At 32.2% G+C, this 125,188-nt stretch overlaps 12 protein-coding genes across 26 annotated transcripts; 9 read left to right on the forward strand and 3 right to left on the reverse strand.

Annotated features, from left to right (window-relative positions):
• The first annotated feature begins 239 nt into the window (after nt 1-239).
• Nucleotides 240-10,377, forward strand: LOC145316873 (molt-inhibiting hormone-like). 2 transcript variants are annotated; one of them, XM_080157659.1, is made up of 6 exons: nt 270-320; nt 967-1,002; nt 8,048-8,112; nt 8,392-8,478; nt 9,196-9,307; nt 9,842-10,377. In XM_080157659.1, exons 1-6 carry the CDS (start codon nt 318-320, stop codon nt 9,890-9,892), a joined length of 354 nt encoding a protein of 117 aa, XP_080013785.1. In that variant the 5' UTR covers nt 270-317; the 3' UTR covers nt 9,893-10,377. The 2 variants fall into 2 exon arrangements, with proteins under 2 accessions (XP_080013786.1, XP_080013785.1); XM_080157660.1 differs by lacking the exons at nt 8,048-8,112; nt 8,392-8,478; nt 9,196-9,307; nt 9,842-10,377 and adding exons at nt 5,017-5,145; nt 7,099-7,541 and having other exon boundaries at nt 240-320; nt 967-1,064.
• Nucleotides 10,378-10,750: 373 nt separating this feature from the next.
• LOC145316874 (uncharacterized) lies at nt 10,751-14,968 on the reverse strand. 2 transcript variants are annotated; one of them, XM_080157661.1, is made up of 6 exons: nt 14,784-14,968; nt 14,355-14,584; nt 13,659-13,809; nt 12,776-12,939; nt 12,260-12,313; nt 10,751-11,937 (listed from the first exon to the last, which is right to left on the reverse strand). In XM_080157661.1, the coding sequence occupies exons 1-6, from the start codon at nt 14,889-14,891 to the stop codon at nt 11,889-11,891; spliced, it is 756 nt and encodes a 251-aa protein (XP_080013787.1). In that variant the 5' UTR covers nt 14,892-14,968; the 3' UTR covers nt 10,751-11,888. The 2 variants fall into 2 exon arrangements, with proteins under 2 accessions (XP_080013787.1, XP_080013788.1); XM_080157662.1 differs by lacking the exon at nt 12,260-12,313 and having other exon boundaries at nt 11,720-11,937; nt 14,784-14,929.
• Nucleotides 14,969-15,295: 327 nt separating this feature from the next.
• Nucleotides 15,296-18,195, reverse strand: LOC145315431 (uncharacterized). The gene is made up of 4 exons (XM_080155412.1): nt 17,936-18,195; nt 17,516-17,576; nt 15,776-15,817; nt 15,296-15,646 (listed from the first exon to the last, which is right to left on the reverse strand). The coding sequence occupies exons 1-4, from the start codon at nt 18,016-18,018 to the stop codon at nt 15,296-15,298; spliced, it is 537 nt and encodes a 178-aa protein (XP_080011538.1). The 5' UTR covers nt 18,019-18,195.
• Nucleotides 18,196-23,243: 5,048 nt separating this feature from the next.
• On the reverse strand, nt 23,244-32,279 carry Gyf (GIGYF family protein Gyf). Its single transcript, XM_080157663.1, has 11 exons — nt 32,164-32,279; nt 31,734-31,815; nt 31,422-31,592; nt 30,559-31,022; nt 28,733-30,269; nt 28,429-28,618; nt 27,771-28,153; nt 26,850-27,184; nt 26,088-26,373; nt 24,187-24,363; nt 23,244-23,884 (listed from the first exon to the last, which is right to left on the reverse strand). The coding sequence occupies exons 2-11, from the start codon at nt 31,806-31,808 to the stop codon at nt 23,762-23,764; spliced, it is 3,741 nt and encodes a 1,246-aa protein (XP_080013789.1). The 5' UTR covers nt 31,809-31,815; nt 32,164-32,279; the 3' UTR covers nt 23,244-23,761.
• A 1,011-nt stretch (nt 32,280-33,290) lies between these two features.
• LOC145316876 (uncharacterized) lies at nt 33,291-44,960 on the forward strand. Of its 2 annotated transcripts, none has more exons than XM_080157664.1 (12): nt 33,291-34,391; nt 34,633-34,989; nt 36,502-36,691; nt 36,855-37,013; nt 37,426-37,534; nt 37,852-38,000; nt 39,453-39,512; nt 39,914-39,999; nt 40,771-41,202; nt 41,611-41,848; nt 43,470-43,954; nt 44,781-44,960. In XM_080157664.1, the coding sequence occupies exons 1-11, from the start codon at nt 34,284-34,286 to the stop codon at nt 43,910-43,912; spliced, it is 2,331 nt and encodes a 776-aa protein (XP_080013790.1). In that variant the 5' UTR covers nt 33,291-34,283; the 3' UTR covers nt 43,913-43,954; nt 44,781-44,960. The 2 variants fall into 2 exon arrangements, with proteins under 2 accessions (XP_080013790.1, XP_080013791.1); XM_080157665.1 differs by having other exon boundaries at nt 41,614-41,848.
• Nucleotides 44,961-46,268: 1,308 nt separating this feature from the next.
• Nucleotides 46,269-48,519, forward strand: LOC145315432 (uncharacterized). Its single transcript, XM_080155413.1, has 2 exons — nt 46,269-46,733; nt 46,826-48,519. The coding sequence occupies exons 1-2, from the start codon at nt 46,269-46,271 to the stop codon at nt 47,588-47,590; spliced, it is 1,230 nt and encodes a 409-aa protein (XP_080011539.1). The 3' UTR covers nt 47,591-48,519.
• Nucleotides 48,469-49,806, forward strand: LOC145316880 (uncharacterized). 11 transcript variants are annotated; one of them, XM_080157670.1, is made up of 2 exons: nt 48,469-49,307; nt 49,496-49,806. In XM_080157670.1, exon 1 carries the CDS (start codon nt 48,552-48,554, stop codon nt 49,257-49,259), a length of 708 nt encoding a protein of 235 aa, XP_080013796.1. In that variant the 5' UTR covers nt 48,469-48,551; the 3' UTR covers nt 49,260-49,307; nt 49,496-49,806. The 11 variants fall into 11 exon arrangements, with proteins under 11 accessions (XP_080013796.1, XP_080013798.1, XP_080013797.1 ...); XM_080157672.1 differs by having other exon boundaries at nt 49,506-49,806; XM_080157671.1 differs by having other exon boundaries at nt 49,529-49,806.
• Nucleotides 49,743-52,557, forward strand: mRpL46 (mitochondrial ribosomal protein L46). Its single transcript, XM_080157669.1, has 6 exons — nt 49,743-49,844; nt 50,477-50,572; nt 50,983-51,093; nt 51,430-51,535; nt 51,827-51,941; nt 52,167-52,557. Exons 1-6 carry the CDS (start codon nt 49,819-49,821, stop codon nt 52,532-52,534), a joined length of 822 nt encoding a protein of 273 aa, XP_080013795.1. The 5' UTR covers nt 49,743-49,818; the 3' UTR covers nt 52,535-52,557.
• Nucleotides 52,541-57,555, forward strand: LOC145316878 (DNA methyltransferase 1-associated protein 1-like). The gene is made up of 10 exons (XM_080157668.1): nt 52,541-52,678; nt 52,811-52,935; nt 53,591-53,744; nt 53,879-54,251; nt 54,344-54,469; nt 54,776-54,853; nt 55,376-55,526; nt 55,870-55,947; nt 56,599-56,681; nt 57,213-57,555. Exons 1-10 carry the CDS (start codon nt 52,584-52,586, stop codon nt 57,399-57,401), a joined length of 1,452 nt encoding a protein of 483 aa, XP_080013794.1. The 5' UTR covers nt 52,541-52,583; the 3' UTR covers nt 57,402-57,555.
• On the forward strand, nt 57,530-59,764 carry sav (scaffold protein salvador). Its single transcript, XM_080157667.1, has one exon. The coding sequence runs from the start codon at nt 57,577-57,579 to the stop codon at nt 59,266-59,268; it is 1,692 nt and encodes a 563-aa protein (XP_080013793.1). The 5' UTR covers nt 57,530-57,576; the 3' UTR covers nt 59,269-59,764.
• A 4,550-nt stretch (nt 59,765-64,314) lies between these two features.
• On the forward strand, nt 64,315-69,489 carry LOC145316881 (uncharacterized). Of its 2 annotated transcripts, none has more exons than XM_080157683.1 (5): nt 64,315-64,537; nt 65,030-65,255; nt 66,826-67,576; nt 67,824-68,849; nt 69,077-69,489. In XM_080157683.1, exons 1-4 carry the CDS (start codon nt 64,458-64,460, stop codon nt 68,840-68,842), a joined length of 2,076 nt encoding a protein of 691 aa, XP_080013809.1. In that variant the 5' UTR covers nt 64,315-64,457; the 3' UTR covers nt 68,843-68,849; nt 69,077-69,489. The 2 variants fall into 2 exon arrangements, with proteins under 2 accessions (XP_080013809.1, XP_080013808.1); XM_080157682.1 differs by having other exon boundaries at nt 69,073-69,101.
• A 12,654-nt stretch (nt 69,490-82,143) lies between these two features.
• LOC145316882 (uncharacterized) lies at nt 82,144-95,623 on the forward strand. Its single transcript, XM_080157684.1, has 6 exons — nt 82,144-82,224; nt 83,679-83,806; nt 84,800-84,937; nt 90,777-90,903; nt 93,892-93,984; nt 94,443-95,623. Exons 1-6 carry the CDS (start codon nt 82,150-82,152, stop codon nt 94,521-94,523), a joined length of 642 nt encoding a protein of 213 aa, XP_080013810.1. The 5' UTR covers nt 82,144-82,149; the 3' UTR covers nt 94,524-95,623.
• Nucleotides 95,624-125,188: the final 29,565 nt, after the last annotated feature.

Genomic DNA, 125,188 nt, shown 5'->3' on the forward strand with positions numbered 1-125,188 from the left:
ACAAAAATTAAAATAGAGTAAAGTGGAATTCTGTGTTCCACAATTTGGTTTAAGTTAAAGCACAAGAAACTCTTTTTTAACCGCGATAAATGTAAACATAAGAAAATCCGCAAATTTAGGGAGAAATGCGGGGGGGGGGGGGAAATGCGGATGCCGCACCCTGACTTACTGATTATCAATCAGGTAGGGTATTGAGATGTATGAATGTATGTAAAACTAAAAGTTGTTTTGAAAAGTATATTTATAATGAGGGTGCCATGATATTAATTACAGTTAGTCTAATCTCTTCGTTAGGTTAACTCACATCTACAATAACTATGGTACGTGCTTTCTTTTACTCAGCTTTTTTTTTTTGAAAATGAGATACATTAAAAGTCTGCTTACTTTATAATTTAATATTATATAAAAAGTTAAACATTTAAAATAATGTGCAAAAACAAACAAAATAATAAGTAATTTAATGGTAATAAACTGAATCTTTATAAACTTTTATTTTTTAATTCAAAGCTAATTTTATAAGATACTCTTGTGATTTATGCAACTTTTTATATTTGAGTAAAGATGATTATCCTAATCAAATGCTCAGATAGAAGTGTTGTACGGGGCGGGAGTTGACATTGGGTGTTTTATTACTATAGTCTCCAAAGTTTTATTATAAAGTTTTCTTAATCGTTGCCTTAATGACTTTGGAGGCTTTTGGTGGATTTTAGTTGAGTGTCTAAACGTTTCAACTACTAATTATAATCTACGGAAATAGTAATTTTGTGCATTATCATTGGGGATGTACATAAATTTATCAGCAATTGTCTTATCCCATTAGGTCCTTGAGTGTTGTAAAGTAGTTTTCTATAAATAAAATTACTTTTTATTACTGTTGAAATTTTTGATTGCTTTAGAATCTAAATATATCAAAGATTCTACTTCTAAATATATAAATACTATTTTTGAAATCATTATTTTTTTAAGGTTTGGAGAATATTGGTTGGAATATTTGTTACCCTGGTAATCTTAGCTTTACAAACACCCACTGTAAACTCAATCAACATCAACAGATATATCCTTAGGTAAGTCTTCCATATGTTTATTTTCTTTAATTATGTCTCTCATTACATGTTTGCTCTTCTAGAAAGATATAACAATGGCTGTAATATATGTGGATATTATGACAGGGGAAATTATTCGCAATTTAAGTTGCTATTTTAGTCCTCATTTATTGGTCAGTACTTTTCTTCAGTATGAGGGGAGGGTGACGGGGGTAAAATGGGTGGTGCTAAGGCGAAACTATGGTGCAACATCCAAGTAATTATGTAACCAATATTTGAAAAGGTTTTCAAAGGGTTCAAAAGAGAAAGAAAAAGGTTCATTGGAAATATGGAATAATACGATAAAAAAAAAATTTTTAGGTTCTTTTCCAGTTTTCATACTCGGCCTCTATTTTCTGTTTGTAGCTCTCTATTTTTAATCTTTCTATAATAATTTTATCATATATTTTAGCTTGCCCAAGGATTGTAAGACTTATAATGTTGGAGCATTGCTAATCTATAATTCACTTAAATAGATGATTTTTTTAATCTAATGAAACGTAATTTATAGATTTGCAAATTAATTAATTCAATTTCAAATAATTGTGAACATTTTATCACTTTTCAAGCCTTGACACTAATACAAAGTATTTGTGATTAATTAATATACATATTACTTACATAATACATTAAAATTGCATATGTAAATATGCTGGTAGATTTTGTTTATTCTTGGAAAAAGTTATTTACAAATCATATTCCTATAGAAACCTTTCTACTTCTATGACCTTGGAAATCAAAACAAAGAGTTAATTTGATGGTGTAATCTTAAATGCCATGCTGGTTGTATGACTTTATGTCTATATATGTGTATTGTGTGTCTGTCTTATTCAAGATCTTTAAAACGGCCTTTTCAAAAGGTTGATAGAATGAGCCCGCCTTCTCTTGTTTTCCATCACATGGGTTAACCCTGTGCACGCCACTACACTGGTTTGAAATTCTCGAATATGCTTTATATTAGTCATTATTAACTTTGCGACACTTAAAAAAGAAAATACTTAAACAACAAAATTAAGTGGTTCTGAAAAACAAAACCCACCTTGCTAATTTTTAAAGATTCACGATATTGTTGCAATGTCCCACATATGATTTATTAAAGTTCTAGCAGGGATTAGACAATGGAAGATAAATCTCTGAACCAAATTACACTGGGGGGGGGGGGGATTTTTATTTTTTGGGGGGTTGGGTGTGTCCCACCCTCCAAGAAAATAGTTTAAAACCACCACAGGACCAATAGATACATACCCTGAAGAGTAGAATCCGATCGGTTCAGTGGTTACTGAGATCTTAAGCTTCAGACGGACAGACAGACGGACAGACATCAAGCTACTTTGTATTATAGATAATAAAAGTCCAGAAAGTTTTTAAAAAACAAAAGAGACATCATATTTGTAAAACTTTGGTTACCAGGTACCCCTTCCTCCCTGAGTTCTGAAGCTTCACTCATAAGTAGAATCACCTTAATCAGTTCTCACCCATTGATGCAGGGAATAGGGATAAACCTTTGAACCGACCTATGGACCACACAATTGCTACATTTTTTATTTTCCGCAATTAAATTTTAAAATTCTGATTAAGGGGAGACCTAGCCCTTTTTCTAACTCTTACAAAACCTAACACTATCATATGATTTTAAACAGCTTGTATTAACAACGAAATTAATTCGGAAAAAAATCACGAAACCAATATGCTCTTTCCGCTGTCGTTGGTGGGCAACACATCGTAAAATTGACAACCTCTCCATTTGCCCCCAAATATTATTTCAGATTTCTTTCGCTTGTTGGTTATACCTTATACCTGGTTTTTAAAGATTTTTTTTTTAATCTAATTATAGTTGGATATATATTTCTGGGTTTGGGAGATATCAACACAATGTTCCAAATGATTAAACCCCTCTCCCGCCCTCTCTCTAAAATTAAAGACAAACTTACAAAATCCTAAAAATAAAATATTAATTTTGTTCCCAAGGCTATCCTTTATTCATGGTTGTAACCACTCCCCCAAATCATGTTCTTTGCCCTTAGGGTGCCTAATTTTCAGCTTTCTACAACCTCATTAACATCAGAAATTCTTTGTATACGTCAAACTTTTTTATTGGTGTATTAATAAATAGATTAATATAATAATTCTAATTATCTTGATTTTTAAAGTTCTCTTAGTTTTTACTGAATGATTTTAAATAGTAAATACAAAAATGAATAGATAACTTTTTAAGAGAATCTTATTATTAAATATCTCTTCTGAATTTTGATAAAAATAGCAATTTGATTTATTTTTTGTAATTTTAAAGATTTTAAATTCGAGTGGTTGATATGTATAATTTTATTATAAGTTAAAGGTGGGCGACAATTTGCCCAGCTTGGAAGAGAGAGGGGTGGGTCAATAGACTACAAATGAAGCATTACTCCAAAATTGATAATTCGGTTAAAACTAATTGGTGTAGGTGGATTTTCATCCCCCTGAAACGATGAAACCCCTCATTTTACCCCTCAAAATTAAAAAAAATCATTAGATACCCCAATCAAACCTTTGAAAACCTTCCTTTTACCCCCTTAAAAGACTTGGACGTCCTTGGGTGGAAGGAAAGGTTGAAATAGGACAATAGAACAAAAAAGTCTCACCAAACATTCCCCTAGTAATTCTAACCTAACAAATTGTTTATCATAATTGTGGGGAAGACTATTTTAATAATCTAATTTCCCTCCATCCCTAAGATTTATAAAACTTTAAATTAGTATCTCTACTATTTGTTTCATCTTCTGTCCTAGGGCTATTTGATAAATTTCAACTATGTTTCTACGTATGCACCAAAAAACTATGCTCAGTTTTAGCGTATTTTTAAAAAAATTAAGAAGAACAATAAATTAATATTTCTTAAATTCTCTTTTGTAACATTCTGCATATGGTAGCTTGTAAACATTATCAGGAGAAGTTGTAATCATATTTACAGTATGGCCTAGAAACCGATAAATATTAGTTGGATTAGAACTGGTTCTCAGCCATACTGAAATTTCATGGATAGCATCGAATAATAATCAATTTTCCACGAATATTAAAATAAAAATTTTAAAAGTGGTTTTAATCTTAAACTTTTTTTATTATAAACGGAAAGCTGTCGATGATACGATGCGATAAATAACTATTATCTGCCTTTGCAATCTGCCTACCTGATAAAAGAACAAATTTTGTTACCAAAATCACCAGTTAAGGTTTTGCGCAATTCTTAAAAGCCTAAAAGCATCTGTTAAATTATTTTTATTGTTTATGACGGGAACGTCCAAACACTAATCCAATGGCAACCCAAAGTTCATTGTTTTCATGAGTTTAGACAATGATAAAAGTGTTATAATCAGCCTACTGGTCAAATGCTCAAATAAGCTAAATATACTTTTCTACTTGCAACAAGGAGGTAAAATAATCAAAATTTCAGAAACTAAATCGCATATAAAAATATAAAGACAGACAGACAGACGAAGTGAATGGTTTATAAAGGAAGCTTTTTAGTATTTTAAATTTTCACTCAAATTTGCCGTTTATCTTTATCAACAGTCTTAACTCAGATAGATTTAAACTATAAATGCATGTCGTTTTATTTGTGTTTATGTTTAAATGTTCAATGTAGTTGTTATTTGTGATTGTTAAAGTTGTTAAATATTTTAAAATTAAGCTCCAGGTAAAAAAACTGATAGCTATAAGGGTAAATATAGTTCAGTTCGGCCAAAAGGTTTATATAAAGCAAGGGGTAAATATATTTAATTTGTGTTAGGGGAAAATACAGGGAATTTCATAACAACAGGGGTAAATATAGTGTCCATTGGTGTTTAGGAAAAGTAATACATGGGTTTATATAAAACAAGAGGTAAATATATTCTTTCAGTGTTAAGGGGAAAAATTCAGAGGATTCCAGGGGTAAATATAGTCCATTGATGTTTAGGAAAAGAAATACAGGTCTCCCAGCTGACTGCAGGGGTAGATATGACCCCTCAATGATAATCAAATTAGAGAATGTTTGTGATGATTGTTATAACCTGTACAAGGAACCAGATGTTCATCAACTCTGTAGGTTAGTTGAAATAGTAACATATATACAGTGTGTTTTTTTTATGAGAACTTTTTTGAAAGCAATTTTACCCCACTTATAGTTATCAGAATTTAATGATTAATGGCTTATTTTCTTCGTTTTTTAAGGCAATTAATAGAACAACAAAAAAATATTTCAGTTTTTATTTAAAAAAACAGTAAAATCTAAAATTCAAAACTTAAGTGTCAACATCTAAAAATGGTTTCAGCGCATTTTTCTTATGCTCAAATATTCAACCTTTTGCAAGAATGGCTGCAAAACACTTCAAAGTTTAGGTATAGAGCTAAAAATGTATACAGATACTATTAGGGACATGTACTAGAACATATCAAAGTTTAAAGGTCATATCTCAACTAGGGAGGGAGTACTGGCTCCCCAAAGTCGACTACAGAAAATCTAAGTTTTTTCTTAGAAGATTTAGGCATAAGAAAAATGCGCTAAAACCATTTTTAGATGTTGACACCTAAGTTTTGAATTTTAGATTTTACTGTACTTTTTAAATGAAAACTGAAATATTTTTTTGTTGTTCTATTAATTGCCTTAAAAAACGAAGAAAATAAGCCATTAATCATTAAATTCTGATAACTATAAGTGGGGTAAAATTGCTTTCAAAAAAGTTCTCATAAAAAAAACACACTGTAGAAAAGATTTGATTTTACAAAAATGCTAGGCTACGATATCAAACAGGATATTATTTTATGCTAACGGCTAAAGCTCATAATGTCTCTAGAGTGGGGAAAGTAGGTTTTATTTCTATTGATTAATATTAGGAGAGTTAAGATACTTTACCCACAAAAACCCTTCCCAGCTCTACTTAAGAAAAACTAATGGTACCTGAGAGACAGAGAAACTTCTTACTTCTTCAATTAAGATGAAACAAAGATACTGTTTTCAATAAGTAGCACAGCAAAATATTGCATTATATTATTTTTAAAAAGAGAATAAATGTTTTTCAATATGGCTTCAATATCCGCTAAATTAGAACCAGTATTACAGAAAATTTCCCTCGAATATTGCAATAAGAATCATAAAATCAATTCCAGTTTTGTTATGCTGGGCTTCCGGCCCCTCTGGTATCAAAAAAAATGTTATAGTTATTACTTTAATATCTGAGGAAAGACGTCTATAGTACGATGCGATAAATAAATATTCTAGAATTAAGTGTTTGCATGATTTATGTTATATTCTATGTAATATTTATGCATGTTAGTCTCTTACCCAGGAATTTAGCAACAGAAGAAAAACTGTATTGCCTCAAACTATTGATTTTGTATTTTCTCATTTTTAGTAATTATTTTTAAAATAAAAGATAACTTTTGATTGGTTCAAAAATTTGATGCAAAAATTTTATGTAAAATAGTTTTTCCTCGTGTGTCATTTCCCTCTCTTGCTTCATGTTTTAGAGGCAACTTAAAGGGCCTAATAATAAATGACGTCATGCAATCCAAATGACCAGTATATATTTTATCATTGGTCGATTACAATGTATACCGACCTATCATTGGTCATTTGCATTGTATGAAGTCATTTTTATTAGGCACTATTAGCTGCTTCATATTTTCAGTATTTTTTTTTAAATAAAAGATAACTTTTGATTAGTTTAAAAATTTGAGGTAAAATAATTATTCTTCATGTACAATAGGATATATAAGTTGGAAGGAATTTTAATGTTAGAGGGAGATTTGAAATCTGCATAAAATTTTAAGGATTTTTTTTTATAAAATTCGTTTTTCGTATAATTATTATTATCTGAAAGCGGAAATACAATTTAAGTTCATAAACTACCTGCGCGGAAATACAATTTAAGTTCATAACTACCTGCGCTCTAATTGGTTGAATGATGTGCGAACATTAAAATTCTTTCCAACTTATATATCTTAATGTACCATATCCCTTACTTGTTTATGTTTATGCATGTTAAATGTTTTTTTTCAGGTCTGAATGCTTTAGTTCAAGTTTCTTCAAACAATGTTTGAATGCTCTGCTGATGATAGAAGAAGAATATCTAAATATGGCGGAAGTCATTGGATAATTTAATTTCTCTAGATAAAATCATTTATTTTTGCACATTTATTCTTCAAAATAGTTATTTTAATATGAAAATCTACTTATTTCAATTAAAGTTAAGTTTTAAGTAGCTATATTAATTTATAAGATTTTATAATTTATTAAATTTTATGAAATCATTATATTTTTTACTATTATATTATTTTATTTAAAATATTGAAGAAAAATTGTGTTTTTTAATTATGTTTTTTTGCATGTTTTGTATACAATGATATTTTAATTTCTATTGTTAGCTGTGATGTTAGATTTAGTCTTAGTTTAAGTTTAGCTTAATATATTATATAAATAAAATATATATTTTAAAATTTTAAGTTTAATTATTTTAGATTTTATAATATGAAATTATTACATACACATTTGCAAGTTTAAGCGTTTTTAATGTATGAAAAGAAATACAAAAATATAGAATTCAAGGAAAATTATGCGCATAAGAAGCGCAGAAATGTAAAACTAACTCAATGAAAAAAATAGAGGGTCAACCCATCAAGGACGGCCAAGGTAAGTGGGTAGTATGATTCCCCCTAGAAAAAAACTCCAAAATTTTGATGATATATATGAAAATTTTCAAGCCTATAAAGTAAGATAAAACCTAAGAAACACTATTTTGTTTACTTTTTTATCTTGGATTATTACACGAGACGTCCAAATAAAAAATCTTGGACGTTCTTGTCTATATTATATAAAGATTACCTCGTCCCCCCCACAAAAAAAAATATTACCTGTTATCACTCTAATTTTTATATTATGGCCTTTCCAATTTCGCATTCTGGTATATATAAAAATCTGTGTGTTCGAAAGCTAAGATGGTGTATTATAGAGTGTTTTATCCCTGGACTGCTCGGCCTACAGGATCAAGAGCTTCAGAAGCAGATCTAATTTAAGGTACTTCTTTACTTTATCATAATGTGCTAATACCTTTTGATTCAAATATTTTGCTTTAATATCTTTTTGGGTTGGGATATTCTAGTGTAAATTTGAACCCACCCCCTTCTTTCCTATTCATTATAACTTTCGCCTGATTTGGAAAAAAGCCTCATTGAAAAAAAAGCAGCAACAACAATGATTCAACTAAAATAGGTGAACAAAAAAAACACAAATGGTGAAGGCGAATGGTAGCAATGAAGAAATTGCCCCTAATTATTTTCATACCTTTAAATACAGGTCAGGAGATAGTTCTGAGTATCAGTACCTGGATAGTTCTGGACCCAACAGCTTTGTTGATCTCATGTGTCCTGGTCATTATGACAGGTAATAACAGCTGTTTAAAGGTAAAGAGATAGTTCTGAGTATCAGTATCTAGATAGTTCAGGACCTAACAGCTTTGTTGATCTCATGTGTACTGGCCAAAATGACAGGTAATAACAGCTGTTTAAAGGTAGAGAGATAGTTCTGAGTATCAGTATCTAGATAGTTCCGGACCAAATAGCTTTGTTGATCTCATGTGTCCTGGTCATTATGACAGGTAATAACAGCTGTTTAAAGGTAGAGAGATAGTTTTGAGTATCAGTATCTAGATAGTTCCGGACCAAATAGCTTTGTTGATCTCATGTGTCCTGGTCATTATGACAGGTAATAACAGCTGTTTAAAGGTGGTAGAGAGATAGTTCTCAGTATCAGTATCTGGATAGTTCTGGACCTAACACTTTTGTTGATCTCATGTATCCTGGCTATTATGTCAGATAATACAGCTGTTACTGGTAGAGAGATAGTTCTGAGTATCATTACCTGGATAGTTCAGGACCTAACAGCTTTGTTGATCTCATGTATCCTGGCTATTATGACAGCTGTGTACTGGTAGAATATAGTTCTAAGTGCTGTGACAGTTTAGGCTATCTGTAGCAGATAGTGTAAATCAAACAATTAGATAGTCATTTTGATTTTCAAAGAGTATCAGTGGTTTATATAACCATCAACCACAATTCTCAGTATTTTTTTTTTTGAATTATAGAATTAAAAATTTTTTAGACAATTATTGAACCAGCGGAATCAGGTCTGCCAGGATTGTTTCAACCTGTTCAGAGAGCCAGGAATATTTTCTTCTTGCAGAAGCAACTGCTTCTTCAATAAAACATACCAGGTTACTTAACTTTTTGTAGTATAGTAAACCTTCTCTATAACGATTTGTTTCATCTGCAGGATGGTCTGAAATCTGTCCTTTATATCCATGTGAGGCCAAGGAATAATCAAAAATTATTATTTGGATGTTGTACAAGAATTTCTTGTACTCTGAAAAATGGGCGATTCATGCAGCTGGCTAAAATAACGATAAGCTACACCTTACTGAAGGAGCGAACTGACCAATATTAAACATATGTCGTCATATTAGCAAGCTCATTTGACGACAAATTTTCTCCTGGCAATATACCACGTACATATGTATCACCTATATTCATTCATTGAATTCTTAACTTCTAGGCTAGCCTAGACACTTTGAACAATTTGGCCCAGTGAAAATAAGAGACCTTCATTTTTTAAATGTTAATCAAATGGCTATCCACTAATCCAACTCATTTTTTTGATATCAACGTTTTTTAACTAATTATTTGTTCTATATTTCTAGAATTTTTAATTAAAAACTATTTTTTTTTATTCTAAATTAATTTTTTTTCAGGATTGTTTGAAGAGACTAACACTTTTGGAAGAATCTAACTCAGTTTTGTAAATATGAACAAATTGTAAAAATGCCCAAAATCTTTCCATGCTATTATAATATTCTATACCTAATTCTATTTACTTTCCCTAAAAGGCTGGTAGGCAAGGTAAAATATTTTTAATTCATTTTGTTATCCAAAAAATCAGAACATATAATACTCAAACCCCTCTAAAACTGCTAATTATGAAATTAAAAGCAAATTTTACAATTATATTTATCATTACGAATTATAGACAGTTTTACAGAAAAGAAAAAATGTAGAAATGATTCTCGCTAAATAAAGTATCGGCAAGAAAACGGGAAATAATTTATGACTTTATTCTTTCGCAGAAAATTGTCTATAATCCGATACGATACATGTATTATCAGTATGGCTCATAACAAAAGTTAATCTGATTCTAAGCCGTACTGGAATATATATAAAAATTTCTAATCATATATGCATGTATGGTTTTATTTAGTAATGAAGCAAATAAAAATACTCTAGAGTTAAATTGTTTGTAAAAAGCGAAGCTTTTCTTTAATTAGGGTCGGTCTGTGAGTAACTGTTAGCTCTTTTCGTTAATTTAGACATGTTAGAACTGTCCTCTCGATTTCGAACTTCCCATAAAGATTCATATTACAGTTAGGTACGATTCTTAATCTTTTTGACAATAAAATTGTGTCTATATTTCTCATATTCATTTGCTCTTTGGAAATATGATTCGTAGAATAAAAAGGTACACTTTATAAGTGAGGCATCTCAATAATCAAATCCCATTTTGCCATTATTAGAATAGCGTCATATTGATTTGTCCATAACTCACAATAACCTCGAGACAAAGACTAGCTATTAGGTAGTTTCGCCTCTAAAGTTCAAATTAATAATTTATTATGAAAATATGGTTTATTAACAGGAATGTATACATAGAGTTTCACAAAAATATTAATAATCAAATCACAGTAATAATAAATACACAAATAAAAATAAATTAACAAATACATAAAAATACATCTATCAATAGATAAAAGCGTTCATTAACATTTCAAAATATCAACAAGTTAATATAAATAATACATAAATTGACAATTATACAATTTTATAAAATCCCCTGAAAAAAAATCATTTTAGACAATTTTGTCCGTAAGTAGCGCAGAAATAACAAGCTTTCCAATTTTACATTGAAAAATTACATTAAAATATTTTAAAGGCAATCAAATAACTGGTAGCAAAGTGTAAAAATCCATTCTTAATTCTCTTTTACAAAAGGACAAAATAGAAGTACGGATTGTAGAGTAGCTTTGCTGTTTAAAGGTTCGTAAAAACTTAACAAATTATGCGTTTGATTTTTTAGGTGTAAATCATTTATAATAAAAAATACTACGGTCAAATCATTAACAACAGAAATGGTATTATCCTCTTAGGATTTTGTTACCTCCCCCCACCCCCTTCCGACAGAACTTCCTGAGCGCAGCGCTCGGCCCACTAGCCTGCCTAGCCGCGGGCGCTCAGCCCCCTAACCTACCACCTAACCTAACTTAACCTAATTGAAAAAAATGAGTTCTCTGCCAAAGTAAAATTTGAAAAAAAAATTCTATGAGGATAACGTCACAGAAATATTAAAAACAACGGATATGGGACAGGTCTTTGGGAGATTAATATTCTAAAAAGTTTGAAAAAATATACTTAGAAATATTACAAAAGTCTATTTATTTAAAAGCTGGAGTATTTGTTTATAAATTCTGTATTTCAATCGACTTATCCTTAGTATATCTTATAATAAATCTGGAAGCATTGTAATAAATGATGTACAATTATTAACATTGTCTTAACAATGGATATATAATATACGAGGATACATGATTTATTGATCAGGTCGTTCATCCAATAGGAGGGGAGGGGATGAGGTAAAGTACCACTTTAATAGAAGTACATGAAAATCTGGTACAACATCCAAGTAATAATATATCGATTGTCTTAACATTAAACTATTAAAATCCCTGACTCTTTGTGCATCCTATTTATTTATAGATTCAGATCGTCATAGTCATCATCCCCACTCAATAAAACTCGCCTAGAACAAAGAAACATAATACATTTCAAATAGAAATAAATACATATTAGTTTTTTTTATCGCATCGTATTATAAACAGCTTTCCGCGCATATATACATGAAAAATTATATGATTAAAACCAGTTTTGTTCGTCCCGGTGGGCCAAATGCCGGTCTAACAAAACCATGATTAATTTTATGCTTTTCATTTTAATTTGCGTGAAAAATAAAAAAAATAAAGTTCTATTGAAAATTTGGATTTGGTTGCTGGAATCGATTATTTACAACAAGAAAAAAAAACTTTAAAGGCTGGTATCTTAAGGTTTTAAATTAGGGCACTCACCTTTCTTGTCTAGCGCCCCGCATGAAGTTTGGGCTGTCCAATAGTTGTGAACTCCTAATACGCAGAAAAATATTAAAGAGATAGTTCCATGAAGTGCATTTGACAACCTTACACTTAGAGTAGTGACCTTTTAAATGATTTTGTAGAATTTTTAGCTACAAAAAAAGTAAAATATTTTTTTCTACTTTTTGAGTGAATAAAATGTGTGATTGTTTAAGTTTCCAATTCAGAAAACAGACTATTGGCATAAATAACAAGAATACTTTATAATATATTACAATATTAAAATTAATAACAAAAATTAAGGTAAAACAATTAGTTGTATAAATAAAAAACTAAATGGTAAAATTGAAATCCTTTTAGTTAACAATATAAGTTATTTATAAACAATAATTAGGGAGCAAAACTGGAATGACTAAGTTTTAATCTAGATGCATTTCGTGGAACTACCTCTTTACATGAAACCTAACTAACCCTACGAGAACTATGACTAAGCAACTAAATTTATAACTGCACCTGTAAAGAAAAGTTCTGTGTCTGATGGCCTTGAACCCCACGACCAGGGCGAAGCTGAGTAGGGCCATGGCGAATATGAAGGCGAGGGTGGAGAGTAAGGAGTGATGGGAGGATATTATCTTGTCTCCTATCTCTTCTATCACAGTGTCTTTGTAATCGAGTATCTAAAATAATTCTTTACTAAATATAAGACATCTTCTACTATTATTTAAATTACCTTGAAAATTTGTTCATATAATTATAAATTACTTAAATTAGCAGGGATCTAAAGGGATAAGACAATGGCCAATAAATTAATGTGCATTCCCAAAAATTATACACAACATCACCACTTCTATAGATTAGTGGTTGAAACGTTTGGATAAAGAACTTAATAAACCAACCAATCAAAATTCAATAGAAGTCACCAAAGTTGTTGAGCCAGCAAATAAGAAAACTGTGTTATAAAACTTTGGGGACTGGTGCCCAATGTCCCCTTCCTCCCTGAAAAGTAGCCTAAATCCTAAATTTCTAGGCTAGTTCAGGAGTTAGGGTTTTCTATTTATATTTAAAGTATAGGAAACCCTAGGATAGCGTAAAAAAATTGTTGGATTTGTCTATTGACCTAACAATTAAATCCAAACATTTTACTTTTCAAGAACTAGCTCTATTTTTTAGTTATTTAGAATTTTCCATGTTTAAACCAAAATACGAACAAAGCTTCTCTGTTGTCCTCAACCTTTTTATTTAAATAACTATTACTTAACAGACAATTTTAAAAGAAAATTTTATCTTGAAGTTGTAATGGGACAAAGTGTCTCAAAAATCAGTCATGTGACGTCTTTTTGTGAATTAAGTCATTAACCATTGAAAACAAGTTTTAAGGGCCGTTAGATAAACTTACTTTGTATCCAGGTATTACTCCTGTCTCAGATGAGATCTGGTTGTCATCATCAGATGCCAGATTTGCAGTATCTACGCCAGATTTAGCAGCGTCCGGCAGCTTATTCAGCCATTTTGGATAACTGGTCTTCTTATTTTCTCTTTCTACGCTTCTAAAATATATTATCAACATTACTATATTTATAACAATTAGCTTCACCCCTAGCTTTGCCTTTAAAGAATATATAAATAGCCTAACAAATTTCTGCACTGCAATCAAACACATGTACATTGTGGAGAAGCTTCGCACTAAGGATTAGAGTTTGTTTAACTAATGATCTTCGTCATTAGGTAGATTATTATTAATAAATAATCAGAAAAATTATTATAATTGTTATTTGATCTAATTTATTTAACAAAAAGGATAGGTAAAATAAGTATAAAATATCTTTATAAAAGTTAAGTTTTTTTAATGGCACTAACTTAGTAGAGAATACCTATTTATTGCATCGAAATAGAGAGAGCTTAATATTAGGATATTAAATAAAAAAAAGTTTTGTTAGCTCCGAACACTTCTTTCAATAGTATGATATTTATTTAATATATGTGGATACTTGTCTGTAATATGATGCTATACATGATTTTTCAGTTTGGCTGAGAACCAGTTAATCAGTTTCGAAGCCAAACTGGGAATGATCATTTTATTTTCTTTATGTACCTGTTATTGCTGGGTGCTAGGACAGGGGTGGGAGTAGTTCTTAGCCTCGCTCCAGGCTTTTTCTTCGTTGTTGATGTATATTCACTACAATATTTGGTGTCTTCGTCGCTTTCATCTGCGCACTGCGCAATGCCGTTACACGTGTCGTAGATAGCAATACACTCACCAGAGCCGCAACTGAACTCCCAGCGACCACACTCCTCAATCGTTTTCACCTTCGTGTTTGGTGACTAATAAAATATGTCTTAATATTAATCTAATAAAATTTCTAGTATTGATTTGAATTGTCTTTGATAATTTTGATTTAGGCTCCCCGGCCTGTAAAGGTTTGGAGGGGGGGGGGGGGGGAGGGTATTGCGTCTCAGGCACTATTAGTCAAATTAATAAATCCTCCAATTACTTTACAAGTTATTCTACAAAAAATGATACCTGTGAATTTGTATTTGAATTTGGTGAAGGCCATGAAGGTTGAGAACTATTAATAATATTATATTGTGGATAATCTTGTACGCTCAATCGGTTTACATCATTATTCATCTTGCATTGTAAATACCCAATTATAAATCAAAAAGTTAACAAAGGTGTATTTATTGATGAGCAGCAAAATAAATATATCAGGTGTAAAAAATTTGTATAAGCTAAAACCACCTTTAAATAATTTATTTTTTTATATATTTTTTACTGAATCGTAAGTAAAAATGAAGTTTTATAAAGAAAATAAAAAATGCAACAGCGTTGCTCTTAATGCATAATTCATGATTATATGTATCATCTTTAAAGTAATGGAACTGACCTTAGAAAAGCTTTCAATGTAAAAATGTTGATTATAAAAATATTTTATTTCCTGATATAACTCAAAAAATATTCTTTGTAAAGCACAAAGTAACTGGCGCCATAAGGTTCAACATAAGGTTAAAAACTAGAAATAAAAGTTTGAGTATTTATCCCTGATTATTTTGTTGCATCATCATATTACCCGCCATGGGAGGCATCCCTTGCTGTCCAGCATTCATCTGCTGTGGCTGTTGCAATTGCTGCTGCAACAACTGCTGTTGCTCACTAAAAATTGACTGTTGAACACCGCCGCCGCCATTATTATCAACAGGTTGTGATATTGCTGTGTCCACGCTTAAAATTGCACTTTCAAAGTCTGCGTGTGACGAGAATTCACACTTCTGTGAATTTGCTATGTCACAAGCAAATAGATAACAGCTGGTGTCGGCACCATACACCGACACATCACAGTAAGGGGTGGAACAACAAAAACGGATGCAGTCAGACAATCCTATACCCTGAAAAAAATGTTTTTTTTTCTTTGCACAATTATGAAATTTCTTAAATGATGTCTTTTATTGTAAAAAATGTCTTGAAAGAAACGATCTACAGATTTGAAACTTTGCAAATTCATAAAATATGTTTACCTCAACTTCTTGAATAAAGGCAGCTCCATTTTCTTGACTGTCCTAAAAACAAATTTTTTAAAGAAATTTCGGGTATAGTCCCTTTCGTGGCAACGCCTCTTAAGGGGCAATTCTTCGTATTTTCACAGTAGCTTTTCTTCTATTTTTAGCCCATGCGGGGGGCTCTAACCCTGCGGGGCCAATCACCCAACCCTGCATGGCAATCACCTAACCAAATATAACCTAACCTAAAATAACCTATCAAAAGCCATTTTTAAAATACGACGGATCGCCTCTTAAGAGGCGTTGCTACGAAAGGGACTGTACCCGAAATTTCTACTTTGTAACACTGAGTGAAGATTTTCTTAAGCCGAATCTGTCTGTACAAGAGGTAAGAATAGAAAGCAATTTATGTAATGCGCGAAACATATCTTTGTTAAAAGCGAAGCTTTTCTATCATTAGGGTCGGTCCGTCCGTCCGTCCGTCACAGAGAGTTAGCTCTTTTCGTTAATTTAAACAGGTTAGAATTGTCCTATCGATTCCAAACTTTATTCCTATAGTAGTTAGGTACAATTTAGAAAGCGTAGCAACTCTATAAACAATACCAGAATGTCTGTAAGTCCATTTTAAACATGTTGATTTTTAACTTTTTTGACAACAAATTTTTGTATGTTAAAATTATCCGATTCTTCTGATTTTTTGAAAACTGATTCCTATTACAACAAGGTACAATGTTATAAACGAAGCATCTCTATAAACAAGTCCCAAAAATGTAAGTATGTCCTTAAACAGTATCATCTATTTATGCCAGGGAGTAAGGGAGGGGACAATGGATCGAATATTCAATTTTTAGGAGTCTCAGACTTTGGGGACTGGCTTAAAGGGAATGTGCAAGAATTTAGCAGTTTCTGACTGAGTTTGGGGACTTGCGCATAGAATGCCGCTACTCGTTATGTATGTTTTGAATATTGCAGACAGGGAGAAGGGATAAGGAAAGTGGGGGGAAGGGAAATAAACACTCGTTGTGTTAGTTTGGAATGTAGCAGACGGGGAGAAGGGAAGTGGGGGGAAGGGAAATAAACACTCGTTGTGTTAGTTTGGAATGTAGCAGACGGGGGGGAGAAGGGAGAAGGGAGGTGGGGGCAAGGGGCAAGGGAAATAAACAGAATAAAAAGGGGCAGTCATATTCTTGCTAGCAGCTGGCCGGGTCCAATAATCTTTTAATATAAAAATCACACCAAAAAACCTCAATATATTTCATCAAAAACAAGATGTGATTTCACTTTACATGACGCTATGGAAACCTATTATTCAATTAACAATCCCTTTATAATTTCCTACAAATTTATTGGATTAAACTGGATTTCATGTCCTTTCTTTGATAACTCTTATATTGAATTAATTGCCCATTGTCCCCTCCCTTACTCCCTGTATTTATGCAGTTTTGCATCAAATTTTCTTAAAATATTGTTTGTACTGATGCATTAATATTCTGCTAATTCAGTTCTGACAATCTACAAGTGTTAATGTTCGTTTGTCCTTCCATTTCAGAGCTTCGCTTTTATGGATGTTGTCATCCTTTTTAAAGTCTAAAATTAAGAACGACGAAATTAAACATCCTCTATTTATGCAAATACTGCATATTTTTGTTCAGATTTCTAAATGACAGTCTGCTTCTTAACTGTTTTTCTGTCAATTTTTATGTGTTTCGCTGTTATGGATGATGTCTTTCTTGTTTTAATGTATAAATAATTAGGTACCTTAGATCTTATGATTGTGTCTGTTTTTATTGTGAAGGTTTTAGCACATCCAGGGATTTGACTAAAATATTAATAAAAAAATTAAAGTACATGTAACATAATGTAGTCGGTTAGGATATCGCTGACCCGATAAATTTCTCCATTTTAGGATAGCCTCACAGCTGTCTTATTATGGCTTTAGGCTATTTTTCTTATCCTTCCTCGACCCTTGAAGCAAAGGTCGCAGCCGCTTGTATAAACATAAATCAATAGTTAATTACATCCCAAAAAATAAGTGAATTGTACGTCCCTTTAGATCTTTTTAACTGTCTTCTAAAGTTCTTTACAGGAATGCTTTATAAAGGGGTTAGAGGAGGTCAACCTCTTCAAGGGGAATTTAACCAACATAAAAAAATTTAATTAAAAATCATGAATACTTACCCGTTACCAGTTTGTGACTTGGTTGTTGGAAAAACACAAAGTAGCAGAAGATATTCAATTAAAACTAATCTTTTAACTCGCATTACTCACACTCAATAGAAAATATTTTAATTGTTTGATTACAAATCGTCCTCTATGACTATGAGTATAATATTTATCACTATTTTCATTTGATAATTTTTTTATTTTTTACAAAATAAAATCTTATCTAAGTTTATAATAAATTACTGACAATTAAGTTTGTTTATAATAAACATATGTTTAGAATGGTTACTCACTGTGTTAACAGAATGGCTTTCTGCTAGTGAAGTGTTTTTCTATCTATCTAATTCTCCCCCCCCCCCTCTTCTCCGTTAAATCCCTCTTTTATGGTTTAATGTTGCCTCTCGGAGACTCCCCCCCACCCCTATATCTCCCTTTCCCCCCCTCTTAAGAAAGATAAAAAAGGGAATACTAATGTTAGAAAGTTAGGAAAGTAATTCTGATAATGAATGAATTGATAGAGATAATAAAAAGGAATGAAGTCATTACTCATGAAATTTAAATCAAGATAGCCAATAAAGTAAGGCAATTTATTTGAAATAATACTAGAGAAAAGGTTCTATCGCTATAACTATAACTTTAGGAAAGCTTTATAATTTTCTGGTTTTATTTTTTATGCGAATAGGATGGGGTGAAGACTAAGTCAACCCCTGAGAAAATATTACCCCGTATCAAATGCCTTTATTAAGTCTAAGGCACAGAAAAATAATATATACCAAAAAAAGGATGATAACATCTTTCAAAGCGAAGCTCAGAAACCAAACGGTAGAGCAAACGAACATGAACACTTGTAGAGAATGTAAAAACCAACAAGATTATAGAGATTCTTCGCTTAAAATATTGTCCTACGAATCTTTGTTCCAAAAATCAGATGAAAATGATAATTTTATCATACAAAAATTGTTGTCAAAAAAGTAAGAGAATAACATGTTTTAAATTGATTTTCGGACTTTTTGTCAAGTGTTACAGAGTTGCTATGCAAAAACAAGATTAGTTTTCATGAAAACTGATGCCGTTTTCAACTGAAAAAAAAAGACTACTGTCATTTCATGTAAAGACTTACAATTCTGGTGTCCTAGATTGATTAGGCTTAGCCAATGATTATTAGTAGCGAAGCTACAATGTCCGTCCGTCCGTCTGTCCGTCTGTCCGTCTGTCCGTCCGTCTGTCCGTCCGTCCGTCCGTAATTAATGAATTGGGGGAAACGTGATTTTCTCGGCTCCTATAAAAGATAGAGAGCTGAAATTTTTTGACAACATTCCCATCATTTAGGAGCACAATTAACTATAAAACATCTATGGTGGTCGGACTGCTTTTTAGCAGGTTTTAGGCTATTTTTTATATTTTTCAAATTTTCCTCATATCTTTGGTGTTTATGGTCCGATTTTCGAAATTTTTTCAGTTAAAGTTATCATAACAAATTTCCCGTCATTTGAAGAAAACAACAATGACGGTCAGACTGCCTTTTTGCAGGTTTTTGGCTATTTTTATATTTTTCACATTTCCCCCCATATCTTTGGTGTTTATGGTCCGATTTTCGAAATTTTTTCAGTTAAAGATATCAAAATTAAATTTCCTGTCGTTTGAAGAAAACAACAATGACAGTCAGACTGCCTTTTTGCAGGTTTTAGGCTATTTTTTATATTTTCCTCATATCTTTGGTGTTTATGGTCCGATTTTCAAAATTTTTTCAGTTAAAGTTATCAAAACAAATTTCCCGTCATTTGAAGAAAACAACAATGACGGTCAGACTGCCTTTTTGCAGGTTTTTGGCTATTTTTATATTTTTCACATTTTTACCCATATCTTTGGTGTTTATAGTCCAATTTTCATAAATTTTTCAGTTAAAGATATTAAAATTAAATTTCTGGCGTTTTAAGAAAAGAAACAATGGCGGCAGGTTTTTGGCTATTTTTATATGTTGATATATTTCCCCATATCTTTGGCATTTTTGGTCCAATTTTAAAACTTTTTTGCATTAACAGTTTCAAAATATTTTTTCCCATTGTTATGTGCATCTAGTATGTAATTTACTTTAACCATCTTCATCATACAAAATAAAACAAGGTTTCATGTTTATTTTCTCCAATAAATCTATTATTGATTTTAATAAATAAACTTTAAATCTACTTCTACGTATTCCCATCCACAATTTTGTGCTTCGCTACTTATGGATGTTGTCATCCTTGTTATATTTACAAACCATTATTATAACCCTACTTGGACTTGCGGATGTACAATTGGACAGACAGGCGGAGGACGTGCGTAGGGTCAAAGAGTAATTAGACTCGGTCAGTCAATTTTGAAACTGTAAGAATCATTCTTTTAGCAAAAGGGTGTTTAAAAAAAACCAATCGCTTTACTCTTTTCATTACAAACCCTACAGTTTTGGTCAAAAAGTAACAAAAAATGACCCAAATCATGTCCAAGCAATGACACTGGGAAAACACTGATGAATTTTGATTTTACTCAACTCTCCTAAGCACTACAGCTCGAGTCCTAGCCCCTGTGGAAAATTTTTCTCTACGTTGAGAGTGCATATTTTATTACAAATTAAGACAGTTTTGTCTTTTTAAAAAAAAAGAAATAACTGTCTAAAGTACTTGAAATCTTTTAGATAGACCCCATAATGTGTTTGAGTTTAATGGGGCATATAAAGACCTTTCTATAGACGCCTTAACCAGACTTCTGTCTTAATCCTTGCCAATTTGGCATAAAAAAGACAGACCCATAAAACGTTGAGATATGACTGCTGTGCTCTGTCTTTAAAAAAAAAGAACAAACAGTCTTAAGTACTTAAAATCTTGTAGATAGCAGGTCAAGAGCTTTCTTTAGACACCTGAATCAGGTTTCTAACACAATCCTAGCCATTTTGACTTAAAAAAGAAAGATCTGTCAAACATCAAGAAATAGAGAGACCTGTCATGTCTAAATGTTTGATGGGTCTGTCTTTTTAATGCCAAATTGGCTAGGATTGAGTTAGAAACCTGGTTAAAGTGTCTATAGAAAGGTCTTTACATGCTCCATCTAAAAATCTAAACATTATGGGGTCTATCTACAAGATTTTAAGTACTTAAGACGATTTGTTGATTTTTTATCTCCATGTAAGGAAAAATTCTCCACAGGGGCTAGGACTCGAGCTGTAGTGCTTAGTAGAAATCAAAATTCAATAGTTCTTTCTCATTGTCATTACTTGGACATGATTTGGGTCATTTTTTGTTAGGTTTTGACTAAAACTGTAGGGTTTATATTGAAAAGAGTGAAGCGATTGGTTTTTTTTAAACACCCTTTATTATAGCTAATGTTAAAAACAAAAGACTCTGTTATCTTTTTAAGTTAATAATTGCCTTCCCACTAGCCTGAAGGGCCCCTGGGGGCCTCTAAAGGCCTTATCGCTAGTTTTAAATAAAGCACACATCCAAGGAAAACAAGGATGACAACATCAATAAAAGCGAAGCTCTGAAACGGTAGGACAAAAGGGCATTAACACTTAATGTCAGAACTGAAAAATCAGAATATAAATTTATAAGAGTCGAAGCAAAGTTGTAAGTAAATTTGTTAAAAATTGCTTGATGCAGGTTAATATTTAAGGACATAATTACATTTTTAGGACTGGATTATAGAGTTGATTCGCTTAACTTATGATATTGTACTTTGTTTTCCCAGTATACTAAAAATCAGATAATTAGATCATATAAAAATTTGTTGAAGTTGGACGTACGGAAATTCTGGTAACGATTATAGAGTTGCTACGCTTTCTAAATTGTACCTAACTATTACAGGGATCACCATGCAAAATTTGAAATCGATAGGATATTCTAGCGTGCCTAAATTAATGAAAAATGCTATACGTTACGGAAAAAATTACCTAATGTTTTCGATTTTGAATCCAATACAAAACTTTTCGAGAAGACCTAAGTATTTTTTATGTGATGTACGCAAAATAATAAAGATAATTTAATAAATCAACAAATTTATTATAGGCATTATTACTAATAATAATGTATATATCACATTTAACAATTTTGTATTGACTGCAAGATAATTTTTCTTCATACATAAACTGAACAACTGGGAAGATTACTATTCAAAGTTTCATTGGACTATTTATATGGCATTCGTATTTTATTTATTTTAGAGCAGCTACTAATATAGAACATTTGGAAAATTATTATAGTTATTTTCGTATCGTATTATGCACAATTTCCAGTGGATAGTAAAATGAAAAACATTAAGGTTAATTCTAGTTTTGTTAGATCTAAGAGCCGAAGGCCTGGGCTAACCAAACTGGTATTAATAATATTTATAATATTTAAAATTACTTATCGTGGAAAATTGTCTGTAATATGATATGATATATATTTTTCAGCATTGCTTAGAACCGGTTTAAATTCAGCGGATATTGATTGGTTTCGAAGCCACATTGGAAAAATGTTATTCTTTATTCAACAAACCTTCAAAAGATCTGTTAGGGTAAAATTTAAAAGTTACTGGAGTAAAATATAGCTATGAAAATAATTTCACCAAATAAGTTGTTTCTTTAATTTCAAATAGTAAGAAAATAACTAAAATGTTATGTACAATTCTTCTTTTAAAGGATTACCACAGAAGCTAGAAATAGGAGAAATGCTATTGTGAAAATACGAAACCCGCTGCTTCGTTTTCTTTCCATGATCACAAATGCACTCTTCCTTAATAACTTAATAGTTGCTCTAAAATAAATACAAATTGTCTTTTGTTACATTCTTGACAAATAAAATACTTAGGTAATAATATGAGAGTGATAATTGTAGAAATCTCGTAAACCAAGGTGTATGGAAACTTAAGGACAATCTTGGAAAGGTAAAACCAAGGGCGTCCAAGCTTTATCATTAAGGCGGGGGGGGAGTAATCTTTATATCATTTAGGCAAGGACGTCCTTGGGTAACACTTTACATTTAGCTTTTTTTTTGAAAAAGTTTTGTTAGGCAAATGTTAAATAATTATTAAACATATTCTGCTGAAGTTATTTTTATATTTTTTAGCAAAGTATGTAATACATTTTGTTGAACAGTCAAGCTTTAGGGATATTTAAAAAATTTTCTAAAAAGCTACTTGTGATTTTTCAACTTTCCGTGATATTACTAAGCGTCCTTGATACCTTAATAACGAGACATCTCAGTTTATCAAAATTAAGTTAAAAAATTTCAGACTTGAAATAAAAATATATAAACTAAAATTTAGTTTTTGATACATAAATACATACCTGTCCTACAATAATAGTGTATATTGTTAACAATGTATTTTTTTTTTACAAAAAGAAGAAATGGCAATAAATAATATTTAAAAATAACAACACGACATAACAAAATATTTTGATTTTTGATGCCTAGTATTTAACAATTTTCATACATTAAATATTTGGTTTTTAAGAATATCCAACGAAATATGTTGACATTCTATTTTGCGTTTAAGGGAACTTTTTCTATTGTATGTTCAGTTTTTCTTGCTGCTAGACTTGTAGAGCATGCGTTTCTGGAAAAATAAAGTCGAACATTGCCCATCACAAAGCAAAAAACTCGATTCCTTTTGCATTTGGTGCTGAATCCTTTATTAAAACTTACTCCTATATCACTAATTTTCAGTGGATTATTTATAGCATTTAAAAGTTATTAATAAATACAAAGGTACTTTTTTTTATTTTCATCGAAATTCTGAAAAGCTAGGTACTAAAATTATCTTTTTGATTTTGGACAATTTGGACAATTACTTTATTTCTCCAGAATCACACAGTGTGGAGAAGCTTTACATGGAGAGATCCAGCTCTCCCCTGTTAATACCATGGCCTGGTGCTGAAGTGAATCCAAGAAGATGGTTCAGATTGGTTTTGGAATTGCGAGATTTCTTCTTTCCTTTACGCGGCGCCTCCTAAAATGTTTACAGAAATTACAAGAGATGGAGGAAACATTAAACTGTAAATTATACTGGTACCTAAAGTTTTTAAAACACGATATAACATTTGTAGGCCCAAAAACTTTGGATACATTCATTGATCATATAGTACAAAAATGAGTGTTGCTGTCCTTATTATGTGTCACGCTCTATCCACTAAGTCCGTTACATTTTAAAGCCTTTTACATTTTCAAATCTAATTTTAAATTATATAAAAAAATTTCTTTCTTGTATATCATTATTGCCTAACAAATAAAATATCTATATCCAAGTTGTACCTGGAATTCTGCCTCTTGTCCGCTGTTAGTGGCTGTGGTGGCAAAGTCGTCAATCTTGGCGTGGCTGCCACTCTTCTTAAGCATGTTCTTGAGCTGAGACCTGCGCTCCAAGTAGTCAGTACCGAACTTCTTGTGCGCCTTCCCCTCGCCAATATAGCTCTTGATGTAATCGTTGACCTAAAATTAAAATTGTCTTATAGGTAAATGATGTTAGATACTAAAAGCAAGTATTATTTTAACAAGCTCTTGATTTTTTCATTTAAAAATAAACCTCAAAGAAACAATAAAAGATTTTCTCGTATTCATTTGAATCCGGTGGATAGGAACCGGTTCTCATAAATACGAAAAAACTATGTCTAGCATCGTATTATATCCAGTTTTCTACGAATATAGAAATGTACAATCATAAAATTAAAACTGTTTTTTTTAGCCGGTGCCTTCGGCACCACGGGGCTAAAAAAACTAGTTTTAATCTTATAATTGTACATTCTATATCCGCGGAAAGCCGTTTATAATACGATACGAGAAATAACTATTCTCAATTTTGGTGAAAAATACTGCACTTTGTAACTTTTAAATGTTTAAGGTGAATAAAGCTTTAGATTTAGATATATCTCCCATGTCATATCACTTATTTAATGATTCGGAAATAGTAAATTAAAAACAGAGGAGACAATCCTTTTACTTGGGGTGTCTAGATCTCTAAAGGCCCTTGTCTTTTTTAAATGGTTATTTTTTTTTTTTACTTTTGAACACCTAGAAATATGCAAATATGTACTTCACGTTTTATGTTTATTTCTTACAATATGTTTGTAATCTGTCAAATGTGGAAATGTTTTACGCATTTAGAATTTACCTTGAATTAATACTACAAATGCACACATACAAAAACATTATTTTGTTCAGACAAAATGACTCAGTACAACAGGTATAAGAGACAAAAATTCTACAAAAAAAAATTTTTCGTAGAAAATTGATTTCTTTTTAATTAAGAAAGCTTATTTTAACTTTATGTACAGAAATTCTTACCCCATTCAGTGACTGGAAATTAATTTAGTCTTATTCATAAAATTTTTATTAGAATTAAAAATTGATAAAAAGTCTACCTATAGGTATAAAGTTTTGTTTATTCTATCTAATTCTTCATAATAATCATTTACTTGATTCTTATAAAGGTTTGAAATATTCTTTTTTTTTATAAATATTATTTTTCAAAATCACTGACACACACACACTAGTGAACGCCCCAAAATATTTAAATTGTATTATTTTCCAAGTTAAGGAGGGAGAAATATAAAAAGATTTTACTTTCCGAAGGTCAAGGAAAGAATTGCTTTCTCCGAAGCAGGGACAAGGGGCAGGGATTCTGACGAACAATTCTAAGTGAAAATTTCCCTACAACCTACTTTCTTCTTTACCCTTTTTTCGCCCACTTCCCTTTATTTGCAGAACAAAACAAGTTTTACGCCAACATTTCACAACAAAAATATCCAAATTATGAGCAATTTCAAATGAAAATAATTTGCTGAATCACAGCCCCTGCTCTGAATTAATGTTTCCTATTAGTACAGGAAAAAGGGAATTAAAAATTGTTTTAAACATCAAATAAAAAAAAATAGTAGAAACATAAAATATACCTAGGTAGGTATCATCCTAATAAAACAAAGGTTTCGTTCCGTAGGATCTATATACATTACCTATACACAAACAAACTAGACGATTTTCCTTATTTTTTTCTCGCCAATAAAGAATAAAAAAATTGGATTAAATGTAGTTTTATAAAAATTAGTAATATCAACTACAGAAAAATAATGAAGTCCAATGCACCAATAAAAACAAACAAACAATAAAACTTACGGAAAGTTACAAGCAAGATGATTTTTATTTAAATGAAAACCTACCTCATATGGAGACTCTACATCCTGTAGAAAACCCAGGAACGTATCAATATCTACGTCAGGTCCAGGACTCAACTTCTCCAGAGAGCTGCGACACCAAGACTTAAAGCTTGTGGTCAAGTCTGCTTTGATGTCCCCCTTGCTGCTGGCGGCCGCAACCTTCTTCTCCTTGCCCTTCTGTGCGGCGTTGTTGGTGGCGGGGGCGGCCGCAGGCTTACTAGCGGCTGCAGATGAAGCAGCCAGGGATGGCCCACTTTCCCAGAAGCCATCAGTTGCCGGAGCGACAACCCTAAATTAATAAAATTCGTTGTTGTAAATGGTACAAGAAGATATTTTATTAATTAAAAAATGTGTAGGTACATAGTAAAATGAAATTCTAATGTACCCTAAGCTACGTAATAAGAGCTACAAAAGATAAACAAAAGATAATATATACTTAATTACTATAATTGATGTGATTTATTTAATCATTACATATGCAAGGCTACTAGATTCAGTACAAAAATAATTGGTTCCAGGACAAACGCAGGAGTCGCAAACGTCGGAGTGGACAAACGCAGGAGTGTTAAAATATTAATTTAATTAAGTATTTCTATGCAGATTAGGTTAGGTTAAGATATGAATGTACAAATAAGCCCCTGCAGGGGTTAGGCATTTAAAAAACCTATAATATGGTCTAAAATAGGTTAGGTTAAGTGTCCACTCCTGCGTTTGTCCACTCCGACGTTTGGGACTCCTGCGTTTGTCAAAGGACCAGATAATTACCTTGTTTTAGAATGAATAACTTGAGGACTCGACTGAGATGGCGGAATAGACGCGGCGATTTTGCCCGCCCAACTTGTCGGTTTGTCCGGGGCGCGCTGGGCGTTCTTCTTCAACTTTGTCGCCATCTGGTGCTGGTCTTTGGACTGCTTCTGCTCCATCAACTTCATTTTGGTCTCCTCTTCTGCCTGAATCTCGGCCAAACTCTTGACATTATTGCTGGCCTGGTAGGACCAGGACGCAGCTTGTTTCTCATTCTTTCTCTGTAGTTCTAGTTCTCTCCTCTCCCGTGCTTCAATTTCCATCTGTTGTTGACGCTCTGCACGGCGTTTGCGATCCTGTAATAAAATATATTATTTTTCATTTTCTCTGTGAAAATTAGTCGCATCAATAGCAAGCCAACAATAACCAGCTTACAAAAAGGTAAATAACTATTTTAAAATAAGTATGCAGAATATATTAAGATGTATTCAGTAAACATAATACCTTTAGATTGCATTATTTGATATTTAAGAGATTATTTGAGCTGCATTCGTTTGTGGCCACAGAATTGAAATATCATTGATCAATTAGATGTTGCAACTGATTTTCATGTACTATGATGAAGTAATACTAGCATCTGGTTAAAATATCGACACCCCCCCCCCCCCAATCCATCTAATTTGTCTCTTCCCCTCCCCTCATAGTGAATGAACAAGTAACCAATAAATGAGGTCCATATTAGCAAGTTAAACTGGCGACAAATTTCCAAGTCAACATATTCACATATGTATATCATGTATCTAATGGCCACTAACATATTAGTCTTATATAGAAGCGCTTATGCTAGTTCATTCCTTGATTTCTTATAGTAGTATCTTATTCTCAACCTCACTTATTATATGAACACTAAAGTCTACATACACATTAACAGCAAGTAATTACCTTCTCTGCCTCGATCTTCTGAATATCATGAAGAGAAAGCTCTTTATTCTCAGGTGACTTACAGTTGGCCCACGGGGCGGGCTTGATCTGAACTTCAACAGGAGGCTCAGTGGGTTGCTGCTGCTGCTCAGTCACAACCTTCTTTTTATTAGGAGCAGCGGATTTCTCATCCGCAGCTGGTGTTCCTTCTTGTTCCTGGTTGGCTCTTACATCCTCTTCATCTAATTGTTCAGGTGGCACCTGGGAGCCTGGCAGTCCAGGTATGTAGGGCGCAGCCGGGACGTCTGCCTTGGATTTGGCTTTCTTTTTTATTTCAGCTTTGCGAGTTTTCTTTTTCTCGTTGTTGCGTGGAACTTTAAAGTCGATGTCATCTAAATTTTCGTCTAATATTTTTTTTATTTATCATTTATTTTTTTCAGAAAATAGTTAAATTAAGCCTTTAGTTGTTTCCTTTAGAATCTTTTTAAAACAAATGAAGTTTATTCTTATAAATCAGGAGATAATGATTTTTTTACTAACTCAGCTACTAGGATAAAACTAGCGTATTTAAAAAAATCATATTTGGTTAAGATGTTTAATTTCCCCCAATAATTTTCTTATGTCTATAATTCATCCAAAATTGTGTAAATTTAAACAAATATGTGAAAATGATAAATTCCTATATAGTCAGGAGGTGACACAATCACAGATTCCCTGAGACCACCCTTGATCTGTATCATTTCAGCCTCTTTCATACCCGTTGTCTGTTGGATGTCTAGCTGCACACTGGACTCAGAGGAAGACTGTGACATGGCTGCTGGAGACGGAGTTCTTTCAGGTTCAACACTTTTAGATGGACTTTTTTCTTTCTATAAAATAGAAAAAAAATAAAAATTTAAATGGGTACTAAAATTTGATTGTTTTCACATGAAAATATATTAACTTTCAAGTGCCATATGCACCAAAAAAAAGTAATAAAGTACCTGTTTTGTTGGTGCTTGTCTTTTTTCATTAACCCCCGCCCGTGTTTCTTGGACAGAAGCTTCACTGAGTCTTGTCTGTACGACCCCTTCCTCAGTTGGCTTGGACAAATGAACTCCAATGGAGGCCAGCTGTGCATGCAGTTGCTTATCAATAGCCATTGTTGTGGCCGCCTGCTGCTGTTGGTTCATTTGCATTGAAGACATTTGTTGTTGGCTTATCTGTACAGAGGGTTGGGAAACATATGGTGTCTGATTGAAAGGCATTTGTTGTTGTTGAATTGGATGACCAAGTTGTTGTGGTTGTTGTTGCATTTGGTGCGGAAGCTGTGTAGGATGTGCAGGAGGAAGAGGGCTTTCTTTTTCTTCACTTGAGGCTGAAAAATTGTTAGTGCTTTCTTTTAACTGGTTTAACAAAGATTTAATCGGATCAAAAGCCGGAGCTGCAGGAGTTGATACTTCAGGCGAGGAGAGATTAAAATTTTGACCTCTTAAAGCTAAGTTAAGAAGATCCTCTGGTTGTTTCACCATATTAGATAACATAGGGTCAACTAAACCAGGCTTCATTAAATTAGAATTCAAGGACTTGTTTAACAGTAGATTATTTATGTTTGGATTTTGTTGATGAAACAAAAGAAGTTGTTGCTGAGCGAGCAACTGCTGCTGTTGTTGCTGTTGCATTATTAGATGATGTAAATATTGTTGTTGGCTCAAGTGTTCGTTTGCCTCCACGTTGCTGATACCCCGAGGCGTAGGGCCAGGAATAAATGGATTTCTTCCATAAATTAAAGACATTTCAGACAAGGGAATGAAACGACCATCAATGTTGCGTTTTATAAGCAGATCAGTAGGAAAATAACCAGCCTTAGACCATTCTAACATTTCATCATGACGGAACGGACCCTGTATTTGACCCTGGGGATCTAGATAGGTCCACTTGATGGTTTCAAAGTTGGGTTCCATTCCTGGGGGTTGGGGTAGGGAAACGGAGGGCGAGGGCATAGACATAGAAGCCATTGATAACGCAGGCATAGAATGTACATCTGCCCCACTAGAAACTACGGAGTTTACTTGCGAAGGTATTTCTGATGTCACAGCCGGCATTGGAGGTGCGGCAGTCATTGGAACAGCCTCAGATATTGGTGGAGCAGGAGATTGTTCCACAGGCTTATTGGAAACACTAGGATCAGGTTGTTGGGGAGTAGTCGTAGGGGCGGTTGTAGGCTTATTTTCTTGACTTGTTGGTGGTTTGGGCTGCTGCTTGTTAGCCACAGGCTTGGGAGCCGCCTGTTGGTTAATAATCTCGGGCTCCACCTCTTCTTCAATCCATTTTTCGTCGTCAGTCCATTTAGGAACATTATCCAGTGTCGTGTACTCGTCAGGGCGGAACTTGCCATTGTCGTCAAAGCCGCCCTCAGCAACATTGTTGGAGTTGGTGACCCACTCGGGTAAGTGGTGCTGCCCAATACCTCCACGACCCCTATTTTGAAACCAATCGTTGCTTCGGGGCTTGGGAGAAGGTTCATCAGTGTTTCCATTTCTGAAATTGAAAATTAATATTTGATAAATGTTACAATAAATGCGATGTTTTCATATTAAACAAATACCGATAAATCAACAGAAAAAAGTTTTATCAGCAATTAAATAACCTGTTATAACTTTAAACGTCAGCAAAGTAAACCCTGAATAATATTCTTAATGTTAAATCATAGTCATGAATACATTCATTATTCAGAATATTTTTAATTTTGAAAAATGGGTGCCTAGCATAAATTTTTGTTTTAATGAAAAGCTGTCTTTATAAAAACTTCAACAAATATAAATCTTACCTTTCACGAGATCTCCAATTCATATTAGAGTTTGCATGACCATTTGCTATGCCCGACTTGCCAGCAGCCCCGGCTCCGCCCCAAACTTTAGTATTTTCATTCTCGCCAGCTTTTCTGTCCCTCCAACTTTTCATGGCATCAGAGAAGCTGCCTTCAATTGGTTTGCCCTTGGAGTCGGACCAGCCGCCCTTGTCGCCTTTATTCAGTTTGCTACCAATCCCGTTAACAGGCTGCTGAAGCTGCCCATTTGAATTATCGGAATCAGGGTCGTCAAACCGATTCCTGTCAAAATACGGAAAGTTTGCGGCCCTGCCACGACCTCTACCGCGACTAGTTGCTGAAAGTGCGCCAGCCCTGCCCCCAGGTCCCGTTGGGGGTCCTGTGGAAAAGGGTCTGTTGCTCGAATTGTTGCTCATTATGTCCGGAGTCTTCTGCTGCCAAGCTCTAGCTTCTTCTGGTCCCATCTAAAATAAAAATATAACCATGAAAAAAAAACTTTTACTCTCAAAACTTTTCTGCTCTTTAGTCAGTGAAAAAGGACATTTGGGCACAAGCAGTAATCAAAATGGTCTAAATATTGAGCTAGAAAAATAAAAAATTGTACATAATCAAAAGGTAAACATCTAGAAATTTTTATTTTCAATTTATATTAGGTAAGAAAATCCCTTTGGAAATAGGAAAGATTCAGCACACTTGAGGCCGACCCTAGTGGGCTAGGAAAGTGTCCCGCAAGAGTTGAGAGATTTATCCCAAGTTGAGTGTTGTTTAATGTCATATACTTTTATTAGGTCAAACTTTCAAATTCAAAGCTAAAATAAATATGTAACTAACATAAGGGCGCTTATAATACATTCTAGACATACCTGAATAAGATTTAAAGGAAACTGGCAAGAGTCAACATAAAGAGAACCGAGGGCTATAATCTCTTTAGGCGGATCAAGCTCTGGAGAAAATAGCGCCAACATTTCCTCTTTTCCATACCGAAACTCTGCAAGTTTCATGTTGGCTAACGGCGGAGTATACGTTATTTTCTCCTAAAAATAATACATTAAAGGTATACTAACAGATTTTAAAGAGGTTGCATATTGCTCATCCAAATAACGTATGCTTAAAAATAAAAACATGTTTGGTAAAAAAAACCTAAATTAAAACGTAATTATTATTAAGTTTAATACCTCGCAATTCTTTATTTGTGGCTCTGTAAGAGCTCTTAACCATTCCGGTCCGAACTTTAGATTGGTGTCGCACATTCTTGATCTTAATATACATAAATTAAATTAACAAAATTGATTAATATTAATTTTCATAATGTATATATTTTTTGGATAAATTAATACACATCTAAATAACGTACACAGGAAAAACTTAAAATTACCTGAATTAAATGTATCTAATCTTTAAAAAAATATCTATCTTTAATTAAATGTAATAATATTTGATAGTTCTAAAAATAGAATTTCAGAACCCCTAATTTAAGAATCTATTTTAGAGGCAAATTTATTTAAATTACATAAGTGTTTTGCACCTAAAAATATAGCACAACACATATCTTTACAATTTTAATGCAAAAAATAAACAATTTTTTTTTAAATTCGCAAAAATTACCAAAAATCTGACGTCGAATGAAGAGGTGTCTTCTGTCTGTAAGCTGTGATGGTGGTGTATTGATGGTGTGCTGGGTACGCGGCATTAATGTGGTGGTGCTTAGAGACCATAAAATTCATTGTCACAGCATATTTTAGTAAATATGATCTTAAGTTATTGCTGTTTTTTCTAATACAAAATAGCTTTGGAAACCACAAAGAAAGAAAATGTTGCCAGATTAAACTTTGGAAAAGAAAAATATTTTTATTTTTAACATTTAAACATTAAAAAAATAACATTAAAGTGTAAGTAGCTATCTCTTTCAAGATAGAGCCAGGTGAAAAAAGCCTTAAACCATCCTAGGACTCTAAATAAGAAAATGATATGAATCATTGATCTATTTGATTTAATTAGTTTATAATTAGCTAGACTCAGTTGGCAAAATTTTGAGAAGCAAACAAAAATAATAAAAAATTGGTACCTTCACTTGCAAATGATCCTATTCTAAATTATCGAGATCTCTGATCAAGTAATTAAATAAAAATTCGAATTTACCTGAAAGAGTATTTACCTCATCAAACAATGAAAAACCTTACGCAGCACCAAGATAAGCAGGCCCTCTCATGGCTTAAAATTCCAAGGAGATCAAATATTTCAAAAAAATATATATTTTTAAAAGCTTCTGTAAGTATATTTGATTCAATGTAAAAATAAATAATCAAGTTTGATAATTGGCGAATGTTGATCTCAATTATCTGGCAACATGTAATCCTAACTGCACCAAATACAAGTTGACAACTTTTTGTACCTTTTCTTCATTTAACTTTCTTTTTATGGAAAAAATAATTATTTTAATATTTTTATGATTAAATTTATAATTTTTGGACATTTTCATTTCAAATTGAATATAATTATTCACCTATTAATAGTTTTTTTAGAATAGATTTTGGGTTTTCGTAGAAAAAAAACATTTTAATATTTGAAACAGGCAATAAAATTTAACAAATGTTTTATTGATATTCATGTACCTTCGTATTTTTAGTTTTTAATTAAATATCAAGCAATAAAAAGCTTCATCAATCAGTCAATAATTGTTTTCAAGTAAAAAATGAGCATACTGATAAAAAGTTGTCTGCTCTTATTTAGCTGAGTATGGCAGCCATATTGCGCAAAATTAGAGATGTGTCAACTTTGCCCTTCAGCTTTTAAAATAAAATTAAACTTAAATTATACATTTCTTAACTTATTATTTATGTTATTTTTAATTTAAATTAATTACTAATTATATCAATTATTATATTTGATAAGATTTTATGCATATTTTGTTTAATTTTACTTGTTTTATATATGTGAATGTTAGAAGGGCACTTATTGATTCATATGTAATATATATTTATATATATGTATATATTTAAATGTGATAGAACGCTATTTATTTTTTTGATTCTTAGATTATTTCTCTTCATTTTATTTTAATATTATAGAATATTGATTTTTACTCAAGTGGTTAGGATATAATTTATTACTAAATTGTACAAAGTAAGCGGAAACTATTTTATCTTATGTGTGTAAGTTTAAGCTGCACTTTTTAGGTTCGATTTTTTTCATTTAATGAGGCTAATTACACCATGATGTTCATGGTGTTTTCATTTTTAAAAATAACTCGATCTTTCTTCTTGAGGTTGTTTCTATGGGGGATTTAATAGCTTAAAACCAACCTACAAATTTGGTAAATTTAACCTGAACCTATCCCATCCCAAGATGTTTTTTTATCGGTTCAGTGGATAATGAGTTCTTGATGGACAGAAAAAAATATTCCATATACACTACCAACAAGCTTTCATAATCATAAAAGTGCAGGATAAAGCGTTTTCTTTTTAAAAAAATTTCTTAGTAAAAACTGAAAGTTATTTTATAAGGCTGTAAGCTGTTATTTTTAATTCTAAAATACCCTTTCGTTTATCTTAGAGAATAAGATATGAAAAGTAAATTGTTGTACTTTGGAAACTTGTATAACATATAATCTAATGTGAGCAAACATCGCAAATTAATTTTAGTGGTAAATGAAAGTTTTTCATTACTATTAAGAAAAAAAAACTGTTTTTCAAAATCAAATCTTTTCAGAATTATTTATATTAAATATGTCTGTGTTGAATTTTAGCGGCGATGAATCGCCTGAATGTCCGCTATGTATGGAATTATTCGAATTAGATGATATTAACTTTTATCCTTGTGCTTGTGGATATCAGGTACGTAGCACCCATGTTGATAGCTTAGTATTCTATAATCAAGGTATTTCCGTGAGTGTAACGTTTCTGCCTTTAATTTGGGAGTAACAAGTTCTTGACAAAATCTCATTTACCAAAAAAATCTGATACTAACTGCTGTAAGCTCAATATAAACTTTCCAGTATTGCCTCTTGTTGTACGTGCAGTGCTACTAAGCTACAAAGTTATATTATATATTCCTTTAATACTTCTAATTTTCTAGATATGCCGGTTCTGTTGGAACAAATTAAGAACAGAAGGCAACGGGCTGTGTCCCGCCTGTCGGCAGCCATATTCAGAAAACCCCGCCGATTTTAAACCTCTAACCACAGAGGAGATCGCCAAGATCCGGGCGGAGAAACGGCAAAAGGACCAGGCCAAGAAATTAAAGATTACAGAAAACCGCAAGCACCTGGCGAATGTGCGAGTGGTGCAAAAGAATCTTGTGTTTGTGGTCGGTCTGTCGCCCCGGCTGGCCGAGCCGGAAATTCTAAAAAAGGCAGATTATTTTGGAAAATTTGGCCGCATTCAGAAAGTAGTGATAAATCATAGCACGCAGTATGCGGGCTCACAAGTACAGGTTAGTTCTTATACATTTTATTATACTAATTTGTGTGAATTTTTGAGTGAAAAAAAAATAAATATCAAATTAAACGATATCGTAATTTTATACCTAATTGTTCAATAATATCAATCATATTTCTATTTGTTATCGAGATATATTTTAAAATAATCGGAGATAGAATCAGAAAATCACTTGTCAATAATTCCTTTCTAAATGCAAATATGCATTAGATCCGGTGGCTTAGCACTTAAGTACATTGGTTTAGGTCCTCTTGGTTTAGTTATATACTATGTTTCTGAAAATATGGAATGATTTTCAGGAAATCATCTGTTCTATCTGTTTTATGAAAAAATAATTAAATTGTAAACAAAGTTTGTTAAATAAAAAAAAATGTTTCTTAACTTGTTTACCAAGGTGTCAAACACAAACCTTCTCTGTCTTCCATATGTTTATTGTACTTATTAAAACCAAAATTGCTTAAATTCATCTCAATTAGATGCTAAGATAATTTGCATAGTCCCCCCCTTTCAAAAACCGTGTTCGAATATTAAAGAGAAACCCCTTCAAATATTAAACTATGATTATTAGGTACTATATTTGAATGTTTTTTTCGTCAAATAATGTCATGGAGTGTATCTCTGACCATATCGCCATTCCATCTGCTTTATTATTTAAAGAATTAGGCTTCGGTTTAACATACTAGTTTTAATCCCAATAAAACATAACTAACAAAACCCCTTAATGCAATGCATACAAGTAGATTATAGAATTATATTGCAGTCAACTGCAGTATGTAGTTAATATTATTCATTTGTTTGTTACGATTTCATTTAGAAAAAAAACACCTTTACAACAAGGATAACTCGTTGCAGTGTGTCTAATAACTTTGATTAATCTCCATGTACATTAACCTGTTATTAATCTTAATAATTTAAAGATATCCACGTTAAAAACAAAATTCCCATTTACAGATTATCATTCCATTCAATTAAAAACTTTGTTACCTACTCAAATTTCTATAAGTCATGTTCTCATGATAGTGTTTGAATGTATATCTGAATTTATCAGATAAGAAAGAATATATCTCAATCTGTAATTATCATGTAACTTGAGCAAAGCATATATTACTCAAATTACGCAATGCATTTCTCGTTGCGTCATCAGGATAAGAAAGTTAAAATTATAATTAGGTATATTGTACTATTAATCAATTTATTAAAAATTTTCTTTTATTTTAAACCAATGGTTTTGGGTTTGATATTGTTCCTGTTATACTTAAGGGGTCATTTCTTACAGTGTGCCAAAATTATCCTTGTGATTAAAGTAACAGTTTAAGCTAAAATAACAAGTTGAGCCTACTTTCTATAGTTTTTGAAGAAAGTCTTCGTATCAAAAGATTTTTTTGAAACACTATGAGAAGTGACCAACCATTGAAGGTAAGTTGTCATATAAATAAAATCTTTTGTGAATTGGTGTTTACATCTTAATTCTTTTTCTATCCTTGCTCATGCAGTCAAACTATTTCAGGGCCCTAGTGCGAGTGCATATGTTACATACTTTAAGTCTGAGGACGCTTTGCGCGCTATTCAAGCTGTTAACAATATATACATCGACGGCCGAACCCTGAAAGCATCCCTGGGCACAACAAAATATTGTTCACATTTTATGAAGAATCAGAATTGTCCGAAAAATGATTGTATGTATCTGCATGAGTTAGGTAAACATTTTATCTTTGTTAGCAAGTGTTTCCTATTCGTTGAAAATATTTACGTTGAATTAATTTTTTTTTTATCAAGAAACCTTGTTTTTGTGTTCTATGTTTTTGTCTCATCCCTTCACATGTTAAAACAGAGATCAGCACTGACAATAAATGTTCTTAGGTGACGAGGCTGCTAGTTTTACTAAGGAGGAGATGCAACAAGGAAAGCATACAGATTACGAGAAACAGCTTCATGATGACATGTTGAGTAGACTGGAAAATACGACGCCCCCGATACAACCACCGGAGGTCGAGGAGCTTCCACCCCCCGTCAGTAATGGTAAATATTTTGATTTGAGATACTAATTAAACTTTTTGTCATATTAGCTTCAACATAATATTTTATGGTAACATATTTACAAGAAGATTAAAAATTATGGTCGTTTTTTAATTGATAATTTGTGTTTTAAAAGCTCAGTGAAAAAAATTCAGTTGCCTAATTTTTTTAATTACTCCCCTAGCTTTATATTAGTCCATAGCTTCGTTAGCCTTTAGTGAGCATAAGTGCAATTCTAGGTTAACTTGAACTTTTGCTGGTCCCAGGAAGGTAAAAGCAGTTTTATATATTAGACATTCTTTTATGACAGGGATGATATGATATATATTTCTAAGTTATCCAATTAACTTATTTAAGATAGGATTAAATTGAAAAATTCTCTAGTTAGGTATTAATAATGCTATTTTGTTTTTAGCTGGAGATATGTTAGAACGGAGTGAACAGGGTGATACAAGCTGGCCAGACCTTACTAATCACACAAACAATACCCAACCTAATCTAGTAAATAATAAAGAACAAGATAGGTAATATTTTAAAAGAATTATATGGTTTGTCTCATGATTCAGAATTGTCTAATTTGGTGAGCAAAGGCAAAAAAGTCCGACGGGAAACGGCGATTTTTGGCGGTTCCTTTGCCTTTTCTTAACAGTTTCACATTGTGCATCATCAAAGCAAATACCATGCCAAATTTTTGTGCTGTAACTCTTTTTTTTCTGTTAAGTTCCTTTGAGTTAAAGGTTTGGTTTCCAAAATTATCTCATACGCCAATTTCATAATATTTTAATTTAATTTATCGTTCATTGCTTCATCCCTTAAGATGACTGATAAAATAATATCTTAGTGGTGAACCAAGCGAAGAAGAGGTAGTCAACCCAGAACCACAAATATTAGCAACAAATCCACAAATAGATCCTGGTGATAACAACTTACCAAGTTCTCCTCCCCCACCCCCTCCCCACACACAACCTCAACCCATTCATACGTCTCAAGGTATGTGTTTTTGTAGAAGAGTTTCTCTAGAATTTAATTAGGACTCCATTATATTTTTACTAGTTGCTACGCCTTTAGTGGCCTCTAGGCGCACGTAAAATGTCTTTTTTTTCAATCTATGTTAAGATCAGCTGTTTATAAAAACAAAGGGAAAGGTAGGTTGCGGGTAAAATCCGTAAAGGTTGTGTGTTTCAAGTTAAAAACAGTAGAAGAACGATAAAAATTTATGTTAACTTTTTCTTTTTAAATTTGTCTATACCTAGTTCTTTTCAATATGAAATACACATATTTAGTGAATTTTATCGTTCTACTTCTATTTTTAAGCTTTAAAACACAAACTTTTACGGATTTTATCCGCAACCTTCCTTTCCCTTTCTGCCGCTAGATGAGGATAGTTATATTTTTTATTTTTTTGCAATGTCTCTTGGGGATGTGGATTATAAGAATTAGCTATAAACCTTCCCAGGATCTAAGAGAAGCTACCCTGTAAAGGAGAATTATGTTGCTTTGACAATTAGTAAGATCCTTCGCTACACACAGAAAGAAAGACATACATCTTTCCTGTTACTTGATTATAAGGTCTAGCGGCTTCGCCCCTAGCCTCTAGGGGCTTTGCCCCAAGATGTGATAAAAAAATTAAGGCGAAATTTGTTAAAGGACCAAGGAAATCTTCTACAAAACATAAAGGACCAAGGAAATCTTCAGCAAAAAAAAAATGGGGGTTTGTTTTTTTGTTTTTGGGGGGTTGGGGGTGTCCCCCCCCCCCAAGAAAATAGCTTAAAACCACCACAGGACCAATAGGTATATACCCTGAAGAGTAGAATCCGATCGGTTCAGTGGTTACCGAGATCTTAAGCTTCAGACGGACGGACAGACATCAAGCTACTTTGTATTATAGATAAGAAATGGGTAACTAGTTACCTATCTCGTAGGGGTGGGTGTCTCCTCTAGAGAACCCAAGGGCCTCATCTGTTTGTAATGTGATTGTATACTCTAACGCTCACTACAGGATATTAGGTTGAATAAGAACAAAAACAGACAACTAACCCTATGATAACACGACCTTTTTCTGAAAGTCTTAACTGTGCATGATAATGAGTTGCACCTGTTTACGGACCAAGGCATTCCCCCTATCCAAGCAGTTTGTATGGTTTGGCGTGGTCCAGGCTCAAACCCGACACCTCCCAAAACAGCAAGCAGACACATTATCATTTTCGCTAATTTCGTTGTTTATGAGCAATGGTAATCCTATCAACTTGGCCCACCTGGGCTAAAGGATAAAAATAAACAAATATAAACATCAACGCCATTCACATTTTATTTCACTAAAATAGTTAGGAGGTTGAAACCTTTCTTATAATAGCATAAATTAAAAATAATCTATGATTCCACAAACTACATATGACTATAAACTATAAGATTTTTGTAATTGTACTTTTATCTTGAATTTAGGATGGTTTGAGATAGATGACACATTAAATGATCAAAATTCTCCAGAAGAAGATGATTTAGGTAAACAATATTTTATTGATTAGTTTTTTAAACAAAAAATCAGCTGACTTTTCATGATAGAGCTTCGCTTTAATTTACTACAATGTTGAAAGGTTACATAACCGTCTCTGCCGCCCGAGCCCGCTATCTTTCGTTAAATTAAGGCGGAAGCTACCATTTCTCGATTGTTTTTAATTTGAATCAAAACAAATGCAGTGGTCTAACTTTAGTTATTTTGTTATTTGGAAATGCACTCTATATTAAGCAGCTGTTGAGTTATGCAAAGAATGGGCAAAGAATTGAGTAGTATGGTTCATTGAATCATTAGTTATGTGTTAAATTATTTTTTCAGTAATTTAGAATATTTTTTTTCTCGTTTGATATATTAAGCTAAACTGCTGGATTACACACATTGTGTTTAGGGTTCGATCCATTCCATGAAACACAGAAGGGCTTGGCAGATCTTATAGAAAGTGAAAATAAAGCTGCAGAGGCAATTAGTAAACAGGTATAAATAATGACTTGCTAGAAGGGTAGCTAAGCTATAAGGTAGCGCTCCTGCCTAGTACAAAGTGCGTCATTGTAATAAAGTCAAATATGTAAATTTTGCTGCATAATTGGTTGAAAAGAGAGAATTGAAAAGACAAAAATTGCGCAGGGGAGGGGGAGGTAAAAATTACTAACTAAATTAATAAGGTACTACATTGGTTTGCCTCAAAATATTTTGTCTGTTTCTCTGTAAACCCAAAACAAAAATTAATATCCCCCCATTCAAAGGGGGGTAAGAAGAGGGCAGAAAAATAGCCTGAACCCACCCCGAGTCTAATATGAAGCTCATCAGTTCAGTAGTTATTGAAACCTTTAAACTAAAAAAACTTACTCATTTATATTTTATATAATACATATAATAGGATTTGTTTGTATATGCTACAAACTATTTTCATGTAAATTATCTTTGTATTGAAAATCTGTTTCTTCAGAAGTAACAGATGATGAATGCGTATTTGCTTCTTATCTTTTGAATTTTATATTTGACGCATTAAAATATATATAGAATAAAAAATATATATAAAGGTATATATCAACAAATTAGAAAATTAGATTAACACAGATGTTTTTTTAAGTAACATGTTTTAATGAAAGTTTTGCCTATTATTATGATTTGAATGCATGTAGCGACATTGCTCTTAGCCGTTAGGGCTTTGCTTTACAGATGGGGAAGGGAGATAAACTAAAACATATTAACCAATGAAAAGCAATCAATTAAACCATGTTTTAGGCTCTAGTAACATCACACAGTGACTGGAAACAGCAGCCGAGTAAAAATAGCTTATCTGCATCTGCTGCAGCCGCTCTTGCAGCTGCCTCGCGTCCTCGAGCCCCGGCACCACCACCCGGCTTCCACACACCTGCTGGCCAGCCCAGTCCTTTTGCAGGCTTGCTCCCTGATAACTGTGGTAACCTTCTTCCGCCGCACGGCGCCGCTAGCGCAGCCGGCGTCAATTCTTTGTACTCCAGTGGTGGCGGTAGCAGATTAAACAGCAGGCTCGGTCTGCCCGGCGGTGTAGGCGGATACGGATTGTCACAGAATCACACGGAACACCTGTTTCAGCAGAGCTTGTCCGCGGTCAATTCAGCGGACCACAGTAAACTACTGTTTGAAAGTAAACAGCAGGTGTCATCTGATCTGTTTGGCAACAAGGATTGGCAGGTGAGTCAGGGGCATTAAAATAGGTTAATGTAAAAAGATCATTCGGTGCTTTCTCTCAAAGTACCTACTTGGTATTTAAAAATAAAATGAAAATAGTGGTGGGAAGGGTGGGGTTTTTGCCTAACATTTTGATTTTTAAATATTGATGTCTAAAACAACAGGGTACCATATTATAGGCGAACCATCTCCATAATCGAGTTCTAAAAATGTATGGTCTTAAATAGTATCATGCAATTACGTAATTTTTCATCACATTTATACCAATACTTTATACTTATATACTTATAAATTTCTGACACTTTACATTTGTTTATATTAGTTTGTCATACTGTAATTTGGAGCTTCGCTTTTATGGATGTTGTCATCCTTCTTAACTTTTAATAATAGTTGATTAATATTTTATTTAAGCAGGATGGGCTGAGAGCTCTCTTCCCGAATGTAAATGTCAGCTTTGGTATGAACAACAGTCTTCACACTAGAGAACAACAACTTCAACAACAAATTCAGCAGCAACAGCTTCAACAACTACAACAGCAACAACAGCAGCAGCCAAGCCAGCAGCTTCAGCAGCAACAGTTACATCAACAGCAGATGGCTTCACAGTCAAACTTCTTTGCCCAAGAAAGATTACAGCCTAATATTTCTAGTAAGTCTTATTTTGTATATTGTTTTTTTTATGATATTTTACTTAATAGATTTAGAAGTGAAATTCCCCCCCCCCCCCCCTCTATATAGAATCTTTTTTTTAAAACTGAAGAGATATCACAAAATTTCTTCTAGTCTCTGGTAAAATCAGGGGTGTATATTCTGCACAAGATTCATTAATTTTTTAATGTTTTCCCCTGCTGCAAAAGGGAGGAGTAGGTTGCGCTAAAAATCCGCAAAGGTGTGAGTTTTAAGGCTTAAAAATAGTGTTAGAACGATAATATTCACTAAATATGTGTATTTCTTATTGAAAAGAACTATAGACCAAAAAAAAATTGTTAAAGGTAACATAAATTTTTATCGTTCTACTACTGTTTTTAACTTAAAACTCACAACCTTTACAGATTTTTAGCGCAACCTACTTCTCCCTTTTTCATTTTTTTTCCCTCCTGGTTTTTTTTTTCAAGCAAGGAAAGGGAAGAAATGGGAAAAAATTCATATCTCTTTTATTTTATTTATATTATCCCCCCCTCCCACACATTATTTTAGTTTTTTTTCACAAAGGAGGGGAGATAAATGGAAAAAAACATATTTCTCTTAAATTTTTTATTTTTTTCCCCAAACATCATATTTTTCATTTTTTTATTCCCGCTTTAGCAGGGTCAATTTTGCAGAATACACCCCTGGGTTAAATTATGCAAATTATGAACTACGAAATAAGAATTTAAGTTTAACATTTTTTCAGGGGTGTATATTCTGCACAAGATTTATTTTTTTTCCCCGGCTACAAAATTTTTTATTTTCTTTCCCCCCCTAGTTTTTTCTCACCAAGTAGGGGGGAAAATGGAAAAATATTTAAGAACTCTATATTTTATTTATTTCATCCCTCCTACCACACATTTTTTTTAGTTTTTTTCACCAAGGAGGGGGGGAAATGGAAAAAATGTTTTCAGTTTTCTTAATTTTTACATTTTTTTTCCCCTCCAACCACTTATTTTTTATTTTTTTCCCCCCTCCTGAGCAGGGGATCCCATGTAGAATATACACCCCTGCATTTTTTTTGGGGGGGAGGGGGGTGTAGGGGTGCACTTCCCAAGAAAATAGCTTAAAACTATTTGGTATATTCCCTGAATAGTAGAGCCTAATCGACTCAGCGGTTCCCGAGATTTAAAGCTTCAGATATACAAACATATGTAAAACCAGACATCATTCTACTTTGTATTATAGATAGGGACAAATTCAAGTCATTTATCTTTATGTAATTCTACAAAAATATAACCTAGACTTATAAATCTCCTCCTTCCTTAATATCCTCTTTTTTTTATTGGCTAAATAAAATGGGAGACAATCCAATCCATATATACTAATATAGTCTTCTAAATTAAAAGAGGCATAAACCCAAATAAAACAAATATTTATATCTTATTCATGAGCATTAAAACATCAAATGCAATATGTAAATGTTTAGCTGTCCAAGAAGTGTCTAAAAGTAGTAGCTACTTTGATTGCAAGATGTCTACAAAATCCTGTCTTCCTTTTAAATTTTATAAGAAACAGTTTGAATTTGTAGTTTTTTTTTGCATTGTTCTTGTTGGCATTTTTAACCTCAACAACTTTTTCAGGTTGGGGTGGACTTGGAATGAGCAACAACGGTGGCGGACAAGACTGGACCGCCATGGATCCAGCCATTGTCGGCGGTCAGCTAGCCAACCCTGGAGCCAGCGACCAGCCACAGGTTCCCAGTGATTTTCTATCTGGCGCCCTGCGCGGTGATCTGATCGGCCATGGGGCTGGTGGTCCACGCCCTGAGTCACCCAACACATGGCTGACCGCCAACCTAGAACAGCTAACAAGTGAACCATATCCAAATTTGACTGCTGCTGGCTCAAATCAGTTACTATCCGCATTTGGCTCCTTTAGCTTAGAAAGAAATGGTCCTCTATTGGGAGGAAGGAATCCTAACACATGGGGCGATAACTCTTCCACGCCCCCGCCTGGATTTGGCAACCTGCGCCGCCCACAATATTATCCTGGCAGCCTGGCAAATAAAATATCTGAACCTTAATTCCACTCTTTGATAAATGGAGATGGGGGGGCTAAGATTATGGTAAGTAAATTCGAACTTAGCTTTGCAGCAATTTTATCCTTTTGAATATTAAGCTTACCTTTAACTTTAAACAAAAAAGTTATTTATATGGTTCTTAAACAATGTTCTCTTTAAAGTTTGTTGCAGTCTTTTGACTCATTTTTAATTTTCAATGAATCAGAATCTTTAGGTTTACAGGATAAAAAATTCCTAACAGGATGTCTTTAAATCAAAGTAATAAGGAGCATGTTTGTCTCTGTATGAAATTTTGCTTACTTGTCCAATTTTTTGGCTGGTTTTAGAATAATCTTTTAGCATCAAGAATGAGATAATAGATGATTTAAAGTCCATCTAGAAAGCGGGAGAATGTGTCTGTTTAAAAAGAAGGGTGCTGTTTGAATTCAATTTTAGATTTTTAAAATTGGCCAATAAATTATACTGTGTTTACCATATCTTTTTCTTTATTGTTTGTTGATGGATTTCAATATTTTTGTAATTTTTCGCATACTGCGAAACTAAAATCACATGTCTTTGTCATATTTTTTTTCCAGGGAGGGAAAGATTGGACTGTAAATTTTTTAACCACATTATCTTATTCTTCTGACTCAAAACTTTTGGGTAATTTTATTAAATCTTGATTCCAGACTAGTGGTGTCCAAACTATTCAACCAATAATTGAAATCTACAGGTCGGGTAATTTTATTTAATTATTGGGGATTTTTATCAATAAATCGTCCATTGACTTATTCCTTAAGATCTCTGTGATTTTCTTAATCTTCTTGAGTCACTAGGATAGATGTTGGTTTGCTTAGAATTGTAACATTCAATTTATATTTTTTTATTTCAGAGGAGAAAAAATTCAAAGAACATGTCACACCCGTTAGAAGCTAGAAGTCATGAACAAAATTACTCTTGTTTCTTTTTAATCACAATACATAATCTAAATTATTTAAATTTTAAACAAAGATAAAGTCGTGTAAGCCAACATGATCCCATAATAAGAAACAATAAATTTTAAAGTTCAAAATGTTTGTTTTTTAGATTGTTAAAATTGCTCTTGTGTGAAAATTGTATCTTTCTCTAAAACTAGGGATTTTAATAAAACTGATATTAATGAAAAGTCAACATCTTGTTGTAAACATTGTTTGAACAAGGTAATACTTATATGATGTAGCTATTTAAATATAAGTATTGAAAAATCATTAATGTGCTCTAAAAAACCGGAATAATACTTACTTACTGCTGTTTTTGGAGATGTTTGATATCGGGATCATTTTCCCACCAACTTACGGGATCCAAAAGTTTACTTTCTTGAAAGAAAAATTTAGCTATGAAGGGAAAGAGGGATGTTAATAAATGAAGAAAATTATGGAGGTTATAAAATGTCGTCTTTGTAGTAAAATCTGCCAAACCAAACATTGATTTTTGTTGTGTACACTTCTGCTATACAAAAAAAACTAAAGCCGATATTTCTTATTTTTAAGTTTTAGCATGAAATTCTGTGATTATTATGTTTTATTAGAATAAATTTTTATTAATTTTTGGCCAGTTTGTTTAGTTAAAGAATTTAAAATATGTATTATTGGTATAATACACTAGTCGCTCTAATAACATGATAATATTAAGTTAAAATTTTGTAAAATTAATCTTTATTATATACAAATCTTAATTTAAAGATTAAACATTTTTTCATTTGTCCTTTAAGGTCTCGGTAACCACTGAACCGTTATCATTGTTAGTCTTTTATAATATGCTTCTTCTGGGTTCCATCTAGGATGGTTGAAGTGTTTTTTTTATTAAGATTTATGTCTGGGGATGGGTACGTACGTTTATGCTATATTAATTACTAGACCCCTTGCTAGACTACTAGCTTCTATGAGTGTAATGTTAAGGTACTACTAATTTTTATAGCCCCTAGGGCCCTAAGACTCCTAGACAGCTTTGAAGTGCGAGAGTTAGGACAATTGGAGAAAATTATGTTCTTTCTAAGACACTAAAGTTTTACCTATTAAGTTTTATATATTTTAGCTAGATATAAACGTACGTTTGGATCGAAGTATAATATTAACTAAATTAGAGGACTTGAAGCAGTGTCACTCATTGAAACATTTAACGGTTAATATTCACGTACCATAACCAAAAATATGTTCTTGAGTACGTAATGTCCATTATGCAAAGCTATATGTATACAATATGTTTACTTGTTTCTCATGATATCAGTTTGCATGTTTGCACAAGAAATATTACGGGTAAAGGTCGTTTAACCAATTAAAATGTTATTCTAGACCAAACATTCTAATATGTACTAATGTGTACTATTCTTTCAGATAGAGCAATGTCAGGACCTCCAAGAAGCGGTTACGGAGGTGGCGGACGGGGTTGGGGAGGTTATGGTGGAGATCGAGGAGGATACGGAGGTGGGGGTGGAGATCGAGATCGAGGAGGATACGGAGGTGGGGGTGGAGATCGAGGAGGATTTGGGGGTGGGGATCAAGGAGGATACGGGGGTGGGGGTGGAGATCGAGGAGGAGGATACGGAGGTGGGGGTGGAGATCGAGGAGGAGGATACGGAGGAAGGGGTGGTGGATTCGGCGGGGGTGGTCCAGGAGGGTTTGGCGGACCTCCAATCTCACATACTGCCATACACAATGAATGGGATGTAGCTTGTAAAGTTTGGATTGGTGGCCTTGGGGATGAGGGAACTAGGCTTGAAATTGAGGTAGCCTTTAATGCAATTGGACCTGTGAAAAACATTTGGCTGGCCAAAAATCCTCCTGGCTTTGCATTCGTCGAAATGGAGGTAAGAAATCATTTATTTATGACAAAAATGTCATAGTTATTTTATTCTTAAGCTCTTATTGGTTAGGTATTAATTTACATTGTTTAATTTAGGATCCACGTGATGCAGAGGACAGTGTAAAGAAACTACACGGCACAGAATTATGCGGAATGAAGGTAAAAGTCCAGATGGCCAAGGTGCGGGAGGAACAGCGAAAAAACAGGCTAGAAGCAGAAGCACGTCGTGGTAGCGCAGGGGACAGGCGTTCCAATGACCGGCGCAGTGAATACAGTGAAAGGGGACGGGATCGAGACCGCGACTACGACAGACGCTCCCGCGGACGCGATGATCGCGGTTCGCGCGGAGAGGATAGATCGTCGCGCAAACGTTCCCGGGACAGAAGCAGGGGTGACAGAAGAAAGTCGAGAGATAGAAGTCGCGACAGTAAACGTAAGTCAAGAGATCGCGACAGTGGACGCAAGCGTTCTAGAAGCCGTGAAAAACGTGATAAAAGCCGCAGCAAAAGTAAGGACTCGCGTAGAGACAGACGACGCTCTGGAAGTCGCGATAAAAGTCGTCGTGATAGATCACGATCAAAGTCAAGGGGTAAGGACAATGGAAGCAGTCGGGACCACAAGAAGCGGGACAGATCCAAGAGTCCTGACTCGACAAGGTCTGCACCAAAGAAGGAGAAGAAGCGCAACAAGTCGGCAGAGTCTGTGTCTTCAAAAGACAGCAGCCTGGAGCGCAGGCGGGCTAGGGATAGAAGCAATGAACGGCGGGACCGGATAAGGGAAGAGAAGAGGCGGAACAGATCCTCCAGTGCATCCAGCTCAAGCTCTGACAGAGACAGGAAGAGTAGAAATGACTATTATTGATACCTATAAAGTTCCCATGTGTTTAATATATGAAACCATTCACACTTACCTACCTACTACTACCACCCACTAGATTTGCCAAAACTTTGTCTCACAAACTAAATATTATTTACTTTGTACAGTATTCAAATGTTTGTCAATTTTTTCTCTTTGTAAATAGATGAAATTTCCGATAAATATCTTAAAATTCAGGCACCTTTAAGTTATTCAAAGCCTCTGATAAGATTATAAAGTTTTCAAATGAGTTTCATTACTATACTTTATTTTAGTTAGTTGAACTATTAGTTATAGTAGAAATGTTTGTATGTAACTTTCATAATTAATGTCAAGTAATTAGAATTTAAACTAACGATGTACAAAATTTTAATTTTTAAGGGTCAAAGAGAGAGATAAGTATTTATATAAGATAGAATTAAAGATAAATATTAGTAGCTTACAAAAAGTACGTTGATTCTCATATAAAAAAAAAAGATGTTTAAACAACATATGTTGAAAAATATATACAAAACTAAGATAAGGCATTGGCTTTGGATATACTAATAACTACTCCACATTGCGGTAACCTCTCTTAATTTCGAAGGCAGGATTTAGGTAGATTTACCACACAGTACAATTTGTTTAATAAAATAATATCTTAATAATTATTAGTATCAATATTTCTCTCCCTATTGTTGATAAATTGCAGGATGAGAGGGGGATATTGATAATGCAAAAACACTACCTACCTAATTTTTTCTTAAGTAAAAAAACTAAATTTAAAAAAATTTTAATATTTGATCAATTTTTTTTAACGTTGCGGTTAATGAGCTTACATTTGATTTGCTTTAAGATTTTTTTTTGGAAATTAATTTCGATTTCGTTGCAAGAATGATTTGATTACTAGATTATTAATCATTTGTTATTTGTGTTTTCAGAAGAAAAAAATAAAATGATATTCATTAAGTAAAGTTAAGACTCAGTTATGGAAGAGTTTTGTTCTAGTTCGGAAACTGTATTCCATCAAGTGTATGAGGACCATACTCTGGGACAGGTTTACGATGTCACGGATGAACCTGCCACAGAACAAGTTTTTGCATTTTCAACCGCATCGGCGGTGCCCACCGCCAGCGCGGGCGGCATGAGTGATAATGTTTTTACAGTTGACACAAATCAGCCACATGTCACAGAGGTCAGGATTGAATCTGATGTGACATGCGAGGAGCCAGATTATAAACCAATGTACAGAAAACTAAAGCGAGAGTTTTACAACGCTATAGAGGCTAATGAGTATGTAAAATCAGAGTTGCGCCATTGTCAGCGTGTCCTGCAGTCAGTCAAAGAGGATGAATACTTTTTGCTGGAACGATTGCTGCAGTATGGAGACCCGCCGCCAGACAGCTCCAACTCAGAATCTGAATCTGATACAGAGGCGACGTCTCCTGGTGGCAAACAAATTGGAGATAGAAATCCTAGTGGGGTCGTTATTACTTCTGCATTCTCAAGACTGAGAGATTTAACTATGGAAAGAAAGGGTGGAAGTAGCAGGAAGAGAGCCAAACTTGATAATTCAACTGAGGGAGGAGATAATATTGAGGATGAAGAGAATATAAATGATGACTCTATTGACAGGCTTGATCAGGACATTGATGAACCTTCCAGTCCGAAAGAAAATGGGGAGGATAGTGATTAATCACTGTAAGTTTTACAATAGTTTTAATCATCATGTTTTTGTTTTACAGTAAATTCATATAATAAAGTAACAAGATCTGTTTGAGTCTGTGCCGAAGGATCTCGCTAATCGCTGAACCGATATGGATCTCCTTAAAAAATATAGCTTCTCATAGGTCCAGGAAAAAAAATAGGGTAGGAATTTTATTTTAAAATGGGTGGGTCGAATTCAACATCCACCACCTAAAATGCCCCTAGAGGCCTTTAGGGCGTAGCCGCTAGTGTATGTAGAAAGGAATAGGCAAAATTGTCACATTTTTAAATCAACCTGAATCACTTTTTTTTGTTTGAGAAAGTACCTACCCAAAACATGAAGGAAAAAAACTTATTTTTAAAAAAATTTTAATTTAATTTATTGTACTGTACCTATTAATTACATTTATTTATCTCAAATCTTGTAATATCATTGTATATGTATTGTATACCTAATTATTATCTTCGTATTGTTATAAGAAACCTTTGTACAAAACTGGCTGTGATAAAAATTAAAAATTTAAACATATTTCAGAGACTTGGTCAAAATGTTGAAATTCTCTCGCGCTTTCGGGTGAGTGTTTATAAAAAGGAACGTAAGGAAATAAACTTCTACAGATTTTTTCATACGATTCTTTATCTTTTTAACTTCGAGTTGAATTATTTCATTATACATGCATAAAGTGAATAAATTAATTCAAATTAACACATTTCGTAACATTGGCTTTAATCATTCTTTTAGCTTCTAAAATAAGTTCCATTTTCAATGTCACTTTAAAACATGTTATGACTAGACTAAGTATTAAGATAAGAAATCTCAGAGAAAAAATTTTAATAGCTTAAAAGTGTTAAATGAAAGAACACAATAATGTAATATGGATGAATGTTTTGAATGGGGTAGATTTTAAGCTGTGCCGTGCAGTGCTTCTAAATTACTGTAGGCATTTACGTACGAACAATCATATCTTTATTTGATAGTAGATGCTTTCCTAATCATTGATACCTTCTCTAATCTATGCATACAAGTCAGTGCACGAAAGAGTTTACAATTTATCATAAAAATTATCACAGGGTTGCATATTTTCCAATCTAGTTAAATTTCTTTCCCCCACATTTCTACTTCTTTCGTGCCGGAGGTGGGGGGGGTGTATTTTGGATTTGGATTTTGGAAAATATACACTCATGATTAACGTTGAATAAATTTAGGTCGTTGGTCCGTGCTGACATAAGATTAAGCAGCACACTAGCCAAGCCAATAACAGAACCTTCGTGGGACTTGTTTTCTGCTGTTTGTGTTGAAAGGTACCAATATCCATGTCTAATAATATTAATATGCACAATTGTCAAACACATGGATGTTGTTAGAAAAAAAAATGTACTGTTATCATATTGCTGTATCTCACTCCCACATATGAAAACACTATAATCCATATAACAATATTTTAATAGTTATATTTTCTTAGTAGCAAAGCTACTCTATGATTCACTTTATCCGCCAGCCCATCAGTCATGCACCAAAAGATAAAAATACTTATTCTTTATAAAGGTTTTGTAATTATCGAATATTCTTTCTCTGTTTTTTTTTATGACAACTGAGCATCTGCTCTGTAACTCACTTTGTTCATTTGTCCAATCTATCCTTGATTTTTTGTTCTTTGTTACTTATTGATATTGTCATCCTTGTATCTAACCTTTTAATCTTTTTATTGTAGACCAGCATTGATTGTTCCACCTTTGAACGAAATGGAATCTAAGATGATGAATTTATTAAATGAGCTTGAATTTGAGAACTCCATGAGGAATGACCATGAAATAAGACAATTGTAAGTATGTTTGTCCATAGGCAATGAATACGCTTCTTTCCAATAGAGTTAAAATGGGTCTAAAATCCGAGCCCATAAATATATGCTTTTTTTTCATGTGAAAGAAAAAATCGTCTGTAGGATATTTCAAATAATCTTAATTAAGATATTAACTTTTATGTACCTGTTTATAATGGAATTTTCATATCTTTGTTTATCTATATTTTTACTTAATTTTAGATATTTGCTTGATTATCACTGCTACACTATTTTAAAAAAATCTTTTTCTTAACTATCATTTCTTTCAGAATAATAAAATAGAGTTTGTTAAACATTAAATTAATAAATAAATTTAAGACAAGATCTGGAGAGGCTTGAGAAAAAGAAGCAGGGAGTGGAGAGTAGTGACTCGGGGGACGCTGTCATCACGGCCCTGGATATGGAGGATAAGTGGAAGGCAGAGGTAATATTGCAATTTTGTTCACTAAGGATTGCAATCCGAGGCACTTTTAACAAGACGGATTCTGATCTGATTGTAAAAAATTGGTGAATTCTAGATAAATCCGAGCTAAAATCTAAATTTTAACGCATAAAAAAAGTCAAAGTTAGTAACAACTGATTTGAATGTAATAATGTATCTGCTCAAATCCTTATATTATTAAGCAATAATTTTAACTCTATTATTATTAACTAATTCAAAAATCTTTAAAACTCTTTTTATTTCATGAAATAAATATTCTTTTTACTACTCAAGGCAAAAGAGTTTCAAGCAGACGCCATATTAACAGAAGCGGATAAAAACGACGACCAAAAATCTATTTTAAGAAAGCTCCATAAACCTCTCCGTTTAGTTTTAAATACTAAATTAGGTAACTTTTTTTCATTTAAATAATATATATCTAGATAACTTGTTTTTAAAATAGATAAAAGTTATTAAGACATTTAATAAGTGTATTAGTTCTTTTACAATGCTTTACAAAATTACCAGACTCTTTTATGCTATAGACTCTTTAATTTGCCAAATAGGAAATTTTGAATACAAAAAATAACGTTTAGCCTTATATTTGTAATAATGTGTAATATACTTTTTTAAGGTAAAGATACCTTTTGGAATTTACCTGGTGTGAAGCGAAAAGACGGCGAAACAATGCGACAAACAGCTGAGAGGGCAGTACAATCTCTATGCGGACCAAACATTAAATTCCAAGTGCTGGGCAACGCCCCATTAAGCTTCTATAAACATACATATCCACAAAAATACCGCGAAAATAACATTATTGGTGCTAAAGTGTTTATTTACAAAGCTTATCTTTTAAATGACAACCCAGTGTGGGAGGAGGTTGATCTTAAGCTAGCTGAAAATATACTTGACTATAAATGGTTGACCTATGAAGAGCTTGAGAATTATTTAGTAATTGGTGCAAGGAAAGCTGTTTATGATATGTTACACTCGGATGAATAATTTTTATTTATGATAATTGCAGATTTTTGTTGAAAGAATCAAGTAAAAAATGGCTTCGGCCGCCGACGTGAGGGACATCATGGGGATGGCCCCCCTGGACACGACTGTCACGAAAGACTCTATCCTTGGTAATGATAAAAAGAGGTAATACATACAGAATAATACATTTTGTTTAAATTATTAGTGTGAAAATAAAAACTATTTCTTTTTAAGCAATAAAAGTTGTAAATATAAAACTTGATATTTAAACTTTCCCATTAATTACGTATTTTAAAGGATGAAGCGCCCCGCAGCCCAGATCATGCACAAACCAGAGGGAATGCACAGAGAACTGTTTAATCTTATATATAGTGAAAATAAAGAACTACCTTGTCCTCTTATTCCCACAGATACAAGTAGAGGTAATACTTAGTGACCTTATTCTTTTTATATTGGCCAGGCTACTCAATTTGTTCTACAAGGTAAAAATAAAATATCACTTAATTTCTATTGGTAAAAATACCTTCTAATAGTTTAAAAAGGGTAAAAGTAGCCCAGCAATATCAAGCCATAAACTTTTTAAAAGAAATTATTTAGGTGTTATAGAGGGAAAAAAGAAACTTCTGTTTTGTTCAGGGGTGTATATTCTGCATGGGATCCCCGGCTCAGGGGGGGGGGGGAATAAAAAATAAGTGGTTGGAGGGAAAAAAAAATGTAAAAATTAAGAAAACTGAAAACATTTTTTCCATTTCGCCCCCCTCCTTGGTTAAAAAAACTAAAAAAATGTGTGGTAGGAGGGATAAAATAAATAAAATATAGATTTCTTTAAATATTTTTCTTTCCCCCCCCCCCCCCCCTACTTTTAAAGAAAAATCTAGGGGGGGGGGAAAAAAAAATTTTGTAGCAGGGGAAAAAAAATAAATCTTGTGCAGAATATACACCCCTGGTTTTGTTTGAATCAGACTTTAAACAAATAGGTTACGATTATATTGCTAGTTGCCTTTGTATTTTAATCCGTGGTTATAATCGCTACTGTAGTACACAAAGTAGACTATTGATTTTAATCACTTTGTTAAGACCAAGGGTACAAGCAGATGAAACCAAAGCTTGGTATGCGACGTGTACGTCCATGGAAATGGATGCCCTTCACAAATCCTGCCAGAAAGGACAACCTGGTCCTTCACCATTGGAGGCGAGCAATGGACGAAGGAAAAGACTATCCTTTTGCCAGGTAAAGGTTTTTAAAAATAATTTTTTTTAGATAGTTCAATGTATAATGCTATTAAAGTACCTACAATCTGTAAAAAGTAAAATATCGTATGGCTAATATTAATTTTCCTTTATTAACATATACGTATTTTATAGCTTTAACAAGACCATAGAAGTGCCAACCTATACCGAAGTTGAATACCAACTCCACCTTGTCTCTGCAGGATGGACCAGAGAGGAGACGGACCACCTGATGGACCTGGCACAGCGGTTCGACCTCAGGTTCATCGTGATGCAGGACAGGTGGGACAGAAACACATTCTCTGAACGCTCGGTAGAGGACCTGAAGGAGCGATACTACTCTATATTAGACAAGTTGGAGCGTGTGCATGGAAGTAGTGGAGGTAATGGGGTTATGGGAGGTGGGCATAATGGGGAGCAGAACAAGAAACAGTTTGTGTACGATGCTGATCATGAGAGAAGAAGAAAGGAACAGCTTAGAAGATTGTATAATAGAACGCATGATCAGGTTAGAATTATTCTACCAATAATATTATTGTTATTAATCTGTATTTCTATTGTTCCAATTTTATATCTTTTTTATATTTCTATATTTTATAGGTTGAAGAAGAAGAGTTACTAAAGTCAGAATTAAGAAAGATAGAGGCCAGAAAGAAGGAGAGGGAAAAGAAAACAGCTGATCTTCAGAAGTTAATTGCAAGGAGTGACAGCACTACCTCTCAACAGGTGATTCTACCTTGTTGAGGAATCTTCTTTTTGAATCTTTCAATATTGTAGTTCGACAACATTTCTAAAGACTCTTTTTATAGTTTTTTTTTCTTCAATGACTATGCCATATCTCGGCGTTGAGAGATAACCCTGCTAGGCTCATTCCTGCGGTACTTTAACCCAATATAACATTAGGGAGGGGGGGGGGGGGGTGGTTCTGTAATGAACAAGGTACTCTAATGGGAAAATTTCGCAAAATGTTCAGGCAAGTTATCAGGACTTCCTCAACACCTTTTTTTGTTATAAAAAAAAATATTCACCTAGACGAAGAAGCTAAACAAGACTCCAAAATTAAATATGGTTGGAAGACCACTTCTTGAACCTCAAGCCATCGTAGACCAGGTAACAGAAGAATCTACATTTTTAAGTGACAAAGCTAACAAAGGTTCTAATTTAATACCTAACCCATTTTTAAATAACTTGGCCGTTATGTAATTTTACCATACAAAGTAACTTCAGTCTCAAGGACGTTTTTTTTTGCGGGGGTTGGGGTTGTAATTTTTAAAAATCCACAATTTGGGTTTGATTTGCAAAAATATACCTTGTTTGGAAAAAACCAAGGACTTTCTTATGGAGTTTTAAGAGATTGAAGGGTAAAATTTGTTAAGTAAGGGGGCGTAATCATCCATTGACCCTTGTGCATACTTGGACGTTCGTTTTTAGTTTTATGATATTTATCTGCTGTTATGATGATATCATTATGTGGCTAGAATGTTTTTATGATTATTCTAAGATGGCCCACATAGAATTTTAATTTTAATATTTCAAATCTAAACAATATCAATTAAATAAGACCAAGTTTTTAATTTTTATTGTTAGATGAATTACTGCAATTATTGTTTCTAGACCATGTTCTTTTTTCAGAACGGTATTCGTTGGCCTGAGATAAAAACTAGCGGAGTAACAGTACGCTCCCAGCGTACAAAGCTGCCCATCAGTGTGGGTATGAAGAAGACCAAGGCCATTGAGTGTATGCTGAACGAGCTGGGCATTCCTGTGCAGCCGCCAGCTACTGGTGAGATTATTAGATTTCTGTTTCTTTTTGATTACTAATTAGGCTATTTGTAAATTCAATTTCAACAAAGTCGAGGGTTCAAATTCGAAAAAGGTTGCAGGCCAAATTGTCTGAAATCTTTGTTATATTTTTCACTTTTGGTCTGCCAAATAAAATCATATTTAAGATAATCATCAGGACATAAAAATCTTATTTTTAGCACAGCTCATTTAGTGCATACATAAAGTAAGACAAATCGAACTAGATATTAGTCTACCGAGATTTAAGTTGCATTCAGACAGACATGATAACTGCTTTAAATAAGGAAAGGATGAAAAAATGTAATATAATTTTTATTTTTCAGAGGAAATCTGCAATGAATTTAATGAATTGAGATCAGAAATGGTTCTCCTATACGAGCTCAAAAACGCCTTGAATAATTGTAAGTATTATTTTATTATTTTACTAGAAAAGTTAAAGAGAGGATATTTTTAAAAGGAGAGATTGTACTATAAAGAATATCAGTAAAGAGACATGACATGAGTAGTATCTGACCTAAATTCTCCATTTTAAGATCAGAAACATTAGAAAGAAATGTAATGGTAAACAATTTATTATTTTATTAGGATAATACTTTTGTAAATATAATAGGTACCAATCTACTATTTAAGAAGCCTTCCAAGTATCCAGGGGTGTATATTCTACATGGGATCCCCTGCTCAGGGGGGGGGGGGGGAATAAAAAATAAGTGGTTGGAGGGGAAAAAAATGTAAAAATTAAGAAAACTGAAAACATTTTTTCCATTTCCCCCCCCCCCCCCCCCTCCTTGGTGAAAAAACTTTTAAAAATGTGTGGTAGGAGGGATAAAATAAATAAAATATAGAGTTTTTTTTAAATATTTTTCCATTTTCCACCTACTTGGGGGGGGAAGAAAAATAAAAAATTTTGTAGCAGGGGGAAAAAAAAAATCTTGTGCAGAATATACACCCCTGCAAGTATCAAATCTTGTAGACTAAGAATTATTTCCTACTTTTCTTAATTGATCAAATAATAAGTTAATTAAAATGATGTGATTTTTTAATTGTAAATGTAGGTGAGTATGAAATGACAACATTGAAACATCAGTATGAAGCTCTTGTACCTGGCAAATCTCTAGACATTCCAGAATCTATTAAGGTACGTATTTAATTTGCAGTATGGCTTAAAACCGATTATTATCTGTTGGATGAAAACTGGATTTCTGCCATACTGAAAAATCATGTATGGCATAGAATTTCAGACAATTTTCCATGAATATTGAAATAAAGATCCTAAAATTAATACAAGTTTTGTTAGCCGGGCCTTAGACCCTGCGGACTAACAAAAATAGTTTCAATCTAATAATTTTCCATTTAATATCCACGGAAAGCTGTCTATTATACGATGCGATAACTAACTGTTTCATAATTAATATTTTATTAACGAAGCTACGTAGCAAGTCTTAATGTTTGTTAGTCTGTCTGTTGCACTAATCAATTACAATTGCGATTTGGCGATGAGTGTAAAATGTAAATTAATCACACTAAGTGTAGTTAATTCAAGATTTACGTTAGAAAATTAGACTGACCGTACCACATTCTTAATGCCTTATTGTTGCAGGAATCAAATTTATTATTTAAATTCATTTTCTGTTAAGTATACTTTGTAAAAACCTTTGTTTTATTTTAGATATCATCTGGAAGTTTGGTGGAAGGAGCTGCTTTGGCGGCTACAACTGCGGAAAAGAAAAAGAACCTTGCCGACGTGATAGAAGTGTCTGCCAGTCCTAGGGACGGACTCACGCCCAACAGAAAGCGGAAGGCCGCCCTTGAGCAGGGGAATATCCTGAAAAAGATAAAGAAAAGAACCTATCAATGAAGTTATTTAATTTCCGTCTATATAACTGTATAAATTCTTATTGAAATGTATAATATTATTGGTTTTGTTGTAGACATATTTTTATTATTATTTGTTCATGCTTATTATTATTATCAATTTTAATTCATGCTTATGAATTCCTTATTTCAGAAAATGATGTAATTTTTGCACAAGGATGAGATCCGTTAATAATGGCGTGGTTGGTCAGTACACAAAGAAGGAGCAGCCTATATCATTTCCCATCACAAATGTTTGGACCGCAAACGACCCGCCGCCAAAGAAACGATCCAGCGTCCATTCACCTGTCCAGCAGAAAATACTAAGTGCCAGACACAGGCTAAGCAGCACAGGAGCAGGTGGACTGTCAGGTGGTAGTCTGGCAGCTCTATCACCACAACAGCAACAACAAGCTACGCCTCCATCAACCAAGTCTTCCCACTCGATATTTACAAGTTCGCCGCGCTTATCCCGGTCGCCTAAGTTATTTTCAAGCAGCAACCGAACCCGCAGCCGTTCTCAGGGTGTGGAAGGAAGGTATACAGCAAACAATAATCATCTTGACAGCTCATTTGTGATCCAATCAACTGGTAGTCCATCTGCGGCTGTTGTGGCGTCTAGTCAGCTTTCTCCACAACATGTTCAATATGCCAACTATGATACTCTGTTTGCCCAACAACCCGGGCGGGGACTAGGGGAACCATTGTTGGTGACTCAACCAGCAAGTTTTTTTGCCACCTCTATTCCTCACCTGTCAACATCCTTCCAGGATTTCTCAACCTATGCAAACACTCAGAACCATCATCAACAACAACTTCAAGATTCATTCAGTGCTTTGAATACAACAGCTGCGGCTATAAGATACCAACCGCAGCCCCACTACCGGCCGCCGCCTCATTTTATGTCCTCGCCAACTCTAGAGGCTACCAGTAACAGTGGAATGATGCCTCCGGTTCGAGGCCAGTTCATTCATGCAGAGCAGAGCTTACACTACACAACAAGCACTCCAGTGTCAGCGGCCACAGGTATTCAAGTTGCAGTGCCTGTACACCATCAGGTAACTGCCTACACCACCAGGCCGCAGATAGAGACGCAAGCGCAACAACTAAGACAAGGTGATGTTCAGGATAATGATTATCCGTTGCCACCTGGGTGGTCGGTGGGATTCACCACAAGGGGACGAAAATACTTTATTGATCACAATACCAAGACAACACACTGGTCGCATCCGCTAGAAAAGGAAGGACTTCCAGCTGGCTGGGAGCGTATTGATTCCCCTGAATTTGGTAGTTACTTTGTTAATCATATCACTCGTCAAGCACAATATGAACATCCTTCATTTCCACAATATTTCATGCCACGCACAAGCTATACCTTAAGCCCCCGTGTAGCCTATAACCAGCCAATGCTACCACCATTACCACAGCCTTCGGCAGCGACAGCCCAAAGCCTGGGTTATCACCACAATGTACTTGTGCCTGCCAACCCTTACCTGCACGAAGAAATACCGATCTGGTTGCGAGTCTACTTCAAGGCGAGTCCAAGTCTGGATCACAAACTAAAATGGGAGCTGTTCCGCCTACCAGAGCTGGACTGTTTCGACGCCATGCTGAACCGTCTGTTCCGCGACGAGCTGGAAGAACTTGTGATGCGGTACGAGCGGATACGGATAGCAATCTCTCAGGAGCTGGAGTACAGGAACCAGTCTGGTGGTGGGTCTGCTGCTGGTGGTGGATACACGCCAGGTAGAATCACTGCACTAAATACAACAACCGCCACAGTTATGGGCGCTTTAGACCATAAACAACACAATGAAGAGGGGGACAACAGGGATGCAAACTATTTAATTTTGCGGAGAACCTTAAAATAGACAAACATTATGATTCTAACTAAATTTTTGCAATATTTACTTTTGTATCAAAAATTTTATTGGAAGTGTTGAATGATTTTTTTCACCTACAAATTTAGATAGTTGAATTTACAAACGAATCATTTTGCCTTTGCAACTTAGAAGGGGGGCAGGGTTGTTTTGAACATTCTGATTAAAACTTTAAGTTTATATTGTGTCATTTCTCCTTAAAACAAAAATATCAGTCCTCTTTCTAAAAAATGCCTAATTGTTTTTTTTTACATTTTTAAAAGATGCTTCCCATTTCTAAAGGTTTTAGTAGGATAACATGTTAGCCATAAAATTAAATATTGTGATATCATTAACTAAAAGGCACTTTGTGATGTTTTCGGGTTATAAAGATATGGTATAAGAGAACTACCAAAAAATTGCTTCTTAAAAGTAAAATGTAACCTAATGAAAAGAAAATTATATATTTCTTTAATTGCCATAGGTACCCCTTTCTTACCCTTCGATCGAATTTTTAAAAATTTAAAATGTAAAATATATATTAGTGCTTTAGTGCCAAACCAGCAATAAATTATATACTCAATTATATGCACAAAAATCAAGTATCATAGTACCATGAATTGGTAACATTTTTAAAATGAAGATTTAAAAAAAACTCAATTTTTATTTTTGGTGAAAAATTCAATTATGGAAATAATGACAAAAATTTTATTGTTTGTTAGATTTCTTAAGGGGGGGGGGGGGCGTAATGACATAAGCTCTTAAACAGTGAGCAAAATGGTCTAAATATTGAGCTAGACCCTTCAAACTTGGTATATAAGCTTAGTCCTATAGGTATTACATCTAAATGGCAAAAAAATCCAAAAATTTTTATTTTTAGGTTAGGTTAGGTAAGAAAAACCCTGCGGAAATAGGGTTTTTAGGCTATTTTTGGTCTATTATGATGTGGAAACTTGCCTTAAATTGTTTTTTCTTAGGGTTTTTAACTAAAATACACTGTATCTATTCATATGGACATTGTTTAAGATGATTCAGCAAGTCGGGGACCGACCCAAGGGGGCTAGGTGGGTGGCCCGCAGGGGTTAAGTTCATTTTTCCCAATATATTTGTTGTGATACATCAAATTATAGGTTTTTTAGGTCAAGGAACTCAAATTCAGAGCTAAAATAAGCATTAGACTAATCTGGAGCTAGCCCCAGCGGGCTAGGTTGGTGGCCCGCAGGGGTTAAGTGCATTTTTTCCAATATATACCTTGTTATATATCAAAATAAAGGTTTTTAAGGTCAAGAAACTCAAATTCAGAGCTAAAATTGGCATAAGACTTACCTGAAGCTAACCCCCGCGGGCTAGGTTGTTTTTCTGCAGGGCTTAAGATCATTTACCTAACCTAACCTAGAAACTTACTTATATTTTCATAGGTTTTTTTTCTTGAATAAACTGTGTCTATTAATAATACTTTATTTAAGACTAGCGGCATCGCCCCTAGCCTCTAGGGGCTTTGCCCCAAGAGGTTTAATCAAACCAATTAAAATTTAGATTTAAAAGAAAAATTAAAAAAAAAAAAATTTTGGGGGGGGTAATTTTTATTTTTGGGGGGGTTGGGGGTGTCCCACCCCCCAAGAAAATAGTTATAAACCTTCCCGGGAACTATGAGGAGAACCCGATCAGTTGATCGGTTAGCAAGATCCTTCGCTACAAACAAACAGACAAACACACAAACAGACAGACATCGTTCTACTTTGTATTATAGATGATCCAGCAAGTCGGGCGACCCCAGCGGGCTAGGTGGGTGGCCCGCAGGGGTTAAGTGGATCTTAAGTGCATTTTTCCCAATATAAATGTTGCGATACATCAAATTATAAGTTTTTTAGGTCAGTTAACTCAAATTTAGAGCTAGAATTAGCATAAGACTAATCTGAAGCTAGCCCCAGCGGGCTAGGTTGGTGGCCCGCAGGGGTTAAATGCATTATTTCCAATATATACCTTGTTATATATCAAAATATAGGTTTTTAAGGTCAAGAAACTCAAATTCAGAGCTAAAATTGGCATAAGACTTACCTGAAGCTAACCCCCGCGGGCTAGGTTGGTTTTCTGCAGGGCTTAAGATCATTTACCTAACCTAACCTAGAAACTTACTTATATTTTCACAGGTTTTTTTCTTGAATAAACTGTGTCTATTAATGATACTTTATTTAAGATGATCCAGCAAGTCGGGGACCGACCCCAGCGGGCTAGGTGGGTGGCCCGCAGGGGTTAAGTGCATTTTTCCCAATATAAATGTTGCGATACATCAAATTATAAGTTTTTTAGGTCAGTTAACTCAAATTTAGAGCTAGAATTAGCATAAGACTAATCTGAAGCTAGCCCCAGCGGGCTAGGTTGGTGGCCCGCAGGGGTTAAATGCATTATTTCCAATATATACCTTGTTATATATCAAAATATAGGTTTTTAAGGTCAAGAAACTCAAATTCAGAGCTAAAATTGGCATAAGACTTACCTGAAGCTAACCCCCGCGGGCTAGGTTGGTTTTCTGCAGGGCTTAAGATCATTTACCTAACCTAACCTAGAAACTTACTTATATTTTCACAGGTTTTTTTCTTGAATAAACTGTGTCTATTAATGATACTTTATTTAAGATGATCCAGCAAGTCGGGGACCGACCCCAGCGGGCTAGGTGGGTGGCCCGCAGGGGTTAAGTGCATTTTTCCCAATATAAATGTTGCGATACATCAAATTATAAGTTTTTTAGGTCAGTTAACTCAAATTTAGAGCTAGAATTAGCATAAGACTAATCTGAAGCTAGCCCCAGTGGGCTAGGTTGGTGGCCCGCAGGGGTTAAATGCAGTATTTCAAATATATACCTTGTTATGTCAAGACACTCAAATTCAGAGCCAAAATTGACATAAGACTTACCTGAAGCTAACCCCCGCGGGCTAGGTAGATTTTCCACAGGGCTTATGTGCATTTTACCTAACCTAACCTACAAACTTACTTATTCTTTTTGGTTTTTTCCTTGAATAAACTGTGTTTATTAATGGGGACATTATTTTAGATAATCCAGCAAGTTGGGGACCGACCCCAGCGGGCTAGGTAGGTGGCCCACAGGGGTGTAGTGCATTTTTTCTAAAGTATGTGTTGTCATACATCAAATTATAGGTTTTTTATGTTAAGAAACATAAATTGGTAAAATGCATTGCAGGCAACCCACCTAGCCCGCAGGGGCTAGCTTCAGATAAGTCTAATTCTATTATTAGCTCTAAAGGGGTAGTTTCACGAAATGCATTTGAACTTAATTAAGTGAACCGCATATTCTTTGCTAGTTAATGGGTTAAACTATATTTATATTGCATATATTTGAAAGAATTTCAATTTTAACGTAGTTGAAAATATTAAGACTTGAAAATCGTCTTTTTGTGATTTTGAATTAAAAAAGACGATTTTCAAGTCTTGATATTTTTAAAAATACGTGGTAGAAAATTGAAATTCTTTAAATATATGCCATATAAATGTAGTTTAACCAATTAATTAATTAGGAAAAAATATGCAGTTCACTAAATTAAGTTCAAATGCATTTCGTGAAACTACCCCTTTGAATTTCTGGACCTAAAAAACCTATAATTTTATGTATGACAACTAAGATCCACTTAACCCCTGCGGGCCACCAACTTAGCCTGCTGGGGTCGGTCCCCGACTTGCTTGATCATCTAAAATAATGTTCTTATAAGTAGACAGTTTATTCCAGAAAAAACCTAAAAAACAAGTAAGGTTCTAGGTTAGGTTAGGTAAAATGCACTTAAGACTTGCAGATTAGTCTGATGCTTTTATTACCTGTAAATTTGAGTTTCTTGACCTAAAAAACATATAGTTGGATGTATAACAACACATGCTTTTAAAAAAAATGCATTTAACCCCTGCGGGCCACCCACCTAGCCCGCTGGGGTCGGTCTTCAACTTGCTGGATCAACTGCAATAAGGTCCTCATGAATGGACAGTTTATTCGAAAAAAAACCTTAAAAAAAATATTAAATGTAAGTTTCTAGGTTAGGTTAGGTAAAATGCACTTAAGCCCTGTGGGCAACCTATATAGCCCGCTGGGGTTAGCTTCAGATTAGTCTAATGCTTATTTCAGCTCTGAATTTGAGTTCTTTGACCTAAAAAACATATAATTGGATTTATCACAACATATATATTGGGGAAAATGCACTTAACCCCTGCAGGCCACCCACCTAGCCCGCTGGGGTCGGTCTTTGACTTGCTGGATCATCTGAAATAAGGTCCTCATGAATGGACAGTTTATTCTAAAAAAAAACCTAAAAAAAAATATTAAATGTAAGTTTGTAGGTTAGGTTAGGTAAAATGCACTTAAGCCCTGTGGGCAACCCACCTAGCCCGCTGGGGTTAGCTTCAGATTATTCTAATGCTTATTTTAGCTCTGAATTTGAGTTCTTTGACCTAAAAAAACATATTATTTGATGTATCACATCATATATATTGGGGAAAATGCACTTAACCCCTGCGGGCCACCCACCTAGCCCCCCTGGGGTCGGTCCCCGACTTGCTGAATCATCTTAAATAATGTCCATATGAATAGATACAGTGTATTTAAGTTAAAACCCTAAGAAAAAACAATTTAAGGCAAGTTTCCACATCAAAATAGACCAAAAAAAGCCTAAAAACCCCATTTCCGCAGGGTTTTTCTTACCTAACCTAACCTAAAAATAAAAATTTTTGGATTTTTTTGCCATTTAGATGTAATACCTTTAGGACTAGGCTTATATACCAAGTTTGAAGGGTCTAGCTCAATATTTAGACCATTTTGCTCACGGTTTAAGAGCTTATGTCATTACGCCCCCCCCCCCCCCTTATTAGCTTTGGTGTAGGAAAAACAATTTCTTAGCATATTTTATTGTATTTATATGTAGTTTATTTTAGTATAATATTATACCTATGTAAATAATATGCCATTCTGATAACTCAAATGTTTAGTTGATATAAAAAAAAGAATCCGTCCTTATTGAAACTTAATAAAATACATTAAACTGTGATATAAATAATTTCAGAATCGGGCAAAATCTCTCAATTTTTGGTCCCAATGTGACAAAATAGATTGAAATCAAGGTCTAGATGCCATTCTAGACCTTGGTGGATTTATTTTCTATGATTATTATCATGTGAGTGAGTGTACAAATTTTGGCCTAACAATGGAAGTGGGTCCTGACGGGCAGCCTCCTGGTTCTCAGGAAGGTTCTGTAGAGGTTTCAAAGGAATCTTTATCATCCAGGTAATATAGTTAGTGTTAAAGCTACTTCTGTCTGTCCGTTTGTTTTTCTTTACCAAATAATTCTCTCTTTTTGTCTGAATGTATGTACTTATACTAAGCTTAACGGCTAGATAAGAAATGCTACTATTGGACTTAATCGTTTCGTTGAACTGAAAACTTGGTAAAAAACTTACACCTTACTCAAGTTTAATAGGATAGGAATATAATAAAAATGTAAATTTGAAAGAGGAATATTTTGGTGATTTTTTAGCAATGTTGAATGTTGATCATCAAATGCTCGAGACACAAAGGCATACTTTTGTTAAATACGTCATAATTAAACAGTGTAAATAACTAATTTACGTTGCCTTTTTATCATTCAGGGATATCTTTGCCGTGATTTTTATACACCTTAATCTCAACACAATATTTAAACCTAGTATATTCACGAAAAATTTCATTACGTAACTTGCTTTCTTTCATGTATGATCTCCTTTACTGCTAATATTTCAGGGGGTCGACACCATTACCCTACATCAAGCCACCAAACAAACACAAATATAACCAGAACCTGGTAGAATTGCAATCTGTGATCAGCCAGCTTGAAACAACTAAGACAACCCATGTGGAAAACTTGAGATCTGCCCGGGAGAACCAGCGCAGACTGCGGGATGAACGGGAAGCAACAAACCAGCGCAAAGATGCAGTTTTCCACCAGTTAGACCTGCTAAATGATCAGGTACAAATGAAAATATACCTACAAGGGGGGGGGGAAGTTCTGACACATTTGCGTAAACGGTGAGTATAGGCTTTATCTTTGGACTGAGAGGATAGGTTATTAGAGATAAAATCATTCTTATATGATGAATTTCCCCCAGATTTAAGTTTTTTTGGATAGGCCTCCAGGTTCCGGAGCTCCAGGCCTCCAGGTGTTCTCTGTACAGGTAAAAATGAAAGAAAGAAAAAAATTTATAGTTAAAAATCAACTTATAAAACAAAATATGCATACTTTTTCTTCAAATATGTGAATAATATTAAAAAAGATGCATATTTTGTTTTATAAATTGACCTGTAACTTTAAAAAAAAATTTATTTTTTCAATTTTACCTGTACAGAGACCACCTGGAGGCCTGGAGCTCCGGAACCTGGAGGCCTATCCAAAAAATCTTAAATCTGGGGAAAATTCGTCATATAAGAATGATTTTATCCCTAATAACCTATCCTCTCAGTCCAAAGATAAAGCCTATACTCACCGTTTACGCAAATGTGTCAGAACTTTCCCCCCCCCCCCCTTAACTTCAAACTTCATCATTTTGATAAAGAATACTCCAATTCTGAAGAACATGTATATATTATATACAATGCATCCATCAAAAATTACATCAATTTATAAATGGCAGCTAAGCCTGCTAAAAAGAAGTATGTAAATATAAGTTCAGAAAGTACAAAGACTCATACAGACATATCTGAACAGTTTTTAAAAGCGAAGCTTTTCTATAATTAGGGTCCGTCCGTTCGTCCGTCCGTCCGAGATAGTTAGCTTTTATTCGTGAATTTAGGCATGTTAGAATTGTCTTATCGATTTCAAATTTTGCATGGTGATTCCTGTAGTAGTTAGGTACGATTTAGAAAGCGTAGCAACTCTATAATCGTTACCAGAATGTCCGTACGTCCATTTTAAACATTTTGATTTTTCTACTTTTTTAATAACAATTTTTTATGTGTTAAAATCATCCGATTGATCTGATTTTTTGATTAGTGATTTCTATTACAATAAGGTACAATATTATGAGCGAAGCATCTCTATAATCAAGTATTAAAATGTCAGTATGTCCTTAAACAGAATTCTACATTTAAAAAGTTATGCAACAAATTTACGTATAATTTTGTCAAACCTTATATTTTCATATTTTGTATATTCAGTTCTGACACTCAACAATAGTTAATGTTCGTCTGTCACATCGTTTCAGAGCTTCGCTTTTATGGATGTTGTCATCCTTGTTTTTATCGTAAAGATTGCCTGTTATGATTGCACTGCTAATGAAGAAAATATTTCTAGTTTTTCATATATGCAAGTTATCTTTATAATAAAGTAAAAGGATCTTTGTCTGTGTGTACCGAAGTATCTTGCTGAACCGATATGGTTCTCCTTTATAGGGTAGCTTCTCATAGGTCATAAAGGTTTATAACTATTTCGGGGTATGGTACTACCACCCCAATTTTTTTACTTTTTCTTTTTAAAACTAGAATAAGAAGCCCCTAGTTAAAAATAAAGTTTCTTAAAAGTTATCAAATATATTTATATTTAGGTAAAGAAAAAGAACGATGTTGTTACAAAGCTGCGTGGTGGAATACCTCACTCCAAACAGGAAGACATTGACGGTCAAATTCGCAAGCTAGAATATCAGATCAGCAAAAACAACTTTCACCTCACAGAAGAAAAACGTATCGTGTCAGAAATTGATCGTTTGCGCAGATCAAAGAAAAATTTAAAAGAGTACAGTGCGCTTAAAGAAGAGTTGGATAAGCTGCGTTCTCGACAACATGGACTACGCATTGAACGCGATGCAATTTTTCAAGAACTGCGGGAATTGAAGCGCAAAGAGGATGATATTCGATACCAAATTAAAGATTCCAACCAGAATCTAGATAAAACAAGAGCAGACATTGATCATTATCGCGCTGTAAAATATGATCTTACCGCAAAGTTTCATGAGGAAGAAAATGAATTTCGCCGCCAGATGCGGCAGAAAAAAGAGGAGCAAAAACGGCGCGAGGCGGAAGAACTTGCGCAAATGGAGGCTGAAAATCTGAAAGAACTCGCCATAATTGAAGCTAACAAAGTGCCTTACGAGCATGAGATATTATTGTGTAAATTTCTCATTCAGTATACCCAGTCATTAGCGTCCAGTAAACCTGTTGGTGGTGCGGCAATCTTGTCCGCGCAGAAAAGAAGCGCAGCTTCGCATCTGCTCTCCCTTCCGTCCCCGATAGAGCGGCGCAGATCCTCCGGATTTTCTTATTTATCAGATGCATCTAGTCATTATGCTACTCCAATGGGTAAGTTTTGATTTTACCTTTAAAAATAAGGTACCTATAGTCTTTTTTTTCTTCCAACAATTCAACTTTTTTAGCTTTCTCGTCATATTTAAGGCCTTCAAAACAATGGTCCTAAATAGTTTGCTTGTGTAAAACACTTTTCAGAATGTAAGTTTATTTTAGGTATTTTAAAAAGATAAAAAATAAACTGAACTTAACATTTTTCCTATTATTGCAATCAAGTACCTAAGTTTTTTTTCTATTTTAGGTTGTACTCCAGTCGGAACACCATTGGATGGTTCTCCACCTACAAGCTTTGATGAAAACTCCCCAACAAACCAGGGATTTTTCATTAAAAAAGATAACAACGAAGTTCTATTCCCTTGTACTAAGAAATCTTCGAAAAAGAATCGCTCCGAGCGCAAACTACTATCCTCTAAGAAGCTGTTGGCACACAATCCAGAAATATTTACACAATTTGCGGAGCTGCATCTTTTTCCACCCACTCAGGCCGGTGACGTTGCTGCCAGCATTGAAGCACTCAAGGAGAAGTTGGTCTTCTATGAGAGCAAGTCTGAGGAAGAGATTAGGATAAGGAGGGTTAAGGAACAGGAGGCTGATCAGATTACTGTTGCGCCTGCGGTTCAGATTCATCTTGATCCTGTTACTGTTGTCGTTGAGGAAGTTCAAGATCTTGAAGAAGCAGATACTAGTGAAGTTCCAAACCAAGAAGCTGATGAAAATTCTAACCAATTACTCACTGATGATTCCAATCAAACTAACAATGAAAAAGTCAACGATCTCGACCAAGAAAATACTCTCCTTCAAAACAAAAAAGTTATGATTGATCTTTTAAAAGATGATGAATCAAATACAAATAACAGGGTCCATTTGAAACTAAATTTACAAAAATCAACTTTAGATGTTAATTTTGATGAAAGAAGTAACCAAGAACCAAATAGTCAACCTAATGGCTCAAAACTAAACGGCAGCCATGAGACTTTAAACTCTTCTAAAGAAACAAATAACGATGAAATTAAAGCACAAGAAAATGGTGACATTTCTCCAGATATTATCCATGATGATACATCAGCTTTAGTTGACAAAGTTGATGCTATGTTACTTGAACCTGCAATAGAAAACCATGATGAAACAAGTGATAGTATTATAAAGAAGACTGGTGTATTGCTCAGTGTTCAGGACACTGTTGATACCTCTTCTGATGGGGTAGAACAAGATGTTCCACTCACTCAACAAGCACAAGATATCCATCCATCCATTGTCTAATAATATGGTTGAATCCCATATTATGCCAATAGACTGCCTAAGAGCCCCTCCATGATCTAAAAAACAATATATTTATCATTAATACATTATGTTAGGTTCTGAAAATTATTAGAGTTAGGGTTAGTGTTCACAGCAGGGGCTATAAACAAAATTGTTGGTGGAAGTGGAGGGGGTGGGGTGTATCAATGGTTCAATGGTATAATAAGAGATTCTACCATACTGTAACTTAGATAGGCAGCTAAATTCATAGATTGTAAAATATAAACATGACATTATTATTGCATTTAGTTTTAGTATCGTATGTATTATGTACCAGAAGTTTTTTTTCAGCAGATTTTTTTTACTTTGCATTGTTGATTGACGTAAAGAATTCATTTGTATAAAATATTATTAATAAAACATAGTTTTGACAAAAATTAGATTTATGAAATGTAGACTAAATGGTTTTTGGTATTCATTTCAATGCAAATTGGTAATTTGTTTCAAAACATCAATATCTGAGCTTAAAATTATGATAACAGATGAAAATTGATTTTTGCAAGTCTGGAACTAACACTGATCATTTTTTAATGAAACGGATACCTGGAAAAAAATATTTTCAAAAAGAAGCAATAATCTTGTAAAATATAGTTACCATAAAATATACCTCTGCAAGTTTAAGTACCAAAATTTATAAAATTTTAAATATTCCAATAAATTAAAAAATTTGAAATTTCATATGAAAGAAACATTATGCAGGCTAATACATTATTAGCATTAGATACAGTTACCTTAAAAGGCTAGAATTGTTAAAATATTATTATTGATAGAAATTTTAAAGTATTTCCTATCGATAGAATTGTTAAAATTAATATTTTTGAGATTGTGCCATTTTATTTCTTCATCTAAGTAAATCCAAATAATCTTGTATCATATTACAATATTAGATGTAGAAAGTTTAGATGATCAATCCCTTAATTAGGATAATGTTAACACAGAGTGTAGAAACATTTCGACACCATTATTGGTTTGCAAGTGTACACATTTTGACATGTAAGGGGCAGATGTTTTTTTCATATTAGCCCTACAACACTTTTGTTAGTAATAGTTTAGCTAAGGCTTTGATATGGAATATTATATCGTTCAAAAATTTAGTCACGATTATCAAATTAAGAATCATATTAGATAAAATATTAGTCTACTAAACATTCCTTTTTGAGTGGGACAGATAACTCTGTCTGCTTGACCATCTATATTAATACATCTATTTGTTTATTACAAGTTTATTTGTTTATTATTTATTTTGATATACTTGTTAATATGTAGTATGCTGTCTAAAAGTAATTTTAGAATTAAATGAAACGATTCTAAATTTTTTTTTTCCTATTTTAGATTTATTTAACTTATACATATTTATTTAATTTTAAGTTAGGCAAAATTATGTATTTTAGGTAATTAAAATTATTTTTGTTTTCATTTTAATATTGACCTGATATTTGCGGCACTGTATTGATGAAGTGTTCTTTTTTTAAGTTTAGAGGTGAATTTGAACAATTTCCATGATACTTTAGAACTTATTGTGAATTGCAAAATTGTTGATTTTTATTAGCACAAATGATATTATTATACCTATTATATTATATACATAAATAGTTGTTTAGAAATAAACATTGATTATTATAAAAGTGTTTCATTTGTTTTTAAAGCTTTTTCTACTTACAAGGTGTTTGCGTTTGGCATACAAGGAACTTTGAGTTCAGGGATGTTAGAATATTCCTATAGATTTTAAATTTTGTTTTGAAATTCCTGTGTTAGTCTAGCATCCATAAAAGCTATAATACCAAGATTATAAATAAGTTACGCTTACAAGTAGATGGATATGTGAACAAGGACGACAACATCCATAGGTAGCGAAGCTCAAAAATTTGAATGGATATCGAGAAAACATTTACTATAGAGCAATGTAATACAATAAATATTAAAGTTCATGAAATAGGAAAATCCCGAAAACTTTAAAATCACGCAACCTTTTAAATCGCAAAAAATAAAAATCTAGGAATCGATCTAGCACCACAATTAATAGACAAATCTTAATGAATTTTGATGTAAATATGTAAAATATAAGCATATTCAATCCATGATGATTTCAGTCGTCATTCCTGAATAGAAATAGAGAAAACCTGAAAATCTAGAAATCGATCTAGCACCCCAAATAATAGACAAATCTTAATAAAACTTAGTTAAAATATGTAGAATACAAAATTAATTAATCCCTGAAAATTTCAGCCCTCTATCTTGAAAAGGAGTAGAAAATCACGAAAACTTGAAAATCTAAGAATCGATCTAGCACCCAAAATAACAGACATATGGACAAAGAATGTATATTGTATAGATTAGATGGGCATATGTAATAGGAATCTACACTAAAAATTTTAGCTATATATCTTGAATACGAGCCGAGAAAATCACGTTTTCCCCATAGCGTTACGGACAGACAAAGTGAATTATAGAGTAGCTTCGCTACTAAAAAAAAAAAGACTTATAACAAATTATTTTTTACTCTAAGAAAAATTAAACTTGTAGCTGGCTAAAATAACAATCCCCTCCATTGAATCCTTTTATCCCATCCCTTGCACTCCTTCTGGATGAACGAACTGACCAATAAGTGATGTCCAAGTACGTTAAATAAGATATTTGAAACTGAATTATTTTCTAAATAAATATCTGTGTTCTCAATAAACATTATCACATCTCTATATTTGCATTCTCAAATAAACAAGAACATTGCTGTTCAAGTCGACGCATTTCAAACAGTTTTCTGGAAAAAAGATAATAAAATACTATAGGACAAATTTTTGTGTTGTTATCCTGTCCGACTGCTAGAGCCAACAAAACAGGAATTAATTCTAAGATTTTTCAAGTAAAAATGCTGATATTACAATATATGTTTTTTAAAAGTATAGTTCAGTACCGATTTTGATCTAATAGATAATAAATCGAATTAGGTGCCCTATTGGAATAGTTTTTTATTTATCGCTTCGTATTATAGACATTTTTCCGCTGATATTAAAAGGAAAATCATAAGATTAAAACGAGTTTTGTCAGCCACGAGGGGCCGGAGGTCCAGGAGGTTAACAATCTTGTTTTGATTTTATGTTCGTGGAAAATTGTCTGTAAAACGATGCAATTTCTGTGATTTTTTCACTGCAAAGTATTTAAACCTTAATATAAAGGAAATTTAGGGGCTCATTTCTGTTATCCATAATATTTCTTGCCCTTTTTAGCAGTTAAGTAGCTGCGAAACTAGAACTTTTACTTTCCACATGAGATTGTAAACATCCTAATCTATGGTGATGAAATTATGACCTGATCATTAGCAGCTGGTGTGCTATAACACTTGCATAACAACCAGGTTACCGCGTATGGCGCACAATGATTTCGAAGGTGCTTTGACTTTTGTGTCAGAACCTAAATTGGGACATAGTGCATTTCGTTACCCTAGGTTAGGTAACTTCATTTCACTTTTCAATAAAATCTAAAATGCAGCGGTTTTTGAGAAAATTAGATTTGAAAATTTCAAGTTAGATTTTCATCCCCTAGGAGTTATCGCATAATCATGACAAGAAAAGCAAAGATTATTTATTTAAAATTTTGAACAACTTTGCTTTTTTAAGTTCTTCATAAAACCACTCCTGAAGGGAGTTAATTAATGGCCTTTTTTATCAGTTGCTTTGCTAAGGTCACAGAAATTCAGCCTTAAAAAAATCATATAAAGAGATGTTTTATGAAGACTTTATAAAAGCAAAGTTGTTCAAAATTTTAAATAAATAATCTTTGCTTTTCTTGTCATGATTATACGATAACTCCTAGGGGATTTATTATTTTTGTCTTAATGTCAATTTGCGCGCAAATGATATTTTTTGTGAAAATCATAGCATACCTATTAGCAAATCAATATCAACAAAACATATTCATAAAAAAAAAAATTACGAGATGAAAAATACAATATTTAATATTTTTCCTCAAGTTCGCAAATTTAGATGTTAGATCATTTGTTTATTATATTTAGAAGATTTTGACTTTGTATTTTGTTATTAAAATCTTTAATTCTGATTTTACTTGGCAAAACTAACTCTATAATCCTCTAAAGGCTACATAAAATCTCGGAGATGGCCCTATTGATTGGATGGCCAATCTTACGTTATGACGCCAAATCCTAATAAGAAGTCCTAAAAGTTAGAATTTATAAGTCTTAAATACTTCAATCCATTGTAAGTCTTAGAACATTTACATATAATATCCATTTCATTCTTAAAAACTCCAACTCCTAGGCTAGTGTGGTAGTCGGACAGACAGACTGTCACTTCCTAGAGCACGCTATGCACCGGGACTGCCGATAACACCCAGATGTTAATCCCCTCCTTATCACATTTTTGGCCAACCCATTCTTCCATTGTTTGACCGTCAGAGAAAGCGGTCAAAGTTATTACCCGCCGATATGGGGAGGGAGTTGCCCCTCCCCCCTGCATGTTCTAGTAACCTACCCTTTTCCGGGGGACGTCTACCTTACCCCCTACCAGGGCCTGCCCCTTTGCTATTCACCTGGCTGCAGACCCCCATCTTCTCCACACCCATTCTCTACCTAACCCATTATTGTAATCTGTTTGTATATAAAGCCATTAAATTGTTGTGTATGTTCAGTTCAAATAAAACATTCAAACTGTAACTACTTGTAGTACTTTATTGATAGAATCCTTAAGGCTAGGGGCTCTTTTGACCGGACTCGCTCAGTAGGGTTGAACCGCTTCACCCTACCACACTAGCATTCAAATTTTTATTGGATTTTGCCTATTACCAACAAAAGGATTGTTCACTAGTTATCAACCTTCCCTGGACCCATAAGAAGCTTCTTTTTTAAGATTAATTCATTCTTTTTATTTTGTGACTTTGCTTATTAACTGATATACCCCAAATTTAAAGTTGCTGTGCTACTAAAAAAAGTACGTTACTATTCGCGGCCTGTATAATGAGATCATCCTTGGTTAAAAATTTGCAACTCTAAAGACTAGTGATAATAGGGCAAAATTTATTCTTGAATATTGTATTATGCTTAATACTAAGGAATGTGAAATCACAAATTTAAGGAGATGTCTGCAGATTTTTTAACAATTATCTTGAGTGCTTATAAAGGCTTAAACGTTTTGTGAAGACTTTAGATAATCTACTCCTTGGACTAACGTTTTCTTGAATTTGATCTAAGAGGATTTTATATAAAAAAAATTATTATTACTAAAAAATGGGCTTCTATTCTATAAATAACCTTTTCTTTACAGTACTCCTTTTTTCTGTTTAACAGTCATTAGAAAAGTATTGAAGCGGCTGTAAGGGTGAATTTAAATTTCTAGTGAAGATTCCCCAGAGCAATGATAATCCTATCTTTAACTCAAATTGTCCGTCAGTCTTTATTTCATTTAAATATCCTCCAAATCCCCGCAAAACGTTGTTAAATAAACTTTCTAAAGAATGGCCGAGTTATTTTTACATGTTAGCCAAAAAATTGTTAGCCTAATAGTTGGACAAAATGATAGAACAACTATTTCTTCCTATTGGAAACGAACAATTTGTTTTAACATTTTATTTAACTTCAAAGTCTTTGTTTTCCATTATATTAAGTTATTAACATTTTACTTTCTAAAATTTTATATCTCGTCCTGGCCAATATGTATTATGTCATTCAAGACCATTTTCATATAACAGCATAGTATTATTATCTATAATACAAAGTAGAATGATGTCTGTTTGTCACCAGAATTTTTTTTTTTTTTTTTTTAAATTACCTCATGGGGCAAGGCCCCTAGAGGCTAGGGGCGAAGCCGCTAGTATAGTATACTATAATACTTTATACTGTAAGCTAAAGGAATAATTTTGCTTAATTAGATAAATACCTTGAATAGAAAAGGCATCGCCAGGTATTAGTATATTTCTAAAAGCTTTCAAATAAAAATAAGAACAATTCACTCTAAGGCTAAGAAATATTATTTTTTTGCTGTGATATTAACAAATTTGACATCCTTATAAACTTCTTGTAAAGTCTGGGGTCAATAATGCCTATGTCCATACTGTGAGAAAATTTTTCTTAGAACAGCAAGAAAATAACTTTAAGATAAAGTATTTATGAATGCTAAAGACAAAGTTAAACATAAATTAGTAAGATAATAATTTTTACAAAATGACACAAATTTTATTGCGCGATCTTTCTTTGGAGATCCTAACTGTGTTATGTATGATAATGAGTTGAACCAGTTATCGAGGCCAAGGAATTCCCCCTTCTTTTACTTTAGTATCTTGTGCATAACTCATCATTTTGGTATGATGAATTACACATAAATAAAGTTTATTTGAACCGTTCTAATTAAATAACGGGTAAATTAGCACGTTAGACCTTTAGAGTTTCTTTACTCATAAAAATATAAAGTGTTTTAGAAATTTTAAATGTATCTTTCAGAATTTTTTTTTTTAATTGACAAATTTTAACAATTTTGTACGAGCATTAACAATGCTTTTTCAAAAGCATATGGAAAAAAAGGGACAGTGCGAATAATTTTCGAAGAGGGGGGTATTGTAGAAGGGAAAGAGCAGGAATGGGGAGCTGGTGGTGAGTGAGCGGTCAAGATAAGGAATAAGTTACACAGGGGTCAGGTTAAATGTTACTGGACTACAAAGCTGTCCACACGTATACTGGACAGGATCATAAAACTTGTCACAATGCAATATTTTTTTTTGTTTGACATAGTGAATTTATTGTGATTTTAGACATCGTATACAAAACATACGTTCGTAATATAAATACCTTTCAATTTTTGCAATAGAAACGTCCTGCATATTCAGAACTGACATATTTTTTTCTGGAGGTCTGGCCATTATAGAGATCTTTGATGACACACAGACTAACAAAATAACCAAGAAAGTTAATCTTATGAACTTTTTTAATGGGATATAATTGTAAGTAAAGGGTGACATTCAGTTTCCTGTATGCTGTCATCCATATTTGCATAATTTGTCACTTTAAATATTCAAAAAGTATGTAAAATGTGCAAAAGAAATAAAAATATTTCATTTGTTGTGCGTCACTGTATTGCTATATTGTAAAAATTAAAAAAATGATATTATAGATCTATTAATTTAAACTTTAAATTATGTGATTATTTTTGATACACGAAAATTATCGATTTTTCTTCTATATATTTTACTTCACTTTCATTTTTAGTTGAAAGAAAAAAAAGTAACAAAATAATTTTTTTATAGGGTGTGAGGGGGAGGTTTTTTCCAGGGGCCATTTCACTTGCTATGATCCTTTCTGGAGCTATGCGAAGCATCACTTTAAAGGAGAACCATATCGATTCAGTGGTCATAAGCTACTTTGCTGCACAAAGACAGACACCAAAGTAGATATCCTATTACTTTTATATATTGTGTCATCCTTTAAAAGCCTAACTATTTAGCTTGCGGAAGCAACGTGTAATTGAGACACTGGCATATTAACCCAAATCAGAGAACACTGTAAAAAAAACATTTTCTTTTTTCAAATATTCGGTAATGACTTTTTCCCTTTCTACTGGAAATACAAAAAGTTATTAAAACCATCGATGATTTACCAAAATAATTACGGCTTTCTAAGCAATTTTAAAAATTGTATTAGATCAGAACAAAAATTTCTATGTAAAAATCCAAAATCTTTTTTAGAGTATATTTCAAATCCAAATTTGTATCCTGGACAACTAGACGAAATACAATACTTTCCGGAGACAGTTAGAAAATACCTGGAAGTTTTTAGAGTAACGTAGCTTCTCTATAATTAATTTCTGTGAGTTCATTAGTAGGTAAGGATTTCAACCTTATTTTCATTGTTTATAGACTATTTAAAAATAAATATAAATTTTTAATGAGCTATCAAAAGAATATAACATCTCTTATCCATTGTTTTATACTATTCCTGCTTCTAAAATATTGACTTTTTTGCTGCGCTACTTACTTTTCGACACTTTTATCCTCGTTTAATTTGAAATAAGTAGTTCAACACGTACGGGTTAAATTGTTCCAGAAAGTCTTTATTTTTAAATCGAAGCTTTTTTATGATTAGTGTCGGTCCGTCTGTCCGCAACGGGTAGCTTTTAGCGTTGATTTAGGTATTTTAGAACTGCCCTATTGATTCCTTTACAGCTAGATACGATTTAGAAAACCTAGCAACGCTGTAATCGTTACCAGAATGTCGTCCATTTAAAACATGTTGATTTTAACCTTTTACTGGCTAGCAATGGCAGACTTTTGCCCATAACAATTGGAAGGAAGATTAAATAACCATCCAATAGGAATTCATACGTTTATTAAGTCTCTTTTTTAATGAAACTTGAAAATTTATTTATTAAAACTTTTATATTGTTAACTACTTTGCCAAAGTTAAACTGTTTAAAATATGCAAAATATGTACTAAGTGAATGGATATAGAATATACGTGGATAATGATATATTGTTGACAGGGGAAAATTTTTCGTCAATTTAGGTTGCCAACATGAACCTCATTTATTGATCAGTTTGGTTATCCAGTAGGAAAGGAGGAGATGGGGTAAAGCGGGTAGCCATCTGCGAGTATCAATTTAATAAAGTACATGAAAATCTTGTGCTACATTGAAGTAATAATATATCGATTACAAAGGGAGGGGATATTGTAATGTAAAGTTTTATTAATCGTACACTTTAAAACTCTTAGGTCTTTCATAAAATCTTGATTGGATGGTACAAACAAGCAGTGCTCAAACTTTTTATTTATTAATTTTCATCTACAAGTGGGTAACTATGTAAATTTCATAATTGGATGTGCATATCAATTTATAATCAACTAGCGGCTTCGCCCCTAGCCTCTAGGGGCTTTGCCCCAAGAGGTGATAAAAAAAATTAAGGCAAAATTCGTTAAAGGACCAAGGAAATCTTAAGCAAAAAAAAAAAAAAAAAAAAAAAAAATGGGGGGGGGGATTTTTTTGTTTTTGGGGGGTTGGGGGTGTCCCACTCTCCAAGAAAATAGCTTAAAACCACCACAGGACCAATAGGTATATACCCTGAAGAGTAGAATCCGATCGGTTCAGTGGTTACCGAGATCTTAAGGGACAGACAGACAGACGGACAGACGGACAGACAGACATCGTTCTACTTTGTATTATAGATAGTCGAATTTCTCAGGATAAATCAACCGTATTTTAAAGTAATTGGATGTTCCACTACATTTGAATCTATGTAACAACAAAATAGGGTTTTAATCTCAATAAATATCATTAAAGGTTAATCATAATTTGTTTCAAAAAAGGCTTTTTAAATTATTAAATTCGTTTTAAACATATTTTTACATGCACAATGCAATGGATGAATATTTTGAAAAGAATCCCATGAAGTAAGATGTTACATTTTGATTTTTTCCCAGAGAAAGAAATTTAATATGTAGTGCATCTTACAAGAATTGCATCTTAAATCAACACTTAATTAAAATTTGCATGTTTTTCCAAAATTATTTTCACTTTTAGATTTAATTTTTATACAAAGGTTGACGTATCATTTACAACTTTAAAAAAGATTTTTTCAGAAAGGCTTTTATTTTGTAAATCTTATTTAATTTTTAGAATATTGTTATTATTATTTAAACCTTAACTGTCAAACATTTCTTATGTATGTATATAAGAAAGAGAAAGTAATTCTAAACATTTTTTATGCATATTTTTTCCCCAAACTAAATTATTGTGCGTCAGTAAGAACTGAAAAAAGTTGTCAATACGTTTTAATGAAAAATGTATTTATGTCAATTTTATCCCTTAAACAATTTGACCATTTTAGTAGCAAAGCAGTATAATATCTTACTTTATTCGTCAGTCTTGATAAATGTCAAAAAGGTAAAGCATACTGAAACGTAAATGAGGTGCAATATTTAGCATTAATACCAGATTCCTAAATCTTCAATCTGACGTTAGTCATAGTTAATTATCCGTAAGAAATAAAAACTATTTATGCTACTTTTTAAAGTGTCATCCTTTCTTGTCCCCTCGACAAGAATGAAGTAATTTCAACTAAAATTTGAAGGTATTTCCTATCTTAGAAGGAAGAGTAGCTACTCTATATCTCAATTTTACTTCAAATTGTATCCCTGTCAAAAATGGGACTTGTACTGTTATAAAACAAAATTATTTCATATTGACATCAGGTACATGTGTATAGATAAAGTATAAAGTACGTACTGTTGGTCATGTTTAAATGAAAAAGGTTTAATTATTCTTAAATAAAAGTATTATATTATGAAAAGTCACCTGTAAGCAACAAATTTACGTCTTATATTAATAAGTTTAAAAGTCATTAGCATGTTCTACAATAAGCAACGAAGTTATTAATAAAAAGCTAAACAATTTCGTTGAACAATTTTAATACTATTAACAATTAACATATATCATAGATGATTCAACAAGAAAAACATTTTTTTTTGTAAAAAAAATAATTTAAAAAAACTCTAGGGCAAGTAATCAATCATTTGTCTGTTATAAGTTAACAAAATAAAACAAGAAAAAAAATGTTCATAAAAAGAGCATCAATAGAACGCAACTTTAGATTAAAGCAAGTTTTGGTTGGTTTATTTTTAAACGAGTTAAACATTTGCGTGATGAACTTTGAAATATATCTTAAATATTAGTATATTTTTTTTTTTAAATTGAGTTGTTAAGATTTGGTAATGTATAAAATCTTAGTAGATTTGATAAAATACATAACCATAGGAGGGAGGAGACATTGGACTGTAAATTTTAGTTTTCCCAAGCTATTTCGTTGACTACACTACTTTTGGAATTTATAAAATATTGTTTGAATTTTACAAAAAGCATTGTCCAAACGTTTCCAACAGTAATATCAATTTATGGAAATGATAATTTTGAAAATTATCCTTAAGATATTTGATAATACCCACAATCCAAATACTATATTTTTCCAGTTTAAAATTTTGCATATTATGCTCTGCTCCTTTTGTACAAAATTCTCCTTTTAAAAACTAAGCTTGAGTGGTTTTTCTCAGTCCCTCAGATTAGGTTGGGTTATATTGGGTTAAGGGTAGACCCGAAGGTAGGGCCACATATAGTTAGAAACTGCCAAAGGGGTTAGGTTGATAAAAACTAACCCCGCCCCCGGCCCCCCCCCCTCTAATTTTCAATTTATTAAAGAAATAGTGGTAGTTCTATGCTTGCTAGGCTCTTTTATGTAAAGCACCAAAAATTGTTTCTAAATTTGTTTTCAGTTTTAAAAGTTTATAAAAAGGATTTTTTGGAGATTAATTAAGTGAAGTGAGGCATAAGCAAATATATTCTCTTGAAAATTTCAAATGATCTATTTAACTTAAAGCTTTAATAGGATTTTAATACGCATTTATATGACCAGCACAAAGGGAAAAAGATTAATGGATTCCAAAACACCTTTAATCTTTTTTGTTCAGCTTTAATTTAAGAAATCAATTATTAGAATAAAAAACGTTAAAAGTTTTGCAAAAATGTTACTAAACTCTTAATGGAAATATTCTAAAAGCTGTTTAAAGATTTAAGGAGCAATAAAAAAGAAATATTAAAATGACTAATATGTCCTTTTCTTAAAAGCAAGACCTCATAAATTTAAGTTGTCTAAACAACAACAAAAGTAAACAAGGATTGCAATTGGTCATAGAAAAATTAGCGCGGCTCAATAAGCACTCTTGCAGGTCTTTAGACTAAACGTTCGATATCATGCCAAACATAAAACCTTTTAGACTTCAGAAGTAAATTCAAAATGATAACTTAAAGAAAAGCTTTTCTTAAAAAAGTAAAAGGTGTTTCCTAATATCTTATCCATGTTACAATGACATATTATGACTTTTGTTTTCATGCCTACTGAATGCTTCATTGTTTGACCTTATATACAAACAGACAAACACACAGACACACACCAACAAACAGACACACAGACATACACACACATACAAAAAAACTTCATATTTTCTATATTATATATATAAAAAAAAACTCATAGATGTATTGCTTTCTTTTAACTAAATATGATTTTTAAATTAAGAACTGCCTGGAACTATATATTAACATGAAAAAGTATGAAAAAAGACTTTAATAGCATATGAGATTTATGTTTAATAAAAGAAACAATATTGCTGTTTATTTCAATGAAGTAGAAATATATTTAAATAGCGTATATCAAACACATTATTAAAGTCAAAAATACACAATTTAACAATTACAAAAATCTTTGGACTCACAATTTTTTCTTGATTTCAGACAAAGAGAGAGGACAATAGACTAAATGAAAAAGTGAAAGACTCTTTCTGCCTTTGAAAGGTTTATATGAAAACTTTATTGGTTTGCATCCCAAATGGAAGGTTTATCAGTTTATTGTCCATTGTTCTATCACCTTACATCCCTGCATAATTCAGATTCGGCCTGTCTAGTTTGGGTTAATAATATTGAGGTCAAAATAGATAAGGATCTTGAGGGTTAGGCCGGTGCAATTTATTGTTGTTTTAGTTGTATCAAGATTAGGTGACAGTGGTCATAAAAATATCATTCGATAAAAAAAAATTATGACTTCGGTAAATCATTTGAGCCTAGAATTAATTCAAAGAAAAAACAAAATAAAATAAAATAGTTTCCATTTATTTGCCTTACAAATATCAATAATTTGACCTTGAAAAGAAGGAGAAAGAAAAATAAAGAAAATTTAAAAAAGATATAAACCTAAATTGTTGTTGTTTGGCGAAATTTCTAAATTTGTGGATAAAAGTTTGTTACATTTTAAATGTCAAATTCGGGCTCGTGAAGATTGTTAAAATTACTTTAAAATTATATTATTTTAAAAGTAGATTATATTAAAAATCTGTTAAATATTAATTTACCTATTATATAAAAAAAACAGAACACTCCTCAATTTTTTGCTCGACTATGCACTTTGAGGAAAACCGTCGATTTTCTTTTTTTAATGTAATCTCCACATTTCATAAATCCATTTAATAAAATGTTGAGATGTGAAAAGAAGGAAAATTCTTATTTTAATCTTAAATCCACATTTGAAACAGAACACACGTTTTTAGCTAATCCTCGTTTTTAGATTTTTAATATTGTTCATTATTGTTAACATTCTTTAAGATCTTAGGAATTGGTGTCACTAGTTCGATAAATCTCTTAACAATTTATGGAATTTTATGTTCCTCAAATGCTTCAAGGGTAAACCAAGAAAACCTTCTTTCAACATGTATTTTTTTCAGGTGAAAAAAAATGTCTAGGTCCCGGTCATCCAGCCGCTTCATGCGGTCAATGACGCCCAGCGGTTCCGTTAAAATGTCAACATCAAGGAATTTTGTTTTTCTTAAAACAAAATTATTATGATATGAAAGTAACATGATGTCTCTCTGTGCGAAGAATATGGTTTTCTCTTTACAATAAAGCTTCTTTAAGGTCTAGGGAAGTTTTACAACTATTTTGGCGAAGGTTACCTACACCCCTCGAAGATATATTCACCTCCCCCTAGTTCCTTCAATGGGTCTAGGGGCGTAGCCATTATATAATTCTGATATATTAGAGTTAAGAAGCATATATGTGACTTTAAATCTTACGAATGGATAGTTTTTGCTTACATTACTTTTGCTAAATCACCTATTTACCCTTTTCAAACTATGAAAGATCTTTTAAAAGATTTAGCCTAATTGAGTAAGTCATTCCTCTGTCCTTCTTGTTTACATTCTTTTACAAGATTATAATCGTTTTTACAATAGAGATCTGAATTTAATTTACTTTTGTATTGAATGAATTTTTGGACAACATTCGTGGAAATTGTCTGTAATACAGTGCAATGCATGAATTTTCTGAGAACTGGTTCTAATCCAACGATACTGGAAATGTTTTTTTTTCACTAATACGTTAATTAATCCAATCAAGATTCTATCTTACCTCCAAATTCTTTAAAGGTGACGGAAAAGGCTGTACACTTGGGGAGAAACTACCCATTACAGCCCAATTTTGCCTCCCTCTATGACTATATTAAACACCGTTAAGCAGATATAACTAACTTTAAAAAGTCTTAAATTTCCATGTAAAAATGTTCCAAGAAACTTGGGTTACTGATAAACAGACAGACACAAAAAGTCTTAATTGCACGCGTGTAAAAATACTCTTTACTTAACAAATTTATTAAATTATATTAAGAAATTATTTTTTTTTGTTATTGTGTTTAATTTAAAATACACTTTCATAAGCAAAACATCTCTTATGTAAAAATAGTCTCTTATTTTATATCAATTTATCTGTTATTCAATTTTTAAAAATTCTTTTAGTTTAAAAAAGACTTATAATTGTCTTACAATTAAATATATTTTCTTGTTTTTATCTCCTTGTTACCGCATTTTAAAAACATTCAGGCATGTAGAAAAAAAACATTTGGGTAAAATGTAAAAGAATTAGACATTTAAGAATGTAATAGTAAAGAATTTGTATTGATTGAATGATTGCATTCTAAAAATAATATTGTAGCTACAAGGCCCAGGGATATGGGGAAAAGTAAATGAAGGATAAATCGATATTCCTGCTAAAAATAAAAGTATTTTCGCCCATTGCCTTTTTTAATAACATAATTTTTTTACAGTTTCCAGCAGAAGTTCAAACTCCCAAAAACATTTTAAACTAAAAGGATTATCTTAATTTTTTTTTAAAGACATTGGGAAATATACAACCAAAAAATCGGCATAAATCATTTTTTATTATGAATAAACCTTTAAAAATTAAAAAAACAAGACAAAACAATTGTATCCAGGTTCAATTTAGTATGTGGGAGGCCAGTGGAGGCCGCGGTCACCCCCAACATGGATCATGTTCCCAACCCGAGGCCACCAAAGGTTATTGATGCCCGTGTCACCTCACCCGCGCCAAATTATACTAGGTGACGCTTTTAACCAGGGCTAGGCATCGTGCGTTTGCCGCTACTAAGCCTCAAATTTAAACCAGTTTGGATGCTTTGATTACCATATTTGGGTCAGGTTTAGACTTTCAGCTTATTTTTAAAATTGTAAAAGGTTGATTACCCTGAGGCTTACAAGCGGCTGCCGAGCCCTGCTTTTAACCATTGTCATTTTGTTGTGCCCTGATTTCAGGGTGAAAAGCTACTCTGTAAATCACTGTTGTCGGTTTGTAATTCTTGTAATGTTTTGTAGAGTACAATCTAAAACAGTATAGTTTTGTCTGTTTAGTGTTAGTATTATCTGTGTTTTAGGAAAATTCTCATTTTAATCAAGATGAATTAATTTAGACAAGGATATATTTTCTATTAGAATTAGCTTGTTTTGTGACTTTGGATTTTTAATTTGCACTGACATTGTGAATCACGCGAGGCAAACGACATTTTTCAATATTTCAAAAACCTGTACTTGTAAATCATAATGTCAAAACTAAGAATTTTTGAAATTACTTTGCTGATTTTTCAAATATTAACATTAAGCAATAGTGCTTGCTTACGTGTCATTTTCTCTCTCACAGTCATAGCATTTTGAAAATAGGTAATAGTTATTTACTGCATCGAATTTTATAAGCTTTTCGTGGATATTTAAATAAATAATCTTTAAAAATTTTGATGATTTTATGAACACAGTAATAGTGTCTGACTGATTATGACGTAACAAAAAAATTAGCCAATGAGAGGCCGTTATTGACCAATGGTAAAATTTATAGCGGCCTCTCATTGGCTAATTTTTTTTGTTACGTCATAATCAGTCAGACACTATTACTGTGTTCTGATTTTATAATATTCGTAAAAACTTGTCTAGGATACGATACATGATTTTTCAGAATAGCCCGTACCGGTTCTAATCCAGCGATATTAATCGGTTTTCGAGCCAATACTGAAAACTTAATTAATTAACGCGCTAAAAATTTTCAGGGAAATTATGCGTCAAAGGGAGAAATCTTTGACCCGGGAATCTCGGCGTCCACCTCCCCCACCTGTCAGAGACTCATCCTTGTATCTACCATTTGGATCCTACGCAGAGATTGGTCTCCATACCAGACCTCCAAACAGGTAACAATTGGACCGAAGTAGCGCAGCAATCTATTTATATATATATATTTCATATTAAACATCTAAGAAATGTACAAGCTGTGCATGTAATAATTTGTAATGCAAAATAGACTTCATATTTAAACTTACATTTTAACATAACATATAACAGAAAAAGTTTTACAAAAGAATAGGCGTTTTCCCTTATTTTTAAAATAGATTGAAAAAAATTTTTCTTTAACTATGCGTAATTACTGAAATAGCACCGACCCTGTCGGGCTACCCTGTACCTCATATGGCATAACCTTACCTGACCTAAATAATTTGACACTAAGGTAGTAAATTAGGGTTAAGGTCACTTGTTAGAAATGCTATGCTTCTAAAAATTTCAATCAGCTAAAAAATATTAACATAAAGTATCAGCAGCCAAAACGTTGTATCACAATCCTAAGTTGTTATTTAATCTTAGCACAATGTAAATTTTCAAAATTACTCATGGTCATTGAATAAAATGATCCTTGTTTATTTTAGAAAGGAAAGGCATAAAAGATTGGATATTGTCCTTTTTCAATATGCTTTGCATTTTTAGGATATAAATGTTGTCATCTTGTTTACATCTTTCTAAACTTTATTATCTTGTTTAGAAAATCAATATCAACATTATTTAGAAACAAGGACTATCACAGCACTGAAGGTTCTTAATATGTTTAAGATGACAATAGAACAATAAACTCGAAATTGGTAATATAAAAAAGTTGAGGGAAAGAGAGAACTGGAAAAGAGTGTGAGAGAGAGAGAGAGAGAGACTAAGGGAGTTATAGCTAGAGCATGAGAGAGAAAATAACTGTAGTGCAAATAGTGACTTACGGACGGACATAATTTAAATATAGAGTATTTGCGCTACTAAAAATAAGCAAAATAAAAAAAAACTTTTTCACACAACATAATTTAACTTTTACGTCATGAAAAAAATCATATTTGAAATAATATTCAAAATAAGATCAGAGATTTATGGATACGATAAAAATTCTTTCAACTAAAATTCTTGCTTTAATAGGTGGAAAGAGGAATAAAGGGTTGTAGATCAACTTTAGTGTCTTTTCCCTTTCAATACAGAACAAAATCATTTGAAATTCAATTGTGTTGAAATAAAACCCCAAAAGAAATTTTTTAACACAAATTGGCCTGAATAAAATTATCAACACTATAATTATATTGTATCGTCTTTATGACACAAAGTAGTATGACGTATGACTGTCCGTATGAAGCTTAATATTTTAGTAACCGATTTAGCGATCAGGTTCTAATTTTAGAGAATATACCTACTTGTCCTTTTGGTTATTTTAAACTATCCTCATAGACGTCCAAGAGTCGAGATAAAGGGGTGTTTACCCCTCTAAAACTTTGAAACCCCCCATTTTACCCTCCTAAAATAAAAAAATACATTAGATTACCCCCTCAAACCTTTAAAAAAAAACATTTTACCCCCTAAAACTTAAAAAAAAGCTTGGACGTACTGATACCTTTCATCTCTTTTGCACTAGCGTTTTTAGCAGTATTAAATGAACTCAAAAAAATTGCATAATTATTTGGTGCATTTTGTTGCAGAGGAGCTCTCAACATAAATTTTGATACTTTTATGTTGAACAATATTTAGAGGCATAAACTGTCAAAGTTAGATATTGTGCAAAGCTTTCAACATTTTTTTACAGAATGGCTTCGAAACCGATTAATATCCGCTAGATAAGAATCGGTTCTCAGCCTTAATGAAATGTCCAGCAAAGCATCGTATAACAGACAATTTTTCACGAATATTAAAATAAAATTCATAAAATATACTCAATTTTAATCTCACAGTTTTAATATCCGCGGAAAGCTGTCTATGATACGATGCGATAAATAATTATTCTATGCCGCTCTCATTATCTTTTTCTCGTTTTTACTTTCACTCTTTTTGCCATCTTTTCATTTTCAAAGGCGAAACATTTCTATAATTAAGGCTGGTCCGTACGTCCGTTTGTCTGTCATCATCTTATTTTTAATTTAGGTATGTTAGAATTGTTAGAAATGATGATTACTGTAACAGTTTGGTGCGATTTTGAAAGCGCAGCAACTCTATAATTTATACCAGAAAGTCTATAGGTCTGCTTAAAACATGCAGATTTTAAACTTAATTATAGACAATTTTGTTTAGACATTTAAATTAATCTTCTGCTTATAAAGTTATGACCCTCGGTTTATTTACGTTGATCCTACCATCCTATTGTGGAGCTGCGCTCTTATGGATGCTTTCATCCTTGTTTACTCTTAGTTCTAAAAATGCTTTTAATTATATTTAGTAGTCACGGTTTTAGTAATGAAACTTGGAGTATTTTACTTAAATGTAAATGATCATTAAGAAAAGAAAAACAATTTTCTACTTTGTAAAAATTTTCTTCTAAATTAAGTAAATGTTAACGACCGATCTTTAAACTTTTGACATTATTAAGATATACTCAATAGCCTAAAACCACCAAATGTTTAGATTTATTACATATCTTAATATTCGTTGGACAAAAAGTTAGATCAAATTTTAGTCTGCATGCGAACGACAGGCCAACATGTATGTTGAATGATAGGTTAAGACGTTTGCAAGATCTTTACAGACATACATAAACATATAATTATAAGTTTTGATTGATTTTTTTTTATTATTAACTTTATATAATTCATCGTTGTAGCATTGCTAACTAACTAGATTGCCTTATGAAAGTTGCGAGTTTTTGTATAGATATAATTGTTTTAATGAAACGAAATAAAAATTGATCTTGACACAGAGAATAAAGAATTGTGAAAAAAAATCAGGGATCCAAAGGATAAGACAATGGACGATAAATTGATGTCCATCCCCAATGATGACAAAATTAACCCTGCTGTAGATGCAACTTGGATTGGTAAAAAAATATTAACATTGTTAGTTTGAAACAGCCAACAAAGATTGATAATATTACCCAACGTTTTTAGGCAAACGATTGAGAGAGCATATTTATAAAGCTTTTGGGTACCAGTTTAATTTAGAGTCCAATTTACCCTACCTCTCTGGAAAAATTGAACACGTGCCAAAATATAATTTGCTTAGAGACCAAAAACAACACGTCTTACTTACTTTCTTGCATATTTTTGAAGTAGAGCAGCTACTCTACACGTCTTACTTTCTCGTATAATATGAGAGTAGATCAGCCACTCTACATGTCTTACTTTCTTGTATATTTTGAGAGTAGAGCAGCTACTCTACATGTCTTACTTTCTTGCATATTTTGGGAATAGAGCAGCTACTCTATATGTGTTACTTTCTTGCATATTTTGGGAATAGAGCAGCTACTATACATGTGTTACTTTCTTGTAAATTTGTTAATAGAGCAGCTACTCTAAATGTCTTACTTTCTTGCATATTTTTGAAGTAGAGCAGCTATTATACATGTCTTACTTTCTTGCATATTTTGGGAGTAGAGCAGCTACTCTGCATGTGTTACTTTCTTGCATATTTTGCTAATAGAGCAGCTACTCTACATGTGTTACTTACTGGAATATTTTGAGAGTAGAGCAGCTACTCTACATGTCTTACTTTCTCGTATAATATGAGAGTAGATCAGCCACTCTACATGTCTTACTTTCTTGTATATTTTGAGAATATAGCAGCTACTCTACATGTCTTACTTGCTTGTATATTTTTAAAATACATTTTTTAAATGGAATTATGGAATTTTTGGTAACGATAATAGAGTTGCTACTCTTTCTAAATCGTACCTAACCGTTGTAGTAATCATCACGGGAAGTTTGAAATTGATAGGACAATTCTAATATGCCTAAAGTTAGTAGTGTTGATACGCTACTAAAAATATACTAAAACTCGTTTAATGTTAAAGGTACAGGTTGACCCGCCTTTTGGGTTACAAACAAAAAACATTGAAAAGGAAAAGTGTCCTCTCAAAATATCAAAATCAATTTAATTTACATAGCAAACAAAAAGTTATAGTTTATGAGGGAAAACTTGAACTAACCCTTTTAGTTATGAAATTATTTAAATTCATTATAGAGGAGATAAATTAAAACTTTTGATAAACTTAGATTTTTTTATGATTGTCTTTTACCAAACCTTTTTGTTCTACAGGAAATCTACATTCATTTGTCTCTTCGCTTTTGTTGTTTAGTTTCGCACAGTGTTCATTCATTTCTGCATATGTAACATGTTCACATTATCACAGCCCCAGAAAGAAAGAGAGGGGACAATTGGCTGTTTATTACACTAGTCACCAAAGTTTTATAATAACGTTTTCTTATTAGTTGACTTTTGGAACTTTTGTCAATCCTGATTGGTTGGTTGAGTGTTCAAATGTTTCAACCTCTAATTTGGATCTACAGAAGGGGTAATTTTGTGTAACATCATAGGGGCTGTACATCAATTTTTTTGGCCATTGTATTATATCCCTGTCATTTTCCTTTCATATCTTTAATAGATTTATACTGTTATATATTGGTACTAGTTACTTTGCCATTAGTTTCTTGGAAATGGCAAAGGAGTTCTAGAAAACGGCCTAAAACCACCCTGAGACTTATATTAAGCTTCCCTGAAAAAGCACAAGCAATCTGGATCAAGATTCACTGAGATCGTAAGCTTCAGACAAAAATACCTTACTGCTTTATTGTATAGGATGTGTATATATTCAAATATAAAATGCGAATTTGATTATGTGCAAAATTCATTGCACACCATTTCGCACACGTACGTAGTATGTAGTAGGCTATCCAGTAAATCTTTCTAATCTTATCTCTTAAGTGGGTGTTTTCAGAAATGAACATAAAATATCTAGGAACTTTCCCTAAAAGTTATGATATTATCATTATGTTATGTTGCCGTAGACCCCAGGAAATCTATACTTACGGTGCCCTAACCATGCGGAGTTACCAAGTACCTAAAATAACCCAACCTGACTTAGAGTAATAAATACACGAAAAATTGTCCTCCACCATATTTTCAATTTTTAAAAAAAATAGGGGGGGGGGGGGTGGTGTTCTTTTATGCACTTTAAGGTTAACCGCCAAAATCTAAGGAACTTATATTTGGCTACAAAATAAATGCTTAGCATTTTTTTTTACGTAATTTTACGTAATTGAGAATATAAGATTTTTTAGAAAGATTAATATTTGTATTATGTTGGTTTTATGCTATTTTAAGGAGCTGAGACAATATCCTATATTGACACATAAAAAGAAAAATTATTTGGTATAAAAATGAATTTCTTCTTGAATAAATCTCTATATGCATATGGAAAAAAAGCTTCTGAAAAATTGCAAAATTGATTTGCCACGCAAAAATTATTATTTTTATGTTTTGAGGGGACATCTTAATTTAAGGTATTACACATATACAATATACAAAACTGAGACAGATAAATTTAAAGGCTAGAGCTTAAATGATGCTTTATCGCTTAAATACTTAAACAGATAATTGAGAAAAATATACTCTGTGTGTCTTCTTTCATTCATTTTATTTTCTTCAGAATACATTTTTTTTTGTTTTTTTTTTTTCATTTTGAGTTGAATTTTCAATAGTTTTTATTTTTTTTTATTATTAATGAATAAAATAAATATACAACTTTACTTGAAAACATCCATTTCATAGATTTTTAGTTTTAAAAGACAAACAGACAATTAAAATAGGGTCTAAAAAGTGTAATATTGTTTACAATTGCCTAAAACCAACATAGAAATCTGTTAAAAACAAGAGGGTGGGTGGCAGGGGATATAAGTGCTCCAGAGGGTACTCTGTATAATAACGCCAATTTTTGCTCTCACAACATATTACTGAGATTTTGTTCAGGTACAGCGCAGCCTCCCCTGGCAGCCTGTCCATCTACTCTAAGACTGTTGAGAAGAACAGGCGGAGTATGACACCCCTCAGCTCTTACACCTCCCCTCTCACATCAGCACACTACAACGCCTACCCCGTAAGTATCTTTTATTTAGTTCAATTTTTGCTCAATAAGGGTTCATTACTTTGATTTAATTGACAAGTAGCATACAAAGTTGGCAGAAAGAAATAGTCTGATAAACAATTAATAGAACATGACACACAAATCATATAAATCTATTGAGAAAATTAAGAAATGCATTATAAAAAAAGGCCCTAGGAAAAACGCAGGAGTGACAAACGTCGGAGTGGACACTGAACAAAACCTAACCTTTTAAAATCATATTTTAGGTTTTTAAAATGCCTAACCCCTGCGGAAGGCATTTTAAAACAAATCTTAACCTAACCTAACTTTATGGAAATACTTATTTAACTTAATATTTTAGACACTCCTGCGTCTGTCCACTCCTTCGTTTGTCACTCCTGCGTTTGTCCTGGAACCTATAAAAACAGTATTACAAATTTGGAAAACAAAAATTCGTGTTCAAATATTTGTTTAAAAGAAAATATTTTAGATAAGACAATTTTAACAATTTGCCAACATTCCAAATTTTTGTTATAATTAAATTTTTCCTTATTTTCAATTTAGATGCTTAATTTTTTTTAGATTATTACTTTTTAAAATTTATTGTGCAGCTTCGTACCTTAACAAAATTAGAATTATCTAGAATATATATTATCTGACACAAGTTAGCATTTCTTTATGATATTATTAGTTTGACAAATAGACAATTAGTCATTTAGACTTTATAATGACAGTTGACATATTTATAATTTAATTTGTTCAATAAGATATTTAAAACACCATTAACATATTTTTACCTTTATTTTTCCTCTAAAATGTGCTATTTTATTTTATCTTTTTTGAATTTTTAATTACTTTTTTCTTTTTTATAACAACAAAACATTTTGGGCTGATTTTAAGATTTAGATTATATTTAATCTAACTTTAGGAGCTTAGCTACTCTATACGATTTGTTATTTAAATGTTAATAATCTCAGATATCTTATGGAATAAGACAATGGACAAACTACATCCCTAAACAAAATAACTCCGTCTGCAGATAAATATTATTGGTTTAAAAGTTTGGACACTGTTAGTTTGAACCAACCAATCAAGAGTTAATAAAAGTCGTCAAAAAAAAATCATTACATGAAGGATCGAGAGACTTAATTTGAATTTTAAAGTTTAGTAAAGTCCATTGTCTTCTCCCTGCCTTAAAAAAAAACTAAACAATTATGTTATAGGTAGAGCAGCAATATCAAACTAAAAATCTTCTTCAGAGCAGAAAAACAGTTGCTCTGTCAAAAACTAAAGTTTCCTAAAGGCAATCCCTCTATTACGTCATGTGTCAAACATTACAGCACTTACAAATTTTCAACAACTGTAATATGAAGTGCAGAGTCCAGAATCGAACCTGTCACCTCACTAATAGCATGTGCAATGTCTTGAGTTAAGAACAGTAAACTTCATGCTCATAAAATGTTAATAAAAATGATTTTTAATAAATAACAGCCAGAAAAGAGTAAAACTTAGTTTCAAGAACAAATGGATGGACGGACATAACCAACTTATTGAGAATCTGCACTGCCTACACAAAAAATCTTCGCTATACTTATGTATGTTGTGATGATAATTATTAATCTACACATGATACATATAACTTATAACTGCACATATAATTAGTATTTTTAGTTTCAACAATTTTACCCAACCCTCGTTTAATAATTAATTATGCTGAGCCAGGTAAGTAAAAACATTTAAAATTTCTATTGGAGAAATAAAAATTATAAAATAGTAAAATGTTGTTCTAAAACACTACAAGGTTTGGTGATGATGTATTTACGCCAAGAGGTTTCGTTGCCATTTTCCTATACTGATGGTCTGATGATCAGTCCCTTGCCCCTGGATAAAATAAATATTACTAAGAACAGTAGCAATATATACTTTACCTCATATTGCCCAGCGAACACATACAATTTTAAAATAAATTGTAGAAAGTGAGGGTGGGATATTTCTATGTATAACGCCTGCGGGGCTACGCTAAACCAATAACCCAACATAAGGGGATGATTTTTTTTATCTCGACTAGTCTCATTAAAGGAAAAGATATAAAAATCCAAAAACAAAATTGTTTCCCCTTCTAAAGGCAAATTAAGGTTACAAAACAAGAGCTTTACAGACCACTTTACTATTGCTCGACAAAGTGTCTAAAAAATCAGCCTTGTGACGTCATAAAAATGAGGGATTGTCCATCTCTTTTTTAGGAGTTTTCTTTTCCACTTCTCCTCTCATCTCTCTCATTTTTATGACGTCACATGGCTCATTTTGAGACACTTTGTCCACCTACCACTTTACATTACAGACAACACACTATTTTGTAGACATGGGGCTTTACTAAAAGTTGGGACCAGCAATATTTTACCGTGAACTGGAGTAGATCCAAAAGTTGTAATTAGTTTGCGTGGATGTTAAAATTAATCCTTGTGTTGAAACTTACAAATATATTTCTCCAATAGAAATTGTCTTTTAAACTTACATCTTATCTACATTTATAGTATAACATGCTTTGTTTATAAATAAAACTAATTCTTAACAAAACTGGCGCTCTGATTAAGGTTTTTCTTTTTAAAGAAAAATTATAGATGAAATATTGGTTTGAAAAGTTATTTAGTTACATAAGATTAAAATTAAATTCCATCGAAAAGTTAAAACTTTTTTAGAGCTTCATCCATTGAAAACGTCATCCTGGCATAATTTTTTTTGTAACAACTAAAGTTCACACTTTAAATTTTTACTTACATTGTTTTATTGCCGGAGTATCTAAAGAGAAATATTAAAAGTATTAAAATAGATAAAACCTTTTAGTCTTAACTCTACAAAATGAGGCCTGGATGATGTTCGTCTTTATTAGTCTAAACTATGAAAATTAACCCTAAACTAAAGCCTACCCTGGCTTGCCCCCTCCCCCCCCCCTCTAACCCCCCTAGCTAGACACTGCTTGCAAGAATAATATTTCTATAGAGTGTTTATTCGAGTGGTCCGCAGCAGGCAAGAGATTTTAGATCATCCAGCAGAAGGAACTCTTTCTCCCATACTGATACGTCTTACAGCCAGGTATAAATATTTTTACAGATTCAAAATTGCAAGACAGGATAAAAATATATAACAAGACCCCCTCCCCATTATGACTTCACCCAACCTTCCCCATGTCATGGAGGAACGTATTGGCAATTAACTGAGGACTTAATAACTGTTTCAATATCCACGCATTTTATATCCATTTATATCCATTACTGCAAGTCAACTGTACCAATTTCACTTTTTTATTTATCTTATGCAAATCTATTCATTGCACTCTCTTCAATGTTCTTTTTGCTGTAAGTGTAAACTGTACTCCCCCCCCCCCCTCTCTTTATTCTCATCTAGAGGGCCCTGTACCTTTACTAAAATTTATTTTCCAAACTTTTTAAAAATGTCAACAGCTTTTTTTCTTTGATTTTAATACTCCAATACTTAATTTTCATTAAAGCAATTTTTATTTCAAGCAATGCTTTAATAATTTGTTATTTCAGACGTTCACAAGCAGACAGAGGCACCACAGCTCTTGTTATTCCGGTACTCCGGCTTATAGTAAAGGACTACCTTTCTATTAATATAATCTTAAAAGATTTGTCACTTTTCATTATTTTATAAGTGTAGCCTATAGTTTAACAATAAAAAAGAACCCGGTATTAGTGTCGGACTGATTATGACGTAACAAAAAAAATTAGCCAATGAGAGGACATTATTGACCAATGGTAAAATTCATAGTAGCCTCTCATTGGCTAATTTTTTTTGTTACGTCATAATCAGTCCGACACTAATACCGGGTTCTATCTATAAATGTATCAAAAGATGCACTTACAAAATAAGGAAAAGATTTTTCATAACAATTAATCATTAAAAAAAGACATTGGATTTACCTCTTTTAAAACTACTTATTGTTCAAATTATGATCATGATTGTAAAAGATACTTTAAAGCAAGCCTGCAGCAACTAATGTTTTTTTTCTACTGAAAGAATGTTAGTAGTAGATCACGTTTATAAAATTTGAGTGCTTAATGTTCAAGAACAAAAAATACTGCCTTTTTGAAAATCCTTTTCACTAAGCAGGAAAACTCTATTGAATTCAAAATTTAGACAACTACAAAACATTTGATTTATTATTTTTAACTAGATGCAAATTTGACAAAAACTGTGATTGAATAAAATATAATCAAGAATCTTTTTGACCACATGAATGCAAAAAAACAAAGGGTTTAAAATAAAAAAAAATTCCAGACTACACAACAAAATAATAATACCTAAAACTTTTTGTTACTGAAACCGAGACTTTCAAATGTTGTAAATGCAATTTTCTGGTGACTTTCTTTCAATAGATTAACAACCATTATTTTCTGCAGGCTTGCTTTAATTTTAATTAATCAAGAAAACGTTATCATTGTGGGAGAAAGGGTTAATAAAAATTTGCAGTAAACTTAAACATTTCACCGTGTTCTCTTATCTTTAAATTTACCCAAATTAGAACAATTTTTCTCGTGTTTTTGATTTATTTAAATATTTTCTTTTTATTTGGCAACTCTAATTGACTGGTTACTGGTAGTTTTAATGTAAATATATGAGTGTTACTAATACATCTATATTTGTTCTTGTAAAAATAAGTTATTTTTTGAAAGTTGTATTTAAATATGATAAATAAATCCTTTCATTTTTATTTGCAGTTTCGATATGGTAAAATTGTAAGGCGTCTTTACCATTTTGAATTTTAAGGGGATGTTGACATCTCTTTTCACCCCTCTACCGCGCGCCACTCATATGGATTGTAATCTATTGAGCGCTGGTGTTTTTGCAACCCAGATCCTCAAGCATAGAATTATCACAACAAACTTTTGATTAAAAAATATTAATCTAGAAGCCTCTATTTAAACTTTTATTGTTATTATATTTTATTTATGTCCAATCGCCATTGCCAATTATCTCTTTTTTTTGTAGATCGTAGGCAACGTACAATGGTTCACTAGACATCACCTCTACTTAGTTTCCGAGCCCAAAGTTAAATTGTTCATATCTATAAACGGATTAAACATGAGCAGGTTTTTTTTTCTAGGGAAGGATTTTTAGCCCAATCCAATCCCCCTGAACTATGTTAATATTAACAACTAACTTCCTTCATCTTATTGCTATATTGTTTACAACAAAAACTTCTGAATTAGGGATGCGTTCGTCTTCGTTTCTATTAAAATCTTATCAAAATGTATGTTTTGTTATTTCTTTATAAAGTTATACTAAAATTGTGTTTGGCAGCTATAAGCACAGCTATCTAGCTAACAAGATAGTAGTTCAACTGCAGCCAGTCAATAATCCGCAGCCTAGCCGCCGACGAAGAAAGACGACTGCCGAGTATTTATTAAAATGCATAAGAATGAAACAAAGTAACAATTAGAAACCACAATTTAATAAGTACACACAAAAGATATCTGGCATTTGTCATGTGTTATAAATATTTCATGAAATCCCAGAGTTAATTATACAACTTGGGTGTGTTCGAAAGTTTAGTTTAATAATGCAATGGAAATCTAAATTTAATTCAGGGATAATAAGAGATAGAGGATGAATGATAAATAATGGAACATTTCAGATTAGGGTAAACAAAATTACCTCTTCTGCAGAATTAAAGTTAATTGTAAAGCTTTGTACAACCAAAAGTTTAAAAAAAACAAATGAGTTATTGTGTTAATAAAATTTGTTAAAAGTTGAAATGAAAAGAAAATGCGGAAATCAGTGCACATTGAGCTTAAACAGTTTTACAGAAAAAAAATTTAAATGAATTGAAAACAAATAGTTAAAAATAAAAATTTATATTCTTCTTATATAACGGCATTTAAAACATCACTATGACATAGAGACACCAAATGTGATAAAAATTGCACTTTAAAACATGATTGTAAGCAAAAATGTTGGAACACCATAAAGTGTGTAATGTTGTGTTACATAGTTTCCTCCATAAAACCATAACTGTATTGTGTTTTATATTAGTTAAATTTATACTTAAAAATAAAGGGTGAATTAATTATTATAATATAATTATAATTTATTATAAATGAGCAGTTTTTGTGCTATTATTTACTTGAAAAGAGGAGGGGGTTAAGTAGACCCTCCACTTTTAATTTTAGAGTTTTTAAAATAAAAATATTTTCTGGGGGCAGGATATTTTTTTCCAGGGCCGTTTTATCCTAGAAGGGTGGAGGTACCCTGCTCAAAAATGCTTATAAACCATACCTGGACCTATTATAGGCTTCACTATAAAAAGAATCATACCAGTCCAGCATTTAACAAGATCTTAAGCTACAGATATACATCCTGTTACTTTAATAAGGAGTGCGGAATGGAATTATTTTGCACATAGTATATGGGGAAGTGATGTAGCACCGTATATATATTGTCTATTTGTATAAATAGTTGGGGTGTGTCTCTTCATTCATTTGTCAATAATCCCACATACAAAATGTTCATACAATACCCAGCAAAATATTACATTAGTAAAAACCACTACTCCATTTTCCAAAAGTTTGCCTAAAAAATTTAATTGTTATCAATAGGGTAATATTAATGTAAAAATGTGTGTTCTAAAATATTCATATAATGTCCTGGTTTCAAATAAATTTAAATTGACTATTTGCAAAATAAGATTTGAAATATTACATTTCAACTTAATAAAGAATCAAAACCTAACATTTTCCTCGTAAATTTTCACTGTAGATTTATTTAGGTAACGCAATAAAATTTACCCCTCCTATATTTTAGCTATTCTGAATAATACGTATGTTTTATATGAACACTAAGTTGAATTTCAATTGAATTTGCGTAAATACAATCAAAGCGAGACAATTATATATCCGCCCAGTTAATTCTAGCATTCTTCCTATCTATCTATCTATCTATCTATCTATCTATCTATCTATCTATCTATCTATCTATCTATCTATCTATCTATCTATCTATCTATCTATCTATCTATCTATCTATCTATCTATCTATCTATCTATCTATCTATCTATCTATCTATCTATCTATCTATCTATCTATCTATCTATCTATCTATCTATCTATCTATCTATCTATCTATCTATCTATCTATCTATCTATCTATCTATCTATCTATCTATCTATCTATCTATCTATCTATCTATCTATCTATCTATCTATCTATCTATCTATCTATCTATCTATCTATCTATCTATCTATCTATCTATCTATCTATCTATCTATCTATCTATCTATCTATCTATCTATCTATCTATCTATCTATCTATCTATCTATCTATCTATCTATCTATCTATCTATCTATCTATCTATCTATCTATCTATCTATCTATCTATCTATCTATCTATCTATCTATCTATCTATCTATCTATCTATCTATCTATCTATCTATCTATCTATCTATCTATCTATCTATCTATCTATCTATCTATCTATCTATCTATCTATCTATCTATCTATCTATCTATCTATCTATCTATCTATCTATCTATCTATCTATCTATCTATCTATCTATCTATCTATCTATCTATCTATCTATCTATCTATCTATCTATCTATCTATCTATCTATCTATCTATCTATCTATCTATCTATCTATCTATCTATCTATCTATCTATCTATCTATCTATCTATCTATCTATCTATCTATCTATTTTTTTCTACCTTTAGATTTTTTTCAAATTTGTTTTACGACTTTATTTCTTTCTCTTCCAAACATTGACGCAATTTCTCCTCTCTCTCTCTATCTCCTTCTCTCTCTCTCTCTCTCTCTCTCTCTCTCTATCTATCTCCTTCTCGCTCTCTCTCTCTGTCTCTCAATTTCCATGGCTTTAATTTTTGTATAAAAATTTTTCTGACAATTTCCAGAGATTAGTTTAGAAAATTTATTCTCACTGATTACAATAACAAATTTTCAGTGATTTTCGTGATTTTATATTCTTGTGCAGTGCCAGTGATTTGTGATAAAATTCTTAATATTTTCTGTTATATTTGTTATTTTAATATTGTGATTAGATTTTGGACCAGTTTAACTTTGGTGATGTTATTAGTTCATCGTCATCACAACTCTTTATTCCAAAAATTATTATTAACCAGCTCCACTTGGTAGATATAGGTTTTAAACCCAAGATCAACCCATGATCAATGACAATATCGACGTAAATATTCGGCAAAATTGCTGAAAAAACAACATATAGATCATGTCTTAACCAATTTTGTTAAATGTCAAAAAGTCGGCACATTGAAATGTTATGCCAAGTCAATGTTACATAGGCCTAACAGAGGATTATCAATACAAATAACCTTTTAGAAGTATACATGATTAAGAAACACATCATTGTGCCAAAGAAGGTGTATCAACTTTTTTTTTATAGCTAGCCGGTTCTTTTAGTAAGTAGTAGATGTAAAATTTTTCATAGAATTCAGATATGCAATCGGTTTTTTGTAGACCTCTTATTTTTTAAGTAATTTAAGTTTTAAAAAAAAAAATTAAGTCGATTTTAAGGTACTAAAATGCAACAAAAAAAAGAAAGAAAATGGCCATTATGAACAAAAATAGTAAGATCTTTAATTTGACACCTTACTTTTTCAATTCTGTCAGGTAATTATTGAAAAAATCGATTTTTTTAAACCCACGAGAATAAAAACTTTGAACTTGATTTTATCATTTCACAGGTAAAAAAATATGGGTTCATATATACCTTTAGAATCAGAAAAATATCACGAATCCATTGTAAGCAAAATTGAAAAAAAAAGTTTACAATATAGTATATAAACTACAATAAAAGGAATTATATGAAAATATCATATTATATTATACAGGCAACGTCTTAATTCTTGAATTGAGTATAAAAATGGGAAGGGGGTAAAGAGGGGGTAAAGAGGGGGTAAAAAAGGGAAGACAAAAGTGTTGCCTGAACAAAAAAAATAATTGGCCATTTGTTTATTTTTTATTTTTTTTACTTTTTTCAATTTTGCTTACAATGGATTCGTAATATTTTTCTGATTCTAAAGGTATATATGAACCCATATTTTTTTACCTGTGAAATGATAAAATTAAGTTCAAAGTTTTTATTCTCGTGGGTTTAAAAAAATTAATTTTTTCAATAATTACCTGACAAAATTCAAAAAGTAAGGTGTCAAATTAAAGATCTTACTATTTTTGTACATAATGGACATTTTCTTCCTTTTTTTTTGTTGCGTTTTAGTACCTTAAAATCGACTTAAATTTTTTTTTAAAAACTTAAATTACTTAAAAAATAAGAGGTCTACAAAAAAACCGATTGCATATCTGAATTCTATGAAAAATTTTACATCTACTACTTACTAAAAGAACCGGCTAGCTATAAAAAAAAAAGTTGATACACCTTCTTTTGCATAATTGCATCAATATTTCAGTACGTTATTTAAAAATCGCCAATATATTATAAACAAGGATAATAACATCCATAAAAGTGAAGCTCAACAAAAAAAAACAGTCAGACAATTTTTAAAAGCAAAGCTTTTCTATAATTAGGGTCGGTCCGTCCGTACGTCCGTCCGAGATAGTTAGCTTTTATTCGTTAATTTAGGCATTTTAGAATTGTCCTATCGATTTCAAACTTTGCATGGGGATTCCTGTAGTAGATAGGTACGATTTAGAAAGCGTAGCAACTTTAAAATCGTTACCAGAATGTCCGTACGTCCATTTTAAACATGTTGATTTTTTTACTTTTTTAATAACAATTTTTTATGTGATAAAATCATCCGATTGATCTGATTTTTTGATTACTGATTCCTATTCTAACAAGGTACAATATTATGAACAAAGCATCTCTATAATCAAGTATTAAAAATGTCAGTATTCTGTATTCAAGAAGTTTTGCAACAAATTTACGTTTAATTTGTCAAACTCAACAAAAGTTAATGTTCGTCTGTCATATCGTTTCAGTGCTTCGCTTTTATGGATGTTGTCATCCTTGTTTTCATGAAAAATTGGTGTTAGAAATGTTTAAAATGGACTTTTTGTTGATGAATGTAGAAAGTTTGAAATCGTTAGGACAATTCTAACGCGCTTACAGAAGTCATGAGAGGCTGACCAACCATAATTTAGAATTTGTAGAAAACTTTAAGTACCCATTAAAATTATTTTGATTTTGAATTGGAAGAAAATACTAATAACCATAAAAATCTTACCTTTTATAATAGCCAAAGTAAATGAAGACTTGAATTATTGATTTTGGCTGGATTCATGTTGAACATGTTTGATTCTTTCCTATAATTTATCTTCCTATTGTATTTTCAAGGTACAGGTACGTCAAACTTCAAATTAGATTTCAATGATTATTAGTTGCACTAGTCGCCAGAAGGAAAAAGCAGTTTTTTGAAAGGGGCTATCTGAGATTATTACAGATTCTGATATATACATATATAGACTAATGAAAAATGCAAAAAACGAAATCAAAAGCGTTCCTTCTTGGGAGAAAATCCGGGAAAAAGATTTTAGCTATTTTTAACCTTAATTTACATTGGCAAGCCTGCAAAAAATATACAGACATTTTAAAAATGGCATTGCTCAGCACCTAGAAGTTGTAGAAAAATGCTACGCATACCATTGGAAAGCTCATAACCTCTAGTTTTCATATTTGTATATAACGTTTTTGTATAATTATCAGTTTTTGAGCTATCCTCTGAAGTATACACAAGTTTTAAAAATGCAGTTTTTTCTTGAGAATTTTAAGTTTGATACTTGTTACACAAACCTTTTTAAGATTATATTACTTAACACCTTGGAGTTATAATTATTGTTAGTTATATAATTATTTTATATAGGTAAAATTTTATATTTTGGGTACTTTCAATTTTAGCTGTAATTAAAAATTGTCTTTGAAATGTGTATAGTTTGTAGTAAGAACCAAGGAGGGACGGGGGGGGGGGGGAGGGTGGGGGAGTTTACAAACTTATAGGAAATGAAATTCAGTATAAATTTTTGCCCTGGATGTTTTTTGGCTTGTTGTTATAGTATTAACCTTTTTGTAAAATCTCTTATATGATTAAACCTACCAGTAAAACTTTTAAAATTGAATTTTGGCACTTTTCTTCTAGGGGCTAGTTTAAGCACTTTCTTTCTAAGGGATAGTGGGGTGAAACACCCCCCATTGTAAACTTAAAAGATCCAAGGTGAAAAGGAGAGTTTATACACTTATAGGCAATGAAATTCAGTTTAAAATTTTGCTCTTGATGTTTGGGCTTGTTGTTATAGTTATAAAGCTGATCATTGTAAAATCTCTTATATGATTAAACTACCAGTAAAACTTACGTTTGGCACTTTCCTTCTTTGGACTATTGGGGTAAAACTGCTCCAAAACTACTAAAACTTATTTTTAGAAATACTGGGCTGATTTTGTTAATGGATACTTTTTTTCAAATCACTATAGATTTCAATATTATGTGAAATAAGTTTTCATTAAAATTCAACATGATATCTTTGAAAATAAGCTCAGAACTAATAATATTTGTTTTTTTTTGTGGGGTGTTTTACCCCACTAGACTCTAGAAGGAAAGTGCTAGAATGAAATCTTTAGTGACTACTTAGTTCAATTATGTGAAAAATGTTTACATTAAAAAAATAGCTTGATATCTTTAAAAATAATCTCATTATTTACAATTTTAGTGTTTTAGGGTCATTTTTACCCCAAAAGCCCCTAAAGAAAAGTGCCAAAATTTAATTTTTAAAGCTTTAAAGGTAGATCCAATCTTATAAGAAAATATTAAAAAAGAATCATTTGATAACTATAACAACAAGTCCAAACAGCCAGGGCAAAATATGATACTGAGATATAATTTTAATGTTTAAGGGGTTGATTTACCCCACTAGCCCAAGAAGGAAAGTGCCAAAAAAATCTTTAGTGGCTACTTATCTCAATTAGGAGAATAAATTTTAAATTAAAAAAAAACATCTTGATATCTCTAAAAATAAGCTCAAGCCTTAAATTTTAGTGTTTTGGGGGTGTTATATCCCACTAACCTTAAGAAGGAAAGTGACAAAATGAAATCTTTAGTGACTACTTAGCTTAATTATGTAAAAAAAAGGTTTACATTAAATAGATTGGCTTGATATCTCAAAAAATATGCTCAGACCTTAGTGTTTAGTGTTTTGGGGGCTGTTTTAACCAACTAGCCCCTAGAAGAAAAGTGCCAAAATTGAATTTTTAAAGTTTTACTTGTAGATTTAATCATATAAGAGATTTTACAAAAAGGTTAATAACTATAACAACAAGCCCAAAAACATCCAGGGCAAAAATTTATACTGAATTTCATTTCCTATAAGTGTATAAACTTCCCCCCTCCCTCCTTGGTTCTTACTGTACACATTTCAAAGACAATTTTTAATTAAGCTAAAATTGAAAGTACCCAAAATATAAAATTTTACCTATATAAAATAATTATATAACTAAAAATAATTATAACTCCTAGGTGCTAAGTAATATAATCTAAAAAAGGTTTGTGTAACAAGTATCAAACTTAAAATTCTCAAGAAAAAACTGCATTTTTAAAACTTGTATATACTTCAGAGGATAGCTCAAAAACTAATGATAGTATTTGTTATATACCAATATGAAAACTAGAGGTTATGAGCTTTCCAATGGTATGTGTAGCATTTTTCTACCACTTCTAGGTGTTAAGCAATGACACGTTTAAAATGTGTGTATATTTTTTATACAGGCTTGCCAATGTGAATTTTAGGTTAAAAATAGCTAAAATCTTTTTCCCGGATTTTCTCCCAAGAAGGAACGCTTTTGATTTCGTTTTTTGCATTTTTCATTAGTCTATATATGTATATATCAGAATCTGTAATAATCTCAGATAGCCCCTTTCAAAAAACTGTTTTTTCCTTCCGGCGACTAGTGGTTGCCAATTTAATTCCAATTTTGAAGGATTTATGATAACATTAAATGTTAAACTTAATTAGATTTCTTGTTTTATTTAAAAGTACGTTATTTTTGGCTAAATTATTTGTTGTTAAGTTTAATTTTCTATTTAAAATTAAACTTTAAATCTATTTTTTATTCATGACAACGAAATTTAGAAGAAGACAAATTTTACAACTTAAACACTATTCGTGATGTCTTGGGGCAATTGTTTAAATTATGAATCATAAATAAGGACGTGAAGCTCCTTTGGGTAAGTTAATCCAAATTTAACTCACTAAAGTGACAAAATAGTTTTGCAACCTTTGGATTTAATCTTACTTGTTCTATGATAAAATACTGTAAAATAGTATCAAATTTCATTACTTTTTCAATAAAATTATAATTATAATATAGTAATATTATAAATAAACTAGATGCTTCGCCTTTAGCCTTTGTGGGAGGGTGGGGATTGTAAGGAAAATAGCCTAAAATCACCCAAATTATTTATAAAGTACTGTACAACCAATTTAGACCAGGGAATTTCGAAATCTTTAGCTTTATATTATAGGACAGATAGATGAATATAATAAATCTATGACTAGCTATAGTCTTAATATGTCGTTATTAGAATAGGGGTATATGGTAGGTATAAGATTCCAGTATTATTGCATATTTTGTGTATATTGGTTAATGGCATATAAATAATATGTCAGCCATAACCACTATCATAAACAATCATATAGTCGACATAAACTATTCAAATTATAGACAGGGATCTTAGGGAATAAGAAAATGGCAGATAAATTGATGTACATTCCTTATGATGATTATATAAAATACCCCTTCTGCAGATTACAATTAGTGGTTGAAGCTTTTGGACACTCAGATTAATGAAGCAACCAATCAATTTTCAATAAAAGCCGGCAAGGTTGGTAAGCCAACAAATAAAAAAATGCTATTATCAAACTTTGGGGATTAAATAGTGTAACTAGCGGATTCGCCCCTAGCCTCTAGGGGCTTTGCCCCAAGAGGTAATTTAAAAAAAGTACTACTGGTGCTGCCAGTAGTTTTATGGCACCAACTGTTTATGGGAATTTTTTTGTTTTTTGGGGGTTGGGGGTGTCTCACCCCCCAAGAAAATAGCTTAAAACTACCACAGGACCAATAGGTATATACCCTGAAGAGTAGAATATGATCGGTTCAGTGGTTACCGAGATCTTAAGGGACAGACGGACGGACAGACATCATTATACTTTGTATTATAGATGAACAGATCAATGTCCCCTTCCTCCTTAAATTGCAGACCTATAACAGGTTTACAAGTCAGCCATAGCCATGATAAGAAAAATTGCAGAAAGAAATAACTTCAAGCTACCCTAAAGTCCATACAATTTTTATTAGTAAAGCCACTCTACAATACATGACATCCTTGTAATTAGTAGAGCCACTCTACATAACATTCATGTTTGTTTTACTCCCTTTCTTCAAATAATTCACTGCATAATTCCTCTTCAACTGTCTACCCTTTGTTATTTACCATTTTTAAAAATTCCTTACTTTTTCTTTTCATACGGGGCTTGAGATAGAGGGTATCCACTATTTTTTCAACCTAAAATTACTAATTTCTATCTTATAAATGTCTAAATATCTTAGAACCAAGAAACAATACAAACTTCCCAGAAAATTGTGGACGATCGATCTTGCCGTTTATAAGATCTTTATGGACATAATCCTAATACCTTATTTTATAGAATTATCTCTTTCTGTTTTCTCAATAATTTTTAAAATACAAAAAAGTACCATAAAAAATGTTTTTCTTACATTTTTTTTATAGCTTCCCTATTCGTGGAAGCAACCGTCCTTGTCTTTTTTTTACATAAATGAAACTTACCTACCTCTTATTCATTTGTGCGTGAAGAATAATTTTCTTTGTTTTAATAATCATGCTATAACTTATATCATTCTTGTTTTCATATAGATTTGTATGTTAAATAGAATACTACAACTCACAGAAATGTAGATATAAGTTAATCAAAAAAATTCATATCTTTATTTTGTACATAAAAAATATAAAGCCAATAAATTTATAATTTTTAAATTAAAATAGATAAGGAAAACATGGCAGCCGCCGATTTATTTTTGATAACGCTAGAGATTTTTGACGACGGCTAAAATATCACATCAGCGGCTGCAGAGAAATTAAGGTGTTTGGGGTTGAATTTAAGGTATTAAAGCGGCTTAATCTGCTGTATTTGTAGCGAAGGCTGAAAATAGTCCACAAAGCTCATCAACTAAAAGCTTTATACTGGTCAGCATTTTGTACATAGGGGTTGAAAAACAATGGATGTAGAATATACTATACAGGGGAAAAATTGTCGTCAATTTAGGTTCGTCAGTTCGTTCATCCAGTAGCAAGAGAGGATATGGGGTAAAGGGGGTGAATATAGGGGATCGTTATTTTAACCATCTACAAGTTTCACTTTATTAGAGTACATGCTTATCTGGTGTAAGATCCAATTAATAATAACTCCATTTGAAAAACAGCTTTGTATCCCAATACGACAATTTTACACTTTACATGAATGTATGAAATTCTCCTTGTAGTTGAACGATATCTTTATTTCTGTTAATTTATTTATCATGCAAGAAATTACACAATCATGCAAATTTGGACCATAAATATTTGTGTTCATACACTGCAACCATTTTATTGAATAGTCAGAAAACAAGGACAATTGGTCTGTAAGTAGTAGCGTAGCAATAAAAGGTTACCATTTTCTACAAAGGTAATAATGTGTTTTTGACAGAATTTAACCAAAAATTACATTTTTACAGTATGATCAAAGTAAATGCTCAAATACAATAAAAAAAATTTATGTAAAATGCTTTATATTCTTCGAAAACCTGTTATGTGACATTTTTGTTTCAAAGGGATTATTAAAACAAATTATGCCTTTAAAATCGGTTTTTTAGATGGCCTTATTTTTAAAGATTTATGGACTTACAGGTTATGCACGGCTTGTATTAATTGTAGAAAAATGTTATGTATACCGTTAGAATCGTCATTATATATCTTATTTCATTTTTAATTTTATTGTTAAAATTCTACTCTTATTATAAAAACAAGGGCTCAGCACCAAATTACATAAAGACATCCAGCTGATTTTAAAGTTTTGATTTCCTGCGGCTTATGCGTGGCCCACGCGCGGCTGCCAAGCCTTGATTACAATCTTGATAGAATTAATCTTGATGGATGTATTTGTACTTGTTTTGTCATATTGAATTATGTGTATAGATGTCTGATTTCAGAACAATTATTATAATGGATATTGTAATATTACTTGGATTTAACAACAGATTTTCATGTACTCTAAAAAAGTGAAACTTATAGCTTGTTAAAATCCCACCACGCCTATCCCCCTTACCTCATCCCCTCCCCTCCCTCTGTATGAACGAACTGGCCAATAAATGATGTCGATGTAAACAACGTAAATTGACAAGAATTTTTCCCCTGCAAAAATATCCATTGATTTAAGAACTATTAGGATCAGGGAAATCGGGGAGGCATTATAGTTTCTTAGTCAATAATAGTTATTTCTTTCATCGTATATAAACCGCTTTCCGCGAATATAGAATGTACAATTATAAGATTAAAACTAGTTTTTTTATCCCTGAGGTGCCGAAGTCACCGGTTTAAAAAAACTGGTTTTAATCTTATGATTGTTCAATTTTATATTCGTAGAAAGCTGGATATAATACGATGCTAGACATAGTTTTTTCGTATGGATGAGAACCGGTTCCTTTCCACCGGATTCGAATGAATACGAGATAAATATTGTTACAATTATCTTATTTTATCAGGGATCTCAAGGGATAAGACGATATGTGTAACTTCCTTGTGACTACCCCTTATGTAGAGTAAAATATGCGTGGAAAAGTTTGGATTCTTCTTTAGCTTGAATCAACCAATCATGATTTAATAAAAGTACCAACAATTTGTTAACGATCGAATGAGAAAGATGTTTTAAAAATTTGGTACCGGTGTAATTTCCAGTCTAATACCCCCTTCATCCCTGAATACCATATGTTGATAACAATAAAAGCGTAATATTGTATACCAAAGTTTTGGTTAATAATCATTACTTTTGGCGTCAGTTTTTTTTATCTTTTACTTATTTTCCTGTAAGCATAGGCACAAGAATGGGTTTAAGGTAAACTCCACCATTTTTATGTCTACAAAACCGCTCAAGTTTTTCATTTCAGGAAAGCTTCACATAAGTCTCTGGATTATTTATTATTTTTAGATAAAATATCTAAGGATGATATTAGGCCATTTTTGAATACAGAGCCCATAGATGATATGGCCTCCTCCGCTAGTATATTTATAGAACTAACAAAAAATTCACCAAACCTTAGCATTTAAATTATTTTTTACATTTCAAACATTTACTAAATAATTAATATAGCCCACATAGAATGAATAACAAAGGATTATTTGTAAAACATCATGTGTCATGCATTAAAGCAATCTTCAGTTACAATTGTCTTTTAATACATAATATTTAAAAAATAATGCAGATAGAATTAATTATCATAACATTTAGAAACATATTTATTTAAAAGCTTATCTTTAAATAAGAACTTGCCTTGTATGGCTATTTTCTATTATGATCTAATGAATTATTTTTATTAATGATATGTTGTTTGTTATGTTTTAATCATGTTTTACAAAATGTCTGATGATATATGTTATACTAGCGCCAGCGACTAAAGCATCTAGGCGCTCTGTATTTGAAATGATAGGGGTTGGCAGAAAACAGCCTTAAACCACCTCTACGACTCTACTCTAAAAATATAAAATAAGCCTTTAGCCTTCCCACTATCTATGCGAAGCTTTCCTAAACTGGTCATCTCAATAGTTATTAGATCTTAAGCTTCAGACAAAAAAACCTAACTTCTTTATATATTTGATTGGGCGAGTAACAGAGATGATAATTTCCATAATCATAGAAAAATATTCTAAACAATATTTCCTTAGCAAAAATGACAATTAAGAATGAAATATTGCTTTTTGAAGGGGTGTTAATAATATAAGAAGCAGGAATCTAAAGGGATAAGACCATGGCCGATAAATTGAAATAAATCCCCCAATGATAATACACAAAATCCCCCCTTCTTAAGATTACTATTAGTGATTGAAACGTTTTGACACTCGACTTCATGATCCAACCAATCACAATACAATAAAAGTCCTCAAATTTGTTATGCAAAACGAGTAAGAAAACGTTACTATAAACCTTTGTGGACTAATGTAATAAAGAGCACAATGTCCCCCCCTCCCTGATAACAAGTCTCATTGTAAAGGAGAGCCCAATTAGTGCAGTCCAGCGATATGAGATATTTGGGTACAAACACACAGACAAACTAATATCCTCTTATATATGAAGAAAATAGTTGAGTGTCAGGAAGACAGACTGACCAACAGAATTGTTCTAATTATAGCAGCCCTACAAAAATGTTCTAAATCATAAATGTCTTTAATAAGAGTATGTAGAGAAAATAAAAAAGTACTTTTTTTTGACCACTCCTTGATTATACTTGGCATATTATGTAAATGTGGTCATGACTATAAACTTTAATTTCATCAATTCTCAAGGTGTTATATAACTGTTACTTTCAAGGTTTTCCAGGACAGTTTAGCTTAATAGTAAAGTAATAGGGTCATTAAAGGAGTTCTTTCAAACGATGTACGGGAATATCATGTTTGTTCAGCCGTTTGGCAGCTTTAAAGTTTATAGATTTTTGGAGATAATTGTTCCCAGGAACATTTTATCGCAAATTTCACTAGATTCAAAATTTTTACTGGTAGTGCTTTATCAGGATTTTCATCATCATAAATATAATGAATACAGACACTATTGCTTCAGATAAAAAATACCTCTAAAGGCTTATTTACATTTTGTTGGCCCTGAAAGGTAAACTGTCTACAATGAGGCATGAATGCAATCTAAAATAAAAAAAAATATTTTCTCATATTCATTTGAAACTGATTAGTTAATACCCGATGGATTAGAACCGGTTCCAAACGAAAAAAATATGTCTAGTATTATATCCAGTTTTCTACGAATATAAAAATTTAATATCATAAGATTAAAACCAGTATTTTAGCCCGTGCCTTTGGCATCTCGGGGCCAAAAAACTGGTTTTAATCTTATAATTGTACATTTTATATTTGGGGAAAGCTGTTTATAATACGATGCGAGAAATAACTATTCAGTATATTTAAAGCTAAACCTTTTCCATGATTAATATGTTTGCATGAGCAGAGCAGAGAGCGGGTACCTTTACCAAATGTCATGTGAAATAAATCAGAATTATAAATATATTAAATTAGATCCTCACTGACGTTTATAAACCAAAAGCGTTAGAAGATTTAAGAATGAATATTTTTATATTATTTGATAAAGTAGACTTTTTTTAAAAACACATAATTTTATAAAAGAAATCTACATATAGGAATTTTATATGTATCAGTGTAGATGCGTAATAAATAAATAAATGGATTTCAAATAGTCTACTTTTATAATACCTACGATTTTTAAAGATTTTTTTAACAAACACATAATTCAATCTTTAAAAATCTGCTTAAAGTTTTAATTAAAGTTTGTTAATGATTTTCTTGATAAATGTTTATCTAGAGCACTCATATCTATTATCAGATTTAAACTCAGTATTTATTACAATTTTTTATACCATTTACACCTTAATAGCTTGAGTCATAACAATTATACATTAGGTCTCACATAGATTCTTTTAGATCTTGTGGATGTTGTCACCCTTGTTAAAAATTTGGCATATTAATGAATATTTAATAGATAATTTATTCATACTATAATTAGCACTTTGAACCTCACTTTAGACCATCTTATGAATATAATTATCATTATTTGACATACTATTAGATATGACACTATAGAGGACTCTAGGGTCGCTTGAGGGAAGGAGGGGAGGGTGGGTTGGGGTGGGAGGTGGGGTGTTCTTTTTTCAAATGGGAGATTTCTATTGAGAGGGTAGATGTACCATCCTTAAAAATCGTTAAAAATCCTGGGCCTACGAGAGCATCACTGTAAATGACAACAATATTGGTTCAGAAGTTAGCGATAGATCTTTTGCTAAACACACACGTACAGATAGACATTGTGTTATTTAATGCAATTATATAATAGAGGGGATTTATTAAAAGCCACTAAGACCTAATTACCAGCGTAGCTACCCCATAATAAAGATATGACCGTCCATTCCATATGCACAGTCGTTTATCCCAATCACTCAACAAAAGTGATTCTTGCAGATTCTTGCAACATATGAATTTTCTTGTGTAGATTCTCCTGATTTATTCCAATACTTACGGAACATCCTTTAAAAATCTCTGATAGAAAGACCAACTTTAGTTAGCAGGGCTCGGCAGCCGCGTATCAGCAGCGCATAAGCCTCGCATAAATGTAGCGGGACAAAGTGTCTCAAAAATCAGCCATATGACGTCATAAAAATGAAGGATTATCCTTTTATATTTTAGGGATTTTCTTTCCCACTTCTCCTCTCATCTCCCTCATTTTTATGACGTCACATGGTTGATTTTTGAGACACTTTGTCCCGCTACACTAAAATCGATGTTTTATAATCCAAAATTTTCCTAAACTTAATATGGCCAGTTGCCTAATTAGTTATATCTTTTATAAGGGTTTAAAGCCGAAGCTTACGCGCGGCTAAGGCGCGACTGCCGGACCCTGATAATTAGTCTGCTCAAATGATTGATATAAGTCGTGCTATGGCTATATGCATATAGTACATACTGAAAGAAAAGGCAATTAAAATAGTCGAGGAATTTATTTTGATAGGGTGCCATCAAAATTGGTATTTTTTGACAGCTAAAAAATATGAAAAAAACTTATTTTACCACCTAATAATAACCCTCAAAGATTTAATTTTAGGCCAATTGTATTTATAAGATTCTTTTTTTAACACCCTTTTTCAAAATGCTAAGTAGCTAGCTGCATATTTAGATTTGAATAATTTGCAGACAACCACTAAGATAAAGGGTTTATTAGTAGCGAAGCTACTCTAAAATTCGAATTGTCCGACCGTCTGTCCTTAAGAAACGGTATGTGAAAAACGTTATGTTCATGGCTGTTATTCAAAACAGAAGACAGCTTAATATTCTTTTGGAGATTCTCTATCATGTTGAACATCCAGGTTAAAATTAACTTGCCCGTCGACGAGTCAGACTAGTTACATATATTTTTAGAAAAATTTATTACTTCGATGCTATATAATAGACTAGAGGCTACGCCCCTAGAAGACTCTAGGTACTTAAAGTGGGGGTGGGAGGGAGGTAGAAATTGACGCTCTCCTTCTAATTTCATTTTAAGATTAACCTTACTACTTTATATAATAGGATAGACGGCTGGATTTTTTGAATTATTTTTGTACACCTTTTGGTTTAAAGAATAATAAGGATTATATTTTATAGGATTGTAAATTATACTAATACACAATTTTAATTACCACGTTATCTTATTCGTTGTCTCAAACACTCTGCGTGGATTTATTGAATTTATAATGGTTCGTTTTCGAACATTTAGTGTTACAATTTTCAACCAATAATTTATTATACGGAAAGGTTAATTTTGTTTATTATCATTCAGAATTTACATAAAATCGCAAATTTTCGTATCTAATTGTTTTAAATATGTAATATCTTCAGAATGTGTTAATGTGTACATATATTTGTGTAAGGTTTTTTTTGTGTGCGACTCGGAAATTTTGCATTTTCCCGTTAGATTGAGTTCACACATCATTTCATATAGTGTTTATTCAAATCTAAGAGAGTAAAAATTAGCAAAAGAATTAAAATTATTGATTGCTATCTATCACTTAAACTGTAAATTTCACCTCACATAATTTCTATAATTTGGATAGGTCCGTCCATACGTTAGTACGTAACGGATAGCTCTTAACATTGTTTTATGTAAGTTAAATAGGCCTATCGATTTAAAAAACTTTTTATGTATGATATGATTAAACTTTTCATTTACTTTTTTTTAATAATAATTACTAGGAAAACAAGGTACAATGTTATATGTGAAACATCTCTATAATGAGGATATAAAATAATTAGTATGTCCTTAAACAGCATCTCGTATTTAAGCAATTTTGCAACAAATACATATGTACAATTTTGTTTAGACTTATATATTGAAATTCTGCTAAAAGGGACACACTACAAGTGTTAATATTTGTTTGTTCTACCTTTTGATGATAGAGCTCCGCATTTACGGGTGTTGTCATCCTTTTTTATTTCAATTTTTAGTATTTCCATTTTTGATTTTATTTTTTATATTCATACTGAATGATATACCAAGGAAGATTTATCAAAAAAGACAAACAGGAAACAGAAATAGAAAAAAAAGATAAACAAAATGAGTCTAAAACAGGCAGTTTTAAAGAAAAAGTAACTAAATCAAATGAGAAAAAGGTTAAGAGGAATTTGAATTTTATATTCAAGATGCAACAAAATTGGTTTATCTTAATTCATATTAATGTTTTGGTATTTAAGATATTGACCAGAGATATATTGAAATCAGAAATAAAATAATTAATATATTTACCAAAATTTAGAAACGCCGTTCCCTGTGCTCCCAGCATTTTGATACTCTCTGTTAAACAAGGAAAAAGTTTGTAAAAACTTATAAAACAAGGGTGATAACCTCCATAAATTTTTTGGAGCAATTTTAAAATAAGTAATGAGAGACTAAAACAATTAAAGATTGTATAAACTATTATGGCTTTCAAACCGATTTATAACAACCTGATTAGAACCGGGTTTAACTTTTAGTAAAATAAAAATCATAAAATTAATACATTTTCCATTAATAAAGGTTCATAGCTATATTTGGGGTGGGTACCTCCATCCTACCAAGAGATATTTCCCCTAGAAATAAATTCCATGCATTAAGAATTTTTAAATTTTTTCCCCTTTTCTTTTTAAAACTAACATTTCTTTATCTTTCCACCTACCTTCAAGTGCATAGGGGCGTAGCCGATAGTGTTTTCTAAAAGTACTGACTCTCTGATGATGACTTTTGAGTTGTTACAAAGATGTTGGTCACAGAAACATGAACAGGCGGACTATGCTAAAATATAGAAAAACTTGGCTACAAAAAATTTACAGCAAATTTAATGAACTTTGTAAAATCCATTAAATTTAACATATTAATTAAACCAAATTCTGTAGTACAAAAAAATATAACGTTTCAAATGATTTTTAAATAACCCTAAAATCGATTGTAAATTTTCTTTATTTAAATACTTTGTTTTTAAAAAGCATAAAATGTATTTTTAAATTGACAAATGAAATTAAAATAGCTTGATCTAATATGATCATTATTTAATCAAAATTAAAAGTGAACGTGGAATTACATCTAAACGGGATTCTTAAAATAGCCATAAGATAGGTAAGGTAAAGTTGGGTTATTGTACAATTTTAATATGTCTAAATTTACAATAAACGATATCAATTTGACACTAGATAAACCTCCATTAAAATGATTTTGGTTTTAAGCTTTTTTTAGCTGAACTGAAAAATAGACAAGGCTTTTTCTTGCTTGTGACGATATATTGTTAAAACGAAGAAATAATATTTATAAAAAACGACAATTGATGTAATTAACCCCTTTAAATTATAGAAACAGCTGTATGATACTAATGTTCATTAATCATGTCTTTAAATTTGTCTTTGATTGATCAAGTCCCGTTTTTATTTCAAACTTGAAGATTGCGTGTCACTCTACTGTGAGTCAGGGATTCAGGGACAGGTAAATTGAAGAAAAATTATTCTTATTCCCACTTTTCATGTCAAGCTATACTCAGGGTATATATATTCTTATGTTTGATTTGGTGGATAGAATTTTATTTTCCTTTGACACATCCCTTTATCCCTGATCTCATTCAACAATAAGCTTCAGTTAAGTGGCCATCAATAAAAACAACAGAAAATTTGCATTACAAAAGTAGTTACTGTTTCTATGCTAAATATATATTATCAAATCTTATTAATAGTAAATATTAGTAAATTAAAGCAATATTTGATTTAAGTTCTTATGAAAAAGCAAATCCTTTGCTAAATATTAGCTGTACTCTCATAAGACTTTAAATAGGTGTAACTAGCTTTCAAATACGTACACATAGATTGACTTGTATTCGAATCCAGTTATTGTTACAGTTTTTGTTTAAGTTTTTAATTTTTCTGTTACAAACTTAGCTATTTTCTGGCAACACCATTTATATTCTGTTATTCATGCTTGCTACTACTGATGAACACTTCTTTAGCATATTAAACAAAACACAACATTTTCAAATAGGTGTTGCAACAATTTAACCGCAATTAAAAACAGCAAGTAGCTGTTGCTTAGTCTAAAATGATGTTACAATTACAAATCATGTCTATAAACCTAACACTAACAATATTACTTTTATCGTTACTAGCGGCTACGCCCCTAGAGGCCTCTAGGGGCACTTGAGGAGAGTCGAATATAAAACCCAATTTTATTATTTTAGATTTTAAAAGAAAAATTTAAAAAAAATTTTGGGGGGGAATTTTTTTTTTTTGTGGGGGGGGATGTCCCCCCCTGCCATTTTTTATTTTAATTATAAAAAAAAATTTAAACAAAATTTTTTTTTTTATGAGGGGGAAATTTTTTCTAGGGGCGATTTCTCTTGGGAGGGTGGTGGTACCCTCCCCCAAAATAGGTATAAACCTTCCCGGGACCTATGAGAAGCTACCCTGTTAAGGAGAACCCGATCGGTTCAGTGGTTAGCGAGATCCTTCGGTACAAACACACAAACACACAGACAAACACACAAACACACAGACATCCTGTTACTATAGTATAAGGATTAATTATTTTGATTTATTTGATTATGAAGTTTCTTGAATTACAATATTGTGCCTAACACACTTTCACGACATTAAAAAATTGCAACAATGTATGAGAAACATATTCAAATTTAATTTTCTTTTATTCAGCACCTTTGATAAATTTAATGAGTTTTCAGATTCGGTTGTACAGCTAAAAATACAGCTATATTCCTTTTAAGTTAATTTTACTAAATTTGTTTCTTAAGTTTTCAACATTTTATTTATTGTTTGAAAATATTGTCTATTTATTTTGAAGCCTTTCAATTTTTAAAAATCTTCTTAAAAAGATACCTACTGCTATAATATATAGGGAAAGAAGGGCTGTATTATAGCCATAAAAACAATCCCAAAACTTATATTTTTAAAAACGAATTGTTTAAACCCAATTTAGGACCCTACCTAGGGGTGGTATTATAATTCGGTGATTCAAAAATAGGTTTGAATGAAAGAATCTCTTATGATAATGTAGATTTAAGATTTATAATATCTTCTACGATAAGGAAAACTATTGTTGCCATACCAAATGACCATAATAAACGCCACATATATAGACGTCCAAGGGTGGGAGTAAAGGGGTGTTTACACCTCCTCAAACGTTAAAACCTCTCATTATATTCCCCTTAAAATCTTATGAAATTCACAAAGTTACCCCGTTCAAACCATTAAAACCATTCATTTCAACTTCCCCAAAATAAAAAAAGCTTGAACGTCCCTGGGTGTAGGATTGCTACAGACAATGTTGGGTCGCAAAAAGTGTCACGAATACTAAATATGCTCGGTATGGACGGCGGCAGGGTTTAAAATAACAAGGACAATAGCATCCATTTTATACAAAGCTTTTAAAATTTAAAAATTGAATTTGACGATAGATAGACAATAGTCATATAGAGAGAGAATAAAAGAAAGAGAGAGAGAGAGAGAGAGAGAGAGAGAGAGAGAGAGAGAGAGAGAGAGAGAGAGAGAGAGAGAGAGAGAGAGAGAGAGAGAGAGAGAGAGAGAGAGAGAGAGAGAGAGAGAGAGAGAGAGAGAGAGAGAGAGAGAGAGAGAGAGAGAGAGAGAGAGAGAGAGAGAGAGAGAGAGAGAGAGAGAGAGAGAGAGAGAGAGAGAGAGAGAGAGAGAAAGAGAGAGAGAGAGAGAGAGAGAGAGAGAGAGAGAGAGAGAGAGAGAGAGAGAGAGAGAAAGACTGAGAGAGAGAGAGAGAGAGAGAGAGAGAGAGAGAAAGAAAGAAAGAGAGAGAGAGAGAGAGAGAGAGAGAGAAAGAGAGAGAGAAAGAGAGAGAGAGAGAGAGAGAGAGGGAAAGGACTGAAAGAGAGAAAGCATTACAAACGTACAGTATACTAGCATAAGTTTTGCTACGCCAAGACATTTTTCTTAAAACTAGTTGTTATATACTCACATACAAACAAAATAAATTCTAGATTAGCTTTACTAAACTAAACAAAAATTTGTTGAATAAAAAGTTTAAAAGCTAATCGTCAGAGACAGACAATACGGTCAAATTAAATTATAGAGCAGTGGTGTATTATTTAAATGAATCATTACTGAAACAATGCAATTATTTTGTCTTAAAGTTGACCGTCACAGACAGACAATGCGGTCAGATTATACTACAGAGTTGCTACGCTGTATTGAAATGAATGATTACTGAGGCCACGACTTTTACATTAAGGACCAAAAGTTTGGATTGGTATTGCATACATTAATATCAGATTAGAGGATGGGTAAGTTAGCTAAAGAAATTATAAATTTGAAGTTTGCCTAAATTCCTTATACATCAGTAAATTATATGTATCCAAAGCAAAGCTTATAAATTTTAAAAATTGCTGTATGAAGACATTCTTATAGTAATTTACAGGCTCTAATTATAAATAGAAATCCTAATCTTTTAACTAAAATAAATAACATGATGTCTGCGTGTATTAATTTAGCGTAGGATCTCGCCAACCGATAAACCGATATGGTTCTCCTTTACAGTAAAAGTCCAGAAATTATATTTTTTCTAAAATGGGGGAGGGTTTCTCCGATATTCCAAGAGAAATCGCCCCTGAAAAAAATTGGTTTTTACTTTTCGCTTGATAAGTAAAATTGTAAGTATAGGGTCGACGTTCGCCCTCTCCCTTCCCTCAAGTGCATATTTAGGCATTTCTTTTTCTCTGATTATATTTCCATATTATGCACACTTTGTGCAGAGATGTTGTTATTCCTATTTCCCTGATTATATTTCCATATTATGCACACTTTGTGTAGAGATGTTGTTATTCCTATTTCCCTGATTATATTTCCATATTATGCACACTTTGTGTAGAGATGTTGTTATTCCTATTTCCCTGATTATATTTCCATATTATGCACACTTTGTGTAGAGATGTTGTTATTCCTATTTCCCTGATTATATTTCCATATTATGCACACTTTGTGGCTTTTTTTTCATAGTTATAAACCTTACCCACTTCAGTTTTATATTTTAAAGGAAACTCCACGATTTAAAAAAAATATTTTTTTTTAAATAAAGAGACTTCGGCTGTGGGGCTTTAGAAATTTTAAATATAATTTTCTAAAAATTACTCTATTCATTAATACTAGGAGTGTAGATCAGAGTTATTGGTTGAAAAGTTTGAACTAAAAACACAAGATTCTATAAAAATCACCAGAGTTTTAAAGATAATGAACATGAAAATGTGTTTATGAAACTGTGGGTACAAGAATAATTTATTGGCCAATGTCCCTTCTTCCAGTTAAGTTGCATGCACAGAAATTTACCAGAGGGGTGTAAAGCCTTTAAGGGGTGAAAAAAAGGAGATTGTATTTCTTATATAAGGGCTGTAGTGGGGTGTCAAAACTACCCTTCTGCACGCGTTATTTACTGTATTAATTCAATCTTTAAAACAATAAAATAAGAGTGTCCTTTTATTTAATGTATTTTGTGGTATAATCTACATTCCAAAGGGATGTAATTATAATTAATTTTTAACTCAGTTGATTTATTTATTCATAATCTATTTTAAAATGCGAAGTAGTTTAGTGCTTTTTTAACAAAACAACTCTTAACTCATTCTTTACTATTTTTGCATATAAAATTACAAAGCCAACATAGCCTAAAACATGAACTAGACTTTTTAAAAGCTTCCTTGAAAATTGTTATTCCTTGTCGTTTCCCTGTTTATGAGATCTTTTAGAGCTATTAGTCCTTGGGATTATTCTATAACACAGTTTCAATCCATTATAGAACAAGCAAAGCAACAAACTTAAACACATATCGTTTTTTTTATATTTTGATTACTAATTGAAATGATAGCTTTGCTTAATTTCTTTCTTGTTTTATGAATTTAAAATTAGATTTTAAACGATTTTTTGCATCAGTTGTTGTAATAATATAATGACTGGTCATAACATTTTTAAAAACAAGGATGATTTATTTCAACGAAAACCTAGCATATTACAATAAAATGCCAAAAGGGCAGATGATTTTCATCGGAGTATAAAACCACATACTTCAGGAGGAAAAATGAAGGGGAAAAAAAGAAAACTTAATACCCATGTAGCAAAGGGGATAGAAAAAAAGAGAAAAAGAAGAAGGAATGGAAAGAGGGTCGGTAATAATGAGGATGGAAAGAAAACGAAGTAGCAAGTTTCGTCGTATTTTTACAGTATCCCCTCTCCAATCACTCCTATGTAAATCAAAAGCTACTGTGAAAATACAACGAAACCTGCTACTTCGTTTTCTTTCAATGATTCGTAATATCTAATAGAACAAGGATGACAACATCCAGAAAGGGGAGCACTGAAACGGTAGGACAAACGGACATTAACACTTGTATAGTATCTGAACTGAATAATCAGAATTTAAAAGTATAAGAGCCGAAGCAAAATTGTAAGTAAATTTGTTGAAAAACTGCTTGAAGCAGGATAATGTTTATGGACATACTTACATTTTTGGACTTGATTATAGAGTTGCTTCGCTTATAATATTGTTCTTTGTTGTCCCAGGAATCAATATACCAAAAATCAGATTAAACGGATAATTAGAACACTTGAAAATTTGTTGTTAAAAAAGTAAAAAAATCAACATGTTTAAAATGGACGTACGGACATTCTGGTAATGATTATAGAGTTGCTACGCTTTCTAAATCGTACCCAGCTACTACAGGAATAATCATGCAAAGTTTGAAATCGATAGGACAATTCTAACATGCCTAAATTAACCAATAAAAGCTATCTATCTCGGACGTACGGACGGACCGACCCTAATTATAGAAAAGCTTCGCTTTTAAAAATGATAACATCTGGTTACATGCAGACGGACACAAGTTGTTTATAACGTTAGGTTCCATACAGACGGACGTAGCGGATTTACAGAGTAGTTTTGCTACTTTAGAAAAAACTAAATTAAGTAATAATCAGATTTTTAATTACATATTAGCTTATTATTCGTGGCTTTATTGGCAATATTTTACACTTTCAAAATTAACACAAATTATCATTAATTACCCAAAATAAAAATACTTTTTAGAGTTTTTAAAAATATCAATTAAAATATCGGAAAGCGCTAGTTGGATAAATAATTTATCTGCCACTTGAGGCTCAGCGATTAGCGAGATCTTGAGGTGCACATATACAGACAGAGATACAGAGAAACATCCTGTTACTTTTATACAAAAATTGCTGTAATACTGTTTTCTCATTACAAAAAATCTTTGGATGCCTGGAATACTGCATAGCAACTTGTTAAAATTAAGAAAACAATAATTTTGACTAATAAAATGATTATGGCTGATAAAATCAATCAGGGACGAAGGTACATATAGCAACAGAAGAAAGATTTTGCTTTAATTTTTATCCTATATAATCAAAGGAGTAATTTCAGTGGACAAAGGAAGATAATTTAATAACCTCCCAATTACTTGTTATTAAATTAACACATGCATGATGTCATAATACCATTATAGGATAACTTGATAAAATGTCAGCTATGGTCACTTTTATTTGTTTCATATAAGCTAAAACATAAACAATGGTGAATAATGCCATTTAAAACAGGCATGTCGAAAATTTGTCAGACATGATCCATTGACCATAAAATAAAAATAAACCTTTGAGTTTGGGGTTATGAAATTCTGACTTCTTTAGCCTTAAAATAATTTGTGGATGAAAGGAATGTATATAAATATAACTGCGATTGTTCTCTCCCTCCCTAGTAAAATCACTACTATATCAAAAAAGTAATGCTACTGAATAAGCTATCTTGGGGGGGGGGGGGGGGGGGAAAGGCTATAACAAAATCTCTGAATAAAAGAATGCTAACAATATTATGTAAAACTTTAGGATTAATCAGATAATATCAAAGTGCAGAGGGGGAAGGGTAGTATGGGTTGGTTGCGGATTATAAAATTATTATTATTGCAAGAGAAGGATCAAAATATTAAAATATACTCACACAAAACAGTTGATTTGTCATTTTCTAAAATAGTCAACAACAAAAATTCTAAAATAAATAAACTTTTTTTTGTAATCTTCTAGTTAAATGATTTCAAATGAAAATAATTTTCCATGATCAGCAGGCTAAAATAAAGATTACGCCTTCTATCCCCTTTACCCGATCCCCTTCTTGCTACTGGATTTACAAACTGGCCGAAAATGAGTTGAAATAACGATGCAATATTCTCCTGTCATAATATCCACGTACAGCCATTTCCATAGCTGAATTTGTAAATCTGATATTTATGGACATAATTGTAATTATTTAGAGTCTAGATTGTATTAACATTGAAAATAAAGGGAGCTATGATTAAGAAGACTCAATAACAAGAAATTTGCATTAAATTTTATTTTCAAAATGTAGAAAGGTTAATAGATCCCTTGATGATCTCAGAAATAAAGAGAATAGGCAAATTAATTGACGTCATATTTTGGTAAAACCAAACTTAAAGTTGCAGATAGGTAAATTGATGCCTTGCTGTAAAGAGTAAATGATGAGCAAAAATTGGGATAGATTTTTCCGTTTTGATAGAGAATACCCAGTAAAGGACTACACCTGCGGGAAGCTCCTATCTCTTACTTAATCTATACTAACTGGATTTAACAAAACTATCAAAAATATAATTCTCTTCTTAAAGTATGCTATTGGTCTATAAGAGTCAGAGGAATGTTATCGATATTCATTTTAATTTTTTACTGAAGCTTATCTTATTCATAGCTAACCTTGTTACTTGCGGTTTTAACCCTACTTAACCATGAAAATTATGCAATAAATTTATCCCCCCCCCCCCCCTAATATTTCAACTAAATAAATCAAAGATTTTTTTTGTTTTAAGAAATATTTATAAATGAGAAAAATTGTATGTCTGCCAGTATATGAATAGTTTAAATCACATTCTTTTTTATTTGGTAGCAATATATTACTTAAAGAAAGGCTTCAGAATTTTTTCTCGTATTCATTCGAAATCGGTAGATTAGAACCGGTTCTCATCAATACGAAAGAATTATGTCTAGAATCGTATTATATTGACATCTCGGGAAAAAATGGTTTTCATCTTATATGTACATTTTATATCCGCCGAAATCTGTTTATAATACGATGCAAGAAATAACTATTATTTAACAATAAATGTATTAAGTATAGATGTATGACTACTTGGATCCAGTGTTGAAGAACTTTTTCGTCTTCTAGCAAATTGCTTTCTGCTCTTTTGTAGCGTCTTGGCTGTGTTAATATTTCCGACGCTATTGCCTGATATTCAACGACTAGATTATATATAACAGGGATATGAAAATGGATGATGAATTTATCATACCTCAAATTATGTATAATGATCAGCCTTTAGAAGCTTGCAAATATGGCAGAAGGAAAGGATTGTAGATTGATTTAACCCTCATATGTCCTCTCCCTTCCAGAATAAAACCATCTCGTTTTACAGGAAGTTAATTTTAAAAAGGCGTGTAAGAAAATGATTAAAGTTGGAGAAAAAATATGTAAAATGATAGAAAATCGCGGAAAACTATTAAATTACAAAATATTTTCCGTTCAAAGGATTTTATGCATTTTAGTGGGAAAAATTAACACCTTTATTTCTTTATAAAAAAATTCCAGATTAATTTCTTATTGATTACATCATAAAATATTTAAACTATCAAAAAATTATATCTATTTTTATTTGATCAAAAAATCTTATTAGCCGATTTAATTCTAGAAACAGTTTTATGCTATTTTAGAGGAAATTGCTTTAATCTTAGCGTTAGCGTGATATTTACTAGCAGCTACACCCATAGCAACTACAGAGGAAGAACAGAAAATAGCCTTGAACCATATTAATTTTTTAAAAATTAACTTTAAACCTATCCAGGGATCAGTGTTAATTTTTTCTTAAAGGGAATACTAAACTGGTTAATGGAATGAATGGTAATCTTTGTCTAAGAAAAAAAACACATGAAGGCCGACTTCAGATGTTATAAAATTCATTTCTCGTATTCATTCGAATCCGGTGGATAGGAACCGGTTCTCATCCATACGAAAAAACTATGTCTAGCATCGTATTATATCCAGCTTTCTACGAATATGAAAATAGGTGCCGTAGGCACGGGCTAAAAAAACTGGTTTTAATCTTATAATTGTACATTCTATATCCGCGGAAAGCCGTTTATAATACGATGCGAGAAATAACTATTATAATGTTATATGTTGACAAAGAGAGATATGTTGAATATTGAATAAGGATATCACCATCCCTAACAGCGAAGCAAAAACAATATGTATTATATATATTTGAGATTTGTATACATACTTTTAGGGAGCCTAATTTTTAAAATAATGAAATATCTTAAAATGTTAAAGTTTTCAAATGGCGAATTGTTTAATTACAAGGGTTTTTACATTTGCCTCGCCAGGAGCTGCCAAGGATGTGTATGAGTGAAGAATCGAGCCTAGAACAATTATAAAGCTTCCCCGTAATTAAAACCCAAACTCAAATCATATTTGATAAAAATATAATTATCATAAGTCACATATTATTATACGTATAGAAGTAATTGTATAGAAAATCTTTATTCTGTGAAAGAGAATTGTTTGTGTCATGGTTTGACAGACATCTAATTTACCTGTTAATTACCATAACACGAACACAGACGGACAAGTGGTTATAGAATATACGTAGATATTAGGACAGTGGAGGGGATGGGATAGGCAGCTACAAGTTTCACCTAATTAGAGTACATGATAATCTTGTGTAAGATCCAAGTAATACAGGGATTAAGGGAGGGGACAATGGATCGAATATTCAATTTTTAGGAGTCTCAGACTTTGGGTACTGGCTTAAAGGGAATGTACAAGAATTTAGCAGTTTCTGACTGACTTTGGGTACTAGCGCAACAAATGCCGCAACTCGTGTGTTAGTTTTGAATATTGCAGACAAGTATCAATAAACTTAATTTGTTATGATGTGGCTGATTTTAAAAATTTTTTTCTCTCCAGAAAATATCATTTCATAGATAAAAACTTTATTGTGACATTTGTTTAATAAAAAATCTAAGAATTCAATTAAATTTTGGGTTATGGGGCTATGGGTTGAATGGGTTCCAGGGACTTGTTTGATTTTATAATTTTAAACTTTGTTGGGTTTGGACTAATATCTAATTCTTGTTTTATTTTTGGGGTAAGATATTGTATAAGATGTGTTATTTAGACTTGGATAAATAATATTTTGTTATATAATATTTATCCCATAAATACAGGTTTTATGAGTGATGTTTATGTTTGGTTTAATTGGGTTGAGATTTTCAGTTTGTGTCTTTTATTCATAGCTTCCCTCCCTTTGTAGTTCACCCACCCTTGTAGTTTTTGATGTTTTCTAAAAAATTTAAATTTTATTTTTGGTCCAGGCTCGGCATTGTTATTGTCAATTTTTTAAGGATTTTATGTTTTATTGTATTATATTTACATGATTTTTATATGATATATGTTTTTTATATTTTATATGATATGTTTTAATGAATGGACTATATTTTATTCTCGCTTTATATGATTAAATGGACTAATATCAATACAAAACAAAAGTTTAAAATAATTTTCTAGTTATAAATTAAAGAATGGTTACGTCAGTCTGATGTGCTGGTAATATAATTTTCAAATGAATGCTTTTTTCTTGGAACTCTTTTCTAATTTTATAGTTTTCTGTATTGTATTACCTCTCCCTTTACAGTTTCCTTAATTTTTTCTGGATTAATCTAGAATCTTAAATTGAATTAATTGCCCATTGTCTCCTCCCTTACTCCCTGAAGTAATAATAAATCCATTTAAGGACAAAACCTACAAACAGTTTTTGCGACTTTATCAAAAAGCAAAAACACAGAATATCATTTTAAAGAAATGA

Source organism: Acartia tonsa, chromosome 4 (genome assembly GCF_053477335.1).
Source record: "Acartia tonsa isolate MP-2025a chromosome 4, ASM5347733v1, whole genome shotgun sequence".
In the NCBI taxonomy this organism is placed as follows: domain Eukaryota; kingdom Metazoa; phylum Arthropoda; class Copepoda; order Calanoida; family Acartiidae; genus Acartia; species Acartia tonsa.

Excerpts from the sequence above, each read along its gene's own strand:
- LOC145316880 (XM_080157670.1), top strand. The coding sequence starts at position 48,552 with ATGGAAGAGTTTTGTTCTAGTTCGGAAACTGTATTCCATCAAGTGTAT.
- mRpL46 (XM_080157669.1), top strand. The coding sequence starts at position 49,819 with ATGTTGAAATTCTCTCGCGCTTTCGG. Across the intron at positions 50,573-50,982 it reads TCTGCTGTTTGTGTTGAAAG|ACCAGCATTGATTGTTCCAC; the intron begins GTACCAATATCC and ends TTTTTATTGTAG. Across the intron at positions 51,094-51,429 it reads GACCATGAAATAAGACAATT|ACAAGATCTGGAGAGGCTTG; the intron begins GTAAGTATGTTT and ends AATAAATTTAAG.
- LOC145315431 (XM_080155412.1), bottom strand. The coding sequence starts at position 18,018 with ATGCGAGTTAAAAGATTAGTTTTAATTGAATATCTTCTGCTACTTTGT. Across the intron at positions 17,577-17,935 it reads AAGTCACAAACTGGTAACGG|TCAAATCCCTGGATGTGCTA; the intron begins GTAAGTATTCAT and ends TTAATATTTTAG. Across the intron at positions 15,818-17,515 it reads ACACAATCATAAGATCTAAG|GACAGTCAAGAAAATGGAGC; the intron begins GTACCTAATTAT and ends ATTTGTTTTTAG.
- LOC145316874 (XM_080157661.1), bottom strand. The coding sequence starts at position 14,891 with ATGAATAATGATGTAAACCGATTGAGCGTACAAGATTATCCACAATAT. Across the intron at positions 14,585-14,783 it reads ATTCAAATACAAATTCACAG|TCACCAAACACGAAGGTGAA; the intron begins GTATCATTTTTT and ends ATATTTTATTAG. Across the intron at positions 12,314-12,775 it reads CACAGAACTTTTCTTTACAG|GAGTTCACAACTATTGGACA; the intron begins GTGCAGTTATAA and ends TCTGCGTATTAG.
- LOC145316878 (XM_080157668.1), top strand. The coding sequence starts at position 52,584 with ATGGCTTCGGCCGCCGACGTGAGGGACATCATGGGGATGGCCCCCCTG. Across the intron at positions 54,470-54,775 it reads ACAGCACTACCTCTCAACAG|ACGAAGAAGCTAAACAAGAC; the intron begins GTGATTCTACCT and ends ATATTCACCTAG. Across the intron at positions 54,854-55,375 it reads CTCAAGCCATCGTAGACCAG|AACGGTATTCGTTGGCCTGA; the intron begins GTAACAGAAGAA and ends TTCTTTTTTCAG.
- Gyf (XM_080157663.1), bottom strand. The coding sequence starts at position 31,808 with ATGTGCGACACCAATCTAAAGTTCGGACCGGAATGGTTAAGAGCTCTT. Across the intron at positions 30,270-30,558 it reads AATTGGAGATCTCGTGAAAG|AAATGGAAACACTGATGAAC; the intron begins GTAAGATTTATA and ends TTTCAATTTCAG. Across the intron at positions 27,185-27,770 it reads AGAAGATCGAGGCAGAGAAG|GATCGCAAACGCCGTGCAGA; the intron begins GTAATTACTTGC and ends ATTTTATTACAG.
- LOC145316876 (XM_080157664.1), top strand. The coding sequence starts at position 34,284 with ATGTCTGTGTTGAATTTTAGCGGCGATGAATCGCCTGAATGTCCGCTA. Across the intron at positions 34,990-36,501 it reads ATGCGGGCTCACAAGTACAG|GGCCCTAGTGCGAGTGCATA; the intron begins GTTAGTTCTTAT and ends AAACTATTTCAG. Across the intron at positions 37,014-37,425 it reads TCCACCCCCCGTCAGTAATG|CTGGAGATATGTTAGAACGG; the intron begins GTAAATATTTTG and ends TTTTGTTTTTAG.
- LOC145316873 (XM_080157659.1), top strand. Across the intron at positions 1,003-8,047 it reads TTGGAATATTTGTTACCCTG|AGTGTTTTATCCCTGGACTG; the intron begins GTAATCTTAGCT and ends GGTGTATTATAG. Across the intron at positions 8,113-8,391 it reads AGAAGCAGATCTAATTTAAG|GTCAGGAGATAGTTCTGAGT; the intron begins GTACTTCTTTAC and ends CTTTAAATACAG.
- LOC145316882 (XM_080157684.1), top strand. The coding sequence starts at position 82,150 with ATGTCTAGGTCCCGGTCATCCAGCCGCTTCATGCGGTCAATGACGCCC. Across the intron at positions 84,938-90,776 it reads CATACCAGACCTCCAAACAG|GTACAGCGCAGCCTCCCCTG; the intron begins GTAACAATTGGA and ends GATTTTGTTCAG. Across the intron at positions 90,904-93,891 it reads CACACTACAACGCCTACCCC|AGTGTTTATTCGAGTGGTCC; the intron begins GTAAGTATCTTT and ends ATATTTCTATAG.
- LOC145316881 (XM_080157683.1), top strand. The coding sequence starts at position 64,458 with ATGGAAGTGGGTCCTGACGGGCAGCCTCCTGGTTCTCAGGAAGGTTCT. Across the intron at positions 65,256-66,825 it reads TAGACCTGCTAAATGATCAG|GTAAAGAAAAAGAACGATGT; the intron begins GTACAAATGAAA and ends ATTTATATTTAG. Across the intron at positions 67,577-67,823 it reads TCATTATGCTACTCCAATGG|GTTGTACTCCAGTCGGAACA; the intron begins GTAAGTTTTGAT and ends TTTCTATTTTAG.
- sav (XM_080157667.1), top strand. The coding sequence starts at position 57,577 with ATGAGATCCGTTAATAATGGCGTGGTTGGTCAGTACACAAAGAAGGAG.
- LOC145315432 (XM_080155413.1), top strand. The coding sequence starts at position 46,269 with ATGTCAGGACCTCCAAGAAGCGGTTACGGAGGTGGCGGACGGGGTTGG. Across the intron at positions 46,734-46,825 it reads TTGCATTCGTCGAAATGGAG|GATCCACGTGATGCAGAGGA; the intron begins GTAAGAAATCAT and ends TGTTTAATTTAG.